The sequence below is a fragment of the Scyliorhinus torazame genome, chromosome 8 (genome assembly GCF_047496885.1).
Source record: "Scyliorhinus torazame isolate Kashiwa2021f chromosome 8, sScyTor2.1, whole genome shotgun sequence".
In the NCBI taxonomy this organism is placed as follows: Eukaryota; Metazoa; Chordata; class Chondrichthyes; order Carcharhiniformes; family Scyliorhinidae; genus Scyliorhinus; species Scyliorhinus torazame.
Window position 1 is genome coordinate 229111621 of NC_092714.1, and position 144179 is coordinate 229255799.

A 144179-nucleotide genomic window follows, 5' to 3' on the forward strand; every position below is an offset into this window, starting at 1 on the left:
TTTGCTGGTCGTCATGGAACGGACTGAAGTAAACCACCTAGATTAAGCAGTCTCCGGGTAGCATGTTGTGTTATGTACTGTGGGATAACACAGGATGCAACTGGATGCAGCTTTAACCAAAAGATACTCCAGACCTTGAAGTTAGTTCAATCTGATTTATTAAACCAGTAGCACAGTTCTCTATGAGTTCGACTCTCTGCTAACCTAAGTGTGGTTACTCTGTCTGACTGAACCAGACTAGCTCTTAGCCACATGCTGGAGGTGTGATACTGTACATACACCCTGACTCACTCTGTATGTGTTCATCAGTGGAAAAAGGTGGAGTGTGAGTGCCTCGTGTCTTTTATAGTGCGATACCACCCTTGAGTGTCCTGCCTGCTCATTGGTCATGTCCTGTTCTCTGTGTTCATTAGCTGCCTGTCTGTATATTATTATCTGCATGTCTGCATATCATGACAGACTGTATCAATATATGCAAAAGATTCCCCGATGGTGTGTCAACATTTGCGTGGGGCATGAACCCTTTCTTGCTGCAAACGTATTTGCGAAATACTCATAACATGTAATAACGCCTGCAGATGATGAGCTGTGTATCAAGTTCTATCAGCTTCTGTGGTCCAGCGGACACTTCATTTCTTGAGGGTGGGGTAGGGTTCGTTACTGAGTGACACGGGGATTCGTAATCTGGGCGTTTAAATCGCTCAGTTGATTCTTGTTCGGCAAAGATAAAAGAACGAGGTATGTTGTAATACAGCCAAGTCAAACATGAGACAACATTCGAGAGACATTCATTCTGGTTTTCAGTTTCGAAGACCCCCCCTCCGCTTCCCTTATTCATTCTGTTGGTGTCGGGGAGTTGTTTAGTATTAGAATTTGGGGGGCTGCAAAAGGGGGTGAGTAGCTATGTGGGCTACATGCGTGCCACTCATCCTTCAGTGGCGTTTGCCTCGATCTCTTGTACACGGAAGTCCTGAAATTAACTTAGATGTACCCGGAAGTGCTGAAATAGATTTCGATGTAAAATGACACGTATTACTAGCAGATCCGGATCGGAGGACGAGAGGGGCAAGCGAGTTTGGCTGATGCGTGGAGAAATGCTTTTAAATTGAGTTGTTTTTTTACCCAGGCAGAAGTGACGCCGTGGCTGGTTAGCTGCCTTCGGAAAAACCGTGATGCTTGTTTTGTTGCTCCTAAAGTTCAATTGATGGCTTTTGCTGTGCGCGATGATGGCGCTAAACACACCACCATGAGCTTCAAGCATTCAGATGCTTTGCAACCGGCCTTAACCACCACCACGGCTCACCCCAGTGGGAAATTCTGGTCAAAGTAAGTAAGGGATTTAAATGAAAACTCTGAACGTCCATTTCCCTGTTGGTAAGTCACAATCTCAATCTGCCCTGCCCGGTAGGTGAGTTAAAATCACAGGAGAACTTATTCTTCAAGAAGGGGCAGGGGGAATCAAATCCCAGGATATGATTTAGAAGAGCATCTGTTGTGGGGGTAGGGACTAAACTGTTAGTAGGGACAGTACTTAGACAAATGTGAACTGTTTAGAGATCGCCTGCAAGGTTAGATAAATTGTAAACCTCGTCCAACAAGTCTGTGTTGAGTTTTTTTGAGTGAGTATCTCGTGTGGTAGATAAGGGAATATATATATATTAATGCCTGGAAGGCCTTTGATAAGGCTGCGCATAACAGCCAGATCACAAACATTGATAAACTTGCAGAAGTGCCAGTCTGCATCTTGGTCTCATGTTTTTGTTTATAGCTGTTCATCGTGTGCCATTAATACTCCCCTCTGAACAAATGCTTTGTTTCTTTGCTACGACCATTACCACTTCCATTGCATTTTGTTATTTAATCCCTCCTGCCCTCTAATTTATCCTAGACCTTCCCATTGTTCTAACTCCCCCCTCTCCCTTTCAACAGCATCTCTGCCTCGCTTCAGTTCTCCCTTCACAGATGCTGCCAGACCTGCTGTGTTTTTCCAGCATTTTCTGTTTTCTTTGCAGAATGGGCATGTACTTGCCAAATTAAGTTCAATATAGTGAACTGATCCACTTTGGCAGGAAGCGTAAAGATGCCACAAAAACATCTGGGAAGACTCAGCAGGTCTGACAGCATCAGTGGCGAGAGAAAATAGAGTTAATGTTTGGAATCTGTATGATGTCTTCAGACTTAAAGGGAGGGCGGAATGTGATAGATTATATACTTAACAGATCAGGCAGCATCTGTGGAGAGAAATAGACCTTTAATTGACCTGAAACGTTAACTCTGTATCTCTTCACAGATGTTGCATGACTGACTGAGTATTTCTGGCATTTTCTGCTCTTATTTCAGGTTTCCAGCATCTGCAGTATTTTGCTTTTGTATGAGAGGTTATGTTAAGCTTTTATGGAATCTTGGTTAAACCACAGATGTTTGGATCCTCGCTGTCTTCAGGCGATGTCCCGGAGGACTGGAGAATAGGCAATGTTGTTCCTTTGGGTAAAGGAACCTTTATTGTGTAACAAAAGTTACCATTTAAGAACAGGAGATGTGACAGTGCTGAGTTTATGGGAAAAGATGAACCTTTATAAAGTTTTTATAAGCAACACCAGTGAGAAATACTACATGCTTATTTCCCTGTAGCAGAGATACAATCATGTATAAAAGATTGCTGGGTACGACTGAGAAACAAGGGCCAGAAGCCACCCCAAAGTAATTGGAGTTGACAAGGCTACATTTTTTTCTCTCTTTCCAATTTTACTTATAAATCATAAAAATTTGATATAAATCAAAAAAAAATTGGTTTTTTTAAACCAAAGGGTAATATCAATGTTCGGGAGATCCATACCAGGAAATTCTAGGACAATGTAGAGTTTGCATTGTACTGCTTGGTGACAGAAGACAAAGAGAAGCTGGCCTATAAACCACCTTTGGTATTAAGACAGGCTGTCTGCGTGAAGTTAATTGTGAGAAGGAGAGCTGGGAGGGTGCCCCCAGGAATACGTTAAAAGTTTCATCATGGTCTCCTGTACGTCATGAGACGCTGAAGCTTCACCTGCCAAAACCAATGGTGCTGAAACCACAAAACAGTGGGAAATGTAACTATTTCAGAGTGATACAAGGCCAGTTAGCCTGACATCAGTCGCTGGGGAAAGTACAGGAACAAATTATTAGTTTTAATAATGTACTTAGAAAATCTTAATGATCAGAAAAGTTGGCATGGTTTTATGAAAGGGAAATCATATTTGATTAATGTATTAGTTTTTGAGGATGTAATTAGCAGGGTAGATAAATGGGAGCAGGTATACAGAGTACACCTGGATTCCAAAAGGCATTGGGTAATAGCCAAGTTAAGGATTCATGGTGTTAAGGGTAATATATTCACATGGATAAGGATTGATTAGCAATCAGCCAGCAAAAGATAGGTATGAATGGGGCACATTTAAGTTTGCAGGCTGTAACTAGTGGAATAGAATTAGGTTCAGTGCTGGGGCCTCAGCTATTCACAATCTATATGACTGATTTAAAGAGACAGAGCAATATTTCAAGGTTTGCTGATGATATAAAGCCACGTGCCAATGTAGGCTTTGAGAAGGACACTAAGAAGCTAAAAAGAGATAGAGACAGTTAAACGAGTGAACAATCAAATAGCAGATGGAGTTGATGTGGGGAAGTGTAAAGTTATTCACTTTGGTTGTAAGAATAGAAAAACAGAATATATTTTGAAAGGCGTGATATTTGTAAATGCTGAGTTTCAAAATCTCAGGGATGAGCAACAAATGCTGTCCCAGTCGGTGGCATTCGCTTCCCATGAAAGAATTCAAAAAACAGCCTCAGCTTAAGGAGAATGATAACTTAAAACTGAAGTGAGATGGTATTACTTCACGCAAAGTGTTGTGAATCTTTAGAATTGCTACCCCGGACGATTGTGAATGCCCCATTGTTGAGTATATTTAAGGCTGGGATAGAGAGATTTTTGATGTCTCGGGGTTAAAGGGTATAGCGAGTGGTCTGGAAAATGAAATTGAGATTCAAGGCCTGGCATGATTGTGTTGAATGGCAGAGTGGAATCGAAGGGCTCTATGATCTATTGTTTCTATTTCTTGTGTTTTATTATTTCTCATTGAGAGAGGTAAATTTAAGATGTTGGGAGCAATCATTGGACGCAACGTAGTTAGGAGGAATCATTGGACCAGTCATAATTCATTCCCATTTTAAAATAAATCCTCTGCCCTCATTTTTGTTTCCGTTAACAATGGCCATGTCCATACTTGTACCATTATGCTTCCTGCAGGAACCTCACTGGCAGGAAGGGGTACTCACTGTATGACATTTAGGTGTTAAAATTGATAATTAAATACTTGCATGGATTTTGCACTGAGGGTAAAAGTGAGGCTATCAACAGTTGACTCCACATCTGGAGTACTGTGTACAGTATTGGTCTCCTTATTTAGAAAAAAGGTTATCATTTCATCAGAAGCAGTTCAGGAAAGTTTCATTTGACTCATTCCTGGGCTGAAGGACTTATCTTATGGGTTATGAATCTTACCATATTGTTTCAAAATGTCAGGGTCAGACTGAAAATCAGTGTGTAGCTCTCTAGCTGTACGGACCAGTTTTCAGTACAGACTTTGAGCCTCTCTAAGAAAACAATCAGTGGGTGGGGTTTACACCGTCACTTTGATGGGGCAGGACCTGATAGAGCTGGCAAGACTTGTTCCACAGAGATCAGGGTGTCATCAGCACAGAAAATGAACTTCCCCCATCAGTCTGGCGGAGGAAGTTCAAAAGGACCTACAGAGATGGGATGCACTCCCACTTTCTCTGGCGGGGAGGGTGCAGGCAATCAAGGTGAACATGCTGCCAAGGTTCTTCTTCCTGTTCAGATCCATACTGATCTTCATCCCCAAGGCCTTTTTCCAAAGGATAAACCGAATGAACATGGTTGTGTGGTGGGGAAAAAACACAAGGATCCCCAAGTCGACACTGGCTCTTCCAAACTTACAATACTATCACTGGCAGCCACAGTCGAGAGGGTGAGGGAAACGGAACACAGAATAGGTGAGGCTGGAGGAATCCCTCCTTCCATGTCCCCAGTCTGCGGCAACCACAAATTTCCGCCAGCTATGCTAGACGCCACCTTTAAGAAGTAGAGACAGGACGAGTTGTGATGATAGTGGTCAGGGACTTTTACATGGGGGGGGAGATTCACGACCCTAGACGAACTAACGGAACTCCGGCACCTACAAATCAAAAACTTTCTCCGCAAGGACACAACGAGGTATCTCAGGGCCCTGAGAGACACTTTACTGGAGGAACTATTGGGATGGACAGGAGGGAGAAGGGGAACTCTGGGGACATCTACGGACGACTGCTGGAAAGGGCAAGAACACCATTGGAAGGAGCTAGGCCAAAATAGGAAGACCAACACGGGACAGAAGCCGGGTGGGGACTCTGGATGAAAACGCTAAGTAGAACTAACTCCACCTCCTCCCGTGCAAGGCCTCATGCAGTTTAAAGTGGTGCACAGAGCTGACCTAACCAGAACCCGAATCAACAGGTTCTTCCCAGATGTGGAGGAGAAATGTGAACGGCACCAGAGAGGCCCGGCCAACCACGCCCACCTGTTGTGGGCCTGCCTAGACTTGTCTGGTTCTGCACAGCCTTCTTTGAGGCAATGTCCAAGGTTGTGGGGGTGAGGGTGAAGCCGTGCCCAAGGGTGGCATTCTTCGGGGTTTCGGACCAGCTAGCACTACATAAGGGGAAGAGCGCCGATGCCCTGGCTTTTGCTTCCTTAATCACAGACTGGAGAATCCTGCTTGGCTTGTGGTCAGCAGTACCACCCACAGCTGCAGACTGGCTGGCATTGGAATTTTGGAATTTCTCCGCCTGGAGAAGATCAAGTACACCATCCGAGGGTTGAATAAGGGCTTCCACAAAGTGTGAGGGCTACTCATCTGCCTGTTCGAAAACCTGTTCGAAGCCAATAGTGATTCGGAAGAAAGGGGGAGGGGAGACCGATGAGATATCATAGAATTTACAGTGCAGAAGTAGGCCATTCGGCCCATCGAGTCTGCACCGGCTCTTGGAAAGAGCACCCTACCCAAGGTCAACACCTCCACCCTATCCCCATAACCCAGTAACCCCACCCAACACTTCGGGCAATTTTGGACACTAAGTGCAATTTATCATAGCCAATCCACCTAACCTGCACATCTTTGGACTGTGGGAGGAAACCGGAGCACCCGGAGGAAACCCACGCACACACGGGGAGGATGTGCAGACTCCGCACAGACAGTGGCCCAAGCCGGAATCGAACCTGGGACCCTGGAGCTGTGAAGCAATTGTGCTATCCACAATGCTACCGTGCTGCCCACACGGGGGCAGACAAGAGCGCAGAAGGCAGAGGAGAACAATGGCGGGGGGGTGGGGTGGGGGGGGGGGGGATAGACATGGAAGGAAACCAGGGTAGTATCAGGGAGAGACATAGGGGGGGGGGGAGGGAGGAGGGAAGGATAACAGGAGGAGTCGCATAAGGAAGGAAAGAAATACAGCAATACGTCACCCAGGGCGAAAGCTGGTGCCATGAGGGAGCCCAACTATTAACGGAGGGAGAGCGCGGAGGGCTGACAGAAGGGGTGTGTGTAAAGTTGTACATAGGGAACATCACACTCTGTAAATGGTATGTGCTTTATATGTCAAATTGGCAAATTGTTAAAATTGGAAAATGGCAATGAAAATACTTAAAAAAAAAAAGAAAATGAACTTCCTCTTACAACTGAATTCCTTCTAATTATTGTAGTCCCACACTTTCTATTCCTCCCCAATACAACAGAGCCAACTGTGGTGCAACTAATTTGGCTGTTGCTTCATTCCCCACAGCAGCATCCAAAGCGGTATATCTGTTTTGCAGGGGAATAGCCATAAGGGATTCCTGCACTGTCTGCCTAGTTTTCTTGCTCTACTTGGTAGTTCCTGCCTGTGGAGTCTGAGCCTGAGTGTGACCAGCTCTCTATACATGATATCCCCGATACTCTGCGCCTTGTGGATGCTACACAGTGTCCCCAGCCACAGCTCAAGCTCCAAAACCTAAGCTTCCAGGAACTGCAGCTGGAGACATTTCCTGCAGCCATGCTGGCCCTGGGCACTGGAAATGTTCCCGGCTTCCCACAAGGAGTACGAGCACATAACACAGCTTTGAGCTCTCCAGCCGAGACCTATCCCTTTAAATAAACCTTTGGAAGATGCTTAATATCAGATTATATCAATTATTCCAGAGCCCTTCTTTCCTGGTCCTCGTTACTTCAGAATATTGCCCGTACAAACTATAAACCACAAAAAGACTGTAAAACTGTAAGTGATAAAAGTAGTGAGTAAATACTTGCCCGACCTTATCCCTCACTGACCAATCAATTCTCTCCCTTGTAACCTCTACTGCTGCACCAGGACAAGACTACTCTTCTGACTGTGTCTCACTTAGGATTTGCTCTTTCCCACTGCTCGTGTGCAAAGCTCACTGATTTTCGACTTTTATTTCAAATATTATGAGATAGGCATGAACTGTATTGTCATTTCTTTTGATGGGTAAAGGAATTGCTATTAGCCATACTGAACAGACAAGAAGATCACCACTTTGATTCCTGTCCAGTGTTGAATAGTTATATGATTTCAGTTGAACAGCGTTTGAGTATTTGGGCCAGGGAGGCTATAAGAAAAAAAAGACCTGTGCTCTTGATTCCCATTCATGACTTGTTCAGAAAAATAAATGTGGACATTAGGTAAGGACCGAATTGGGCTTCACTGTGATGCTGTTCAGTCGAAGAATCTGCTGAAGCTCACTGTGGGTACAACAAGGAGGAGAGGGTGATTAGCTCCATTTCACTGTATTAAGGAGAGAGAAGAGAAAATGGGAGAAGTGTGACTGGAAGAGAAGAAAATGGAAGCTGCTTTCGGTAGGACATTCCTGCATTTGATTATAAACAGTACTAGATCTATTTCCAGTGTACAAACAATAATACATTTATTTGGAAGTCTGTTAACTGTTCATGCTCTTTGGAAAATGATTCACATCACAGCGTGCATTATAGCACCCACAGCAAAATTTTCATGGTGTCTCCAAAGTGGTGAAATAACTTTGTTTCTTGATTCCAACAGGTCAGAAGCCAAGTCATGGATTGCCTTTTTGTTTTTAGGCACATTCCTCGTGTACTGCGTCAGAGTCACTCTGCCAATCTGTGTACCTACCATGGCAGAACAATTTGCATGGGACAAGAAGCAGTCTGGCATTGTACTTGGAAGCTTCTTTTGGGGATACTGCTTGACACAAATCATAGGTGGCTACATCAGTGACAGGTGAGAGAGAGATCTTAATTATTCATGAAAACATTATATTTGAATAGTTGCACACAATAACTCCTTTGTCTTTAATAGAAGCTATACCTGCATGTTACCTGTACCATAATCAAGTGAAAGTTAAACAATTCAATCTGCTTCTAATCAATGTGCGTTTGGTCTTGAGCTATGGGGTGAACCTTGAATGGCTGACTAACCTTGGAATCCATTGATCAATAGACTTTCTTTTGTAGGTGGAAATAGAATTACTTGGCCTGAACACTTTGTTCTTCATGCAAATCAATGTTTAAAAAGCAAACCGTGGCTAAGAAATAAATAATCTTTACATGCATCACCACCTTGTACCATGTGATCTGTGCATGCGCTAGGCATGGCTAGCCAAATAACTATTTTTATCTCATGCTTCATAGGTACTTGGCATTTTTATTAATTCTTTGGATATCAGTGTCTTTGGCAAGGCCACCATTGATTGCTCATTCCTAATTACCCTTGAGCACGCCCTGGTCAATCACTTGAACCACTGCTGTTCATGTGGTGTAGGTAGGCCAACATTGGTGTTGGTGAGAGTTCCAGAATTTTGACCCATAACATTGAAAGGAGAGAGATATAGTTCCAAGCCAGAATGATGTGTGACTTGGAGAGGAACATGCAGATGGTGGTGTTCCCATGCATCTGCTGCCCTTGTCCTAGGTGGCAGAGGTTACAAATTTGGAAGGTGCTGCCAAATGCGGTTTGGGGAATTGCTGCAATGCATGTTGTAGATGGTGCACACTGCTGCACTATGTGCTGGCGGTGGATTGAATGCCAATCAAGCAAGTTAATTTTGTTCTGGATGGTGTTGAGCTTCTTGAGTGTTTTTGGAGCTGCACTCATCCAGGCAAGTGGAGAGTATTACATGAGATTCCTAACTTGAGACTTGTAGGTAGTTGACAGGCTTTGGGAATCAGGGCATGAGTCACTTTCTGCAGAATTCCCAGCCCCTGCCTCTGATCTGCTCTGATATCCATAGTTTTTTTAAAAACTTACTGATTTAGGGGTACGGGCATCACTGGTTAGACCATCATTTATTGCATATCCCCAGTTGCCCTTCAGAAGGTAATAGCCTTCTTGAACTGCTGAAGTCCTTCAGATGTAATACACCCACTGTGCTGTTAGAGAGGGATTTCTAGGATTTTATCCCAGTGACGGCGAAGGAACGGCGATATATTTCCAAGTCAGGGTGGTCAGTGACTTGGAGCGGGACCTCCAGCTGGTGGGGTTCCCAGGTATCTGCTGCTCTTGTCCTTCTGGATGGTAGTGGTCATGGGTTTGGAAGGTGCTGACTAAGGAACCTTGGTGTATTACTGCAATGCATCTTGTAGATGGTACACAAGGCTGCCACTGTTTTGTCGGTGGTGGAGGGTTTGACTGTTTGTTTGTGGAAGGAAGAGCAATCAAGCGGACTGCTTTATCCTGGATGGTGTTGAACTTTTTGAGTGTTGTTGGAGCTGCACTCATCCAGGCAAGTGGAGAGTGTTCCATTACACTCCTGACTTGTGCCTTGTAGATGGTGGACAGGCTTTGGGGAGTCATCCAGACTCAAAACGTTAGCTCCCTTCTCTCTCCACAGATGCTGTTTGACCTTCTGAGATTGTCCAGTATTTTCTGTTTTTGTTTCAGATTACAGTATCCGCAGTAATTTGCTTTTATCTTTGTTAGTGTTATGTTGTCTTGGTACATGCTGGGCTTGCTTTTGTTTTGTTCGATGAGGGGATGGTTCTGAGTTTTGGGTTTCTTTCTCCTGGTGTGAGGGGGTTTCAGGTCGGGGGTCATGGGTAGGGGCTTTTTGAAGGACGAGGGTGGGAGAAGCAGTGTGGGGGAGGGGGCTGCGGTGGGTAACTCAGGGGGGGAGTTCTGGTTAGGTAGCAGTGGGAGCGGGGAGGGGGTTGGGCAGAATGGGACGTTGGGGGGTGGGGGTATGGCTTTGGGGGGTAGGGGAGGGGAAGATGCTGGTGATGCAGGTGATTTCTTTGGTTCGGTTCATGAGAGGATGGAGGGTCAGTCATTTTGGGTGGACCCAGACTAGAGGGGAGCTTGGTGGTTAGGTGAGATCTGAGTTAGGTGGGGATGGCAGACCTTAACAAGAGGGGAGGTTCAGAAATCCCTGGAGAGGATAGTAACGTGGAACATCCTGGGTTAAACCTTCACGCGCTTAAAAAGTTTGAGGGCAGATGTTGTCTTCCTTCAGGAGACACAGCTGCGGGTAAAGGACCAAACATGGTTAAGAAAAGGATGAGTGGGGCAGATATTCCACCCGAAGCTCGACTCCAAGTTGAGGGGGTTTGCGATTCTGTTAAGTAAAAGGGTGGTACTCGTGGTGGCCAGGGAGGTGTGGGACCCAGGAGGGAGGTTCATGATGGTGAGTGGAGTCTTGGCTGGGGTGCAGTAGTTTTAGTAAATCTCGATGCAACCAACTGGACAATACAGACTTTGTCAAGAAGATGGTAGCGTCCATCCCGGACTTGAATCAGCTAATAATGGGGGGCGATTTCAATTCCGTGTTGGACCCACGGATGGGCAGGTAGTCTCAAGGCAATGACCAGGTTGGGGTGGATGGATCTATGGAGGTTCAAGCATCTGGGAGAGAGGGAGTTTTCCGTTCTCCCAGGTATACCCCTGCATTGATTTTTTTTTGTGGTGGGGAAGTCAATTGTCCCAGGAATTGTGAGGCAGAATATGCAATAATAGTAATTTCTGACCACGTGCCATATTATGTGGATGTGAGGTTTGAAATGGGCTGGGCTCAGAGACCCGGGTGGAGGTTTGTTTCAGCACTCCTGGCAGATAAGTTCTATGAGAAGGTGGCCTTGGTAATGAAGGACCAAGTGGAGGTTAATCAGTATGGGAGGTTTCTCCCCCTATATTTTGGGAGGCATTGAAGGCGGTGGTCCAGAAGGAGGTTATATCTTACAAGGCCCGCAGGGACAAAGTTGGTGGATGCCAATGTAGAAGTGGATTGACGGTACTCGGTGGTCCCGACTAGGGAGTTGTTGGCAGAACAGAAGAAACTGCAGGGGGTGTTTGACCTGGTGCTGATGGGGAAGGTGGTGGGGTGCTTTATGGATATGGGGAGAAGGCTAGTTAGCTGCTGAGATGGCAAGCGGCTACAAGGGAGATTGCGCAGGAAGGGCGGAGAGAGGAGGGTTGGTTACGACAATGGAAAAAAATAATGAGGCATTTGAGGCCTTCTATTGGGGGCTGTATAGATATGAGTCCTTGGGGGAGGATGCAGAGATGGGGCATTTTTTGGACTGGTTGGTCTTCCTGGAGGTGGAGAGAGGGAAGAGACAGGGATTGGAGGCGCCTTTGGGGTTGCAGGAGATAACGGGGTGTGTTGAGTTGATAATTGTTGAGCCCAAAGAAGGACAAGGACCCAACAGAGTGTGGGTCTTATAGGCCCATCTGCCTGCTGAATGCTGATGCTAAGGTGTTGGAGAGATTGTTGGAGGGGTGAGTGCCAGAGGTGGTCTCTTGATGATCAGACAGGGTTTGTTAAGGGGCAGCAATTGTCGAGCTACATCAGGAGGCTGTTGAATGTGGTAATGACTCCATCAAGTGATAAGGCGCCAGATGTTATTATATCAATGGAGGTGGAGAAGGCTTTTGACCGAGAATTGAGGTGCCTGTTTGAGAACTTGGGGCGGTTTGGATTTGGGCCGACGTTCATTTCATGGGCATGGTTGCTATATGCCAATCCCACAGCAAGTGAGAGGATGAATACAATGAATTTGGGATATTTTAGGCTGCATAAGGGCACCAGGCAGGGATGCCTGCTGTCCCCGCTGTTTTTTGCATTGGCTATTGAGCCTTTGGCTATTGCGCTTCTGCATCAAGGGAGTGGAAGGGTAGTATAAAGGGAGGTAGGGAAGACAGGGTGTCATTGTACGCCAGTGATTTGTTGCTGTATGTCTCGAACCCGCCGGACTGTATGGGGAAAATAATGGACCTACTTGGGACGTTTGGTGCCTTTTCTGGGTACAAACTGAATGTGGCTAAAAGTGAGGTATTCCCAGTGAATTCCAGGGGAGGAGTATGAATTTGGATACCTTGCATTTAAGCTGGCCAAGATAAGATTTAGGTATCTGGATATTCAGGTGGGCCTTGACTGAGCCACGATGCATAAGTGGAAGTTGGCCAGTTTGGTAGAGGGGGTCAAAAGGGATTTAAAGAGGTGTGATGCCCTGCCACTGTCCTTGGTGGGGAGGGTACAGACCACAAGAACACAGACCTTAAACATTTTGCCGAGATTTTTATTTGTTTTTCAGTCCCTTCCGACATTCTACTGGAGCGTAGCTAAATTAATTTCAGAATTTGTATGGGCAGGTAAGACGCTGAGGATCTGGAGGGCTTTTTAGCAGAGAGGATGGCAGTTAGGGGGGTGGGGTTGGTGCTCCAAAGCCTGCTGAATTACTACTGGGTGGCTATTGTGGAGAAGCTGAGACATTGGTGGGGGGAGGGGCTGTCGGAACGGGTGCAGGTGGAGGAGCCCTCCTGTGTTGGGGGCATGCTTATGGGCCCTTTCAATATACCCCCCCTGTTCTCCCTGGATAGGTATACCAACAGTCCCGGCGTGGTGTCATCCCACAAGATATGGAACCAGCTGAGGTTGCATTTTGGTTCAGGGTGTATATCGGTATTGGCCCCAATATGTTGGAATCATAGGTTTATACCAGCAGGGATAGATGCGACATACAGGAGCTGGCATAGGGAAGGGGTAAAGCTGGTAAGGGATCTGTTCGTAGAGGGGAGGTTCGCGAGGCTAGAGGAGTTGCAGGGGAAGTTCCAGTTGCCGAGGGGGAGTGCATTCAGGTACATGCAGGTCTGGGATTTCGTACCCAAGGAGCTTCCCCCGTTCCCTCGGCTGCCAAAGTACACATTGGAATCATAGAATTTATAGTGCAGAAGAAGGCCATTCGACCCATCGAGTCTGCACCAGCCCTTGGAAAGAGCACCCTACTTAAGCCCACGCCCTCCACACCCTATTCCCGTAACCCAGAAACCCCACCTAATCTTTTTTTGGACACTAAGGGGCAATTTATCATGGCCAATCCACCCAAACTGCACATCTTTGGATTGCGGGAGGAACCCGGAGCACCCGGAGAAGATCCACGCAGACACGGGGGAAAAGTGCAAACTCCACACAGACAGTCACCCGTGGCCAGAATTCAACCTGAGACCCTGGTGCTGTGAGGCAGCAATGCTAACCACTGTGCCACCATTTCGCCCTAAATTGCTAATTTAGGATGAACTGGGGGAAGGGAGGATTGTGGACATTTACGACTGGCAGTTAGAAATGGAGAAGGCACCAATGGAGGAGATAAAACGGAAATGGGAGGAGACATTGGGGATCGAGCTTGCGGAAGGTGGCGGGGGCTGGAGTGAAATTTTGCACTGGATGAACTCAACATGATCCTGTGCCAGGATGAGCTTTATACAGTTCAAGGTGGTGTACAGGGCCCATACGACTGGAGCTTGTATGAGTGGGTTTTCCCCTGAGGTTGAGGACCCTTGCGAGGGGTGTGGGAGGTGGCCTGCAAATCATGTTCATATGTTTTGGGCATGCTTGAAGTAGGGGAGGATGCTGGGCATTGATTTTTGAGACCCAGTCGGAAATTGTGGAGCTGAAGATGTGGGCCATCTCTTGGGAAGGAGGATGTTTGGGTAGTTTAGCGGGGAAAAAAGGGAAAATGAAAAACTGTTTGAAACTTGACATTTGTTTGTGGATTTGTTTGTGTTGTGTTGGAATAAAATATATTTTTTTCAAAAATTGATGAAGCAGTTATCATAGATTGTCATAGAATTTACAGTGCAGAAGGAGGCCATTCGGCCCATCGAGTCTGCACTGGCTCTTGGAAAGAGCACCCCGCCCAAGGTCAACACCTCCACCCTATCCCCATAACCCAGTAACCCCACCCAACACAAAGGGCAATTTTGGACACTAAGGGCAATTTATCATGGCCAATCCACCTAACCTGCACATCTTTGGACTGTGGGAGGAAACCGGAGCACCCGGAGGAAACCCACGCACACACTGGGAGGATGTGCAAACTCCGCACAGACAGTGACCCAAGCCGGAATCGAACCTGGGACCCTGGAGCTGTGAAGCAATTGTGCTAACCACTATGCTACCGTGCTGTCCCTATGAAGATAGCTGGGCCTTGGCCACTACCCCGAAGAACTGGGGCTGGGATGATTGACCGCCAATCATAATTTTACTTTGTGCTAGGAATGATTCCAACCAGTGGAGTTTCTCATTGATTCAGCTGAATGACTAAGAGCTCCTTCGTACCACAATCCATCAAATGCTGCCTTGACGACAAGAGCAGTCACACACCCCTCACCTTGGGATTTCAGTTTTTTGGTCCAGATTTAGAGCAAGGCTACATTGAGGTCTGGTGCTGCACAACCCTGGTGGAACCCAAACTGAGCATTGGTGAGCAGGTTGTTGCTCAGTAAGTGCTGTTTGATGGTACTGTCGACTAGCCTTTCTTCTATCATTTTGCTGATGATTGAAGGTACACTGATTAACTGGTTTTGATTTGATTATGTGGAGAAGACCCGATGAATGGACATCAACCTGAAACATTGGGCATAGTTTAACGTGGACAGTTGTAGACAAAACGTCTGCCACTAAAACTGGCACCACCCCCTGCGATCTCCAGGGGCATAGTAAATAGGAGCAGGAGTAGGCCATTTGGCCCTTCAAACCTGCTCCGCCATTCATTATGATCATAGGCTGATCATCCAGTTCAATAATCAGTTTCCGCCTCCGCCCCCCCATCCTTTGACCCCTTTCGCCTCAATAGCTATATCAACTCCTTCTTGACAACATACAATGTTTTGGTCTCAACTACTTCCTCTACTTCCTGTGGTAACAAATTCTGGGTGAAGATATTTGTCCTCATCTCCGTCCTAAATGGTCTACTCCGTATCCTCAGACACTGACCCCTAGTTCTGGACTGCCCCACCATCAGGAACATCATTCCTATCTACCCTGTCTAGTCCTGTTAGGGTTTTATAGGTTTCAATGAGATCCCTCCTCGTTCTGCTAAACTCCAGCGAATATAATCCCAACTGCTTCAATCTCTCCTCATATCCCACTATCTCAGGAATCAGTCTGGTAAACCTTCGCTGTACTCCCTCTATAGCAAGACCGTCTATAGCAAAAACATCCTTCTTGACATAAAGAGACCAAAACTGCACACAATACTCCAAGTGTGGTCTCAACAAGGCCCTATATAATTGCAGCGAGGCACCCCTGCTCCTGTAATCAAATCCTGTCGCTATGAAGACCAACATACCAGCTGTCTTTACTGCCTGCTGTACCTGCATGCTTGCCTTCAGCCACTGATGTATGAGGACACCTGGGTCTTGCTGCACATTCCTCTCTCTTAATTTCTGGCCATTCAGATAACAATCTGCTTTCCTGTTTTTGCTGCCAAAAGTTCATTTCCATGAGCTTTGATTTTACATGCAAACCTCTTATGTGGGACTTTGTCAAAAGCCTTCTGTAAGCCCAAATAAACCACATCCGCTGGCTCTCCCTCATCAACTCAACTAGTTACATCCTCCGAAAGTTCTAGTAGATTTGTCAATCATGTTTTCCCTTTTGTAAATCCATGCTGACTCTGACAAATTCTGCCACTGTTTTTCAAATGCTCTACTATAAAATCTTTGACAATGGACTGTAGAATTTTCACCACTACCTGATTGATCTATAATTCCTTGTTTTCATATAATTTCCTGTTCTCATATAATTCCCTGTTTTCTCCTTACCTCCTTTTAATTGTGGGGTTACATTGTCAACCCCCTACATAAGCTACATTAGTCTATAATTCCCTGTTTTCATACAATTCCCTGTTTTCTCCTTGCCTCCCTTTAATAGTGGGGTTACATTAGCTGTCCTCCATTCTTGTAAGAACTGTTCCAGAGTTTATAGAATCTTGAAGATAACCACCTATGCATTCACAATTTATAGGGCCATCTCCTTAAATTCTCTGGGATGTAGATTATCAAACCCTGGGAATTTATTTGCCTTCAATCTCATCAATTTCCTCAACACCATTTCTCTACTAATGCTGATTTCTTCAGCTCCTCCCTCTCATTAAACCCTGCAATCCCCAACATTTCAGGTATGTTATTTATGTCCTTCTTTGTGAAGACAGAACCAAAGTATATATTTAGTTGGTCAGCCATTTCTTTGTTCCCCATTATAAATTCCCCTGTTTCTGATTGTAAAGGACCTATATTTCTCTTCACCAATCTTTTTCCCCTCTCATACCTACAGAAAGTTTTACAGTCAGTTTTAAGTTCCCCCAAAGCTTATTCTTGCACTCTATTTTCCCCTTCTTAATCAATCCCTTAGCCCTCTGCTGAATGCTAAACTGCTCCAAATCCTCAAGTCTGTTGTTTTTTTCTGACCTATTTGTATGCCTATTCCTTGGATCTAATACTATCTCTAATTTCCCTTGAGCCATGGTTTGCCCATAAATCCTATTTTGCTTTTGGGTCTGACAGGAATAAACAATTATTGCAGTTCACCCATGTGTTCTTTGAATATTTGCTATTGCTTATCCACTGTCATCCTTTTAAGTAATATTTCCCAAACCATCATACCATTGCAGTTACCTTTATTAGGTTTCAGGACCGTAGGCTCAGAATCAACTATGTCACTCTCCATCTTGCTGAAGAATTCTATCATATTATGGTCACTCATCCCCATCGGGCCTTGCACAACTAGACTGCTAATTATTCCTTCCTCATCACAGTGGCAAAGTAGTTAGCACTGCTGCCTCACAGAGGCAGGGACCTGGTTTGATTCCGGCTTTGGGTGATTGTCTTTGTGGAGCTTGCACATTCTTCCTGTATCTCCGTGGGTTTCTAATGGGTGCTCCGGTTTCCTCGTACAGTCCAAAGATGTGGAAAATTATCCCTTTGTGTCCAGGGATGTGCACGTTAGGTGGGGTTACAGGGATAGGGCGGGGGAGTCGGCCTACAAGGTCAGTGTAGATTGATGGGCCAAATGGCCTCCTTCTGCACTGTAGGCGTTCTACGATTCTATGATTACACAACATCCAATCTAGGATGGCCTGTAATCCTGTTTCCTTGACATATTGGTCTAGAAAACCATCTGTATATACTCCAGGAATTCCTTCTCTACAGCAGTGATTTTCAAAAAGGGGGTCATGACCCATGGATGGGCCAACAGAAGGTGTAGCATGGGTCATCAAAAGGTCACCAAAATGATCCCCAAATATTGCCTGACCATGTTTACCATTTTCTCTCTCTGTAAATTCTCACTGTGTTACAGTGTATGACCACACGAATCTGATGAAGAAGCCGGCGCCATGGACTTCCTTTGCTCTCAGAGTACAGATGGGCAGTTTGCAGTCCAAGACCTGTAAAATTCTCTTTGGGTGGCATATCCTGCTACTGTGTTCAGTGTCAGGATCTTGAGTTCAGTGTGGTATTATTGCTTGAGTTCAGCGTGTCACAAACAAACCCTGTGCGTCTATTATCATTCTCTCAGTTAACTCGGACAAACAACCTTCTCCAGCCCTACCAGCTCTTATGTCTACTCCTTCCACTTCCGAATTGTGTCTCCACACCAGGGCTCTTGTCCTTCAAGAACGCTTCATTTTTTCATCACGTCCCCCGCCGCTATCCACCCCCTCTTCCCAGGCACTCGTCCCCAAGCATCCATCTTTGCCGTGTGGCTACATGGACTCCATCAGCTGAATCCGCTCCTCTACCGCAAGGACCTTTGTATCTACCTTTATCGGGGCTTGAATTGTTCGCCAAAGATGGCATTAGCTGGCGACTAAGCTATACTCATGTACACGAGCTGGTAAAATGTTGCAGATATATGGAATGGAATGTGTCTGCACGTTTTGCATATTGGTCAGCTGAGCTGTGCCCAGCATTGTTTATTGTTAGCATGCTTTCAGTCTTTACATAATTACGTGGGAAACGGAACTAACAGGTGTCCAGTGACATTCTGTCTGACTGCGTTTTTCATTCAACGGTTAGGGTTCCTGTTTCTGAAGTTGAAGTTTTGAGTTTAATTTCCTATCCGAGGACCTGTTAGGTTTTGAATGCGTGAACTTGACATTGCTAAAACTGTGCAATACTGAGCCTGTTGATTTTTCCAGCGCTTGCACGCAATTTTCCAAATACAAACAATGGGTATGAAGAAATAAAATAATCAAATAATCCTGAGTTACACCCTTTCGCAAAGTGTCAGGGTGGAGCTGTACTTTAATGTGAAACAGCAGCTCAATTTGCAAATTTACATTCAATAATACCAAAGAGCCAACAATGAATGTGACTTTTTACAAGTATTTCTGGAGAATCTTTTGTGAATGTGGCGTGAGTCGCGATAGTCGGCCATCCTGTGAGTGTGGGTTGCTTGGAAAAAATGTTTGAAAACACTGCTCTACAGTATTGTTACTAATTTGATTTGCCTAATCTATATGCAGATTAAAGTCACCCATTATTGCAGATGTTTCTTTGTTGCATGGGTCTCTAATTTCCTTTTTAATGCCTTTCCCAACGTCAACACTACAGTTTGGCAATCTATGTACGACCCCCACAGGTGGTGGGGGGGAAGAATGGATGGGAGGGGAATGGATGGGGGGAGGGCGAGGATGTAGAAAGACATGTAGAATTGAGTACAAATCCCATAGAAAGAAAAATGGTCTATTTTATTTGTCGGGAGAGCCGTGAACATAGCCTTACATTTACAGAATTATGATTTTCTCTTGATTTCAGGTTGTGAATTAGTCTTCATTTTTAAATGGTCTGCTTATCCTGAACATCTGAAATGTTGTCTTTTTGAGGTAGCCTGCATTACTCATGACTATCATTCTTTTGTGTTGTGTGTTTATGACTGATTAACGGCTATAACATTCATGGCATTTCCAAATTTCAATCAAAGCCACGGAGTTTACATTTGTGACTTTTGACCTTCGTCTTTACTGCTTGAATGGTAACCAAGAAAAAAAGGTTTGTTTGCTCTTAATTTTATTTTAAAGATCATCAACAGTGGCTTAGATCCTGCCTGGTTTTCATTCCATTGCACATCATCCATTTTATTGAAATCAATGTGCCATTGCAGGTTACAACCAAGGTGGTGAAGGTGAAAATCTACCCCAGTGAATCCCCTCAATATTGATGCAGCCTTTGCTACATATGCATCACTGGTGTATCTGCTGGATGCAATTTTGAGGTTGTGGGGAGATGACTTCAAAACATTTCTTGCCTTGCATCAAGGAATGAACCATTATAATATTGCCCTCTTTACAGCAGGCCACCTTAAGGTTTCGGACATGCAGTTTTTTTTTAAAGTTCTCTTTACAAACCTGCTGTTTTGTTAACTCAGATTCATGTAATTTTCCCTGTATTTGTAAAAGGAAGAACTTGTAGTTGTACAACGCCTTTTTACATTTCAGGGTGCCACATTTGTGTTTTTACATTGTCGGGTTGAAATTTATAGTGATGCTTTCTCAGTGAAAATGCTATATTTTTCACTGAACGTTCACTGACAAAGTAATATTTTTTTTTACATAGATTGGGTGGCGATAAAATACTTCTACTTTCAGCTACTTCGTGGGGATCAGTGATCACCCTTACTCCACTGATTGTACACTGGAGCTCTAGACCGATCATTCTTTTAACTTTATCCAGATTCCTAATGGGCCTATTACAGGGTGAGTAGCAACGATGGGGAGGGGGAGAGAATTTTCTCTGAAATGCATTTAAACATTTGAGTGGATGACTGCTGGGATTTTTCTCTCACATTTACATTTTCTAACTTTCCATACAACTAGACTTGGTGAAACATAAATGAACAATTTACAAAAGATGTCACCACAAGCCAAAAGTCTGAGCGAGCCTTGGTCAGTTGTGTCCCTTTTCATAATAAAGCTTCCAAAATTATTAATGTTTCCCCACAAGCCCACAAAAAAGATACATTTAAAGCATCTTGGGGTATTGGAGCCTGTGTGAACTACTTGGGTCGGAAGATGTCGCAACACTAGAAAGGGGAATGTCTGAACAGGGTGAGGGACAAGATCCTAGTGGAATTGGTAAATAGGACTGTTGGGTGGTTAAAATACCCTAAAGATATTTAGAAGGGATGAGAGCAAAGTGCAGAGTACAAAAAGAAAATTAATTGCCTAGATTTTGTAATCAGTGGCAAAATAATGGTGCATGCTGTGGACCACCGAAAAAGTGGCCCACAAAGCGCTGGTGGTGTGGTAGTTCATCTGGCACTAACTATAAGGGATCGCTGGTATTCTCCAACTGTGATGTAATTGTTGGCAAAGCAACCTCATTCAATTGGAGTAACGTTTTTTGCTTTTTTTAAATTTCAACAGCATACTTATTGGAGGAGCAGTGAATCACTGACAGAACCTTATAGATTTCTGTGTTTAATTGTGCACGTGCATATACCTGAAGTTACTGTCTATTTAACAGTTGTAGTAATGCTGAGTGCCGATGGCCTGGCACAGTAGCACAGTGGTTAGCACCGTTGCTTCACACCATCAGGGTCCCAGGTTCGATTCTTGTCTGCTGAGTCTGCACGTTCTCCCGCGGTCTGCGAGGGTTTCCTCCGGGTGCTCTGGTTTCCTCCCACAAGTCCCGAAAGACGTGCTGTTAGGTGATTTGGACATTCTGAATTCTCCCTCAGTGTACCTGAACAGGCGCCAGAGTGTGGTGACGAGGGGATTTTCACAGTAAATTCATTGCAGTGTTAATGTAAGGCTACTTGCGACAAAAGATTATAATTATTACCTCTGGCTCATTCTGGCTGTGTAGATCAACATCCTATTAGCTTTGTTGATAGCTGTTTTGTTAGTGATTTGACATATTTAGCAGTGATTTCTTTCAACATTGCTTTATGTTAATATCATTCATGAAGCACATATGTTGTCTATTTTCCTGCCTATTTGTAACATTTTAATGCTGAAGCAACTGGGTAGATAGCTGTGTAAATTGCACAAATATATCGATAATTTTTAAGCAATCAGTAGGAATGTGAAAATGTTGCTCCATAAGTCACTTAAAAAAAATTACCTTGTTTATCTGCTAAAAGTACAATCATTTTGTCTGGACTTTTCCCAAAGCTTCATTTGATAAGGTTCCCCATGGTAGGCTTATGCAGAAAGTAAGGAGGCATGGGATAGTGGGAAATTTGGCCAGTTGGATAACAAACTGGCTAACCAATAGAAGTCAGAGAGTGGTGGTGGATGGCAAATATTCAGCCTGGATCCCAGTTACCAGTGGCGTACTGCAGGAATCAGTTCTGGGTGCTCTGCTGTTTGTGATTTTCATTAATGACTTGGATGAGGGAGTTGAAGGGTGGGTCAGTAAATTTGCAGACGATACGAAGATTGGTGGAGTTGTGGATAGTGAGGAGGGCTGTTGTCGGCTGCAAAGAGACATAGATAGGATGCAGAGCTGGGCTGAGAAGTGGCAGATGGAGTTTAACCCTGAAAAGTGTGTGGTTGTCCATTTTGGAAGGACAAATATGAATGTGGAATACAGGGTTAACGGTAGAGTTCTTGGCAATGTGGAGGAGCAGAGAGATCTTGGGGTCTATGTTCATACATCTTTGAAAGTTGCCACTCAAGTGGATAGAGCTGTGAAGAAGGCCTATGGTGTGCTAGCGTTCATTAACAGAGGGATTGAATTTAAGAGCCGTGAGGTGATGATGCAGCTGTACAAAACTTTGGTAAGGCCACATTTGGAGTACTGTGTCCAGTTCTGGTCGCCTCATTTTAGGAAGGATGTGGAAGCTTTGGAAAAGGTGCAAAGGAGATTTAGCAGGATGTTGCCTGGAATGGAGAGTAGGTCTTACGAGGAAAGGTTGAGGGTGCTAGGCCTTTTCTCATTAGAACGGAGAAGGATGAGGGGCGACTTGATAGAGGTTTATAAGGTGATCAGGGGAATAGATAGAGTAGACAGTCAGAGACTTTTTCCCCAGGTGGAACAAACCATTACAAGGGGACATAAATTTAAGGTGAATGGTGGAAGATATAGGGGGGATGTCAGAGGTAGGTTCTTTACCCAGAGAGTAGTGGGGGCATGGAATGCAGTGCCTGTGGAAGTAGTTGAGTCGGAAACATTAGGGACCTTCAAGCAGCTATTGGATAGGTACATGGATTACGGTAAAATTATATAGTGTAGATTTATTTGTTCTTAAGGGCAACACGGTAGCATTGTGGAAAGCACAATTGCTTCACAGCTCCAGGGTCCCAGGTTCGATTCCGGCTTGGGTCACTGTCTGTGCGGAGTCTGCACATCCTCCCCGTGTCTGCGTGGGTTTCCTCCCGGTGCTCCGGTTTCCTCCCACAGTCCAAAGATGCGCAGGTTAGGTGGATTGGCCATGATAAATTGCCCTTGGTGTCCAAAATCGCCCTTAGTGTTGGGTGGAGGTGTTGACTTTGGGTAGGGTGCTCTTTCCAAGAGCCGGTGCAGACTCAATGGGCCGAATGGCCTCCTTCTGCACTGTAAATTCAATGATAGTCTATGATTAATCTAGGACAAAGGTTCGGCACAACATCGTGGGCCGAAGGGCCTGTTCTGTGCTGTATTTTTCTATGTTCTATGTTTACATATACATTAACCCAGAGCTTGTCCTGAACTTCACTCACTGCTAGACTGTTCAATTATTAACAGAAATCGCCTACTTTCAGTGAGCACTAACATTTTCTGTTGCATGTTTTAATCACATTCCCACTTGGGTCACTGTCTGTGCAGGGTCTGCACATTCTCCCCGCATCCGCGTGGGTTTCCTCCGGGCGCTCCGGTTTCCTCCCACAAGTTCCAAAAGACGTGCTTGTTAGGTGAATTGGACGTTTTGAATTCTCCCTATGCACCCGAACAAGCCTCTGAGTGTGGCGACTTGGATTTTCACAGTAACTTCATTGCAGTGTTATTTTAAGCCTATTTGTGACACTAATAAAGATTATTATTATACATTGTGATTTATTATAAGGAAGTGTAATTTAAAAAAAATCTTTTTTATGGGATGTGGGCTTTGTTGGCTAGGCCAGCGTTTATTGCCCATCACTAACTGCCCTTGAGAAGATGTGGTGAGCTGCCTTCTTGAACCACTGCATCCCATGTGGTGCAGGTACACTCACATGCTGTTAGGAAGGGAATTCCAGACTTCCGGGTGCGGCGATGACCAGCTAAGTCGCACGTTTCGGCAGCTCCCGGTGGAACGGACTTTTGGGCTCTTAATAAGAACCCCAACGGCAATTTTAACGGCGAAAAGTACTGTGCGGTAAACCAGAAGGGAATCCCCCCTGGGTACGGATGGAAAAAGGAGAGGAAAGTGGCCGGATTGCGGTGGATCCTCTAGAGCAGCGGCAAGGAAGGCAAGCAAAAACCAAGATGGCGTCGGAAGGTGGCAGTTTAATATGGGGCCCTGAACAACACGAGTTTTTGAAACGCTATGTGGAAGAGCTTAAAAAGGAGATGAAGAAGGAGCTGTTGGCCCCGATATTACAGGCAATTGAAGGGCTAAAAGATGAGCAAAAGACCCAGGAGCGGGAGCTTCGGGTCGTGAAGGCAAAGGCTGCCGAGAACGAGGATGATATACAGGGCCTGGTGGTGAAGACGGAGATGCACGAGGCACACCATAAACGATGTGTGGAAAGGCTGGAGGTGCTGGAGAATAATGCGAGGAGGAAGAATTTAAGGATTCTTGGTCTTTCTGAAGGTGCAGAAGGGGCGGACGTCGGGGCATATGTGAGCACGATGCTGCACTCGTTAATGGGAGCGGAGGCCCCGACGGGTCCGTTGGAGGTGGAGGGAGCATACCGAGTGATGGTGCGAGGACCGAGAGCAGGAGAAATTCCCAGAGCCATAGTGGTGAGATTCCTCCGTTTTAAGGACAGAGAGATGGTCCTCAGATGGGCAAAGAAAACTCGGAGCAGTAGGTGGGAGAACGCGGTGATCCGCGTATATCAAGACTGGAGTACGGAGGTGGCGAGAAGGAGGGCGAGCTTTAATCGGGCCAAGGCGGTGCTTCATAAAAAGAAGATTAAATTTGGAATGCTGCAGCCGGCAAGACTGTGGGTCACATATCAAGGGAAGCACCACTACTTTGAAACGGCGGATGAGGCGTGGACATTTATTGTTGAAGAGAAATTGGAATAAGCGGGTTATTAAAAAAGAACGTTTGAGACAAAGTGGTGGGGCGAATATGGGGGCGAAGAGGGGGGAAAAAAGAGGGGAGAGATGATTTTTATGTTGTTAATCCTGCGACCCGGTAACTTTTCTCTCTTCCACAGGTTGTGGGGGAGGGAGGAAGGGCGGTGGAGGAGCTGGGGGCGTAGGCCATTGGGGGCGGGGCCAAAAGGGAAGCGCGGGCTTTGTTCCCGCGCTATGATAATTATGGCGGGAATAGGGAAGCAGGAAGGAGGGGGCGTCGCACGGTGCGAGCCGAGGTCACGGGGGGAAGCCGAGGTCGGCCAGAGTTTGCTGACTTCTGGGAGCAACATGGGGGGTGTAACTACGCTAGTGGGGGATCTAGCGGGGGTGGTGGGAGGGGGGATTTACTGGGTTGCTGCTGCTGGGGAGAAGGGGGAGCTGGTATGGGGTGGGGTGGGCGGGGCGGGAGGGCACCGCCTGGGGGGGACACAGCTGCGTGGGAACCGGGTGAGGAGCTGGATAAAAGGGGATGGCTAATCGACAAGGGGGGGGGGGGATAAAGAGCCCCCCAACCCGGCTGATCACGTGGAATGTGAGAGGGCTGAACGGGCCGATAAAGAGGGCACGGGTACTCGCACACCTTAAGAAACTTAAGGCAGATGTGGTTATGTTACAGGAGACGCATTTGAAACTGATAGACCAGGTTAGACTGCGCAAAGGATGGGTGGGGCAGGTGTTTCATTCGGGGCTAGATGCGAAAAACAGGGGGGGGGGCTATACTAGTGGGGAAGCGGGTAATGTTTGAGGCAAAGACCATAGTGGCGGATAGTGGGGGCAGATACGTGATGGTGAGTGGCAAATTACAGGGGGAGGCGGTGGTCTTGGTGAACGTATATGCCCCGAACTGGGATGATGCCAACTTTATGAGGCGCATGTTAGAACGTATCCCGGACCTAGAGGTGGGGAAGTTGGTAATGGGTGGAGATTTTAACACGGTGCTGGAACCAGGGCTGGACCGATCGAGGTCCAGGACTGGAAGGAGGCCGGCAGCAGCCAAGGTGCTTAAAGACTTTATGGAGCAGATGGGAGGAGTAGACCCATGGAGATTTAGCAGACCTAGGAGCAAGGAGTTTTCGTTTTTCTCCTATGTCCACAAAGTTTATTCGCGAATAGACTTTTTTGTTTTGGGAAGGGCGTTGATCCCGAAGGTGAGGGGGACGGTGTATACGGCGATAGCTATTTCGGATCACGCTCCACACTGGGTGGGCTTGGAGATAGGGGAGGAAAAAGAACGGCGTCCACCCTGGAGAATGGACATGGGACTAATGGCGGATGAGGGTGTGTGTCTAAGGGTGAGGGGGTGTATTGAAAAGTACTTGGAACTCAATGATAATGGGGAGGTCCAGGTGGGAGTGGTCTGGGAGGCGCTGGAGGCAGTGGTTAGAGGGGAGCTGATATCAATCAGGGCACATAAAGGAAAGCAGGAGAGTAGGGAACGGGAGCGGTTGCTGCAAGAACTTCTGAGGGTGGACAGGCAATATGGGGAGGCACCGGAGGAGGGACTGTACAGGGAAAGGCAAAGGCTACACGTAGAATTTGATTTGCTGACAAAGGGTACTGCAGAGGCACAGTGGAGGAAGGCACAGGGTGTACAGTACGAATATGGGGAGAAGGCGAGCAGGTTGCTGGCCCACCAATTGAGGAAAAGGGGAGCAGCGAGGAAAATAGGGGGAGTGAGGGATGAGGAGGGAGAGATGGAGCGGGGAGCGGAGAGAGTGAATGGAGTGTTCAAGGCATTCTATGAAAGATTATATGAAGCTCAGCCCCCGGATGGGAAGGAGAGAATGATGTGTTTTCTGGACCAGCTGGAATTTCCTAAGGTGGAGGAGCAGGAGAGGGTGGGACTGGGAGCACAGATCGAAATGGAGGAAGTAGTGAAAGGAATTAGGAGCATGCAGGCGGGAAAGGCCCCGGGACCGGATGGATTCCCAGTTGAATTTTACAGGAAATATGTGGACTTGCTCGCCCCGCTACTGATGAGAACTTTTAATGAGGCGAGGGAAAGGGGACAGCTGCCCCCGACTATGTCAGAGGCAACGATATCGCTTCTCCTAAAGAAGGAAAAAGACCCGCTGCAATGCGGGTCCTATAGGCCAATTTCCCTCCTGAACGTAGACGCTAAGATTCTGGCCAAGGTAATGGCAATGAGGATAGAGGATTGTGTCCCGGGGGTGGTCCATGAGGACCAAACTGGGTTTGTGAAGGGGAGACAGCTGAATACGAATATACGGAGGCTGCTAGGGGTAATGATGATGCCCCCACCAGAGGGGGAAGCGGAGATAGTGGTGGCGATGGATGCCGAGAAAGCATTTGATAGAGTGGAGTGGGATTATTTGTGGGAGGTGTTGAGGAGATTTGGCTTTGGAGATGAGTATATTAGATGGATACAGCTGCTGTATAGGGCCCCGATGGCGAGTGTGGTCACGAATGGACGGGGGTCTGCGTATTTTCGGCTCCATAGAGGGACGAGGCAGGGATGTCCTCTGTCCCCATTATTGTTTGCACTGGCGATAGAGCCCCTGGCAATAGCATTGAGGGGTTCCAGGAAGTGGAGGGGAGTACTCAGGGGAGGAGAAGAACACCGGGTATCTCTGTATGCGGACGATTTGTTGTTGTATGTGGCGGACCCGGCGGAGGGGATGCCAGAGATAATGAGGATACTTGGGGAATTTGGAGAATTTTCAGGATATAAACTGAACATGGGGAAAAGTGAGTTGTTTGTGGTGCATCCAGGGGAGCAGAGCAGAGAAATAGAGGACTTACCGCTGAGGAAGGTAACAAGGGACTTTCGCTACTTGGGGATCCAGATAGCCAAGAATTGGGGTACATTGCATAGGTTAAATTTAACGCGGTTGGTGGAACAGATGGAGGAGGACTTCAAGAGATGGGACATGGTATCCCTGTCACTGGCAGGGAAGGTGCAGCCGGTTAAAATGGTGGTCCTCCCGAGATTCCTCTTTGTGTTTCAGTGCCTCCCGGTGGTGATCACGAAGGCTTTTTTCAAAAGGATTGAGAAGAGTATCATGAGTTTTGTGTGGGCCGGGAAGACCCCGAGAGTGAGGAAGGGATTTTTGCAGCGTAGTAGGGATAGGGGGTGGCTGGCACTACCGAGCCTAAGTGAGTACTACTGGGCCGCCAATATCTCAATGGTATGTAAGTGGATGGGAGAAGAGGAGGGAGTGGCGTGGAAGAGATTGGAGAGGGCGTCCTGCAGGGGGACTAGCCTACAAGCTATGGTGACGGCGCCGTTGCCGTTCTCACCGAAGAAATACACCACAAGCCCGGTGGTGGTGGCTACTCTGAAAATTTGGGGGCAGTGGAGACGGCATAGGGGAAAGACGGGAGCCTCGGTGTGGTCCCCGATAAGAAATAACCATAGGTTTGCTCCGGGGAGAATGGATGGGGGATTTGGAACATGGCAAAGAGCAGGAGTAACACAATTGAGAGATCTGTTTGTAGATGGGACGTTTGCAAGTCTGGGAGCGCTGACCAAAAAATATGGGTTGCCCCAGGGGAATGCATTCCGGTATATGCAACTGAGGGCTTTTGCGAGGCAACAGGTGAGGGAATTCCCGCAGCTCCCGACGCAGGAGGTGCAGGACAGAGTGATCTCAAAGACATGGGTGGGGGACGGTAAGGTATCAGACATATATAGGGAAATGAGGGACGAGGGGGAGATTATGGTAGATGAGCTGAAAGGGAAATGGGAAGAAGAGCTGGGGGAGGAGATTGAGGAGGGGCTGTGGGCTGATGCCCTAAATAGGGTAAACTCATCCTCCTCGTGTGCCAGGCTAAGCCTGATACAATTTAAGGTGTTACACAGGGCGCATATGACTGGAGCACGGCTCAGTAAATGTTTTGGAGTAGAGGATAGGTGTGCGAGATGCTCGAGAAGCCCAGCGAATCACGCCCACATGTTCTGGTCATGTCCGGCACTACAGGGGTTTTGGGTGGGGGTGACAAAGGTGCTTTCGAAGGTGGTGGGGGTCCAGGTCGAACCAAGCTGGGGGTTGGCTATATTCGGGGTTGCAGAAGAGCCGGGAGTGCAGGAGGCGAAAGAGGCTGATGTTTTGGCCTTTGCGTCCCGAGTAGCCCGGCGCAGGATACTGTTGATGTGGAAGGAAGCCAAGCCCCCAGGTGTGGAGACCTGGATAAATGACATGGCAGGGTTTATAAAGCTGGAACGGATTAAGTTCGTCCTAAGGGGATCGGCTCAAGGGTTTACCAGGCGGTGGCAACCGTTCGTCGAATACCTCACAGAAAGATAGAGGGAATGGAAAAGAAGAAGACAGCAGCAGCAACCCGGGGGTGGGGGGGGGGGGGGGGGGGGGGGGGGGAGGAACCAGAAGGACTCTCAGGGATGTTAGTGTATAAGTATAATATGTATAGGTTGTTGTTATAGGTAATTGTATACTGGACGGCTGAATTGTATTTTTTGGAGGGTATTTATTTGGGACAAGGCAGTGGCCATTTAGTTTTTAAAAAAATTTTGATGTTTATATATTATTTATTTCTTGTTTAAAAAACTGGCCATTGTTATTTATATTGTTATATTACTGTGTGAAAGATCACAATGTACTGTTATGGTTGGCCAAAAATTTTGAATAAAATATATTTTTTAAAAAAAGGAAGGGAATTCCAGGATCTGGATCCAGTGATAGTGAAGGAATGGTGATAGGTTTCCAAGTCAAACAAAGAACAAAGAACAAAGAAATGTACAGCACAGGAACAGGCCCTTCAGCCCTCCAAGCCCGTGCCGACCATACTGCCCGACTAAACTACAATCTTCTACACTTCCTGGGTCCGTATCCTTCTATTCCCATCCTATTCATATATTTGTCAAGATGCCCCTTAAATGTCCCTATCGTCCCTGCTTCCACTACCTCCTCCGGTAGTGAGTTCCAGGCACCCACTACCCTCTGCGTAAAAAACTTGCCTCGTACATCTACTCTAAACCTTGCCCCTCTCACCTTAAACCTATGCCCCCTAGTAATTGACCCCTCTACCCTGGGGAAAAGCCTCTGACTATCCACTCTGTCTATGCCCCTCATAATTTTGTATACCTCTATCAGGTCGCCCCTCAACCTCCTTCGTTCCAGTGAGAACAAACCGAGTTTATTCAATCGCTCCTCATAGCTTATGCCCTCCATACCAGGCAACATTCTGGTAAATCTCTTCTGCACCCTCTCTAAAGCCTCCACATCCTTCTGGTAGTGTGGCGACCAGAATTGAACACTATACTCCAAGTTTGGCCTAACTAAGGTTCTATACAGCTGCAACATGACCTGCCAATTCTTATACTCAATGCCCCGGCCAATGAAGGCAAGCATGCCGTATGCCTTCTTGACTACCTTCTCCACCTGTGTTGCCCCTTTCAATGACCTGTGGACCTGTACTCCTAGATCTCTTTGACTTTCAATACTCTTGAGGGTTCTACCATTCACTGTATATTCCCTACCTGCATTAGCCCTTCCAAAATGCATTACCTCACATTTGTCCGGATTAAACTCCATCTGCCATCTCTCCGCCCAAGTCTCCAGACAATCTAAATCCTGCTGTATCCTCAGACAGTCCTCATCGCTATCCGCAATTCCACCAACCTTTGTGTCGTCTGCAAACTTACTAATCAGACCAGTTACATTTTCCTCCAAATCATTTATATATACTACAAAGAGCAAAGGTCCCAGCACTGATCCCTGTGGAACACCACTGGTCACAGCCCTCCAATTAGAAAAGCAGGATGGTCAGTGACTTGGGAAGGGAATTTCCAAGTGGTGGTGTTCCCTTTATCTGCTGCCCTTGTCCTTCTAGATAGTGGTCATGAGTTTGGAAGGTGCTGCTGATGGAGCCTTGGTGAGTTCCTGCAGTGCATCTTGGCGATGGTACCCTCAGCTGCTACTGTGCATCAGTGGTGGAGGGAGTGAATGTTTGTGGAAGGGGGAGTAATCATGCTGGCTGCTTTGTCCTGGGTGTTGAGTTTAATAAGGCTTGCGGAGGCCAAAGTAAGCAACAGTAAATTACATTTATTTTACAACAATTATATGCATGGGTACAGGTAGAACCTCACCAGGTACTCAGCTGACCTTTTATACAAGATGGGGTAAGCTACCCGACCCCTAGCGGGGTGGATCGTACTCCTCAAGGAGCATGGGGAAAACAGTCATCCCCACAGCATGTGTCCCATGTAGGTTATTACACTGAGCTTCTTGAGTGTTGTTGGAGCTATACTCATGTAGGCAAGGGCGGAGTATTCCATCACACTCCTGACTTGTGCCTTGTAAGTGGTGGAAAGGCTTTGGGGTGTCAGCAAGTGAGTTACTCGCTGCAGGATTCCTACCCTTTAAACTGTTCTTGTAGTTACAATATTTATATGACTACTCCAGTTCTGTTTTTGGCCTATAGTAATCCCCAGAATGTTGGTAGTGTGGAATTCAGTGGGGATAATGCCATTGAATGTCAAGGGGAGATGGTTTGACTTTCGCTTGTTGAGATGGTTATTACCTGGCACTTGTATGGCGAAAATTTAACTTGCCACTTGTCAGCTCAAGCCTGGATATTGTCCAGATCTTGCTGCATTTGCACGAGGACAGTTTCAGTGACTGAAGAGTCGAGAATGGTGCTGATCATTGTGCAGTCATTAGTGAAAATTCCCACATTATGTTGGAAGGAAGGTCATTGATGAAGCAATAACCCTCTGTACCCTTCTCCCTTATGATTATCTAGCCTCCTCCCTTTAACCACATCAATATTATCAACATCAGCAATTCCATCTGTTGGTGAGATCCAAATTCTCCTCACTCTCTGGATAATGATTTTTCTTCTGATTTTCCTGTTTGAATGAAAATGAAAATGAAAACCACTTATTATCGCAAGTAGGCTTCAAATGAAGTTACTGTGAAAAGCCCCTCGTCGCCACATTCCGGCGCCTGTTCGGGGAGGCTGGTACGGGCTGACTAAAGAACAAAGAAAATTACAGCACAGGGACAGGCCCTTTGGCCCTCAAAGCCTGCACCGACCATGCTGCCCATCTGAACTAAAAACCCCTACCCTTTCGGGAACCATATCCCTCCATTCTCATCCTATTCATGTATTTGTAAAGACGCCCCTTAAACGTCACTATCGTCCCTGTTACCACCACCACCCCTGGCAGCGAGTTCCAGGCTCCCACCACCCTCTGTAAAAAATACTTACCTCGTATATCTCCTTTAAACCTTGCTCCTCGCACCTTAAACCTATGCCCCCGAGTAATTGACTATTCCACCCTGGGAAAAAGCTTCTGACTATCCACTCTGTCCATGCTCTTCATAATATTGTAGACCTCTATCAGGGCACCCTTCAACCTCCGTCGTTCCAGTGAGAACAAACCACATTTCTCCAATCTCTCCTCATAGCTAATGCCCTCCATACCAGGCAACATCCTGGTAAATCTTTTCTGTACCCTCTCCAAAGCCTCCACACCTTTCTGGTAGTGTGACAACCAGAATTGAACATCCCAAGTGCGGCCTAACTAAGGTTCTTTAAAGCTGCAACATGACTTGCCAATTTCTAAACTCAATGCCCGACCGATGAAGGCAAGCATGCTGTATGCCTTCTTTTTAAAAAAAAAATATATTTTATTGAAATTTTTCATTCACAATTTTTCCCCTTACACATCAAACAAAAAGAAAAGTTAACAGTACAAGTAACATGATAACTACAATCTAATAAAGAGTAACTAACTAACATGGTAAACTAACCAAATAACCATAAAATGAAACTTCCCCCCACCCCCCCTCCCTCCCTTCCCCCCGCACCCCCCTCCCCCCTGGGTTGCTGCTGCTGGTCATCTATCTTCCCTCTAACGTTCCGCTAGGTAGTCGAGGAACGGTTGCCACCGTCTGGTGAACCCTTGAGCCGATCCTCTCAGCGCAAACTTAATCTGCTCCAGTTTAATGAACCCCGCCATATCGTTTATCCAGGCCTCCAGTCCGGGGGGTTTCGCTTCCTTCCACATGAGTAAAATCCTACGCCGGGCTACTAGGGACGCAAAGGCCAAGACATCGGCCTCTTTTGCCTCCTGCACTCCCGGCTCATCCGCAACTCCAAATAAAGCTAACCCCAGGCTGGTTTGACCCGGACCTTCACCACTTTCGAGATCACTCCTGTCACTCCCCTCCAATACCCCTCCAGTGCCGGGCACAGCAGAACATATGCGTGTGGTTTGCCGGGCTTCCGCCCCACCTCCCACACTTGTCCTCCACTCCGAAGAACCTGCTCAACCTTGCTCCCGTTATGTGTGCACTATGCAGCACCTTAAATTGAATCAGGCTAAGCCTGGCACACGAGGAAGAGGAATTTACCCTGCTTAGGGCATCCGCCCACAGACCCTCCTCTATCTCCTCCCCGAGCTTTTCTTCCCATTTTCCTTTCAGTTCGCCCACCAGCTCCTCCCCCTCTTCTCTCATCTCTCGGTATATCTCTGACACCTTGCCCTCCCCGACCCACACCCCCGAGAGCATTCTATCCTGGATCCCCTGTGTCGGGAGCAATGGAAATTCCCTCACCTGTTGTCTTGTGAACGCCCTCACCTGCATATACCTAAAGAAATTTCCCCGGGGCAGCTTATACTTTTCCTCCAACGCTCCCAAGCTCGCAAACGTCCCGTCTATAAATAAATCTCCCACCCTCCTAATTCCCAACTGGTGCCAGCTCTGGAACCCTCCATCCATTCTCCCTGGGGCAAATCTATGGTTGTTCCTAATTGGGGACCCCACCAAGGCACCCAGCACACCTCTCTGTCGCCTCCATTGCCCCAGATATTTAATGTTGCCGCCACCACTGGGTTTGTGGTAAATTGTTTTGGTGAGAACGGTAGTGGCGCCGTCACCAGCGCCTCTAGACTCGTCCCTTTACAGGACTTCCTCTCTAATCTTTTCCACGCCGCTCCCTCTCCTTCTATCATCCATTTACGGATCATCGCCACATTGGCGGCCCAGTAGTAGTCGCCCAAATTCGGCAGCGCCAGTCCCCCTCTGTCTCTACTACGTTATAAGAACCCCCTCCTTACCCTCGGAACTTTCCCTGCCCACACGAAGCCAGTGATGCTCCTGTCAATTTTTTAAAAGAAGGCCTTAGTGATCAGTATAGCGAGACATTGGAATACAAATAGGAACCTCGGGAGGACCATCATCTTAATTGCCTGCACTCTGCCCGCCAGTGACAGTGGCTGCATGTCCCACCTCTTGAAATCCTCTTCCATTTGTTCCACCAATCGTGTCAGATTAAGTCTGTGCAAGCTTCCCCAGCTCCTGGCTATCTGAATCCCCAGGTATCGGCAGTTTCTTTCCACTCTCCTTAAAGGCAGGCCATCTATCCCTCCACTCTGGTCCTCAGGGTGTATCACAAAAAGTTCACTCTTTCCCATGTTAAGCCTATATCCCGAGAAATCTCCGAACTCCCTCAATGTCTGCATGACCTCTGTCATCCCCCTCACTGGGTCCGTCACATACAGCAGTAGGTCATCTGCGTAGAGTGACACTCGGTGTTCTTCTCCCCCTCTAATCACCCCTCTCTATTTTCTGGAGTCTCTCAGCGCCATGGCCAGTGGTTCAATTGCCAACGCGAACAGTAATGGAGATAGCGGGCATCCCTGTCTTGTTCCCCTGTATAGTCGGAAATACTCCGATCTTTGCCGACCCGTGACCACACTTGCCGTTGGGGCCCCATAGAGGAGCTTGACCCAGCTAACAAACCCGGCCCCGAACCCGAACCTCCTCAGCACCTCCCATAGATACTCCCACTCCACCCTATCAAATGCCTTCTCTGCATCCATTGCCGCCACTATCTCTGCCTCCCCCTCTGCTGGGGGCATCATTATCACCCCTAATAGCCGTCGCACGTTAACATTTAGTTGTCTCCCCTTTACGAATCCTGTCTGGTCTTCGTGCACCACCCCCGGGACACAGTCCTCTATCCTCGTTGCCATCACCTTTGCTAGCAATTTGGCGTCTACATTTAGTAGTGAAATAGGCCTATAGGACCCGCACTGCAGCGGATCTTTTTCCCGCTTCAAAATTAGCGATATCGTCGCCTCCGACATTGTCGGGGGTAGAGTCCCCCCTTCCCTGGCCTCGTTAAAAGTCCTCACCAACAGCGGGGCCAGCAAGTCCACATATTTTCTATAAAATTCCACCAGGAACCCATCTGGTCTCGAGGCCTTCCCTGCCTGCATGTTCCCCAGCCCCTTGGTAACCTCGTCCACCCCAATTGGTGCCCCCAAGCCTTCCACCTCCTGCTCCTCCACCCTCGAGAACCTTAATTGGTCCAAAAACCGCCGCATCTCCTCTTTTCTCTCCGGGGGTTGGGACCTATAAAGTCTTTCGTAAAAGATCTTAAACACCTCGTTTATCTTCCCTGCTCTCCACACCGTAGCTCCCTTTTCGTCTCTAATTCCCCCTATCTCCCTCGCTGCTGTCCTCTTTTGCAGCTGATGGGCCAACAGGCGACTAGCCTTTTCCCCATATTCATATCTCATCCCCTGTGCCTTCCTCCACAGCACCTCCGCCCTCCTAGTGGTCAGCAGGTCGAACTCCGTCTGGAGTCGTCGTCTCTCCCTGTATAGTCCCTCCTCTGGAGCCTCCGCATATTCTTTATCCACCCGTAAAATCTCCCCCAGTAATCTTTCCCTTTCCTTGGCCTCTGTTTTCCCTTTGTGGGCCCTGATGGAGATCAGCTCTCCTCTGACCACCGCCTTTAGTGCTTCCCATACCACTCCCACTCGGACCTCCCCGTCGTCATTGGCCTCCAGGTATCTCTCGATACATCCCCGCACCCTTCCACAGACTCCCTCATCCGCCAACAATCCCACATCTAATCGCCAGAGTGCACGCTGCTCCCTCTCCTCTCCTAGTTCCAGGTCCACCCAATGTGGGGCATGATCTGAGATAGCTATGGCTGAATACTCAGTTTCTTCCACCCTCGAGATCAACGACCTTCCCAAAACAAAAAAAATCTATCCGGGAGTACACCTTGTGAACATGGGAGAAGAAGGAGAACTCCGTGGCCTTCGGTCTAACAAATCGCCATGGATCCACTCCCCCCATTTGGTCCATAAACCCCTTAAGCACCTTGGCCGCTGCCGGCCTTCTTCCGGTCTTAGATCTAGATCTATCTAACCATGGGTCCAGCATGGTGTTGAAGTCTCCCCCCATTATCAAATTTCCTACCTCCAGGTCCGGGATACGTCCCAGCATCCGCTTCATGAATCCCGCATCATCCCAATTCGGGGCATATACGTTAACCAACACGACCTCCGTTCCCTCCAGCCTGCCACTCACCATCACATATCTGCCTCCACTATCTGCTACAATGCTCCTAGCTTCGAATGATACCCGTTTCCCCACCAGTATGGCCACCCCTCTATTCTTTGCATCCAGCCCTGAATGGAACACCTGTCCCACCCATCCTTTCCTTAACCTAACTTGGTCCGCCACCTTCAGGTGCGTCTCCTGGAGCATAGCCACGTCTGCCCTCAGTTCTTTCAAGTGCGCGAACACTCGGGCCCTTTTAATCGGTCCATTTAGGCCTCTCACGTTCCACGTGATCAGCCGCAGTGGGGGGCTACCTGCCCCCTTCCCGTGTCGACTAGCCATCACCCTCTCTAGGCCAGTCCCACGTCCCGATTCCGCGCTCCCACCCGTTTCCCAGGTGGCGCATTCCAGCCCCGACCACCCTTTCTTTAACCAGTTCCTCTTTGATTTCTGCAGCAGCAAACCAGTTATCCTCCCCCCCCCCCACCCCCGCTAGATCCCCATCTACCGTGATTGCTCCCCCATATTACTTCCGAAAGTCAGCTGACTTCAACTGACCCCGGCTTCTCCCGCTCACTTCTTGACCCCCCCGTGTGGGGAACTCCCATCTACCTTGCGCCTATCTTCCCGCCATCACCTTTCTGGCGCGGGAACAAGGACAGTAGGCCCCGTATTCTCTGTAGTTGTCCCGCCTCTTGTGGCGCAGCTCACTCTCCCGCCCCACTCCCATTCCTCACCCCCCGCCTATGTCTCTTCTTTCCCCCCACCGGCGCCCACACTTCTTAGTGTCCCCCCCCTTCCCAATTTACATCCCTATATACATCGACAGTGTCATTTCCCCTCTAAGATCAGTCCCTCAGTTCCGATCCAGTTTCTCGTCTTCAATAAAGGTCCATCCTTCTTCCGCCGTTTCGAAGTAGTGATGTCTCTCCTGGTACGTGACCCATAGTCGCGCCGGCTGCAGCATCCCGAACTTCACCTTATGTAGCACCTCCTTGGCTCGATTAAAACTCGCCCTCCTTCTCGCCACCTCCGCACTCCAATCCTGGTACACCCGTACCACTGCATTCTCCCATCTACTACTCCGTACCTTTTTGGCCCATCTCAGAACCACTTCTCTATCATTGAAGCGATGAAATCGCACGATTGTCGCCCTAGGTGGTTCTCCCGCCTTTGGTCTCCTCGCAGGGACCCGATGAGCCCCCTCCACTTCTAAGAGGCCCGAAGGGGCCTCAGCTCCCATCAGCGAGCTTAGCATCGTGCTCACGTAAGCCCCGCAGTCCGCTCCTTCCACTCCCTCAGGAAGACCCAGGATCCGAAGGTTCTTCCTTCGTGCTCTGTTTTCTAGGGCCTCAATCCTTTCAATGCACTTTTTGTGGAGCGCCTCGTGCGTCTGTGTTTTGACCGCCAGGCCCAGGATCTCGTCTTCATTATCCGTCACCTTCTGCTCCACCACGCGGAGCTCCGTCTCCTGGGTCCTTTGTGCCTCCTTAAGCCCCTCAATTGCCTGTAGCATCGGGGTCAGCACCTCCTTCTTAAGTAGCTCCACACACCTTCTTAAGAATTCGTCTTGATCGGGCCCCCATGTCGCCTGGGCTTTCTCCGCCGCCATCTTGCTTCTTTTTTCCTCCTGTCCCTTTCCTCGAGGATTCTTCGCGATGTAGCCACCGCCGCCGATATTTTTCTGTTTCGTTGGGGGGGACTCCCTGTTAACTCACCCCACACCGGGTTTCGTCCTGAAAAAATCTCCCGTTGGGGCTCTTAAAAAAGCCCGAAGGTCCGTTTGAGCTGGAGCCATCGAAACGTGCGGCTTAGCTGGGCATCGCCGCAACCGGACGCTGTATGCCTTCTTGACTACCTTCTCCACCTGCGTTACCACTTTCAGTAACTACTTGATGACTGTCTGTCTGATAGCCTCTAGTTTTGCTTTCCCCCAAAATGGAAATGTTCTCTTTTCTACTCCATCAAAACCTTTCATAATTAAGACCTGCCACCCTTCACCCTTGTTCATCCTCACCTTGTAATTACAACCGCAATTCTGGTACCATGCTGGGAAATCTTTCCTCACACCCGCTCCAGTGTTTTTCTTTAATAATATGGCAACTAAAATTGTACACCGTGATCAAAAGCATGGTCTAACCAAGATTCAATACACGTTTAGCACAATGTCTTCATCTTTCAATTTAATCCCTCAAGAAATAAGCCTTAGTTGCTTGATGTACGTCATGACTTTTAGTGACTTGTTTAACATTTTCACCTGTTGGATAACTTTGAGAAGACAAACTATTATAATGGGCCATTTTGTACTAAGGTGCATGGTGAAGCTAACGGTGCTCATTGCCACCGGGGGTAGCGGCTTGGTTGGATGACCTGTATGACTTCCTGCAGTTGGAGTAAATATGAGTTAAGGGGCCCTGCAAAGGGGTTTGAGAAAAGGTGGGGGTTGTTTGTGACCGTGTTTGAGGAGCTGTTCTTTGCAGGGAGGAGGGGGGGAAAGGGGAAAAAATTTGTACAGACTGTGTAGTTGATTGCTGGGAAGTATGTTTCCGGGGGTGTGTTGGAATCTGTTTTGATACATGTTGGTGATAAAATACATTAAAAAAAACAGTGCTCACCACTATTATGGAATACACTGCACAACGACTTCTCCCATCTACACATGTGTAATTAAGCTTGCAAATCCAGAGGTTATTTTAAGGGAAACTGCACTCCTCATCACGGTGTACTGGTGCAATACTTGTCAACCAGTTCGCCATTAAAGATAGCAGGTAAATTTAGGGCTGCTACATTCATGATCAAGGTGTGTTTTTAAATGGGGGGGATAAGTCCTATTACTGCCAAACATCTTTAGTGGCCTTCAACTAATTTTACCTGTACTCTGTCTCAGTCACTTGGTCAATAATTAATGCAGGACAATTTTAATTAAATTTGTTTTGTTTTGCTTTTTGTGTCTTTTTTAATCTCAAGTTGTATTTTTGGCTTTCTGTACATGATGTTTCCTGCGTTATTCTTCTTGATTTAGACTCTACAGTATGAATTTTAGTTTCAGGGACCCATTCCCGATTCTAGGTTGAACTCTGGGTTGGGAAACAGAAGAAGCCTTGGCGGGACTAGGGAAGAGACTATCAAGGAAGCAGCCAATTAAGAGACCCCCTCCAGAGGAATCATTAATCAGACAGTAGGTGGGATATACAGATGGGAGGGAACCTCTCTGGGTGAAGTGGGTGCTGTCACTGAAGGTGGGAGACCACATGGGCTGGAGGCGTTCTTTGAAGACTGGTACAAAATAGATTTGTAGTCACATCTGCCAGACCATCATAACAAAGGGGAAACCCCTCCAAAGGATGGTTTGCAGCCACCGAAATGACCATTACACCCCCCCCATTCCCCCTCACCCACCCCCCCAGCTTGGTGGTCACCATTCTATCTATGGGTGCCGGCAACATCGGAAGGAAAATGCGGACAGCATGTGACAAGTGTCTTCAATTGGCTACCAGTGATTAACAGGCAGATAGGTAGCTGTCATTCACAGAAGCCGCGTCCCTGAAAATAGGCCAGTGGCAGACCAATAGGCCAGTCCTGGTGGGAAATGTCCGACATGTCTGGCTCTGCCTCAGCCCTGTGTGTCTCAGTAGGACTCTTCAAACTAATATTCCCACTGTTTCCCAACCTGTTTACAATGCCAAGTGGAGGATGCCACACTGCATCGGATATGCGATTATTGTCTCAATGGGAAATTGATGAAATCTTTGCTCTTTACTGCAAAATTAGCGCCAATGTCACATTTCAGAATCTGTAAATCCTCCCATGTTGTAGGAACTTAGGTTTGTTACACAACGTATTTTCAGCTATAGGTCAGAAATCCCGATCCTCCGTTTAAAAAAAAATAATAATAATTTACAGGATGTGGGCGTCGTTGGCTAGGCCAGAATTTCTTGCCCAATTCTAATTGCGCTTGAGAAGGGCGGGTGAGCTGCCTTGTTGAACCACTGCAGTTCATGATGTGTAAGTACGCCCACAGTACTGTTAGTGAGGGAGGATTTCAGAAGATTTTGACACAGTGACAGTGAAAGAACAGCAATATATTTGAAAGTCAGAATGGTGAAGGCTTGGAAGGGGACTTCCAGGTGGTGTTTTTTCAATGTATCTGCTGCCCTGGTCCTCCGAGGTGGCAGTGAGTTTGGAAGGAACCTTGGTGAGTCCCTCAGTGCACTACTACCATTGTGCACCTGTGGTGGAGGGAGTGAATGTTTGTGGAAAAGATGCCTATTAAGCAGGCTGCTTCCTCCTGGATGATGTCAAGCTTAGAATGTTTTTGGAGCTGCACTCATCCAGACAAGGAAGAGTATTCCATCACACTCCTAACTTGTGTCTTGTAGATGCTGGACAGGCTTAGGTGAGTTACTCGCTGCAGGATTCCTGACCTCTAATCTAGCCACAGTATTTATATGGTTAGTCCAGTTCAGTTTCTGGTTTATAGTAACCCCCAGGATGTTGATAGTGGGGGATTCAGTGATGGTAATTTGATCGCATGGCGTTGGGGAGATGGTTGAATTCTCTGTTTTTGGAGATGGTCTTTGTCCTGCACTGGGCCGGCATGGTAATACAGTGGTTAGCACTGTTGCCTTACTGTGCCACTAATAAAGATTATTGTTATTATTACTTGTGTGGCATTGTGGCGCAAATGTTACCTGCCACTTGCCAGCCCAGCCCAAGTCTGGATATAGTTGCATCTGGATATACACTGCTTCAGTATCCGAGGAGTCACAAATTGTCCTGAACATTTGTGCAGTCATCAGTGAACATCCCCACTTCTGACCTTATGATGGAAGCCAGTATACCGAGTACAAGGCTAATTTTAATCTTCTCTTTCTGGTTATGATGCAGTAACACACAGTGTGGTACATTCATCTTCTGAGCCAATTGAGAAAGACTGTTGTACATATTTATTTACTGTTTTCTTAAAACAAAGTCACGGTTTGTCTTTCTGAGATGCATCAGATTTCATTGTACCAAAGTCCAACTCATAAACTGAGACTGTGTCGAAATGTTGGCAGTAACTTTGAGTACAGTGAGTGTTCTGCTGCTGTACAGTGAAACACACAAACATAAGTTTGTTTCAAAAGTAGCAAATCTCTAATCATGGAATAGGGCCGTACAACAAAATGAACACTTCAGACTATATAGGCACAATTTTGCAAGATTCCTGTTCCAGCTTGGAACCTAGTTAGAAGGGAATGCTCGGTCACAAAATGACCCGGAGTGTACTTGCCTTGACTTAAAGTTTGTTCCCAGCATGGAGACCTAGTAGACAGGAGAAGAGTCATGTAGAATTACCTTGTGCATGTGCAGTACCTCGCCATGACAGAGTGTAAGAACATAAGAATGTTCTACGTATTTCAATTCTGAGAGCACCGTTAATTCTTTCAATTTAAAATGATAATTGTAATAGAGGTAAATAATAATTACAAGGGCTAATGTTATATGTTTTTTGGAAACATTTAGGTGTTTTTTTCCCATCCCTGACAAGTCTATTGTCCAATAAAGTACGGGAAGGTGATCGAGCGTTTACCTCCAGTGCAGTGTGCTCGGGCTCTCAGGTTGGGTAAGTCATATCTTTCAGGTTGGTTTCAAGAAGGCAAGTTCCTAGGTTACGGTAGAAAAGACTAATCTTAGCAACAGGTGAAATAATTGTGCTAATTACACATAAATGTGATGAGGAAATGCATTTATCACTAGCATCCCCAAAATAACTAGCAAACTTACTTTAAACATTATTGACTAGAAATGACTGTTGCTTTTTTGGTAGATAACCGCTTATGGGACCAATGTTTTTCCTTTGAAATCTTTTAATACAAAGAACCTATTGATATTAAATGGATTAATTGCTCTGCCAAGATAATGAAAAAAACAACATTGTGCTAAGTATCCTTCCGTGACTATCATCCGCATTAGTTTCTTGGCTAATTATGCTACAATGCTGTAATTTCCTGTGCTTGTTTTTTTTTTCATTTCTTCTGTAATTGATATTTGCACAATGCATAATCTTGTGAACTAAGTTGTAATTTTGTTTGTATTTAAAATGTGGGTTGATTCCTGTTACTTGATTTTAAATCATGCCTAGACTCTTCCTTTCTGCCAGCTGAAAAAAATGGAGGAAAGGCGTTTTATTGTCCTGAATCTGTCGTTAATAAATATGGATCACATCACATAACTATACACAGTTTGATGCTTATTAGCAGCCTCATCCATAGGATGACTAGTGCAGAAAATATAAATGCTGCTCAAAATATAAATGTTGCTCATAAGTTATCTGTTGAAGTGGTGTGTTGTGGGCATCTTGCTGGGCAGCTATTTGATGAGGTAACTAGTGCTTGATTAACAGTGCAAAAAAGTTTAGTTTCCAAACACCAGTATCCCTTGTCAAGCAATCGCAGAACAAAACAATGGACTCCTGTTAGGCTCTGTTACCATTGTCCAGTTAGCATAGAACGGCACTCATCCAGTTCCAGTTTTATCTACTATAGCCAGAAAATCACCTGTAATAGGCGATACCTCTAGTGTCCCCAAGAAGGATCTATTCCCGGCCCCCTCCTATTTTCCAACTATGTGATGCCCCATGACTCATCCAAAAATAATGTCAGTTTTCAATATTTGCCGATGGCACCCAGCTCTCCCTGTAATCTTTCTCAATCTTTCCACCATCTGCAAATTTTCAGATTGCTTCTCTGACTTTCAGTACTAGTCGAACAGAATGTTTTCCAACTAACTTTATGAAGACCAAAGTCATTGGGCGCGATTTTCCCAAATGTCCCCTGGCGAATGCATTTAGCCACGTGTTTCCAGGTGCTCACAGTGCTGAGAAACAGGTCACTATTCAATGAAACTCACGTTGGATAAGGGGACTGAAGCGGGAACACGCAGCTGAGGCTGCACATATCCCCATATAGTACAGTGGGGAGCTCCGCTCACCTGAACGTCCAATTGTAGCGAGAGATGGGACGCCATTTTTTAATGGCATTCCGATCTCTGAGGCCCCCGAAACAATCCCCGACCTCCCCATCAACTCAATTGCATGACGAGAGAATCCCAGGCCCCCCCACACTCCCCCAAGACTCACGCTGGGCAACCCCGGCCTGATCACGCAAACAAAAAAATGCCAGCTTGGCACCTTGGCAGTACCCATGCTAGCTGGCAGTGCCAGAGCACCACCCTGCCCAAAGGGCATGCAGCTGGGGGCCTCCAATCCCCTGGGAGACCCCCACGAGTGCCGTTCTGTCTGGTCCGCATTTGTTGGGGCCAGTGCTGAAAGCGCTCGTCTGAGGTCTCTGAGGTGAAGGGTTGAATCCCAAACCCTCAGGTATCTCAGCAATCTGCACATTAGAGTGAGGCTTACTGCAGCGTGGTTGTTGGATCGTGCCCATTGTCTTTGAACCCGAGCCCAAACTCCGTTCCTCAGCCACCAACGCCTTCTCTCGGTCAAAGGCTGAACCAGAGTATTTGAAATCTTGGTGTCAGTTTTGACCCCATATCCACACCATCACCAAGACCGCCTATTTCCAGCACTAAATCCACATCTGCCTCAACTCATCTGCTATTTTTAAAAAAATTTAGCGCACTCAATTTGTTTTTGAATTAAGTGGCAATTTAACATGGCCAATCCACCCACCCTGTACATCTTTGGGTTGTGGGGGTGCAATCCACACAGACACGGGGAGAATGTGAATACTCCACACAGACAATGACCCGGGATCGAACCAGGGTCCTCAACGCCATAGGCAGCAGTACTAACCACTGTGTCACCATGCCGCCCAACTCATCTGCGATTCAAACAGTCGTCCATGCCTTTTTCATCTCCAGCTTTGTGCTATTCAAACATCCTCCTGGTCAGCCTCCCACATTCTACCATCTGGAATCTTGAGGTCATCCCCTGCTACCCATCTCTTAAATCCCATTGTCTCTGACCAACATTGGTTCCCAGATGAGCAGTGCCTTGTTTTTTAAAAAAATCATTTTTTTTTTCAGATCTTTTATTTGCTTTGCCCTTGCCTTTGCCTTGCCCCTCCCTATCTCTGTAACGTCCACTACAACTCCGCAAGTTGCTTTTCCAATTCTGGCCTCTTGAACATCCCTGATTTTCAACACTTCACCATTGGCAACTGTGCCTTCAGCTGCCAAATCCCTAAGCCCTGGAATTCCCTCCTGAAATCTCTCTCTCCATTAAGGTGTTGTTTAAACTTGCTTGGTGCCAAAATAAAGTCTGATTATGTTAATATTTTATTATGTGAAGGGCTCTTTATAAATGGAGTTGCAGTTTGGTTTTTCAAAGTCCCCTTTAAATGATATTACAGCAGACAGTATCATAGTGGGTACTGTATTGAAATTGCTGATCCTCTATTGGAAAATAATTCTGAAAGTAACAACCAATTTTGGTAATTATTTTAAAGGTGTCACTGAACACGGGTTAGTGCAGTTAATGGTTCTGTTAATCATAGAAACATAAAATCATAAAATCCTTACAGCGCAGAAGGAGGCCATTCAGTCTATTGAGTCTGCACTGACCCTCTGAAAAAGCAGTCCCCCCCCCCCCCCCCCCCCCACCCTATCCCAATAACTCTTTAACCTAACTTACACATCTTTGGACAGTAAGGGGCAATTTAGCCTAAACCTGCACATCTTTAGACTGAGGGAGGAAACCAGAGTGCCCGTAAAAAAACCATTCAGACACGGGGAGAACATATGAACTCTGCACAGTCACCCAAGGCCAGAATTGAACCCGGCTCCCTGGCTCTGTGAGGCAGCAGTGCTAACCACTGTGCCCACTCTGCTGCCCCATGTAGATGTAGTGTAATAATACTGAGACAAAAGGGCGTGTTGACTTTTTATAGTGGATGATAATTTGCCATTGTATGGCAATGAACTGTGATCCTTTTTGTTTCTATAGAACATTAATAATTGGCGCTGTTGGTTCTGTTTTGTTGGACTGGTATGGCTGGGAGAGCGTGTTCTACTTCTCTGGCCTCCCTTCCATTCTGTGGGCCTATTGTATGTGGAAATATTTCCTTAAAAAAGAAGGTAAATATGCATTGTTATTTAATTATAATCCTTTTATCAGTGAGATTTACTATTCCTTTGTGCGGTTATATTTGTACTGTTATGACATTCATAACAATTTATGTCATATAGACCAGATTATATCTTTGGAAAGTTTGGGCAACAGTCTAGTGAATTCAAAGGACAATAAAGTCGTATGGAGAAAATTGTTTAGAAGTGCTCCTGTCTGGTAAGTGACTGTAGTGTTCTTTCTAGATGGTTAAAGAAAGAAAGCATTTGCTTTTTGTATAGCTCCTTTCAAAATCTGAGGGATGAATACTTCCTAGGACATTGGGAGATTCCTCTCCTGCTCTTCATCAAATAGTACCATGTGATTTTTTTTTCCAACTGAAAAGACCTATGAAGCATTTGAGAAGATTAAGCATCCCATTTGAAAGTCAGCACTTCTAGCAGTGCAACAACCCCTCACTACTGCGCTGCAGTTTCAGCCTGGATTGTGTGCTCAAGGCTCGGAGTGGGGCTTGAGCACATGACTTTTGAGTAAGTTTAAAAATGGCCTAAAAATACGACTTGTTGTGACAGATGATTTATTAAGACTTAGAAACTACTGCCTGTGGGACCTTTGTGGAATTTTGGCAACAAACTGCACGCATATAGAAAATATAGGAATTTATGGTTATGTCGACCTGTGACACAATACCTATCCAAAGTTAAAGTGATCAGGATGTGCACTGTCTCCAAAGGTGAGTGTTAATGCATTATTTTTAATAACCTAATTGTAATGCACCAAAATTCCAAATTGACATGTGGAAAAAGATAAATTAATCTCATTCCTTCTGTAATTGGTACTTGTGAAAATAACATTATTTTGATTAACTTTACATTTTAGGGGCATTGTGTGTTTAGTGAAAACTCAGACTTTGTATTTTTAAAGCTTCCAACCTAGGGCTTCCTAATTTGCATAAGTACCATATGTAGTGCAAATCCATTTGATTCATCACCCAAAAGGATTTTCTTTTTTTCTCTTCTATTTTCTTGTAGTTTTGAATTGTAATAGGAAAGATTAGGGCGAAGATGAGGGTTGATCAGTTAGTAATGATAATTTATTAGCTGCAAATAGTGTAATAGTCCCTTTTAATACTTGCTTTGAGATTTTTTTACTTAGAAAAGTGCTATATAAAAATATAGTAGCCCTTCGCCATGTTGTGTCGGGGCCAGCGCGTTGAAGGAGTCCACTGCGCATGTGCGCGGTTGGCGTCGGCGCCACTGCGCATGTGCGGATCCCGTGGTGCCCAGTTTGCGGCGTGAACTGCTCCAGTGCTGTGCTGGCCCCCTTTAGGGGCCAGAATTAGTCCTCGACTCAGCCCGTTCACGCCGTCTTAAAACGCGACGGCGTTTACGATGGCGTGGACACTCTGCCACGGGATTAGAGAATCCCGCCCATAATTTCTCCACATAGTAAAAATATCCAAATACATGCTAGCCGCTTTTAAATTGATTAAATATGTTGGTCAAAGATAAACGGTACAGACGAAGGAGGAATGCATACCCAATATCAGTTTGACTGTTAAATGCTTCCAAACCAGAAGTGAAAGATGAAGTGACACAGACATTTTCCTTGTTAGTAGGTTTGTTCATAGGATGCAGCAGAGTTTCTGCCCCCTAGCTACTACCCCAGTGTTCCAGCAGACTCTCGTTATACTCTTTACAATTAAACAAATGATCAATAAACTAAACAAAAATGAGAGAGGGTGACAGCCCCTGTTGGGGCATTATAACTTAAACAAAACCTCAAAGGAAACTTAACTAACTGAACCAAAATTTAATTCCTGGGAATGAAGGTGCATCCCAGCCCCCATGACGCCCACCAATCACGGAAGGCCTGCAGTATGCCGGCACTCCCTGATTCTCTTTATGTGAGCCCAGTCCTTAACCAAACAATGTCACAACCTGTGTATCTATAAAACAGCCGAATGATTGGTGACTTGCATCGACCCATTTTATTTTAGAATTCTCTCTTTTTCTAACATTTCCTTTACATTAGCTAGGTAAATCGTCGACCTTTCGATGGTTTCCATATCTATTCCTTCTATTAGCACCAGTGTTTCTGCAGCCAGGGGGCTTTTAAACACCCTTTTTATTTACTTGGCTCTCCAGGCCAAGGGACAACACTTTACATTTCTCTTCAGCAAGGATACAATAAACCCAAGCTTACTCAAATATCCAGCAAGAAAATTGTCATGGGAAGAAAATCGCTGAAAAGGACAATCTTCTTTTGGGCCACCCAAGGCTGGAAACTTGAGTGCACATTTCTCCTAAATTAATTTTTTAAAAGATTTTATTCGCCTTCAGAACCTCCTCAGTTGTAGTGTGTTTCATCATTGCACTCATTTCCAATACATCATAACTGCCATCAGATCTTGTCTAAATGCGCTGTCAGTTTAACGGTCCAATTAAGCTTAGTGAGTCTTAATTTCTTCCTTGGTTGCAAGGTCATCTTTCTATGAGGATCTGCCCTGATTTATCAGGATATGATTAACACTTTCTAGATATAATTGTTAATTCAAGGTTACTCCCAACCCACTCTGGTAAATCTCTAACCTTGTATATTTAAAGGCCCTGAAGCCAGACTTCCAATCTTGAATTCCCCTTTTATCTCACTCATAACAAATTGCTCAAATTCCACAGAACTTTCTCATTGGAGATCATGGGCGAAATTCTCCGGAAACGGCGCAATGTCCGCCGACTGGCACCCAAAACGGCGCAAATCAGAGGGGCATTGCGCCGCCCCAAAGGTGCGGAATGCTCCGCATCTTTGGGGGGCAAGCCCCAACCTTGAGGGGCTAGGTCGGTGCCGGATGAATTTCCGCCCCGCCAGCTGGCGGAAAAGGCCTTTGGTGCCCCGCCAGCTGGCGCGGAAATGACATCTCCGGGCGGCGCATGCGCGGGAGCGTCAGCGGCTGCTGACAGCTTCCCACGCATGCGCAGTGGAGGGAGTCTCTTCTGCCTCCGCCATGGTGGAGACCGTGGCGGAGGCGGAAGGGAAAGAGTGCCCCCACGGCACAGGCCTGCCCGCGGATCGGTGGGCCCCGATCGCGGGCCAGGCCACCATGGGGGCACCCCCCGGGGCCAGATCGCCCCGCGCCCCCCCCCCCAGGACCCCGGAGCCCGCCCACGCCGCCGGTAAGGTAGGTGGTTTAATTTACGCCGGCGGGACAGGCATTTTAGCGGCGGGACTTCGGCCCATCCGGGCCGGAGAATCGAGCGGGGGGGGCCCGCCAACCGGCGCGGCGCGATTCCCGCCCCCGCCGAATCTCTGGTGCCGGAGACTTCGGCAACCGCCGGGGGTCAGAGAATTTCGCCCCATAATTGTACATCCTAAATATGACTGAGTTTCTCAGTGATACCAACAAAATTTTGTTGGATCGCTTTCAGCTGAATACAAGCTACGTTCACAAAGTCAGACCGAACAATGAAACTTCAAGGCTGGGAATCTCCGATCACGCGCCGGGTCGGAGAATAATGGAGAATCTAGCCCTCTGGATCCCCCGGGATTAAAGTTTACCCAACTGATACAGACTATAACCCCCAACCATTTGAAGGGAGTGCTTTGCATTGATTGCCTAGGCTAGGGCAGATGCCAATTTACAATTTGGTTAATCAGCTAAGATCGTATAGAATATCACATCAATTCTTTCACAAAGCCCATTATCGAAGCGACTTTCAGCTGCAGTGTTCATCACGACAATGTTCATAATTTCAAACATGTCTCTACATTTCTCATTGGCAAACCCTCCCAGTTGTCAGTCAGGAATTTAACTGGTTCCCCCAGCCTGGTGCTAATTCATTGTTCTATGACTTTATCCAAATCGCTCTTTTGTTTTCATGTGTTACTGTAGACATGCTGAATCTTGTTACCATGTCTATGGAATATAAAATGAAAATGTTTCTATCCTTCTCCCACAACTTCAAATCCAGAGGGCTGGATTCTCCATTATTGGGACGATGTCCCCACGCCGAAATCAAAACGGTAGAGTTTTACACCAGAAAACATGGCATCAAAGTGACACAAATTACCAGCCCTGCAGGGGGCTAGCAGGGACATGGAGTAGCTCTCGCAGTTTTTGCTGCAGATACAGGTCCCCGCACTTCCGGGTCAGAAGCCACGCTTACGCACGGCAGCGGCCTTCAGTGGCCGCACTGTGCTCCATGCCGGACTCTGATCACGGAGCTAGACCCATAACTGAGACCCCCCAATCGACCGCGCGCCCGACCCTCAACCCCCGCACAGACATTCCCCGGCCGACTGTAAGGGCCCCCCTGGCAACGGAATGGCCCGCTGCCGACCAGGGCAGCCACGGACCAAGTCCGCAGCCTCTATGCGAGTATCCCGACCGGCTGGAGGACATTGGTTCCACGTCGTCGGGACTTCGGCCGGTCGGGTGCGAAGAATGGCGGAGGTGTGGAGAATCCAGCCCAGAGTTTTTACTTCATTAAAGTCTCTTGCTGATACTGTGGTGGTGTCCTCTGATACATCTTACATATATCACATTTTTCCACATATCACATGTTTCATAAGAAGCTTCGTGTACTCACTATCAACCACCTCTGCATCCTTTTAGTTGGATTTTTGATCTGTGACAAGTGTTATGAGAAACTTGAACAAGCAGCTGTTTTTCTTTCAAATTCCTATCACTTCATTCTATTAACGTTTCTTTAAGATTCTGATTGGAGATGCTAGGTTCTGTTAAAGGAATGGGATAATGTTCTGATTGGGTAAATTGCAAATCCACTAACTTTCCAAAGATTTCTTTTTATAATTTATTATGATCACAGACCAGGCCCCAACAGTGACTAGGATACTGGACCGAAACCCCAATATTTTAGTTTATTTGAAAGACTGCGGGTACAATGATTTGTTCCAGGAGTGATTGCAAGAAGAAATAGGGCTTTGGTATTTCTAAAGCAAAACTTTATTATGAATGCAACATTAAACTTTTAACTTCACGTCTGAAAAGCACAGCTTACAATTACCCCTTAACTCAAGTATGCAATTTCCCATTAAGCAGCAAGAAAAGAAACATACAGCTCTAAATCCATCTTAAAATTAGCAGGGCATAGAGTAAAATTGCTTTCTAAAACAGATTTGGGCTCCGGTTGGACCCCCTTCAGATTCCGGCTGAATATCTTCATAAAGCTGCTTCAACTGGGTTGTTTCCGCCTCTTCATTATCTTCAGACAACTCTGATTTAAAATACTATTGCTTTTTTTACTATCCTACTTGGAAAGAATTGTGGACTCAAGAGTCTGGCAGATCAGAACTCAGCTCGTCTCTTTCTAAGCTTTTCCAAACGCACTGCCTCTCTGCCTTTCAAAACTCCACCCCACAATGACCTCATCTCCCTAAGCTAAATAAATTATATCTGCAGGTTGCAAAAGCCCAGTCAAACCACAGTGCATTAGCCTAGACTGAAAAATACATTCCTTGTCACTTTCACCTTCTATTTACGAGAAGAAAAACAAAGACCTTTTTAAAACATTGACCATTGCAGCCAAATACACTATATCCCCAGGCTTTTAATTCTTAACTTTATTTAGAAGCCAATTTTCCTAAAGTCTTCCAATGGTCACACATTTTACATGTCCGATTTCATTTGCGCCTTTATCATGGATGGCTTGCTCAGTAGCAAGGGTACGTCACTGCATAGTATATTCTCTACTAATAAAGTGGTTGATCCCAGCTATTCTGCATGGAAACACCACTATTTTCAGTGACCTTAAAAAATTCGCATTCTTGAACCTGAAGCAAGTGAAGTTTTCATATTCCTTTTACCTTACTGCTAGGTGAATCTAAATAACATTTTAACTAATCCGTTCTACATATTGTGGATGTGCAACCACTTTCAAACATGGAACTCTGCAATAGTACACTCATTGCTGGAATGAAACTTCTTGTGAGAAATACAATTTCCTCCGATTGAGCAATATTGTCATCTTCCACAGTGCCGAAGACAAAGGTTCGATCCCGGCCCCAGGTCACTGTCCGTATGGAGTTTACACATTCTCCACGTGTCTGCGCGGTTCTCACCCCCACAACACAAAGATGTGCCGGGAAGGTGAATTGGCCATGCTAAATTGCCCCGTAATTGGAAAAAAAAGAATTGGGCACTTTAAATTTATTTTAAAAAATAATGTCATGCCGTGCGTCGTCTCGAAAACCTAGTTCTGTTTTGGAAAATTTACTGCATTATGATGTTTCAAAACACTTCTTGAACCCTCCATCTTTTGGAAATCCTTGCTTTCAAATTGTTAGATTGTGCTAAAGTGTCGCAGATGGATAGCCTCCTGCACTGAACTGGAGTTAGGTTTTCAGAAAGAGACACGTTTTTAAAACAGGTACCTGAGGCTTTCAAAAAATTCCCGGGAAAGTAGTTATTTCCAGCCAGTTTTGTGGCACAAATGGGGTATTCTGTGGTGGCACAAATAATGGGAGGATTCAATGTTCGTGGTGTTTTGAGACCGTTCAGAGATGTTGTACAGGTGTCTATACAATAGAAGAATCACAGACAAAGGAAATGAGAATGGAGTCCTTTTTGGCAGATCTGACAGACAACAGGAATGGAGTAATAGCACAAGAATGAACCTTTGAAATGCCTGGGGAATTATAAACTGGCGTTTCAGAAGTGATTTGAAACATCATAATACGATAAATTTTGCAAAACCGAACAACTGGGTTTACGAGATGACGCACGGCATGGAAGTTAAGGAAGGGGAAGATGACAGTATTTTTAAAATAAATTTAAAGTGCCCAATTTTTTTTTCCAATTAAGGGGCAATTTAGGGTGGTCAATTCACCTACCCTGCACAACTTTGGGTTGTGGGTGTAAGACCCACGCAGACACTGGGAGAATGTGCAAACTCCACACGGACAGTGACCTGGGGCCAGGATCGAACCAGGGTCCTCGTTGCCGTGAGGCAGCAGTGCTATCCACTGTGCCACCATGCCGCCACTGTTCACAGTTACGAATCTCTGCCTCCTAATTACTTCCTCGGTGTCCCAGCTGACTCTCTTGGACACGTGTTCTCAGTCCTTTATCAAACAATGCCTATCGCCATTGTATCTTCAGCAACGTAAGCAACAAACCTTTTACATGAACTATACACTGATAACCATAATGTTTTCGCATGTGATGCTTCATTTCATAGATGTTCTGGATTTCATATTTGAAATTCCTTTTTGTCTGGTGGAAATTAGACTGGGGGAGTTAAAATGGAATGGGGAATTTGCTCATTGGGTTCTTGCTCTGATTTTAAACTTGCCCAAAGCCAGTGGAGTTCTTCCCTAAATATGTAGATCGGGCTCTAATAATTTAGTGGAACCCAGTTACAAAATTAATCTAAGGCCTGAAGACTCCAGAAAGCTGTAATTTATTATTAAACAAAAACAGAAAATACTGGAAATACTCTACGGACCTGGCAGCCCCTGTGGATTGGAACACAAAGCTAATACTTCAGGTCAATGACCTTTCAACGAAATAGAAAAAATTACAGATGCAACAAGTTTTGATCAATATGAAGGCAGAGAAAGCAGGAAGGATATCAGAAAGGACGAGGGTAGAAGACCGGATGGATTAGATGATAAAAGTAAGGATAGGGCAAGGTAAAAGGAGATGGTAAGAGGACAAGTAAAGAACGATGGAGGAGGTGTTCATGGGAAGAGCAGCTGGCCACAAAGTAAACAAAACTACGGGCAGAGATTCAGATCTGAATTTGTTGAATTCCATGTTAATCCGGAAGGCCATGAAGTGCTAAATTAATAGAATCATAGAATCCCTGAAGTGTAGAAGGAGACCATTCGGCCCATCGGGTCTGCATCAATCCACTGAAAGAGCACACTACCTAGGCACAATCTCCCACCCTATCCCCGTAACCCTACCTGGGGCAATTTGCAGCATGGTAAATCCACCTAACCTGCACATTTTTGGACTGTGGGAGGAAACCGGAGCATCTGGAGGGAACCCACGCAGACACTGGGAGAAAGTGGAAACTCCCACACAGTCACCCGAGGTCGGAATAGAACCCCTGCCACTGTGAGGCAGCAGTGCTAACCACTGTGCCACCGTACCATCCCACATTGAATGATGAAGTGCTCCTCAAGCTTCATTGAAACAAGTTGAAGGTTGAGGACAGGGAGATCTAAGTGAAAGTGGAGTGGAGAATTAATATGACAGGTAACTGGAAGCTGAAGGTCATGTTTGCGGACTTAACAGGTGTTCAGCACAGCTGGTGCCCTTCATTTTCCCCAATACAGAGGAGACCACAACGTGAGTAACAAATACAGCATATAAATTGAAGGAAGTACATAATTTTCTATTTCACATAGGAGGTCTTCTGGCCAAAGAAATGAGCAAAGAGGTGAATAAAGCAGAAGAGCACAGCTTCAATCTGAGTTTAACCCTTTTGAGGTGGTGCAAAAAGGGATGAAGCTGATGCCTTTGCTGAGGATGGAGGCTTTGGGATCAGAGAGGGGACAATAAGTAAGTGGCATTGGGTGAGATTGGAAGAAGGGGTGGGGCCAGAGATTAATAATTTACAAATACAATGGATAGATATTTTAATTTTGTTGAGTCACTTTTGCCAAGCAGGGAGTATTTATACTGACGTTTTTTTGAGGAAAATAAATTTGGGTAGGGTTGAGGTTGGTACAAAATTCACAAGTGTGGATGTACTTGGTCAGCGAAAGGGGAGAGCTTGATGGATCAAATGAGCTTTCTCCCATTTCCGTGCTTTCCTCTGCAAATCAACCCAAAGCACCCTCAAACAACTTATCAAATGCTTAAGAGAAGGAAGCTACTGCCCTCTCAACTAGATAATGACAAGTGGCAGAGAGCAGAGGGGGGAAATTGGGCAAATGCAGCATTAGATGTCACTCAATTACTCAGGAAGATTCAATGTAGGTTTCGTCTTTGACTGCTGATGAATGTGTATATTAAATTATGTGAATAGCTGCAATTCTTTCAGTCAGGACCACCATGGATTGATTATAAACTCAAATAGGGGATAAGGCAGGGGAGTGGACCTAGATAGGGTGCTCTTTCAGAGGATTAGTGCAGAGTCGATGGGCGGAATGGCCTCCTTCACTGTTGGAATTCTATAATCTTCTATCCATTTCCAACAAGATATTAATCCACCACTCTTTCACCCCGTCAATGGTCTCAATTGAGGCTTGTTCATATTATACCTGCATCTTGGAATTCTCTACTTACAGCCCATATTAAGCAGTCTAATTGCACCCAGAGCATCATCCCACCTCTTCAATTCCAATTAAAATAAGTTCTGTTCAATTTGAACTAAAATCTCCAACATTTGATATTTGTTTCCTCCATCACTTGAGAAAAGTAGCTTCTTCTCTCCAGCACTGCTCAGTAGAAATGCGTAGTTTTGACCACCTCTGCAGAGAAGATTTACATTGTTTTTTTTAATGACCTCTGCCTTTTTCAGCGTCAGTTCCCTTCATATTTTTGGTCATTTTCCACCACAACTATGTTTATTTTGTATTATTAATTGCATGAAATTCTTGTAATAATGTTTGCTTTTTTAACAGGGCTGTCAGTGTAGCTCATGTTTGCATCAGCGGCACTTTTTTCTGCCTTTTGTCATGGATGCCAACCTTCTTCCATGATTCGTTTCCTGAATCTAAGGTGTGTTGTCTCTAGCTTGTAAATAATATCTACTTCTTTATAAGATATAATAATGAATGAAGTAAACTATATTTAAGTAAAAACCCTTTGGTACTTTTGTGTTTTATACGTGGCAAGATACTATTTTCTCACTAAAACGAGATCTTCAAGAATACATCTCAAAGCAGTGCACACTCTATCCATTCTATTATTGTTTTGTGTAAACTGTAATGGTGGTCATGGTGATTGTTATATTCTCTAAGTGCCGCAAAGAGGAAAGGTATCGTGGTGCCACACACTTGGATTCAGACAAGCATGATGAGAGGTTTATTAGGAGATGTTGCTCATACAATCTAAGATGGAAAACTGAAGCCCACGCAAAACATTCTGCTGACGCCACTACAGATCACAGGACATTCCACCAGCAGGGGTGTACTTTTTGATTCATGGCAGCGATCATGACATCTGAACGAAGCGGTCACCCGAGGTTTGAAATGTCTCTTTTCTGGAAGGATACAAATCCCGAATACCACGGGCAGCTATTGGGCACCTTTTTGCAGTTGGTTGAAGTTATAGATACATAGATACATTAAGGTTAGGAGCAGGAGGAGGCCCTTTGGCCCTTCAAGCCTGCTCCGCCATTCATCACGATCATGGCTGACCATCCCACTCAATAGCCTAATCCTGCTTTCTCCCTATAACCTTTGATCCAATTCTCCCCAAGTGCTATATCTAGCCGCGTCTTGAATATATTCAATGTTGTAGCATCAACTACTTCACGGTAGCACAATGGTTAGCACAGTTGCTTCACAGCTCCAAGGTCCCAGGTGCGATTTCCGGCTTGGGTCACTGTGCGGAGTCTGCACGTTCTCCCCGTGTTTGCGTGGGTTTCCTCCGGGTGCTTCGGTTTCCTCCCACAGTTCAAAGATGTGCAGGTTAGGTGGATTGGCCATACTAAATTGCCCATAGTGTCCAAAAAAGGTTGGACACCTTTAGGGTAGGGTGGAGGTGTGTGGATAGGGTGGAGATATGGGCTTAGGTAGGATGCTCTTTCCAAGGGCTGGTCCTGACTCGATGGGCCGAATGGTCTCATTCTGACTGTAGATTCTATGGCTCCTGTGGTAATGAATTCCACAGGCTCACCACTTTCTGGGTGAAGAAATGTCTCCTCATCTCTTTCCGAAATGGTTTACCCTGAATCCTCAGATTGGGACCCCTGCTTCTCGACACACCCATCATTGGTAACATCTTACCTGCATCTACCCTGTCTAGTCCTGTTAGAATTTTAGAAGTCTCTGAGATCCCCATCATTCTTCTGAACTCCAGTGAGAATAATCCTAATCTAGTCAATCTCTTCATATGACAGTCCTGCCATATCTGGATCAGTGTGGTAGACCTTTGCTGCCTCAAGAGCTAGAACATCCTTCCTCAGAAAAGGAGACCAAAACTGCACAATATTCTAGGTGTGGCCTCACCAAGGCCCTGTATAATTGCAGCAACACATCCCTGCTTCTGTACTCAAAACGTCTCACAATGAAGGCCAACATACCATTTGCCTTCTTTACCGCCTGCTGCACCTGCATGCTTACCTTCAGCAACTGGTGCACAAGGACACCCAGGTCCCGCTGCACACTCTCCTCTCCCAATTTACAACTATTCAGGTAGTAATCTGCCTTCCTGTTTTTGCAGAGGTTTGCCAAATATGCCACTTGAAGAATGTTGCATGGTGAATGATCGAGTAAGATAAAAAAGCTGAAAAGTTTTACAGACCGATTTTTATTTGGTTGATAGTTGCAACTATGCGTACGTAAGCACTAAACTTGGCTACATCCTTTGAGTCCAGTATGGTTCAGTGTTATACATTTTTAATAGTAGAAATTATGAATCTCCACACATACTCTCCTGGAGAACAGTGATTAAACAGCATAAAACATCTACCTCTTGGCACAGTATAAGCCAGGCATACTGTAACTGTTTTCAACTTCTTCAGAACCTATGAAATGTTAGGGTGGAATTTTATGACCCTATCGCAGCAGGGGCAGGGCGGTAGAAAATGGCAAACCATTCAAAGCTCCATCGACTTCGGCGGAAAGGGAAAATCCCGCCAGTGGAGGGCGCCGTATCATTCTGCCCCTACTGTTTTTACAATGCTGATTGTTTCCCAACATTAACTGCTGAAAATTGGGAGCAAATTAATACTTCAAGTATTGTAGAGTCACCCCTACTATCTGCAGTTCATGCCAAGGGACTGGTGCCAATACCATTGTTAACAGAAGCAGATAGTGAAGTTAGTTTTGTTACTATTTATCTGTACATTGTTTTCCAGCCACTGGGCAAGTTAATGGAGTAACAAGAATACTTTATATTCTTTCTAACAGAGCTGTTTTTATATTAAAAATGTGAATTTTCTTTGCTCCTGTAGCTTTTCCATTGCCTGGAAAAACTATTCACAGAAAGGTAGCAACATCGCTTCACTATTTTCACTAAGAGGACTTGGAAGACCTGAAGCATTCAGCCTAGCGATGGCTTTAGAAACATAAGAGTAGGACCATTTGACCCCACGAGCCTGTTCCACCTTTCAATATGACCATGGCTGATCTTCTATCTCAATGCCATACGTCTGTGCCCACTGCCCCCCCCCCCCAACTCCCCCATTCCTGCTCTTCAAACCTCTTGATGCCTTGAGTGTCTAGAAATCTTTCTATTTCCTTCTTAAATATATTCAGTGACTCGGCCTTCAGGGATTTTTATGGTAGAGAATTTCACAGGTTCACCACCTTCTGAGTGAAGAAGTTTCTCCTCACTTCAATCCTAAATGGTCTACCCTGAACCCTGAGACTATGACCCCTTGTTCCCGAACCCCCAGCCAGAGGAAACAACATCTCTGCATCCGGTCTGTCCAGCCCTGTCAGAATTTTCACCGTTTAAATTAGATCCCCGCTCATTCTTCTAAATTCCAGTGAATATAGGCTCAGTTGACCCAATCGCTCCTTATGCAACAATCTTGCCATCCCAGGAATCAGTTAGAACATAGAACATTACAGCGCAGTACAGGCCCTTCCGCCCTTGATGTTGCGCCGACCTTTGAAACCACTCTAAAGCCCATCTACATTATTCCCTTATCATCCATATGTTTATCCAATGACCATTTAAATGCCCTTAATGTTGGCGAGTCCACTACTGTTACAGGCAGGGCATTCCACCCCCGTACTACTTTCTGAGTAAAGAACCTGCCTCTGACATCTGTCCTATATCTATCTCCCCTCAATTTAAAGCTATGTCCCCTCATGCTCGACATCACCATCCGAGGAAAAAGGCTCTCACTGTCCACCCTATCTAATCCTCTGATCATCTTGTATGCCTCAATTAAGTCACCTCTTAACCTTCTTTCTAAAGAAAATAACCTCAAGTCCCTCAGCCTTCCCTCATAAGATCTTCCCTCCAAACCAGGCAACATCCTTGAAAATCTCCTCTGCACCCTTTCCAATGCTTCCACATCCTTCCTATAATGCGGCGACCAGAACTGCACGCAATACTCCAAATGCGGCCGCACCAGAGTTTTGTACAGCTGCAACATGTCCTCATGGCTCCGAAACTCAATCCCTCTACTAATAAAAGCTAACACACCGTATGCCTTCTTAACAACCCTCTCAACCTGGGTGGCAACTTTCAGGGATCTATGTACATGGACACCAAGATCTCTCTGCTCATCCACACTACCAAGAATCTTACCATTTGCCCAGTACTCTGTCTTCCTGTTATCCCTTCCAAAATGAATTACCTCTGTAACGTGTTACATCCTTCCGCACTGTCCACAACTCCACCGACTTTAGTGTCATCAGCAAATTTACTCACCCATCCTTCTACGCCATCCTCCAGGTCATTTATAAAAATGACAAACAGCAGTGGCCCCAAAACAGATCCTTGTGGTACACCACTAGTAACTGGACTCCAGGCTGAACATTTCCCATCAACCACCACCATTTGCCTTCTTCCAGCCAGCCAATTTCTGATCCAAACTGCTAAATCACCCTGAATCCCATGCCTCTGTATTTTCTGCAATAGCCTACCGTGGGGAACCTTATCAAACGCTTTACTGAAATCCATATACACCACATCAACTGCTTTACTCTCGTCCACCTGTTTGGTCACCTTCTCAAAGAACTCAATAAGGTTTGTGAGGCACAACCTACCCTTCACAAAACCGTGTTGACTATCTCTAATTAAATTATTCCTTTCCAGATGATTGTATATCCTATCTCTTGTCAACCTTTCCAAGACTTTGCCCACAACAGAAGTAAGGCTCACTGGTCTATAGTTGTCTCTACTCCCCTTCTTGAACAAGGGGACAACATTTGCTATCCTCCAGTCTTCTGGCACTATTCCTGTAGACAATGATGACATAAAGATCAAAGCCAAAGGCTCAGCAATCTCCTCCCTAGCTTCGCAGAAGATGTCTGTTTGCCTAAGCAGGTTGATGCAATTCTTGGAGATTTTTTGCTTCATTTTGATTGTCAGATTCCAAGACGCTGCATTCATTTGTCATAGTCCTTGATTCATTATTGTGTGATTGTATATCAATTTGGAAGATGTCAGCAGAGTACTCAAACCCTCTGGGCACTGTGCAAAATTTAAGATGCACTTGTACAGTTTTTAAACTCCTGGCACCGGAGTCTAACTTTGCTATTTGACACAGCCAACATGGAGCCTTAAGTGGATAAATTGTATGATTTTGTGAACATTAATTGCAGTGCACACTCGATTTCTCACACACACTGCCATCAGGAAAGTCTCTTTGTCATCTGCACAACACCAGAGAATTATTCACATTGGTGCAGTGGAGTTTGGTGACTATTTGCCAGACTCCACATTAAGAATATTGTTATCAAATCTGTCAGGATTTCTCTTTGATTCTGTAATGTACATTAACTTTATATAATCTCTCTTGCGCTTCCTTTGTGATTGGAAAAGAGAATGCATTAGTATAAACAGGTGAGCAGTTGACAATATGGGAGTTTTAATTTGATTATAAATATCATGGACATTATGATGCTGAGATTGAATAAATGAATTTTGAGTTTAAATTTGAAGAAGCACAATCCCATTGAGAACTGACTGAATTCTGTCTTTGTCTTTCAGGGTTGGGTTTTCAATGCAGTTCCTTGGGCTGTTGGAGTCCCATTCTCGTTATTTGGTGGCACCCTGGCAGATCGTCTGATCAACCTTGGTGAGATACTATCTCAACCTGGCTCGATACTGTATGAATCAGCCAAAAGAAATGGATCACAAGATTATCTTTCATTGAAAATAATAGAAGACCCATACTTGCAAGCTGTGTTTCTGTGGAATAACAGAACTGTGGAACTTGATGCCGCCTCACCCCCTCTAATTTTAATATATCAACACAAGTTGATTTGACCAGCCCTAATTATATGAATTGAATCAAATCAGCAGCTTTCTGGTTATATTTGGCTAATTTACATATAGCACTGGCACTGCGCCACTAGAAACGCAAACTTATGACTTCACACCCTTTAAAAAAAATGAATTATGTATTTTGTGAGCCTAACAGTTCTGCTACCCACACCCCCCAAACCTTAACCCAATACCTTTCTTCACCCTGATCTCTATCCACACTTGGCTCCTTCAGACACAGCTTGATTGCCTCCTCAGACTGTGCATAATACCATGAGATGTTACCTAGTAATATTTGTTCAGGATTGGTGCAGTCAGTAATGTAGAACCACTTGCAATTATCTCCTCCTGAAAGTACCCAAACCACTTTGCAAAGGAGAACATTGGACATTCAACAAGGGGCAGCACGGTAGCATAGTAGTTCGCACAGTTGCTACACAGCTCCAGGGTCCCGGGTTCGATTCCCAGCTTGGGTCACTGTCTGTGCGGAGTCTGCACATTCTCCCCGTCTCTGCGTGGGTTTCCTCCAGATGCTCCGGTTTCCTCCCATAGTCCAAAGATGTGTGGGGTAGGTGGATCGGCTGTGCAAAATTGCCCTTGGTGTCAAAAAAAGGTTAAGTGGGGTTACTGGGTTACAGGGATAGGGTTGGCTTGAGTAGGGTGCTCTTTCCGAGGGCCGGTGCAGACGCGATGGGTCGAATGGCCTCCTTCTGCACTGTAAATTCTATGATTCTATGATTACAAAGTGCATTTCTACATTTTGAAGCTTCCCTTTCCATTTTCCAAAACGAGTAGTCACGAACTGTAAACATTTTTAAATGCTATGAAACAAGCGAAATCCAAAGGAAACAAATTTGAAGAGCAAATAAGTAACGCATTATCATGACAAGCAACTCTGATCTATTTCCCACTTGCTTGAAAAGAATATGATGTATTTAAATCTGTTGTGGATCTCTTAATTGGATTCATCTGTAATTTGTTTGAATCAGTAATGGGAAAGATTTTGGTGTCATAAATACTTTGAGTTATTAATAAGTCTATAAATCACTGAGCTAAATAAGGAAAAAAAACTGCAAATGTTAGAAAACTGGGGCGTCATTCTCCGCCGGCGGGAGTCTCCGTTTTGCCGGCGCCCGGGGGTTTCCCGACGGCGTGGGGCTGCCCCACAATGGGAAACCCCATTGACCGGCCGTTGTTACGGAGACTCCCGCCAGCCGGTCGGGGCAGAAATGTGGCGGGGCGGGTAGGAGAATTTCGCCCCTGATGTTAAAACCAGAAAAACGGGCTAAAATTGTATTGCGCAAAGTTCTTCGCCTCACGCCACCATTGGCAGAATTCCAAAGAGGCAGAAAATCCAGTGGTTGTGACGAATACAGGCACCGATCCATTTCCGATGCTCTAGCCCCACGGTTGGCGTCAGGATAGAGGTTCATTAAGACCCATTTGCATCCACTTATCACGCCAGGCACCAAATTCTCCAGGCCCGTGTTATTCTCCATTCCTCTGGTCCGGAAATCACGAGGGCGAGAATCACTACTGGTCCTGCCAATCTTGGCCCTGACATGATGGACCTCGCAGTGGGCCAAGGGGGTAACTCTTTAAGGGAGTTGCCCCCCCAAAGTCCATCTGAGGGCCATCTCTGCCCCCCCACCCGACAATGCAAGGGGATCTCTGGGTGGGGAGGGTGGGGGGGGCTTCCATATTAAGGGGGTCTCTGGGTGGGTCTTTTTATTTACGGGCTCCCATTGGGGGAAGGGGAGTCTCTGTATTTGGTGCGGGTTTTCCTTATTTAGGAGGTCTCTGGTGGGGGTCTCTTTATTTAGGGAGTATCTGGGGGTCTCTATCTTTAGGAGGTCTCTGGTGTCTCTATTTAGGGGATCTCTGGGTAGGGTCTCTTCATTTAGGGGCTCTCTGGGAGATCTCTTTATTTAGGGGTCTCTTGTTAAGGGGATCTCTGTGGGCTGGGACGGCAAGTGTGGTCACCCCTATACTGGACGGGAGAGAGTGGGAATCCAGAAAATCCGGGGATGAGGGACTGAATTCCGCTGTGGGAAGAGGGGGAGCAGTGTGGGGAGGGGGGGGTGGACTGAATTGTGATGCTGTTGGGGGAGCCAGCTGCAGGACCTCGCTGTCGAGCCACCGCTCAAAATGGCAGCCCGTTAGTGGGATTCCCTTGGGAATCCCTTGCAATCCTCGCGATGGATAAATTTGCTGGGAGGGCAAATCAGGTGCAATTCAGCTCTGATGGGAGAACAGAGGGTGCGATTCTCTGTTTCTGAGTCTAAGGGTGGGATTCTCCATCCCGCCGCACCAGTTTTCTGGTGCGACGAGCCTCCCCAACGGATTCTCCGTCCTGCCAGCCGGCGAACAGGTTTCCCATTTTGGGCAGCCCTATGCCGTTGGGAATTCCCCGGTTGTGGGTGTGCGGCCGGCGCGACGTGAATGTTGACGCCGGCACAGAATTCATGGACTTTCACGACAGCAAAACTGGCGCCAAACCTGGATCGTTTCAGCAACTGTGGAGGGGCTAGCACCGGCGCCACGTGGAACACAATCGATTCCAATGAAAAACGGTACAGGATTTGCCGGGTCCGTGATTGACACTCGGAAGGCTGACAAGCTGCAGCCGCATATACATATTACACTCCCCACACACACTCATCCCAGCCAACAAGATGGCACTGGTTGTGGTGGAGTGCGCCCATACAGCGGATGGGTCGGCTGGGGCCAGCGGGCACCTAGGGGGGTGGCCTGGGGGGACAGCTATACGAACCCTGGCACTAAGTTCACTGTGGGCAGTCAGCAGCGTGCGCAGCTGCATGGCTGCCTTGCCGGCTGCAGCAATGGTATTTCGTGCCTGTCCATCCCGACCCACAGCCCACCTCCTGGCTACCCCCCGTTACTCCCCCAGCCCTGGCAGAAGCCCCCCAGCCAGCGGCACAACTGTCAGCAAACTATGGAAATATTGGACACTTTCCGTAACCCCTCCATCTCCCTCAGTAGCCACGATGCTGGTTTCACGATTTTTAAAAGCACAAGTGAACTGCGCCGTCGGGAACTCAGCTCATTGGAGGCAGAGAATCACGGAGGCCCCGGAGAATACCGGGTGAGGCCCATTAATAACCTACAAACGGTCTTTACTGTATGTGCATTCCGGACCACATTGACGTCGCTGTCAAGGTGTCGGAGAATTGCAATTTTGCGTCAAATCGATGCCCGCAGTGATTTTAGAATCCTATCCTATTCTCCGCCCAATCGCATTTCGCGATTTCGCTGTCAGCCAACAGAGAATCCCGTCCCCTTCTCCCAAACGGAGAATTTCGCCCATGATATTATTGAAATCAGTTGAAGTAAACACTTGACAAAAAATACTCACACGGGTGAGAAATGTATACAACTGTTTGCCAACAATGATAATGCAACGTTTTGTATTCTACAAAATTTGCTCTGTACCTTTGCATTTAGGATATTTGCTCTTTTTCAGGGTTTGACACTGCCAATGTGCGTAAGCTAATGCAGGTATGTGATTGATTTTTAAACAGTTGATTCAAACATTTTGAGAATAGTTCAGCTCTGTAAGAGAATAGAAGTAAAACCAGTTTCTGGTGTTTTTGTTTTAAAACAGGTGATTGCCATGGGATTATCCAGTATCTTTATCGAATTACTGAAATACTCAGACAATTATTACCAAGCCTTAATATGTGTGTCAGCTAGTATAGGACTTCAGACCTTCAGCCACAGGTAAGCTAATGGTTGTGTTAAATTTAGAAGCCATCTATTAGGTTTTATAATATATAGTGCAAAACTATTTTAACGTTTCAACTTTGGCTCAGAGGATATGCTGTCACCTCCTGAATAAGTAGGTTATAGGTTCAAACTCCACCCTCGGGTACTCCCTCATTATTTCCTTGGTAGACATGCTATCTTTCGGACACCAAACTGAGGTTCCATCTCAAGTGGACATCAAAAGTCTGATTGCATTATTTTCCACTATGCCCTGTTTCCTCTCAAACAACGGTTAAAACAGGTCATCTGGCCATTTATCTCAGCTTATTTGGTGGAACTCTGCTATGTTTAAACTGGCTGCCACATTTCCCAACAACATGTTTCAAAAAGATATTTAATTGCATGTGAAATGCATTGGGATGTCCTCAGGATGTGACAGATACAGGTTGCTTCTTTATTTTCCTGTATGTGAATCGTAGCCATTACCTTTGTTGCTTGGTGCAAATTGTGTACCCTTACCAGCTGCTTCAACAACCTTCCTGGATATTCTCTTTGGCTAAACCAGACCGTTATGTAATCTTAGCATTAGTTTTGGCTCTGCACTGATTTATAATCCAATATTTCTTCATTCCACTTCTAACGTCACCCACCACCATTCTTGCCTTGGTCCGTTTGTCACTGAAGCCCTTCTTCATACCTTTGTCACCTCCAGACTTGATTATTCCAGTGCTCTCCTGGACAACCTCCCATGATGCACCCTTCATAAAGCTGACTTTTTCCAAAGCTGTGTTACCCAGGGCTCAGGCGAGGGGGTGGTGGTGCCGATGGTGCACAAATACCAGGCTGAGTGGGGAGCAGACTGGACTTATTGTTGTAAATGGGGTCCAGTCTGAGCAGTACAAAGACTGGTTTTCTTTCTAAAATTGAAATCATCCGAAAGTCCCGATTCCAATTTTTTTTTAAAGCCGGTCTTTCAGGGCAGTTTCATGGACAGTAGCTGCGAATACGATTTGCTGCTGCTTCTGACCTTTGTGGTCCGATTTTCTTTTTGAAAAGCCCGCCAAAAACCCATATAGCTTCCTGAAAGTTGGAACTGTCAGTTGAATGCTCTTAGCTGAATATCTGCTTGAAAAATGGTCGGGTCCTGTGATCATTTTAGTGTTAATTATATGCTGTGCGTGTTTGGGGTGGGAGATGTGATTGTGGTGGGCTGCTGTGTTAGAGGGCTTGGAGTGCGTGAGGGTTGTGGGGTCAGGCGAGGGTGTTTGGGGTGCAAGGGGTTTGGGGGCTCGTAGGGTGGGAAGTGATGTAAAGGGTGGGGAATTTGGGGGTGGGTGGATGGGGTGAGGAAGTGGGAGGCAGGTGTGGGGTGGGGGTGGTATTGGGGGCTACGGTGGTGGGGGTTGGGAGGGTCACTTTTAATGTTTAGTATCACAATATTGAATACTTTACACTTCTCAAAATTCCTTTATGAATTTAAATGAACATATAAATAGCAGTCTAAATTTTGATTATGCCCTAAAGTAGACACAATTCTGATAACATGCTGTGTTGATATACCAGAGGCTTCAGATCTCATCAAAATAAATGTGAGAAAATAAAAACCAATAAAAACCGGGATTCTCCGACGACGGGGTGCTCAGTTTTACCGGCAGCCCGGGGGTATCCCGACGGCGTGTTTTATTACTTTTGCAAGGTGTGGGAATGAAATCCCTATTTGTCACTAGGAGATTAATTAAAGAAAGGTTTTTCAAATCTCTACTCCATCCCATGTTCACCCCAGTTAACCTGTAAATTCACAGTGTACGACACAATTTGTATCAAAGTTTATATACCATGTCTCATTCTTCTCTGAACAATTCCGAACAACAATTTAATCAACATTTTTCCTGAGCTGCTGGCAGATGCCTAATTGATAAATCACGGGTATACTATCTTTGGTGTAATAGGAGCAGATGCCATTGATAGTATATTGTGAGAAGTCAGAATGGTTATGTTGTGTAAATGTAGTGATTGTTTTACAGCCACTTTCCTAACATCAGTTGACTGCTCTGTGATGAATTATTCTTCGAGAATGGCATTAGTCCTCCAGTTTTACCATTGCTAGAGTCACTCATGGTGAGGTGGTGGTGGCATAATAGTAAATACCTGGGATAATGCTGAGAGACCTGAGTTTGATTCCCACCATGGCAGATGGCGGAATTTGAACTGAATTTAAAAAAAATCTGGATTTAAGTCCAGTGATGACAATAAAACCATTGTCGATTGTTGCAATTAATGCCCTTTAGGGAAGGAAATGTGCCGACCTTACCTGGATTGGTCACCTGCTTTGATTTCAGGCCCACAGCAATGTGGTTGACTCTTAAATGCCTTCTGAAATGAGCAGCCACTCGGTTGAGTGATTGAAAGTGTTATAGGTTCAAGCTGTCTACATCTGGAATAAGCAATCCATTTAGAGGGGTTGCTAGATTGTTGGACGTGCTGCCTTTCAGTTGAGATACCAGGATTCATTCTGCCCTTTCACTTGACATAAAAGATCTCATGGCACCATGCTAGGAAGTACTAAACTGGTATCCTATCAAATATTTAATCCTAATCCATCAAATTAGATAATCTGGCTGTTTATTTCATCAATGCTTTTAAGCAAAATATGACTGCCTTAAAAAACATTTCACCAATCATTCGTTGTCTGTGAAGTGCTTTACATGGCCAGAAGGACATGAACAATGCTATGTGAGTGCAGGACTTTCCCTAAAGACATGACATTGAGATCCTGGCTGTGATTCCCCGTTCCCTGCCGCTAAAATCAGGAATTCAAATCAGGCTGAGAATCCCACGTTGGCCCAAAGACTGGATTGGTACTGGGCAGCAGACCCAGTCTCCGCTCCAGCCCTTCCAGCCATAGCGAGATTCCCGCCCTGCGCCGGAGGAAACATGCAAACGGCACCGTTGCATTTATTTTAATATGATTAATGGGTTGAAAGCCTGAATCTCTTTCCTCCCCCCCCCCCCCGCATTATTTGGTTGATAGTTGCAACTATGCGTACGTAAGCACTAAATTTGGCTACATCCTTTGAGTCCAGTATAGTTCAGTGTTATACATTTTTAATAGTAGAAATTATGAATCTCCACACATACTCTCCTGGAGAACACTGATTAAACAGCATAAAACATCTACCTCTTGGCACAGTATATACCAGGCATACTGTAACTGTTTTTCAACTTCTTCAGAACCTATGAAATGCTAGGATGGAACTTTATGACCCTATCACAGCAGGGGCAGGGCGGTAGAACGTGGCAAGCCATTCAAAGCTCTGTCGACCTCGGCGGAAAGGGAAAATCCCGCCAGTGGAGGGCGCCGTATCATTCTGCCCCTACTGTTTTTACAATGCTGATTGTTTCCCAACATTAACTGCTGAAAATTGGGAGCAAATTAATACTTCAAGTATTGCAGAGTCATCCCTACGCTCTGCAGTTCATGCCAAGGGACTGGTGCCAATACCATTGTTAACAGAAGCAGATAGTGAAGTCAGTTTTGTTACTATTTATCTGTACATTGTTTTCCAGCCACTGGGCAAGTTAATGGAGTAACAAGAATACTTTATATTCTTTCTACCATAGCTGTTTTTATATTAAAAATGCGACTTTTCTTTGCTCCTGTAGCTTTTCCATTGCCTGGAAAAACTATTCACAGAGAGTTAGCAACATCGCTTCACTATTTTCACTAAGAGGACTTGGAAGACCTGAATCATTCAGCCTAGCGATGGCTTTAGAAACATCAGAGCAAGATTAATGGGTTGAAAGCCTGAATCTCCTTCCTCCCCCCACCCCTCCCCGCCCCCACACCCCTCCCCCGCATTGTGCTCCGACCCAACAGTGGGAGTTCCACCGGGCATGCTTTGGTGGAGTGCAGTGCTGAAGCTAGACCCTTTGGGCGGCCAAAGGGATTAGGCCATTGCACATGTTCCCTCTTGTCGCTGCCAGGCTGCAGAGGGAAGGTCCTGGGGGTTAGGTGGGCTGGGGCTGTGGGTAAGGAGTTGACTCCAGGACCCTCCCTTGGGATGGGGATCCTGTGTCCAGACTGCTTCTTCTAGCACTGGGCAATCTGAAGATCACTCTTGGCATGATGATCTCAGACAGCCCCCTGTTCAAAATCATCATCCTGGGCTGACCTGCTTAAACATTGAAGTGGCCTTCTCATTCCGAACTGCTCTTTCTCACTGCTGATGAGCAGATCCGACATTTCATTGAAGGTTCAAGCCAGGAAGACTTTGCTTTTCCTCGCATCAGCTACCTCAGCAGTATGCTTTTAAAACTGCTGCTTCTTGAAGTGTCACAGCCTTCCTAGAAAGCCCAGAACACCTGAAAAGCCTTAAAATCCCCTGAGATCCTTTGAAATGCTGAGCATTCATTCAAGGTACCTTTAACTGGCCTTTGATTGACAGCTTAATGGTTTAAATGCAGCTGCCAGGAGGTTTGTTTATTAATCTTTCCCTTCTCATTTGATGCATCTGAAGTATCCTCATTGATCCCAGCCCCAATGTTTATATACATTCTTCTTCTGCTGGCCACTTCAACAATGCTAAGTGCTTTCTGCCAGAAAAGAGGAAGTGAAAGCACTTAGCCAGAGCTGTCAATCATCACAAGAATGTTTCTTCGCATAATGGTTAAGATCAATGGAGGGTTGTTATGGGGGCGGTTGCACTCCTCTTTTTCTGTATTTTTGTCTTGAAGTTAAATTGCTGTTTTTTTGGAAGCTGGGGGTCTAGTGTTTAATTGTGTTGCTCTCTGTTTGTTATGCTCAGGATGGGCCGGGGAGGAGCGCTGGAGAGAAGCGAGAGGGGCGGGGTGCCACCTTCACTGGGCCCGTTTCAGAGAGGGAATTAGGGGGTGCAGAGCCCAAGGGGGATGATAGCAGAATCTAAGGGGGAGGGGATGCAGAAACCTCCTGGTGAGAGTAGTGACATAAAATGTCCGTGGGCTAAATGGGGCAGTTGAGCGGTTCTGGGTGTTCGGGCACTTGAGAAACTTGAGGGCAGAGGTGATTTTCCTGCAGGAGACTCATCTCCAGGTGAAAGATCAGATGAGGCTGAGGAAGGGGTGTGTGGCGCAAGTGTTCCATTCGGGGTTCGACTCTTAGGTCAAGGGGGGGTGTCGCCATTCTGCTGAATAAGAAAACGGGGTTTACGGTGGCTCGGGAGGTGCAGGACGTGGCAAGGAGAGGATTGTGATAGTGAGTGGGGTGCTGGTGGGCACTCTGGTGAGTGTATATGAGCCTAATTGGGATGACACTGAATTCATCAAGAGACTGTTGGGAGCGATTCCAGACTTGGACTCTCACCAGCTGATTATGGAGGGGAATTTAATTATGTACCTGAGCCGAGGATGGATAGGTCGAGTCCGAAGTCGATGGGGAGTTCGAGAACGGCACGGGAGCTGGGAGGGTTTATGGAGAGAATGGGGATTGTGAATCCATGGAGGTTTGGGCACCTGGGAAAGAGGGAATACTTCTTCTCGCAGTATATCGTGTATATTCCCGTATTGACTTTTTTGTGGTGAGCCCGGTGGGGGTGGAAGGAGCCGATGGGGGTGGAAGGAGCGGAATATGTGAGAATAGTGACTTCGGACCACGCTCCGCACTACCTAGACATGAGACTTTGTTTGGGTCAAGCACAGAGGCTGGGGAGGGTGGTTGAATTTGGGGCTTTTGGCAGACTAGTTCTGTGGGAAGGTGGTAGTGGCGATTAATGTTGAACTCAATCATGATGGGAAGGTTTTGGCAGCCACGTTCTGGGAAGCTTTGATAACGGTTGTCCAAGGGGAAAGTACCTCGTTGAAGGTCCATAAGGATAGGACAGGGAGGGAGGCGAAGCGGCGATTGTTGGATGAGATAGTTGAGGTGGTTAGGAGGTACTCTGTGGCCAGCACGAAGGAGTTGCTGGCAGAAAGAAAGAGGCTGCAGGGGCAGTTTGACCGGTTGATGACGTGAAGCGGTGGGCACATGGGTTGCAGTATGAGTATGGGGAGAAGGCGAGCCGTATGTTGGCCCACCAGCTGCCGCGATAGGCAGCGCCGAGAGAAATCCTGCAGGTGAGGGTGAAAGGGAGGATCCAGAGAGGATAAATTAGATGTCCAAGGCCTTCTATGATGTTGTATAGGACAGAGCGTGGTGGGGGGAGGGGAGATGCGGTGCGGAGGTGCTATGGGTCAGTTCCTAGACATGTTGGACATCCGGAGTTGAAGGAAGGGAAAAGGCAAGCACTGGATGAACCATTAGGGTTAAAGGAGGTGATGCAGTGCATTAGCATGATGCAGTCTGGCAAGGCGCCAGAGCTGGACGGCTTCCTGGCGGACGTTTATAAGTAACTCGCGACGGAGTTGGCCCCACAACTTCTGGGTATGTTCAAGGAAGTGGTAGAGAAGGGGGAACTGCCGGCTACTATGGCACAGATGTTGATCTCGTTGACCCCAAAAAGAGGGAAGGATTGGCTGGAGTGCAAGTCCTATAGGTGCATCCCGCTGTCTAACATGGACAAAGTCCTGGCAAAGGTATTGGCGAGAATGTTGGATGGGCACGTATGGGAGGTGATCTCGGAGGACCAAACAGTGTTTGTGAAGAGGAAGCAGCTTTCTAGTAATATTAGGAGGTTGTTAAACATAGCTATGACCCCGTCGGGGTGGGGGGGAGGGTAGAGCTGCCAGAGGTGATTGTGTCAATGAATGCAGAGAAGGCCTTTGACTGGGTAGAGTGGAAGAATTTTGCGAAATCCTGGGGAGGTTCAGGTTCGGACTGAGGTTTGTGGGGGGGGGTTCAGCTGTTGTATGCGAGCCCCATGGCAAGTGTGCGAACGAATGAGATAAACTCGGGGTATTTGAAATGAAATGAAATGAAATGAAATGATGCTTGGATAAGGGAATGAGGCAGGAGTGTCCGCTGTCCCCGCTGCTGTTTGCGCTGGCAAGGGTTAGTAGGAAACTGTTGCAAAGGCAGAGGTGGGAAGGGGGACTGGCGCTCCCGGATTTGCTGCATTACTATTTGGTAGCGACTGTGGAAAAGGTGAGATGATGGTGCGGGGGGCGGATTCGGTCAGGTTAGAGGAGGAGTCGTGCGACGGGACGAGCCTGAGGGTCCTTGTGACGGCCCCGCTGCCGTTCGCCCCGAGTAAAATACACAAGTAGCCCTGTGGTGGAGCCATCCGTAAAAATTTGGATACTGCCGAGGAAGCACTTTAAATGGGGTCACATGTTGGTGATGACTCCACTGTGTGGACATCGTAAGTTTGCACCAGGAGGATGGATGGGATGCACAGGAGATGGCGGGAGGAAGAGCTAGTGTGGGTCAGCGACATGTTTGTGGGGAGCAAGTTTGCTGGGCTAGAGGAACTGCGGGAGAAGTTCCACCCACCAAGTGGAAGTGAGTTCAGATACTGGCAGGTGTGGGGCTTTGCACGTAAGGAGCTGCCCACTTCCCTCAGGTACCGGAATATACGCATTTGGATAAAAATGTTGCTGCTGGATGAAGGGAGGGATGGTAGGCTTCGGGACATAAAGGGGTGGTTGGGAGCGAGGAGCACGACCTTAGTGAAAAGGATCAAGCGGAATGGGAGGAGGATTTGAGGAAGGAGATAGGATGGGGCTTTGGTGCTGAGTAGTGAATTCAACCTCCTCCTTCGCAAGGATGACTCTTACACATTTTAAGGTGGTGCATAGGGTCCGCATGATTTGTGCCCGGATAAGTGTTTTTTTTACCCGGAAATAGTGGACGGATGCGAGAGGTGTAGGAGGGGGCTGGTGATCCATGCCCATATGTTCTGGGGGGAGGGTGGAGTTAGGGAACTTTTGGGAGGTTGTGTTTAGGAACCTATAAAGGATTTTAGGGTTTGGGATCAAGCCGGACCCTATGATGGCGATCTTTGGGGTGTCGGAGGTGCCGGAGCTGCTGAAGGTGAAGGGGCCTTTGCAGTTGCCTTTGCCTCTCTGATCGTTTAGCGATGGATATTTTGAACTGGCGGCCGGCTAAGCCACGGGGGGGTCTCTGCGTGGTTGCGAAACTTGTATGAGTTTCTCGGGTTAGAGAAAATCAAGTTTTCCCTGAGGGGGTCAGAGGAGGGCTTTGAGGTACATTGGAGGCAGTTTATGACAATATTTGAGGAGCTGTTTGTCGCGGGGGGGGGGGAGTAAATGGGGAAAATGTACACACTGTATACCCTGTTGGATGTTAAGATTGTGATATGTTGAACATGTTTGGAAGAAAATTCCTTTTTAAAAAAAAAAATACAACAGTTGCACTTTGAATAATCTGTTAGTTGCACTTTAGGATTCCTGAGAATGTGATAAATGTATAAATGTTTACAAATGCAAGCTCACTATTTTTGTACAGATGGAAGCAATTTTTATTCACAAATGATTTAAAATAAAGTTGAATTCTAACTTTAGAATTGAATTTTTGAATAAATAATTAAGAGCTCTTCTCCGAAGGCATGCAAGCTGTATTGCCTGATCCAGGCTTAGAGCTGCACAGATCTAAGTTTAAACCAGATCAATATATTGCACAATATTAAAGTTGATGTTAATTCATTGTTCTTTATTTTACTAGTGGGGTATCCGTTAATGTTCAAGATTTAGCACCATCGTGTGCTGGCGCACTGTTTGGTAAGTAGCAAATGAGTTTTGCATAGGTGTAAAAGTCCTATACACTCTTCCATGTTGGTAAATTTATATCAGAGGTGGCAAAACCTAAAGGCAGTTATACGCATCCTTCATCAAAAAGTAATCATTAACCAGGCCCGTCTATAGTTAGAGCAAGTTGTCTAAGCTCGTGATTAATATATTCCAACTGCCTCATCAATGATCATCCTTCCATCGTAAGGTCATAAGTGGGGATATTCACTACACAAAGTTCAGCACCATGACAGCTCCCCAGATACTGAAGCTGACTGTGTTCATATGCAGCAAGCCCTGGATACTGTTCGGTCTTGGCAAGTAACATTTGCGCCCGGCAATGACCCATCTCTTACAAGAGAGAATCGAACTGTAATATCCCACACCGAGCCTACGGGATGGGAATGTTTGTCTTCCCCGTGCTCGTTGCGGAATATGAGCTCCCACACTAGGACGGGGTATCTCAATTACCCAGCGTATATAAGGTCGGCCAGTAAGGCACCGACCAATAAAGTAACCGGTAGGGGTCTACCGAGGAGTGTAAATATACTGGGAGAATCGCTGGCCGCGGCATTATATCGCGCGACGCTGGTCCCACGACGTCCCGCCATTCTCCCAACTGGCGGGAATGGCACCGTCATTCTCCCAACCGGCGAGAATGGCCCCGTCGAGTTCTGCGCCGCGCCAGCCGGAGAATCGCCTGAGACACTCACAACGGCGATTCTCCGGTATCCCCGCTATTCTTCGGCCCGGATGGGCCTTGCGGCCGCTCCGACACGACAGGTTCCCGCCGGCACCGTCCACAGCTGGTCGCTGCCGGCGGGAACTGTGCGGGAACGCTGGGGGGCAGCCTGTGGGGAGGGGTTCCTTCATCGGGGGGGAGCCTCCGATGGGGTCTGGCCCGCGATCAGTGCCCACCGATCGGCGGGCCGACCTCTCTAAAGGAGGACCTCCTTTCCTCTGCAGCCCCGCAAGATCCATCCGCCATCTTCTTGCGGGGTGGCCTCGGGGAGGACTGCAACCGCGCATGCACGGGTGACTTCATTTATGCTACACCGGCCGCATCATTTACGTGGCACCAAGGCCCAGCGCACGTAAAACACGCGACCCCGCTCCTAGCCCCTCGAGGGCGGGAGAATAGGGGTCTGGGAGCGGGCTCCGATGTCGGAGTGAAACACTCCGGTTTTGGGCGTTGGGTCCTGGGGCAAAATTCTCCTACCCGCCCGCCACATTTCTGCCCCGACCGGCCGGCGGGAGTCTCCGTAACACCGGCCGGTCAATGGGGTTTCCCATTGTGGGGCAGCCCCACGCTGTCGGGAAACCCCCCGGCGCCGGCAAAACGGAGACTCCCGCCGGCGGAGAATGACGCCCTTGGTCTCCCTTTGGGAGAATTGCGGCCACTGTTTGTAAATAAATAAAACTTTGTTCTTACTTTTACTTGGTTTGGACTCCCACATCCTTATTAAACTAACCATTTCCCCATGACATCCAATGGCATTACCATTGCTGAATCTCCCATTATCCTGGGGTTACCACTGACCAGAAACTGAACTGGACTAACCATAAATACTGTGGCTACAAAAGCAGGTGTGAGGCTGGGAAATCTGCTGCGAGTAACTCCCCTCCTGACTCCCTAAAACCTGTCCGTTGTCTACAAGGCACAAGTAGGAAGTATGATGGAATACTCTCTACTTGCCTGGGTGAGTGCAGCTCCAACAACACTCAAGCATCTCAACCCCATTTAGGACAAAGCAGCCCGCTTGATTGGCACTCTATCCAGCACCTTAAACATTCACTCCTTTCACTTCTGACGTACAGTGGTTGCAGTGTGCACCATCAACAAGGTGCACTGCACCAACCCACCAGGATTGGATTTGTCCTGCTTTTTGTGGACAGGACATACTCGGGAAATTTTCCACATTGCGGGTAGATGCCAGCGTGTTAGCTGTACTGGAGCAGCTTGACTGGGGCTGCAGCTACCCACAGGGTACAAGTATTCAGTACAATTGTGGGTATCCTGTCAGGGCTTATCTGAAAAAGGAAAATCTACAGGATATGCAGAGAAACCTGAAGAACAGTGCCACGTGAATTTGTCCTTTAGAGAGTCAGTACAGACACATTCTACCAGCCTGTTTCTGAAGTCTATCACTATCATTCCCTCAAGCACTTCTAAGTTTTGTCATCTGTAAATTTTGAAATTATGCTCCATACACCCAAGTATTAATGTACATCAAGAAAACTGCAGTCCCAATAGAGGCCCCACTTTGCAGTGATTACTCTGCAACACTGTTCAAACCTAAGAAATGAGTCGGACATTAGAGCCTGTGACTATATTGGATTTTCTTATTGTTAATAGTGAATGTGGAATGTGACAAACATTCATTCATTTCTGCTAATATCTAAACGCTAGAATTCAACAAAGATTCCTATACTCAGAATAAATTGCAGCAGCAGGAAAGCTAAAATGAACAAGCGAGGGGGATAAAATATAGAGAGTTTGCAATGATGCAGCGAATGTGGGTTTTGTAAAATAATTCTGGATTTTAAGATTTTTCTATCTGTACCTGTTGCATTTGACCTAGTTTATTCCCCAAAGTCAGTTGTAAAATACCCATTAAGTGATCTTGAGCCCAGTTTGAATAATGTTATAATCCAGTTCACACCTCAGCATCAGCACATTCAACTTACTCTTGCACTAAATATCAGCATTCACTAATGTAAAGTTGTAAAAACGACAATTTTCCCCTGAAAGTTAAGCATGCACTCAAAATAATGAGACAGTGAATTTTTTACTAAAATCTAACTGGGAATCCTTGATAAGTGTGCATTCCTACAGAATGAGTAGAATAGTTAACCTGGTTGTTCGCAAAAGCAAATGATTACAGATGCTGGAAAGCTGAAATGAAAAGAATGGGGATACTCAGCAAGTCTGGCTCCAGCTGTGGAGAGAGATACAGAATTAACGGGTGGCATTTAATGTAGACGACTGGGGTCTTGCTAGCTGGCTGCGGAGCCACCTGCGGAGATGGCTGTGCCATCTCATTTTGGGAAGGCCCACCACATTAAAGGCCAATTAAACACTAAACTGGGCAGCAGCAGCAAGCCTTCCTCAGGATCAGGGACCCTGGGAGCAGATGTCCTGCCCACCAAGATTTGCAGGCCAACCTAAGGGAAACAGTTCTTAGTTGCTTGGTAACGCCATCAGAGAGGTGGTGGCTGCTGCCAGTAATGCGTTCATCCAAGGCCCAGGATCGCTGAGAGACCCAGGCCCCAGGTGAGTAATGGTGGGATGGGGGACACTGGGTGGAGTCTAATGGAATCGGCAGCAAGGACAAGGGTGCAGCTCGCAACAAACCTCCCATTACGGATGCAAGAAGACCCAACAGGGTTTGCTTTTCAAACTCCCCGCATAGCAAGTCTCCTCACCTGCTGCTTTGGTCAATGGCATCATTGAGTCTCCCTGCACCCCCCCTTCAACATAATCAGGGCAGAGACAGTCAGGCGGCGGGGCCCCCTCCCGTATGATTAAATGCCTCCACCTCTGCACCTCCCCCAATCCAGTTCACTACTAAATCCTTCACGGAGGAAGGCATCAGATTCCTCCCAATATTTCAGGTCGCTGACCTTTCATCAGAGTGGTCCATCACTGTTCTGATCCTGATATGTTGGGCAGGCTGGAAAACAGGCATGTATGTCTATAAGTTGCAGCATTGTGCCATTGGCAACATGCTCACAGCCCCCGCAAGAACTATGTGGCCCTTGAGTGGACAATTAATAGAAACATAGAAAATAGGAGAAAGCCATTCGGCCCTACGAGCCTGTTCCGCCATTTATTATAATCATGGCTGCTCATCCAACTCGGTAACATGTTCCTGCTTTCCCCCCATATCTTTTGATCCCTTCAGCCCCAAGAGCTATTATCTAACACCTCTTGAAAACATGCAATCTTTTGGCCTCGACTTCTCTCTTTGTTGCGAATTCCACAGGCTCACCACTCTACGGGTGAAGGAATTTCTCCTCATCTCTGTCCTAACTGGTCTACCCCGTATCCTCAGGCTGTGACCCCTGATTTTGAACTCACCCAATCGGGAACATCCTTCCTGTATCTACCCTATCTAGTACTGTTAGAATTTTATAGATTTCTCCCTCTTTCTTCTAAACGCCAACGAATATAATCCTAACCGACTCAATCTCTCCTCATGCACTCCCTCCACAGCATGAACAGCCTTCCTTGGATAGGGAGACCAAAACTGCATGCAATATTCTAAATGTGGTCTCACCAGGGACCTGTATAACTGCAGCTAAACATCCCTGCTCCTATACTCGAATCTTCTCATTATGAAGGCCAACATACCATTTGCCACCTTCGCCACCTGCTGTACCTGTATGCTTACTTTCAGAGACTGGTGTATATGGACACCCAGGGCTCGTGGCACATTCCCCTCTCTCAACCTATAGCCATTCGGATAATAATCTGCTTTCCTGTTTAGCGACAAAATGACCAATTAAGGACCTCATCCCATAGCCAATCCAATTTAACAGGAAGTGAAAGTGGCATGTGCTCAAATGTGGAGCCCAATATGTTTAACCCTGTAGGCTGCTGGTCACTGAAAGGGGTGGATATCTCCTTACAGGGTCCATGTGTCAATTGTTTAGTCGCTTTGCATATGCCCCTCCCCCAGTGCGGTGGGCCTGACCCTCCATCTTGCTGTGACCCAGCCGGGCGGACGTTCCGGGCCGTTCCACCCAACAGCTGGATCTCATGACATCTCTCTGAGAGCTCTGTGAAATCTCTGTCTCCTAACAAAGCAGCTCGTGTCCTTTGTAAATGTAACAGAGTACCTACTGCAAGTCCGTGTCCTTTGCTGAGGAAAAGTGTTATTTTCAAAAAGGCTCAATATATATGTACGTTCAATTGATTACATTAGAAATTAATATTTTACATAGCACATTTTCATAACAATAGCATAATTATTTAATCATGCTTCTTGAAGAATACATTTAATGTATGTGAATGTTTTAATTTTTATATTTTATCAATTACATAGGCGTTATGAACACTGGTGGAGCTTTAGCCGGTTAGTATGTCTTTTTAAAACTTTTATGTTTTGGTTACACTGTGCTGAGTATATTTGGATTAAACACAGTGGCTGGTAACCTCCATGTTCTCCAGTGTTGGATTTGGGGGGTACCCCAAAAATGTGCTGAGGAATCCCTCTTAGAAGTTCCCAGGTAACGGTTTACCTGAAAATCGTCCAGATGTGTTAACATCCCCCAGACAATTGCGCTGGAAACCATCCGAAAAAGCGATTTACATCGCTAACTTTGGATGGTTCTGCCAGTGGTACACCAATAATTACTTGGAAGAAATAAAAGCACTTTGAACTTCAGTGTAACTATTTTAAATACCCAGACCATGCCCCACACGGGACACTCCCCACACTCCGGAACCCCCAGCGACTGCACTCAAAACTCAACTGAGCACCCCCACCCCTCCCCAAAGAACCTGACCCTGTCTCCAACTGATCCATCCTCAACCCCCCCTCCAGCCGACCCGACCCATATCCCATACACGTACCTCCTCCTTGTTATTTTCTTTTTTTTTTAATAAACATTTTATTGAGGTATTTTTGGTATTATAACAACGACAAAATAAACATTGTACATGAAACTATAAACATAGTGCAAAAGCCGTCTCCCTCCCTTACAGGTCCCACCTTTATTAACCCCCTACTCTAAGCTAAACTAACCCCCCCCCCCTTCTGCTGACGATAAATTTTCCCCAAAGAAGTCGACGAACGGTTTGCCACCTCCGGGCGAATCCTAACAGTGACCCTCTCAAGGCGAACTTGATTTTCTCCAAACAGAGAAAGCTACCCATGTCCGATAGCCAGCTCTCTGACTTTGGGAGCTTTGAGTCCCTCCAAGCTAATAGTATCCGTCTCCGGGCTACCAGGGAAGCAAAGGCCAGAACGTCCGCCTCTTTCTCCTCCTGGATTCCCGGGTCTTCCGACACCCTGAAAATCGCCACCTCTGAACTCAGCACCACCCTTGTTTTTAACACCGTGGACATGACATCAGCAAACCCCTGCCAAAACCCCCGAAGCTTCGGACATGCCCTGAACATGTGGACATGGTTCGCTGGTCCTCACGCACATTTTGCACACCTGTCTTCCACTCCAAAGAATCTGCTCATCCGGGCCGCTGTCATGTGAGCCCGGCGAACAACGTTAAATTATATCAGGCTGAGCCTGGCGCATGTTGCGGACGCGTTAACTCTACTCAACGCTTCCACCCACAGACCATCCTCTATCTCTCCTCCCAGCTCCTCCTCCCACTTGCGCTTCAGCTCCTCAGTCTGCGTCTCCTCTGACCCCATAAGTTCCTTGTAAACCCTTACTCGCGCGGTCCTGCCCGGCCAAGCAAAGCCAGTGATCACTTTGTTGACCCGTTTAAAAAAGGATCGCGGAATAAAGACGGGGTGACATTGAAACACGAACAGGAATCTCGGGAGGACCGTCATCTTCACCGTCTGCAGCTCCCCCAGCTAATGACAACAGGAGCGCGTCGCATCTCCGAAAATCGCCCTTCATTTGGTCTACTCGTCGGGCCAGATTTAATTTATGCAGCCGGTCCCACTCCCGCGCCACTTGAATGCCTACGTACCTAAAGCTTCCCCTACTAATCTAAACGGCAGCTCCCCCAATCGCCTCTCCTGTCCCCTCGCCGGGACCACAAACATCTCACTTTTCCCCAGATTTAGCTAATAGCCCGACAACCGGCCGAATTCCCCTAGAATCCTCATGATTTCTTCCATCCCCTCTATTGGGTCCGATACATACAGAAGTGGGTCGTCTGCATAGAGCGAGACTCTGTGCTCCACCCCCCGGACCAGCCCCTTCCAGCCCCTTGAGGCTCTCAGAGCCAATTGCCAACAGCTCTTTCGCTAGCGCGAACAACAGTGGGGAGAGGGGGCATCCCTGTCTCGTCCCCCGGTGCAGTCTAAGATAGTCCGACATTATCCTATTTATCCGTACGCTTCCCACAGGAGCCTGGTACAGCAACCCAAATCCGAACCGTCCCAGTACCTCCCACAGATAATCCCATTCTACCCGATCAAAAGCCTTTTCTGCATCCATTGCGATCACTACCTCCACCTCCCTATCTTCCTGGGGCATCATGATCATGTTTAACAACCTTCTTAAATTGACCACCAACTGTCTACCCTTAACAAACCCCGTCTGGTCCTCCCCAATAATGTCCGGAACACAATCCTCAATCCTGGAGGGCAAAGTTTTGGCCAGCAGTTTGGCGTCCACATTCAGCAGGTATATCGGCCTGTAGGACCCACACAGCTCTGGGTTCTTATCCCGCTTCAGAATCAACAAAATTGTGGCCTGTGACATCGTCGGGGCAGCACCCCTCTTTCCCTTGCCTCATGGAACGTCCTCATCAACGCCGGCCCCAATATCCCAGAGAACTTTTTATAAAACCCCACTGGGTACCCGTCCGGCCCTGGGGCTTTACCCGACTGCATAGCCTTCAGACCCTCCACTATCTCGTCCAACCCGATCGAGGCCTCCAGCCCTTCTACCAGCTCCCTGTCCACCTTTGGGAAATTCAGTCCCTCCCCGTCCCCCCCAAGAAGTGCCTCATCCCCTCCGGCCCTGTAGGGGCTTCCGACCTGTACAACCTACTGTAGAAATCCCTAAACACCTTATTCACCTCTGCTGAATCTCCAACCAGGTTCCCATCACCATCATTTACTTTTCCTATCTCCCTGGCTGCCTCCCTCTTTCTGAGCTGCTGTGCAAGCATTCTGCTCTCCATACTCATAGATCGCCCCCCTCGCCTTTCTCAGCTGCTCCACCACCCTCCCTGTGGTTAACAAGCCGAATTCCGCCTGTAGCCTCCGCCGTTCCCTTAAAAGCCCTACCTCTGGGGTCTCCACATACTTCCTATCGATCTGTAGTGTCTCCTTTACCAGTCGATCCGTCTCTGCCCTGTCCATCTTCTCCCTATGGACCCGTATCGAGATCAGCTCCCCTCTGACCACCGCCTTCAGTGCTTCCCAGACCATCGCTGCTGAAATTTTCCCCGTGTCGTTGACCTGCCGGTAGTTCTGAATACATTTCCTCAGCCGCTCGCACACCCCTTCGTCAGCCAAAAGTCCCACATCTAACCTCCAGTGCGGGCGCTGGTTACTGTCTTTACTAACTGCAGGTTAACCCAGTGCGGAGCATGGTCTGAGATTGTGATTGCCGAGTATCCCGTGTCCACTACCCGTGCCAGTAAGGCCCTGCTCAAAATGAAGAAATCAATCTGGAAGCACACTTTATGCACGTGTGAGTAGAAGGAGAACTCCTTCACCCTCCATGGATCCCCCCCCCCCCCCCCCCCTTCCCCCATCTGCTCCATGAACCCTTTTAGTTCCTTTGCCATTGCTAGCACCATGCCCATTTTCGAGCTTGACCGGTCCAAGCCAGGGTCAATAACTGTGTTGAAGTCCCCTCCCATGACCAACCTGTGCAAGTCCAGGTCCGGTATCTTCCCCAGCATCCTCTTTACAAACTCCACATCATCCCAATTTGGCGCATACACATTTACTAATACCACCTGCACCCCCTCCAGTTTCCCACTGACCATAATGTATCGACCTCCCACATCCGAGACTATTATCATAGATTATCATAGAATTTACAGTGCAGAAGGAGGCCATTCGGCCCATCGAGTCTGCACCGGCTCTTGGAAAGAGCACCCTACCCAAGGTCAACACCTCCACCCTATCCCCATACCCCAGTAACCCCACCCAACACTAAGGGCAATTTTGGACACTAAGGGCAATTTATCATGGCCAATCCACCTAACCTGCACATCTCTGGACTATGGGAGGAAACCGGAGCACCTGGAGGAAACCCACGCACACACGGGGAGGATGTGCAAACTCCGCACAGCCAGTGACCCAAGCCGGAATCGAACCTGGGACCCTGGAGCTGTGAAGCAATTGTGCTATCCTAAATGCTACCGTGCTGCCTTATTCTACCCGCCTCAAACACCACCCGCTTATTGATCAGGATCGCGACCCCTCTAGTCTTTGAATCTAGTCCCGAGTGAAAGACCTGACTGACCCAGCCTTTCCTCAGTCTAATCTGGTCAGTTACTCTAAGGTGCATCTCCTGCAACATTACTATGTCCGCCTTCAGTCCCCTAAGATGCTTCGAACACATGTGCCCTCTTGACCGGCCCATTTAACCCTCGAACATTCCAGGTGATCAGCCTAGTTGGGGAGCTCATTTCCCCCCCCCCCCTTCACCGATCAACCATCCCCTTTTTTGGGCCCACCTCCAGCACATGCTCCGCGCCTCCACCGGCCCACCCCCAGGCAGCCTCCGCCCCCAACCTCCTCTCTGTCCCTTAACCCAAGTCCCTCCCTCATCAGCAGAACATTTTTTCCCCCAAAACCCCCTAGTAACAACACTCTGTAACCCAACCCCTTTAATAAACCGAACATGTGCACACCCCCCACTACGCTTCCGTGAGCTAGCCTGCCCAGCTAGCTTGGTGGCCCCCATCCCTGGCGCCGGATAGTCTCCCACCTATTGTTCCATCCCCACCCTCCCCTCCCTCTCATACAAACATACTCCAACATCAAACAATCCCCACACAATTGCCCAACAGAAAAACACCAAAATCTAAACAAGCACACCTCCATCCCCCAACAGTGCAAATGAAAACCTTAACTCACTCAGCTCTGCCACTGGTCCCAAATCAATACAGAAGGCATTACAAACAGGATCCGCAGGATACTCTTATCCCACTTATCGCTCTGTGTCTGCTTGGCCCACTGTAGAATGTGCTTCTTATCCAAGTACCTTTGGAATCTCACCACCATTGCCCTCAGGGGTTCTCCCATTCGTGGCTTCCTCGCAAGTGCTCTGTGAGCCCTGTCCACCTTCAAGGGTCGGGAGAATGCCCCATCCCCCAGCAGCTTCTCAAACATATCTGCGATGTATGCCCCAACGTCTGCTCCTTTGGACCCCTCAGGGAGCCCAACGATTCTCAGGTTCTGCTGGCGGGACTTATTCTCTAGGTCCTCCACCTTCTCCAGGAGCTTCTTCTGCTGGTCTCTCAGCATCCCCACCTCCAACTCTACCGCAGTTGGATGTTCCTCCTGCTCAGCCAGCGCCTTCTCTGACTTCTGATCGCCCGATCTTGGGCGTCCAATCTAAGCTCCAGCCGCTCAATTGACTCTTTTGTCGGGTCCAAGCAGTCCCGTTTCTGATTAGCAAAGCCTTCCTGAATAACTTGCATCAGCTGCTCGGTTGACCGCTGGGTCGACAAACCAGATGTCCGTACCTCCGCCATGCTGTCTCCCGCAGCAGCTTCAGCCCAAGCCTGCTCTGTCTTTCTGCCTTTGTGAGCACTTCTAGTCCTTCTATCTAAGCACCGATGTGGGAATTTAGTACACAATTGCCTCTGTCATCAGTTTTACAATTCAAATCCGGTAGAAAATCGGGGGAAAAGGTCCAAAGGTTCGGCCCGAGCGGGAGCCACCAAATGTGCGACTTACTCCTTCATAGCCGCCACCGGAAGCCCTCCTTGTTATTTTCAATGGGACATTTAAACTCACTTATGGCAGCTGGCGCTGTTAAAAAGGAGGTGTGTTCTCATTCGCTCTGCTTCTTTTGCACTTCACGCTGAACCCAGGGACCCATTACGCTGCCTGAATCTCACCCTGTTTGCGTGAGAAAGGTTAAGTGACACTGACACTTAAGAGTTTTAGCGCAGGTAAACCTGCTGCTAATTGCCACTCCGAGGAAGTTATGGTCCCAAAATATGTGTCTTTTAAACTCACAAAGTATAGGCTGTGAGGCTGTAATATATTTGGATAAAAACTGATACACCCATCTCTATAACTTTGGAATTTGAACTGTAGTAAGCACGCATCTAACTGCTCCCTTTCTATCTGTCTCCAAGAATTACACCAAATTTTTATATCCCTGAAACAGGCCTGACGATCCAAATGTATGCCATTGTGTTGATACTCCACAAGCTTCCTCCTATTCCTAACTACGTCTTCCACCCTGCTACTATGTCCTTCTGTTCCCTTCTCTCTCGTGTATGCTTCTGGCCTACTGTTAAGTGTGTCATTGCTATCTGCTTCAGGCACTCCATGTGTCAGCACGTTCTACATTTTTCAATGCTTTCTGTATCAAGAAACCTGCCTCCTAAATCCTTCAGTTGCTCTTTTAGTACCTTTTATATTTATGAAACCCTGTTCTGTATTCGCCCACCAGTAAAGATAGTTTCTCCACGTTCACACTATTGAACCCCTTGATATTTTTAAAGACCTTTTCCAGAGAATAAAGTGCCAGCCCTATATATTGGATTTTATGTTGAATAATCTGTTTCAAAGCACATTAAGTACAGTCGTATAGTTTTTTGGGAACTGCAGAAAATCAGTTTTGTGTGTGTGTGTGTGCGTGATGTGCGTGTACTATGACCATCCTAATAACCTATTGCAGGCGTGTAATTCTGTAATGCCCTGTGTACCTGGGAGGTTGTGTCATGCCCCTTGAGTTTCTGCCCTATGATACACTATCCCTAATGCTTGAAACACAGCTGGCTGCTCTGCTGTGTAGAAAGCAAAAGAAAGTCTCTTATGGGATTTTTTATGGCATGATCTGCACATAGAAACATAGGAGGATAAAACAGGAGCAGAAATCGGCCATTCCGCCTATCGAGCCTGCTCTGCCATTCAATGTGATCATGGCTGATCCTCTATCTCAACGCTATACTCCCACCCTCTCCCCATACCCTTTGATGCCTTTAGTGTCTACAAATTTATCTATTTCTTTCTTCAATAAATTCAGTGACGAGGCCTCCATATCCTTCTGTGGTGGAGAATTCCCCAGGTTCATCACTCTGTGAAGAGGTTTCTCCTCACCTCAGTCCAAAATGGTTTACCCCGTATTCTGAGACTGCAACTCCTTTTCCTAGATTCTCCCCAGCCAGAGGAAATATCATCCCTCCATCCAGTTTGTCCAGCCCTGTCAAAATTGTATGCGTTTCAATGAGATCCTCTCATTATTCTAAACTCTAGTTAATCCAGGCCCTGTCGAACCAATCTCTCCTGATATGATAATCCTGCCATCCCACAACTCAGTCTGGTGAACCTTTGCTGCACTCCTTCTATGGCAAATGTGTGCTTTCTTGTGTACGGAAACCAAAACTGCACACAATACATCAGGTGAGGTCTCACCAAGGCCCTTGTTCCTGTACTCAAATCCTCTTGCAATGAAGGCCAACTTACCTTTTGCCTTCCTAACTGCTTTCTGTACCTACTCACTTGTTTTCAATGACTGGTGTACAGGAACACCGAGGCCCCAGCGAGGATACTGGCCCCAGTCCCATTGGGGTGCAACCTGTCCAGCTTGTACAGGAACCAGCTTCCTCGCAAACGGTTCCAATGCCTTGGGAATCTAAATCCCTCCCTCTTACACCATCCCTCCAGCCACGCATCCATCTGGTCTATTCTCCAATCCTGCTCTCGCTGGCACGTGGTACTGGAAGTATCCTGAGACAATTACCATTTGACGTCCTGATTTTTAATTTATTTCCTAAATCTGCTTGCAGGACCTTATATCTCTTCTAGCATCGTTGGTGCCGATATGGACCCCAACTTCTGGCTGTGCACCATTCCCCTTTAGAATGTCCTGCAGCCACTCAGAGACTTCCCTGAGCCTGACACCAAGGAGGCAACATCCCATCCTGGTGTCACGCCTGTGGCTGGAGAACATCCACCTGTTGCCCTGACGATAGAATGCCCATCACTATTGCTCGTCCACCCTTTTTTTTCCTCCCCCACAAATTCCCAAGCCACTCGTGGTGCCACAGATTTGGCTCTCACTACATTCCTCTGAGAAACCATGGGCTGGATTCTCCACACCCCGACGCCGGAATCGCGGCCGGCACCGGAGCGGGGAATCCATTTCCCCGTATGGAATCGGGACCAGTGCCGGTTCCTTGATTCTCCAGGTCCTGGAGTACGCCGCGGCGCATATCACCTACCTGCTGGAAGCCCGCCCACCATTCTCCGGCCCCGACCAGCCGAAGTCCTGACGCTGTGGATCTAACATGGTTGGGATACTCAGTCAGCAGCCGCCATGGTCGGGGGCGGGCCGATCAGAGGGCAGGGGAAGGGGGGGGGGGCTTATACGGGACCGGGCAATGTTTGGGCGGGTGGTCAGGGTCGGACATGTGGCCGATCGGGGTCACTATGTTTACGGTCCAGCTCCGCAGTCTTGAGTCTTCCATGGAGCACGGCACGGCCGCTGGAGGCCGCCGCCATGAGCATGTGCGGCCTCAGACCATGAAGTGCGGGGGCCTGTATCTGGAGCAAAATCTGCTAGTTTCACGCCGGGTCCCTGCTAGCCCCCTACAGGGCTAGGAATATGTGGCCCTTCCGCACCAATTTTTCTGGCGTGAAAGTCCACAGTTTTTTTGACGGCATGGGGGCATAGTCCCAATGAGAATCCAGTCCCATATCTCCCCGCAGTATCAAAAATGGAAAATCTGGTAGAGAGGGAGTTGGACTCAGGGAATTCCTGTACTATCTGCCTGGTGATTTTACTGTCTGGCGGTCACCCATTCCCGTTCTGCATGTGCACTCTTTTTACCTGCGGTGTGACCACCTCACTGTACATGCTGTCCACAAAGATCTCAGCCTTGTGGCTGCTCCACAGTGACTCTAGCCGCTGTTCCAATTCTGAAACATGGGGGTGCATTCTCCTCCGGTGGGATTTTCTATTTCACCGGCAGCACACTCCCACCCACGGATTTCCCGGTGGCATGTGGTGGCTGCAACGGGAAATCCCATTGGCCAGCAGCATAAACGGACAATGCCACTGCGAGCGGCGGCGCGCCGCTGAGAAACACGCGGCTGGGGAGGCGGAGGATTCATCCCATGGGTGTTGTGTATCTGCAACTGGAAATATTTCCTGTATATGTGCTCCATCTGAACACTGGAAGAGTCCCTGACTTCCCACGTTCCACAGGAGAAGCATTCCATGTGGCTATGCTGCCCAGCCATGGCCTACCGTTAAATTAGACCCTTTATGTTTACTTCTTGACTTTAAAGAACATTAAATATTCTAGGGACCTTGCCTTACTTCATATACTTTAAACGCAACTTAATCGAAACTGAAGTCTATTGTTTACTTCAAAGACTACAGTAGTAATACTCACCCGGTCTCACTTAAGAAGGCCTCCACTCATCTCATGCTTGCTCCCGGTCGCACCCTGTGAACTTATGTTTCCATTGGGATGTCACTCTTGGATGTTTTCAAAAATCACCCCTCTCATGCAGTTTTTATTCAGCCCTTCTAGGTGCTGCTGACAGCCTATCCCAGGGTCTGCCTCTTACCCTCCCTCTAGGTGCTGCTGACAGCCTATCCCAGGATCTGCCTCTTACCCTCCCTCTAGGTGCTGCTGACAGCCTATCCCAGGGTCTGCCCCTCACCCTCTCGGTGCTACTGACAGCCTATCCCAGGATCTGCCTCTTACCCTCCCTCTAGGTGCTGCTGACAGCCCATCCCAGGGTCTGCCTCTCGCCCTCTAGGTGCTGCTGACAGCCTATCCCAGGGTCAGCCCCTCACCCTCTAGGTGCTGCTGACAGCCTATCCCAGGGTCTGCCCCTCACCCTCTAGGTGCTGCTGACAGCCTATCCCAGGATCTGCCTCACCCTCTAGGTGCTGCTGACAGCCTATCCCAGGATCTGCCCCTCACCCTCTAGGTGCTGCTGACAGCCTATCCCAGGGTCTGCCCCTCACCCTCTAGGTGCTGCTGACAGCCTATCCCAGGGTCTGCCCCTCACCCTCTAGGTGCTGCTGACAGCCTATCCCAGGGTCTGCCCCTCATACTCCAGGTGCTGCTGACAGCCTATCCCAGGGTCTGCCCCTCACCCTCTAGGTGCTGCTGACAGCCTATCCCAGGGTCTGCCCCTCACCCTCTAGGTGCTGCTGACAGCCTGTCCCAGGGTCAGCCCCTCACCTTCTAGGTGCTGCTGACAGCCTATCCCAGGGTCTGCCCCTCACCCTCTAGGTGCTGCTGACAGCCTATCCCAGGGTCTGCCCCTCACCCTCTAGGTGCTGCTGACAGCCTATCCCAGGGTCTGCCCCTCACCCTCTAGGTGCTGCTAACAGCCTGTCCCAGGGTCAGCCCCTCACCCTCTAGGTGCTGCTGTCAGCCTATCCCAGGGTCTACCCCTCACCCTCTAGGTGCTGCTGACAGCCTGTCCCAGGGTCTGCCCCTCACCCTCTAGGTGCTGCTGACAGCCTATCCCAGGGTCTGCCCCTCACCCTCTAGGTGCTGCTGACAGCCTATCCCAGGGTCTGCCCCTCACCCTCTAGGTGCTGCTGACAGCCTGTCCCAGGGTCAGCCCCTCACCTTCTAGGTGCTGCTGACAGCCTGTCCCAGGGTCAGCCCCTCACCCTCTAGGTGCTGCTGACAGCCTATCCCAGGGTCTGCCTCCTACCCTCCCTCTAGGTGCTGCTGGCAGCCTATCCCAGGGTCTGCCTCTTACCCTCCCTCTAGGTGCTGCTGACAGCCTATCCCAGGGTCTGCCCCTCACCCTCTAGGTGCTGCTGACAGCCTGTCCCAGGGTCTGCCCCTCACCCTCTAGGTGCTGCTGACAGCCTATCCCAGGGTCTGCCCCTCACCCTCTAGGTGCTGCTAACAGCCTGTCCCAGGGTCAGCCCCTCACCCTCTAGGTGCTGCTGACAGCCTATCCCAGGGTCTACCCCTCACCCTCTAGGTGCTGCTGACAGCCTGTCCCAGGGTCTGCCCCTCACCCTCTAGGTGCTGCTGACAGCCTATCCCAGGGTCTGCCCCTCACCCTCTAGGTGCTGCTGACAGCCTATCCCAGGGTCTGCCCCTCACCCTCTAGGTGCTGCTGACAGCCTGTCCCAGGGTCAGCCCCTCACCTTCTAGGTGCTGCTGACAGCCTGTCCCAGGGTCAGCCCCTCACCCTCTAGGTGCTGCTGACAGCCTATCCCAGGGTCTGCCTCCTACCCTCCCTCTAGGTGCTGCTGGCAGCCTATCCCAGGGTCTGCCTCTTACCCTCCCTCTAGGTGCTGCTGACTGCCTATCCCAGGGTCTGCCCCTCACCCTCTAGGTGCTGCTGACAGCCTGTCCCAGGGTCTGCCCCTCACCCTCTAGGTGCTGCTGACAGCCTATCCCAGGGTCTGCCACTCACCCTCTAGGTGCTGCTGACAGCCTATCCCAGGATCTGCCTCTTACCCTCCCTCTAGGTGCTGGTGACAGCCTATCCCAGGGTCTGCAACTCACCCTCTAGGTGCTGCTAACAGCCCATCCCAGGGTCTGCCCCTCACCTTCTAGGTGCTGCTGACAGCCAGTCCCAGGGCAGCCCCTCACCCTCTAGGTGCTGCTGACAGCATATCCCAGGGTCTGCTCCTCACCCTCTCGGTGCTGCTGACAGCCTGTCCCAGGGTCAGCCCCTCACCCTCTAGGTGCTGCTGACAGCCTATCCCAGGGTCTGCCCCTCACCCTCTAGGTGCTGCTGACAGCCTATCCCAGGGTCAGCCCCACACCCTCTAGGTGCTGCTGACAGCCTATCCCAGGGTCAGCCCCTCACCCTCTAGGTGCTGCTGACAGCCTATCCCAGGGTCTGCCACTCACCCTCTAGGTGCTGCTGACAGCCTATCCCAGGATCTGCCTCTTACCCTCCATCTAGGTGCTGGTGACAGCCTATCCCAGTGTCTGCCACTCACCCTCTAGGTGCTGCTAACAGCCCATCCCAGGGTCTGCCTCTCGCCCTCTAGGTGCTGCTGACAGCCTATCCCATGGTCTGCCCCTCACCCTCTAGGTGCTGCTGACAGCCTATCCCAGGGTCTGCCCCTCACCCTCTAGGTGCTGCTGACAGCCTATCCCAGGGTCTGCCTCTTACCCTCCCTCTAGGTGCTGGTGACAGCCTATCCTAGGGTCTGCCACTCACCCTCTAGGTGCTGCTAACAGCCCATCCCAGTGTCTGCCTCTCGCCCTCTAGGTGCTGCTGACAGCCTATCCCATGGTCTGCCCCTCACCCTCTAGGTGCTGCTGACAGCCTATCCCAGGGTCTGCCCCTCACCCTCTAGGTGCTGCTGACAGCCTATCTCAGGGTCTGCCTCTCTCCCTCTAGGTGCTGCTGACAGCCTATCTCAGGGTCTGCCTCTCTCCCTCTAGGTGCTGCTGACAGCCTATCTCAGGGTCTGCCTCTCTCCCTCTAGGTGCTGCTGACAGCCTATCCCAGGGTCTGCCCCTCACCCTCTAGGTGCTGCTGACAGCCTATCCCAGGGTCTGCCTCCTACCCTCCCTCTAGGTGCTGCTGGCAGCCTCTCCCAGGGTCTGCCTCGCCCTCTAGGTGCTGCTGGCACCCTATCCCAGGGTCTGCCTTGCCCTCTAGGTGCTGCTGACAGCCTATCTCAGGGTCTGCCTCTCTCCCTCTAGGTGCTGCTGACAGCCTATCCCAGGGTCTGCCTCCTACCCTCCCTCTAGGTGCTGTTGGCAGCCTATCCCAGGGTCTGCCTCTCGCCCTCTAAGTGCTGCTGACAGCCTGCCTCTCTCCCTCTAGGTGCTGCTGACAGCCTATCCCAGGGTCTGCCTCTTACCCTCCCTCTCGGTGCTGCTGACAGCCTATCTCAGGGTGTGCCTCACTCCCTCTAGGTGCTGCTGACAGCCTATCCCAGGGTCTGCCCCTCACCCTCTAGGTGCTGCTGACAGCCTATCCCAGGGTCTGCCTCCTACCCTCCCTCTAGGTGCTGCTGGCAGCCTCTCCCAGGGTCTGCCTCGCCCTCTAGGTGCTGCTGGCACCCTATCCCAGGGTCTGCCTCGCCCTCTAGGTGCTGCTGACAGCCTATCTCAGGGTCTGCCTCTCTCCCTCTAGGTGCTGCTGACAGCCTATCCCAGGGTCTGCCTCCTACCCTCCCTCTAGGTGCTGCTGGCAGCCTATCCCAGGGTCTGCCTCTCGCCCTCTAAGTGCTGCTGACAGCCTGCCTCTCTCCCTCTAGGTGCTGCTGACAGCCTATCCCTGGGTCTGCCCCTCACCCTCTAGGTGCTGCTGACAGCCTATCCCAGGGTCTGCCCCTCACCCTCTAGGTGCTGCTGACAGCCTATCCCAGGGTCTGCCCCTCACCCTCTAGGTGCTGCTGACAGCCTATCCCAGGGTCTGCCTCTTACCCTCCCTCTAGGTGCTGCTGACAGCCTATCCCAGGATCTGCCACTAGCTGCTGCTGGCAGGCTGTCCTGGGGCCCTCATCTTTCCCTCTCCTGTAGGTCTTGCTGACTGCCTGTTTTAGGGTCCTCCACTCACCCCCAGGTGCTGCTGACTGCCACTCCCAGGTCCACCTCTCACCTTCTCGCTGCTTCTGGCAGGCTGTACTGGGTGTGCATACTGCCTTATCCTCTAACTACGGCTGACAGCCTGTCTTGGGGTCCTCCTTTCAACCTTGGGGTTGCTTTCTAAGTGTTGCTGGCTATCTAGCCCAAGGTCCTTCTCTCACTCCTTCCTCTAGGAGAATGTATTGATATTAATGGTGTTATATATTAGCTTCATACCACATACTAATACCCGCAACTTTGTAGATGAAAAGATCAAATTCGATGTCTTAAGCTTTAGAGGGAATCTTAAATAATGCACATTCTTCCTGATTCTGTATATATGGGGAGTGGCATCATGTTCTATTCTGTTCCAAAGCAAAAAATAGAAAGGAAATCGGGGTGGGTCAGGAAGAAGAGAAAATGACTTTGTTTCTTTGGAATTCAATATTCTTCTTTTAGGATGACTTACAGGCAATGAATTGTGCTTGGATACACACTTGAAAGTTCCATGTTATTGCTGTTGAATGCAAAATGTTCTATGCCCATCAAGGTGAATGCTCTATGCATTCATACTGAAGTTTACCAAGCACAATGCTTGGAAACAGATTTGATAGTGCCAAACTCTACTCGCTGATGATAGGATCCTTCTTAAATTAAAATTTTCTAATGCTAGTAAAATTCCCTTAGTCACATGAACCATAAAAATCATACAATGGTTACAGCACGGGTGGAGTCTATTCAGTCCACCATGTCTGTGCTGTCCCTAATTGAGCAATTCAGTCAGTGCCACTCCCATGCTTCGCTCCATAGTCCGGCACATTCTTCCTTTTCCAATAATAATCCAATTCCGGTTTGAGTGCCTCATTTGAATCTGCCTCCACCACACTCTCAGGCAGTGCATTTTTCAAGATCCTAAGCACTCATTGCATGAAAAACCAAATTCCTTGTGTCATGATTACTTCTTTTGCCAATTACCTTAAAACGGAACCTTCTGGTGATCCTTCCACCGATCGAAACAGCTTCTCCTCATCCACTTTGTCTAGATCCCTTATGATTGTGAATAGCTCATCAAACCTCATTTTCACCCTCCTTCTCCAAGGAAAAGAGTCCCAACTTCTCCAATCTCTCTACGTCATTGAAGTTCCTCGGCCCCCAAAATCCATTTTTGTGAATCTTTCCTGTGCTCACTCCAATGCCCTCACGTTCTTCCTAAGGTTTGGTGCCCAGAACTAGACTCGATACTCCAGTTGAGACAGAGACCGTGTTTTATACAAATTTAACAGAACTTCCTTGCTTTCTCTATTCTCTGTCGTTTAGAAAAATGGGAGGTGATCTCTTTGAAGTGTACAAAATTCTTACATGGCTTGATAGGGTAGATGTAGTAAGGTTGTTTCCCCCCTGGCTGAGGGGCATAGTTCTAGAACCAGGGGACACAGTCTTAGAATAAGGGGCAGGCCATTTCGAGCTGAGATGAGGAGGAGTTTCTTCACTGAGGGTGGTGAATCTTTGGACTTCTCTTTCCCTGAGGGCTGTGGTGGCACAGTCATTGAATACATTCATGATAGAGATCAGTTGATTTCTAGATATAAAAGATTTGAATGTTGTTGAGGTAGAAGATCAACCATGATCTGGTTGAATGTTTTCCTCGGTCCCTATTCTCTATACCTCTGCACTCTGTGCCTCTATTTATAAAGCCTAGGATGCATTGTTAATCACTCTCTCTCCTACCACCTTCAATGATATGTGCACATCTAGGTCACCCTGCTTCTGCGCCCCATTTGAATTGTACCCTTTATTTTATATTGCGCCTCTGTAAGGGCAGCACGTGGCGCAGTGGTTAGCATTGCTGCCTCACGGCGCTGAGGTCCCAGGTTCGATCCCAGCTCTTGTCACTGTGTGGAGTTTGCACATTCTCCCCGTGTTTGCGTGGGTTTCACCCCCACAACCCAAAGATGTGCAGGGTAGGTGGATTGGCCACGCTAAATTGCCCATTCATTGGAAAAAAAAATGAATTGGGTACTCAAAGTTTTTTAAAAAAAATTGTGTCTCTGTGTTCTTTCTATCAAAATGAATCACTTCCCTGCACGAAATGTCATCTGCCATTTGCCTTCCCATTCTACTAACCTGTCTATGTCCTTTTGAAGTTCAACACTATCTTCCACACAGTTCACAATACTTCCAAGTTTTGTGTTGTCTGCAAATTTTTAAATTGTGCCCTGTACACAAAGGTATTGGTCATTAATATATCACAGTAAGAAGTCTTACAACACCAGGTTAAAGTCCAACAGGTTTGTTTCGATATCACTAGCTTTCAGAGCGCTGCTCCTTCCTCAGATGAATGAAGAGGTATGTTCCAGAAACCTATATATAGACAAATTCAAAGATGCCAGACAATGCTTGGAATGCGAGCATTAGCAGGTGATTAAATCTTTACAGATCCAGATATGGGGTAACCCAAGGTTAAAGAGGTGTGAATTGTGTCAAGCCAGGACAGTTGGTAGGATTTTGCAGGCCAGATGGTGGGGGATGAATGTAATGCGACATGAATCCCAGGTCCCGGTTGAGGCTGCACTCATGTGTGCGAAACTTGGCTATATGTTTCTGCTCGGCGATTCTGCGTTGTTGCGCATCCTGAAGGCCGCCTTGGAGAACACTTACCCGGAGATCAGAGGCTGAATGCCCTTGACTGCTGAAGTGTTCCCCGACTGGAAGGGAACATTCCTGCCTGGTGATTGTCGCGCAATGTCCGTTCATTCGTTGTCGCAGTGTCTGCATGGTCTCGCCAATGTATCACGCTTCGGGACATCCTTTCCTGCAGCGTATGAGGTAGACAACATTGGCCGAGTCGCACAAGTATGTACTGCGTACCTAGTGGGTGGTGTTCTCACGTGTAATGGTGGTATCCATGTCGTTGATCTGGCACGTCTTGCAGAGATTGCCGTGGCAGGGTTGTGTGGTGTCGTGGTCACTGTTCTGGAGGCTGGGTAGTTTGCTGCAAACAATGGTTTGTTTGAGGTTGCGTGGTTGTTTGAAGGCAAGTAGTGGGGTGTGGGGATGACCTTGGCAAGATGTTCATCTTCATCGATGACGTGTTGAAGGCTGTGAAGAAGATGTTGTAGTTTCTCTGCTCCGGGAAAGTACTGGACGACGAAGGGTATTCTGTCGGTTGTGTTCCATGTTTGTCTTCTGTGGAGGTCGGTGCGGTTTTTTGCTGCAAGGATATCCCGAAGCGTGGTACATTGGCGAGACCATGCAGACGCTGCGGCAACGAATGAACGAACATCGCGCGACAATCACTAGGCAGGAATATTCCCTTCCAGTCGGGGAACACTTCGGCAGTCAAGGTCATTCAGCCTCTGATCTCCGGGTAAGGCGGCCTTCAGGACACGCGACAACGCAGAATCGCCAAGCAGAAACTTATAGCCAAGTTCCGCACACATGAGTGCAGCCTCAACCGGGACCTGGGATTCATGTCGCATTACATTCATCCCCCACCATCTGGCCTGCAAAATCCTACCAACTGTCCAGGCTTGACACAATTCACACCTCTTTAACCTTGGGTTACCCCATCTCTGGATCTGTAAAGATTTAATCACCTGCTAATGCTCACATTCCAAGCATTGTCTGGCATCTTTGAATTTGTCTATATATAGGTTTCTGGAACATACGTCTTCATTCACCTGAGGAAGGAGCAGCGCTCCGAAAGCTAGTGACATCGAAACAAACCAGTTGGACTTTAACCTGGTGTTGTAAGACTTCTTACTGTGCTCACCCCAGTCCAACGCCGGCATCTCCCATCATTAATATATCAGGAAGAGAACGGAACCCTGGGGAACACTGACTCCTGGGGAACTCTGCTAAAAACCTTCCTCCACTCCCAAGGAAGGAAACTCTTTTTGGATTCGATTTGCACTGGACTGTAGTTTGTACTGCGCCGGATTTAGAACTATCCCCTGGAGACTCGGACCTCCTGACTTAAGTACATGTGGGACTCCGATCACTGACTGAGCTTCCAGATTTTGCCACCAATCTTGTATCAATACACATGAAAATCATAGACGACTAACAAGTTGTAGGCTGCCAGAGGTTTACACTGAGTTGTGCTATTACACATGCTTCCCCTCTTCCACAGACACCAATGTTGTTAACTGTATTTTCTCTTTGTTACAGGTGTTTTTTTAGTGTACTTCGCAGGTTACCTCATAGAGACCTCAGGATCCTGGCCATCAGTTTTCAACGTGATCAGCATAGTCAATGTATTTGGCCTTTCGATCTTCGTCATCTTTGGCCAGGCAATGCGGGTAGACATTTAAGTAGCTATTTCATACTAAATTAAATTGTAAAGTTACTGCACATGCATTTCAAAGAGAAAGAGAGAGATAATATACTTTTTAACTGTATAGGGTCCTGAACAGTGTTTTTTTTCTGTGATCGAGGAACTCTGAAGCTCTTTATTGTATTTTTGTTTATGAGCAAGTTGCTGCTGAAGTCCTGTTTTGAACAAAAGCAGTACTAAAATATACACAAAATGTTTATGCTATTTTTGGTGATTTTCTTTGTTGGAGAGATACTATTTTTACATGAATAGAATATTTATCAGAATGTAAAAATACCACACTTGTAACAAACTAAATTTAATTCTATTTGAGACTTCTCAGAAGATGAGATACAGATCATGTATTCTTAAAAGAGGGTGCTGATAGTGAAAACCAATATTAAATTCAGGAAAAAAATGTAGCTGGCCTACGCTGTGATCTTTTCATTGTATTAGCTGTATATTCTGACTGCATGCTCATAGGTGCGCACAGAACATTTGTTTCCAGTTAGCATATTATTTTAATATTAGCAACACGTATTAGATCAACAATAGCCCTCATTTCTAAGTTTTGCAGCTTACAGGTATCCATTTTAACATGCCAATATCTCTCATAATAGCTACATGCTCTTTAATTCATTGTGGGATTCTTACTCTTATATAGTGCCATTATTTTTTTAAAATCCTAGTTGACCCTTTCCACAGTTGGAACAAATTTCAAACTTCACACGTCTTAAGTCTGGTTCTCTGGTTGATTATTTTTAAAGACCTCCAAATTGCTGGACATTGTTGGTTACAATAGGTGAATTGACTTTTATTAGTTCTGTTGATAGAATGACTGGCTTCAACTTGTCTCCATTCAGGTATCCTGAATCTTGTGGTGTTTGCGTGTGTTTTTTTTTCTGACTTTCAGCTTGTCAACTCAGTGCAGTCTATATAGGGTCCATGTGCTACATGTACAGCGTGTCATAGAACAGATGGGATGTTGGGCATTTATTTCCATGATTGAAATGTGCAATTTTAAACATTTGTTTTTGCTCGCTTCCTCTTTCTGCTTTTACAATGGAGCAGCAAATCCATCCACGGCTAGCTTGAAATTAAATTATTATATTTGATTACTGCATAAGATAAGAATATTTAGTTTAAATCGCCCATGTTTGTATTCATTAATGCTTGTATATTCAGAATCAAATGTTTTATGTTTAAATGTTACATTTAATTACTCAACTTTTAAGCTGAATTGCAATTATGAGATGCTTAAAGAATACGTTAATTTCCAAATCATTAACTCTGCTGAATAAAACATTATATTTGGGCTGAGTTGAAAATATTTGAACTACAGTTATTTTGTAAAATATTGATGGCAATAAACTTTGAATATCAACATTTTATCTTTCTGTGTTGCTGGATGTACAGTCTGTCCAATCACCTGTTAATTCAGATTTCCGAAGGTTAAATGGATTCTCTATTCCCACTACCGGCCAATGGGATTTCCCATTGTGACCACCACACGCCCCCAGGAAACCCGCGGGCGGGGGGTGCGCTGCCGATGGAACGGAAAATCCCGCTGGCGGAGAATTCACCCCTTGTTTATCATTTGAAAATGTGCTCAACAATTTTATCAGATCACTGACTGAACTTCCAAGTTTTGCTCCCAATCTTGTATCAATACACATGAAAATCATGACCTATGCAAACATGTCTAGTACGATCTAAAGGCTGCGTCATGCCCAACTTGGGAGGGTAAATCTCGCGAGAAGCATCTCATCCACAATGGGCGAGATCCAGATCAGATGAATTTCAGTATTAAAGATGCAGTAAGCATCACTTCAATATTCACTCGGCGGATTTACCCAAGGTGCGGGATCTAACCCCCGTGCCTTGTAGACCCCAAGTGAGTGCCGGTGAGTTGGTGTATTGGGGGTGGGGTCTAGAGATTGGGAAGCTATTAAAAATGGTGATCTGGGGCGAAATTCTCCGGTATCGGCACGATGTCCGCCAACCGGCGCCAGAAACGGCGCTAATCAGTCCGGCATCGCGCCGCCCCAAAGGTGCGGAATCCTCCGCATCTTGGGGGGCCAAGCCCTAACCTTGAGGGGCTAGGCCGGTGCTGGACTGATTTCCGCCCCGCCAGCTGGCGGAAAAGGTATTTGGTGCCCCACCAGCTGGTGCGGAAATGACATTGCCGGGCAGCGCATGCGCGGGAGCGTTAGCGGCCACTCACGGCATCCCCGCACATGCGCTGTGGGGGGAGTCTCTTCCGCCTCCGCCATGGTGGAGACCGTGGCGAAGGTGGAAGGGAAAGACTGCCCCCACGGCACAGGCCCGCCCGCAGATAAGTGGGCCCCGATCGCGGGCCAGGCCACCGTGGGGGCACCCCCCGGGGCCAGATCGCCCCGCCACCCCCCCCCCCCCCCCAGGACCCCGGAGCCCGCCCGCGCCGCCTTGTCCCGCCGGTAAGAGAGGTGGTTTAATCCACGCCGGTGGGACAGGCATTCTAGCAGCGGGACTTCGGCCCATTCGGGCCGGAGAATCGCGCGGGGGGGGGGGCCCGCCCACCGGCGCGGCGCGATTCCCGCCCCGTCAAATCTTCGGTGCCGGAGAATTCGGCAACCGGCGGGGGCGGGATTCACGTCAGCCCCCGGCGATTCTCCGACCCGGCGGGTGGTCGGAGAATCTCACCCCTGATCTCTTCCTGCTTGATGAGTGGAGCCCGTTAGTTCATGAAATGGGAATGAGTGCGGCCTTGGCTGGGCATTCCTCGCTGAGACTCCGAAATGAAGCTGAGTCCCTTTCGATAGGGTAGTCTTTCTCGCCTCTCCCAGTGCCAGGAAATACTCTCTATATGTGCTCGACATAGGTCCCTGTTTCATTTCTGTTAAATCATTTCGGTCCTATGATGTTAACACTTAAAGAATTACTGAGATTTTTTAAGAAATCATACACGCTCTCTAAAAAAATTAGTGGGCAGACAATGAAATCTCTCAGTATAAAACGTTGCTCAGGAACGAATGAAGAGAATCCGATTAGTGTACCTCTGAGAATGTTTGCACAGGAGGTAAATTTAGTTGCTTTGGCTGGGCTGAATATAGGCCCTTGAAGGGACTGATTGTACATAATCCCATTTTCTTGATTCACTTCATACACATTTTCGATTGCTGTAATTTTTTAGCATCGATCACTACTACTGCTTAACACTGCCTGACTGGACTTAATAATAATCTGTCCCTTGTATTTTTGATGCAAATTCTGATGCAAATCTAATCATCATGTGCTGAATCATGATGCTTGGGTATCCTTTTCAGGATAGGCAAACCCACCAGAAACAAATTCATGAGGCACCTGTTCTTGGGCCATTGTGTTATTTCACTTAGCCTACTAAAATAAAAGGTGTGCTCTGTACACTGTTGGCATATTTAATGGATTTTTGACTTTAATGTCTATGCTTTTATTCCCTGCCCAAATGTTTGGTGTCTTCTGCTATGAGTGGAGGAAACAAAATATATTTTTAGCATTAATGGAGAACCATATCATACAGCGTGTAAACATTTTTTTCTCTCTTATCCTCCCAAAAGACTTTTATATTATTGAAAACTAAGACCCCTTTTGTTTTCCTGTTCCATATGAGAGGCCAATTTTTAGCCTTTCTTCAATACTGTCTTTGATTCCTGTAAATATGCTAGTGAATCTTTGCTGTACCTTTGCTGTAAAGTCCATTGCCAATTGCCATTGCTGTAACGTCACTAATTGCAGATGATCAATGTGTGGTATGAATTCAACGTCAGTTCTTCGTATTTATATTCAATCACTCATGCATCAATTTACACTTTTTTGTACGAAGTCTCTTGGATCTCTATTCCTTAACTCTGAATTAAGCTCTCTCCTGTTATTAACTTTAGCCAAAATAAATTATTTTGCAAATTTCTGTCCCTCCATGGAATTGCAAACACAGATTGGGTAATTAATCTATCTGCCAAGTCTCCCTCAATGTTCTCTAATTTGATAACAGCTAATCTTTTATCGGGCAGTAATTTTCAAACTCAGGGTCCGCGACTGCAGGTGGGTTGCAGGCGGGTGTCGGGAGGGTTGCAGAGCCCTTGGTCGCGATGTTCCCGATCGTGGGATGAAGTGCCCAACGGCTGCCACCGGCTTTTAAAAATGCTGGAGGGGACTGGCTTTTAGAATTCCGGCCGTCCCACACATGGGCGGCACGGTAGCACAGTGGTTAGCACTGTTGCTTCACACCGCCAGGGTCTCCGGTTCGATTCCCGGCTTGGGTCACTGTCTGTGCGGAGTCTGCACGTTCTCCCCGTGTCTGCGTGGGTTTCCTCCGGGTGCTCCGGTTTCCTCCCACAAGTCCTAAAGATGTGTTGTTAGGTGAATTGGACATTCTGAATTCTCCCTTTGTGTACCCGAACAGGTGCTGGAGTGTGGCGACTAGGGGATTTTCACAGTAACTTCATTTCAGTGTTAATGTAAGCCTACTTGGGACACTAACAAAGATTATTATTATGCATGCCCCCTCAGCTGTGCACAGGCCTGGAGCACAGCGAGGCAGACCTCCTCCTCCTGACATCAGCGCACTGACCCAGGAGCAGATTCTTTAAAAAAATCGATGGAGTCTTCTCTCCAGAAGCGGCAGCAGGGAGCAGCTCACTGACATTACGTACACTGGGCGTGAGAGAAATTCCTCCATTCTATAGCTGGCAGTAGTGCTGGTGTGAGCTCCAGGTGAACAACCCATTAAGAAGAAGCTGAAATCAGGAACAAAGCAGGATAAAGATGATTTCTTTAGGTATGGGTTTATTAATTCTATCAGTGCAAATCAGGATGCAAAGCTCATGTGTGTTATATGCAGGTAAGTACTGGCAAATGAAAGATTGAAACCCTCAACACTTCAGAGACATTTGAAGATTAAGTATTGTTATGGGCGAGGCGTTTTCAGAACCCCAAAATGTATCATGGAGTTCAACCAACCTCCCCCTTTAATGTATTTGTTGCTTTTCCTAGCACACGGCTTGTTCCTTAGGAGTGGGATTACATTTATGTACACATGGGTTTTTAAACACAAAACAATGTTTATTCCATGAACTCAACTTAACATCTTAAATAAACAATGGATCTCTTAACAACCCTTACTTCAAAGATAACTTCGAAAATATTACAACAGCAAATAATCCCTCAAAATGTTCCTTCAAACTTCCAAGAGACTTAACACCTTTAAACAGAATTACATCAGGTTAAAGGCTTTATTATTATGAGTTTAAATCACCCAAATGATCCAGAGATAGTCTTTCATGGCAGAGATCACAGCAAATCCAGCTCACTGCAAAACACAGACACTCCCCAAGCTCTTTTCCTCCAAACTGAAACTTCAAAATGGCTGAACTGCTCATCTCCACCTACTCTCTGACATCACTGTTTTCTTAAAGGTACATTGCTTATACATCCATGTCTTAAAGGTAATCTCACATGACAGTATAGTGAGTTCTAGGGCAAACCTCTTGATTTTTGTTCAACGGATGCAGTGAGAACTTAAATCGTCAGCTGAAGTAGTCCTTAGAAGAATTGTAACATTGACTGACAAAGCGAGTGAGATCATGAGGACCTGCAGGCTCACCTATCACATTTAAAGTAAGTGAAAGTGGTCGGCCTTGAAGTTCGGGCGTCGTGGGTCGAGAAGGTCGGCCGGCGTGGACTGCGAAGGAAGGTCAACGTGGATCACGAAGGTTGGCTGGCATGGGTCCCAAAGGATGGCTGGTTGATAAAAATGGGTCCAGGGCAAAAAAGTTTGAAAAACACTACTAGGGAGATTGCAATTAAGACTAGAGATATGTAGGTGCTGCTGAGATTCGGAGGCTGGTTTTAGTCTGGAGGAACTTCCAATTATTCAAGTTTTAACGTCATACAGGGGCTTGGATTGTCTAACTTGGGATCATTGTGGGAGGCACATGGGTGAAACTGAATGTTGCGTACAAGTTGAACTTTAACCTGCAGAATATTGCTGTGGGGCAACACATTGTGAAGTGAGGATCAAGAAAACAGGTTTCATTGTGACAAGTGTGAGTGAATTAGGAGATAGGAGTGCATTGGAAGTGGATAGCAAATTAATTATTTGATGGGGTCAAATGTTTTGTGGTCATAGTCACCGAGGATTTTATCTTCAATTTTTCAAATATTTTTGTCTGCGCACTCTTGAATGTCTTTTTCTTCATTCGGAATTTAGTTACTTTCTTCAATGTTTTTTCTGCCCCCAAGTGTACACGTTGCAATTCTCTGCACTTTGCAGATGAAATACAGAATCAGAAGATAATTATGATTCCCTTCAGTGATTTAACTAGCTCAAGTCACTAAATCAGTTCTGTTGACTAGCGGGAAACATGTTTGCCCTCTAACTTAATAATGCCATATATACATTAACAAAGTGCACTACATAGAGAATCCAAATCATTTTCATTTGACTGTCAGAGAACAACTAGTCTAACCAGAAGGAATCTGATTTGACTGCTTCAGTTCTCATCAATTCATCACACTGAACTGTTCCCCTAGCCATATTCAGCTCAAGATCATATCTTATATGGGAAATGTCAATCCTTTCAGTGGGTTTCACGGATATTATTTTAATTATTTTCCGGCTTTCTGTTCTCTATTAATTGCAGTTTCAAGCTAGTGTTTGCATTTATAGCACTACAGGGGCAATGTGAGGGATGATCTGGAATCAGTCAACAAACTAAATTCAGTAAAATGTATTTAGAGTTTATTTTCATACAATATTGGCCAATAAATAATTTAGAATGAAAAAGGGAAGTAAAAAATAGTTTTAAATCCAAATATATATTTGTAACTACTTAATTAATCATATTGAAGAATTAATAATTATATAGTTAGTTTAGAATGGGGTGAAAACATGTGAAGATTGATGGGAAGTGTTCTACCTTCAGAGAGTCGTCCAGCATGTCTCATGAATAATAAGTCATTACGAATTAGATTCAGTATCGCACATATATCCCAAGCATGACCAGGAGTTCCGTTATAATGCGTTTTGTTTATTAAATATATTGTTTGGTGAAAATAAATTTTTAAAAATTAGTTTAGGGCCTCTTTTTGGAGCCAAAGATAATAATCTTTATTAGTGTCACAAGTGGGCTTACATTAACTGCAATGAAGTTACTGTGCAAGTTCCCTAGACGCCACACTATGGCATGTGTTCACGTAGGGAGAATTCAGAATGTCCATTTCACCTAACAAGCACATCGTTTGGGACTTATTGGAGGAAACCTGAGCACCCGGAGGAAACCCACGCAGACACGGGGAGAACATGCAGATTCTGCACAGACAGTGACCCAAGCTATGAATCGATCCCGAGTCCCTGGCGCTGTGATTCCACAATCACTCTATTCCACAATCATGATCACTATGCAATGTCACATACTAAATTTATTTTTCTTTGTCTTAACAATTTCACACATTCTAACTATCTTGGAACCAATCAGGTCTATTTTCATCCAGCCACATCTGACGTGTGATCGTCATCATTTTAGAGATGTCTCACTTGGTCTCACATTGCCGCTTGCAATTGGGACACATACAAGTATCCCGACTGTTCCCAAACCCTGGCAGGGTAGTTTCTAGGGTTGTATTTTTGTGGAACCAGGAGCATACTTTTTCCAAAAATATACTTTATTCATAAATTATCTGAAAGAACATTACAAACATTTCAAAATGGTCATCTCACAGTCCAAGAGTGTTCAGGTTCTCTGCTGCAGAACGCTCCAAGCAGTTAGACCATGCCGTACCTGTGGAAACATTTATGCAGAGAAACACCTTCGACCACAAGTCCATCGGCAGTGGTCTGCTCGTAACATCCTAGAGGCCCTTTGGGAAAAAGAGTTGGTGAATCCTGTCGGATGGTTCCCAAGCAGACTGTCAAGGTCATTTGGCAGAATGCCTCATCGCCAGAACTTTCAACCAAGCACCAACACCTAGCTTGGCTGATGTAGATAAAGGCAGTCCCCCAACAGATCCAACACAAAGGGTGGTCCCTGACCGAGTGTTGCAGACTGAACCATTCCAAAGCCCAGAACTACCTGCTGAGGTACCTTCCTGACTGCATAAAGATACTGCGGGTCACTGCTGTAAAGGGGTTGTACACTCATGAACAATTGTTCCACTCCATTCCCTTTGCATAGACCTATCTGCGGGTCAGCAAAGCATCTAAGGTATTACGCCAGCCCAGAGCCAGTGTTTCGCAAAGAAAGCTCATTTGGGTGCATTCAGAACTTTGAATGATCTCTGAGCTGAAGCTCTGCTGCCCAGAAGTGAAAATCTGCCCCATTATACTATGTCCCCTGTTCTGATTCTGAATGGTTTTCGGTGAGACCAAAGTTCTGATTCATTGATATGCAATTCCTCAATCCTCGTGTCTTTAACACTGCGAGGTCTGAAATACTTATGGATTCAAAAATGTCAGATTTTAAAATCCAATAGTTTTGTAGCAGGCCTGTGGGTAACTTTGTCAACCATTGAACACCCATTGTTGAAACCACCCAATTTTTCTTTCCATTTGAAATCAATGGAAAATTAAGTGTGGCAGCAAGGTAATAAACTGAAAGCCTGATTTGTGGCATAGCTCCAGTGATGTCGGGTGTGTCCTTTGAACATTTTCCCCTCAAGTACATTTTCATCAGAACACGATTTGGTTATTTTAGACTGTGATGCAATTTTCATGTGACATAAAAATCTGTTCATTGAAATTACATTGTGTATATTTTGAAAACAGATGATCCCTAGGGCGGGATTTACCGGCTGCTCGCGCCAGTGGGAAATTCTGGTCCCACGCCGACGCACGGGTTTCCTGCCAATGAGGGAAGCTATCAACAAGAAATCCCATTGACAACGTCGGGACCGGTAGATCCTGCTGGCGGGCTGCTTCCGCTGCTGAAAAGCACGCGGCGGGCTGGTGGGAAAATCCTGCACCTAAAGTCTGCTCTTGTAATGGAGATTGGCGACTAAGATTATTTTCATGTGGTTGGGCTATTCTCGGTTCAAAAAGCTGTGAAATATTCAAATGCAACATAATTATTTTGCCATGCAAAAGGGAAAAGTAATTACTTTCACTGTAAAAACAAGACCCCGTATGGACCTTGTGTGTTAACAGTCATGGGGCTAATTCAGTGACTCACTCCAATAGGCACAATTTTGAAAATTATTATTTTTTGCGATGTGGGCATAACTGCCAAGGCCAGCATTTATTGTCCATCCTCAATTGCCCTTGAACTGAGAGCATTTAAGAGTCAACTACATTACTGGAGTCAGATGTAAGCCAGACCAGGTAAGGACGACAGATTCCCTTCCCTAAATGACATTAGTTTAAAAAAAATAAATTTAGAATACTTAATTAATTTTTTCCAATTAAGGGGCAATTTAGCGTGGCCAATCCACCTACCCTGTACATCTTTGGGTTGTGGGGGCGAAACCCACGCAAATATGGGGAGAATGTGCAAACTCCACACGGACAGTGACCCAGAGCCGGGATCGAACCTGGGACCTCAGCGCCGTGAGGCAACAATGCTAACCACTGCGCCACCGTGCTGCCCCCATAAATGATATTAGTGAACCAGATGGATTTTTACAACAATCGACAATTATTTTACAGACATCATTAGACCTTTAATTCCATATTTTTATTGAATTCAAATCTCATCATCTGCCATGGTGGCATTCAAACCCAGATCCCCAGAGCATTAACCTAGGTCGCTGGATTACTAGTCCAGTGACATTACTACTATGCCACTGCATCCCCAGGTGGCAACAGGGCTAAAATGGCGATAGGTTATTTATAGTCTCACATACTGTCATTTTGACTGAAGTAAGTTCGGAGTATGGTGACTCGGATGCACACCTGTGCTATGTGCTAGCATTATGTTGAATATTTATATCCTCATCCTGTTATGCAGATACGACCTGTGTGATTTTGAAGGCAGGAGGAAACATGAAACCAAGATCTGTCTGCCATTTCAGGTCTATGTAAAAGAATACCATTCCATTATTTTTAAAGAAGAGTTGGAAGTTCTCCCACCGGTAATATCACTATAACATTCTCACATTATCAGGCCACTATCACACTGCTGTTTATGGGGCCTTGCTATATGCGAATGAGCTACCACATATCCTATGTTACAATCACTGCACTTCAAAAACACTTCAATGACGGTAAAGTATATGGATTATCTTGAGATCCTAAAAGGCACCACATTAATGTAAATCTTTATTCCTCAGCATGGTAGTGGGAAGCTACTGTTGCTCAGATTAAAGCTTCAGAGCTGATCATGATGGATGATCTCTAGTAATGTAGCCCCAGGTGAGTTCCCCTGCAGACTGAAACAGCAGGCCAAATTTTGCTGCAACTGGGTATATTGTGGTGTGCCATTGCTAGGCTTCTTTTTGCACCCTTCTGCTTGAAATGTTTTTGCACAATAACTTTCTGGAAGTACAAAATGATAATGATGTGGCAAAGGTAATAGGGGTTCAGGTGAAACCTCAGTGAATGACAAGACCAATCATGTGTATCTTTACCTAAAGATTGAGAAAAAAACTAAGAAGGAGGAAGTCAATTAGTGTCAAATCAAGTACAGAAAGAAATAATGTGGAGATGCCGGTGTTGGACTGGGGTGAGCACAGTACGAAGTCTTACAACACCAGGTTAAAGTCCAACAGGTTTGTTTCGATGTCACTAGCTTTCGGAGCGCAGCTCCTTCCTCAGGCAGAAAGAAATAAAGAAGGGAAAGGAAAGACTGGACTAAGGAGAAAGATATATTCTACTGACAACAATGAGAGTTAACAGCTTAAATTGTTCCCATTCTGGGCCAGGGAGGATTGGTTGTTATTGCATTAATAATTGTCATATTAATGAGTTATTTGCTATTAATTCTGAGTCCTAACTTTCTGCAGTTCTTTTAATGAGCAACTACTATGGAAATGCAGCCAGTTCAGAAAAATAATGGGGAGGCTAAAGGTGAAATGTCATTTGTGTGAAGCAAGTGCCTGAGCAGTGTATGTCAACCAGTTGTTTTGTGTCAATAGGAACCCCAAGGGTGTTGTTAGAAGAGGAATTCAGATAATATTATTGACTGTCATGGGGAGATGCTTAGATTCTCTCTTGTTGGAGATGTTCTTTTCACTTGTTTGGCATGAATGTTGCTTGCCACTTATCAGCTTGAGTCTGAATATTAGCCAGGTCTTCCGCATATCTACATGACCACTTCAGTATCTGAGAAGTCGCAAATGGTGCTGAACATTGTGCAATCATCAGCAAACATCCCCACTTCTAATGATGGATGGAAGTCCATTGATGAAGCAGCCAAAGATGGTTGGGCCTAGGACATGGCCCTGAGGAGCCTAGGCCATGGTCCTGAAGAGCTCCTCTAGTCTTGTCCTGGGACAGAGATTACGGACCTCCAACAACCACAACCACCTTCCTCCTGGTGTGGAGATGCTCGCTGGAAACTACTCAGACTTCAGGAGAACAGCAACCACGACATCACACCCACCAGGTAGGCGGTACATACTCGTGCAACTCGGCCAACGTTGTCTACCTCATACGCTGCAGAAAAAGATGTCCCGAGGCATGGTACATTGGCGAGACCATGCAGATGCTGCGACAATGGATGAACGGACATCGCCCGACAATCGCCAGGCAGGAATGTTCCCTTCCAGTAGGAGAACACTTCAGCAGTCAAGGGCATTCGGCCTCTGATCTTCGGGTAAGCGTTATCCAAGGCGGCCTTTAGGACGCGCGACAACGCAGAATCGCCGAGCAGAAACTTATAGCCAAGTTCTGCACACATGAGTACAACCTCAACCGGGACCTTTGATTCATGGCGCATTACATTCATCCCCCACCATCTGGCCTGGGCTTGCGAAATCCTACCAACTGTCCTGGCTTGAGACAATTCACACCTCTTTAACCTGTGATTATCCCTCTCTCCAGTTGTTCCGTCTGGACCTGTAAAGACTTAATTACCTGCAAAGACTTGCATTCAAAGTATCGTTTTGCATCATTGACTTTGTCTTTATATGTGTTTTTGGAACCCACCTCTTCATTCACCTTAGGAAGGAGCTGCACTCTGAAAGCTAGTGATTCGAAACAAACCTGTTGGACTTTAACCTGGTGTTGTAAGACATCTTCCTCCTGTGTTAGGTACGACTGCAACCATCAAAGTTTTACCCCCGATTCCCACTGACTCCAGTTTTTCTAGGGCTCCTTGAGAGCACACTTGATCAGATGCTGCTATAATAATAATAACCTTTATTGTCACAAGTAGGCTTACATTAACACTGCAATGAAGTTACTATGAAAATCCCCTAGTCGCCACATTCCAGCGCCTGTTCAGGTACACAGAGGGAGAATTCAGAATGTCCAGATTACGTAACAGCACGTCATTCGGGACTTGTGGGGTTTAGCACAGGTCTAAATTGCTAGCTTTTAAAGCAGACCAAGGCAGGCCAGCAGCACGGTTCAATTCCCGTACCAGCCTCCCCGAACAGGCGCCGGAATGTGGAGACAAGGGGATTCATAGATTATCATAGAATTTACAGTGCAGAAGGAGGCCATTCGGCCCATCGAGTCTGCACCGGCTTTTGGAAAGAGCACCCTACCCAAGGTCAACACCTCCACCCTATCCCCATAACCCAGTAAACCCACCCAACACTAAGGGCAATTTTTGGACACTAAGGGCAATTTATCATGGCCAATCCACCTAACCTGCCCATCTTTGGACTGTGGGAGGAAACCGGAGCACCCGGAGGAAACCCACGCAGTCACGGGAAGAATGTGCAGACTCCACACAGACAGTGACCCAAGCTGGGAATAGAACCTGGAACCCTGGTGCTGTGAAGCCATAGTGCGAACCACTATGCTACCCAATAATGTCGGGGTCAATCACTCTCATCTCACCTTTCGAGGTCAGCTCATATTTACATGTTTGGACCAAGGATGTGATGAGGTCAGGAGCTGAGTAGCCCCGATGTAACCCAAAGTGAGCATCAATAAGCAAGTTATTGCTGAGTGGGTGGCGCCTGATAGCATTATCAACAACACCTTCCATCATTTTTCTAATGATCGTTAATAGACTGTTGGAGCGGTCAGTGGCTGTGTTGGATATGTCCTGCTGTTTGGGACAGAACATTATTGGGCAGTTTTCCTCGTTGCTGGGTAGATGGCAGTGTTGTAGCTGTACTGGCACAGTTTGATTAGGGTTGTGGCTAGTTTGGGAGCACATGTCTTCAAGAAACTTTTCCAAGAAAATTGTCAGGACCATTAGCCTTTGCAGTATCCAGTGCCTTCAGCCGTTTGTTGATATCACGCGGGGTGAATCAAATTGGCTGAAGACAGGTATCTGTAATGCTGGCGACCTCAGAAGGAGGCCAGGATGGATTATTCACTTGGCACTTCTGACTGAAGATGGTTGCGAATGCTTCAGCTTTGTGTTTTGCACTGATGTGCTGGGCCTCTCTCTCCCATCATTGAGGATGTGGATATTTGAGGAGCCATTCGTGGAGCCACCTCCTCAAGTGAGCTGTTTAATTGGCTACCACCATTCGCAACTGGATGTGGCAGGACTGAAATGCTTATGTCTGATGCATTGGTGTAGGATTGCTTAGCTCCATCTATTACTTGCTGCTTCCCCTGTTTGGTATGAACGGAGACCTGTGTTGTAGCTTCACATGTTAACACCCCAATTTTAGGTACCCTGGTTCTCCTGGTGCTGCTCCTAACATTCATTTCTGCTCTCTTCATTGAACCAGGGTTGATTCCCTACCTTAGTGTTAATGGTAAATTGGGGGATATGCCGAGCCATGAGATTATGGTTGAATATAATTCTGCTGGCACCTCATTGATGCCCAGTTTTCAGTTGCTAGATCATGTTTAAAATCTATCCCATTTAGCACAATGGTAGTGTAACACAACACGTATCCTCAATGTGAAGAGAAGGACTGTGTAATAGCCACTTCACCCGATACTGTCATTGACTGGTCCATCTGTGACAAGTAGTTGATGAGGATGAGGTCAAGTATGTTTTCCCTCTTGTTGGTTCCCTCCCCACCTGCCACAGATCCAGTCTAGCAGCTATGTCCTTTAGGACTTGGCCAGCATGGTCAGTAATGGTGCCATTGGGCTACTCTTGGTGATGGACATTGAAGCCATCCACCCAAAGTGCCCTTACCACCCTAGTGCTTCTTCCAAATGGTGCTCAAAATGGAGGAGCACTGATTCATCAGCTCAGGGGGTGCAGGGACTGGTGCATGTGGGAAATGATAATAAGCAGGGCGTTTCCTTGTCCATGTGTAACCTGATGTGATGAGGCTTCATGGGATCTGTGTTCAGTGTTGCATACACCCAGAGCAGGTCCCTCCCAACTGTATGCCACTGTGCTGCCACCTCTGCTGGACCTGTCCTGCTGGTGGGACAGAGCATACCCTGAGATGGTGATGGTGGTGGTCTGGAACATTGTGTGTAAGGCATGGTTTCATGGGTATGACTATATCAGGCTGTTGCTTGACTAGTCTGTGGGCCATCACCCACTATTTTAGTACAAGCCCCCAGATGTTAGTAAGGAAGACTTTGTGGGTTTGACATGGCTGAGTGTGCTGTTATCGTTTGTGGTTATGGGGTCTGTCTGGTTTCATTCCTTGTTGACTTTTCTGTAGCGGTTTTGATATAACGTGAGTGGCTTGCTGGGCCATTTCGGAGGGCAGTTAAGTTTCAGCCACATTCCTGTGGGTCTGGGGTCACATTTAGGCCAGACCAGGTAAGGATGGCAAATTTTCTGACATTAGTGAAGCACTTGGGTTTTTATGTCAATTGATAATGGTCACTATTAGTGAGACGAGCTTTATGTTCCAGGTTTATTAACTTAATCTAAATTCCACCAGCTACCATGGTGGGATTTGAACCCCTGTTCCCAGATTATTAGCCTAGGCCTCTGCATTACTAGTCCCAAGACATTACCATTATGACATGTCGCACAGCAAATTGTAAATTGTCTATAGATAGATTGTAGATATAAACCTGCAAGTTACTAAATGTTTTAACAGCAAAACTTCTCTCTGCAATTTTAAAGGGCATGCTGATTTATTTAATTGAAATGGCTGTCAGAGAGGAATTTATTCAGGCACTTTGCACAGCTCATGCCACTAGAGGGAGCCTTTTTCCTTTTAAACCCAAAGTCAGGAATTACATGATAGCATACAAATATGTTAATTCACAAGATCGCAGGGTAATTATGGATGAGAAGGCCCATTTAACTTCATCCATTCAGAGAGGTCATAATGCAGCACCAATGTAAGCATAATTCTTAAATAATTCCAGGGTTTTCCCTCCATTACTCTACCTTGAAGTCTATTCCATGTGCAGCTCACTGTTAGGCCTGGACTTTAACCTACCTGACCCACAAGGTGTGGGGTGGAGGTTAGGAGTGGATGGTTGTTGGTAGCCACGATGTTACCGACTGGCTGCCCAGCCTGATTGACGGATATGACTTACAGTCAGATAGGAACAGGTTAGTGGACACCACAAGACAAGTTACGGTTGTGCCTCGGGGGGCCGGGGGTGTGCGGGGTGGTGGGTGGAGGTCAGCCTCCGGAGCGTAAGGAGAGGGGCTGCTAATCCCAGGATCCAGATGGGGGTAGGCGGGGCAGGGCACATTTGGAGGCTTTGAAAGATGTTTGGATGACTGGTGGTTGGTGATAGGTGGTCATGCAAGGAACATAGGTATTTGTGGGGAGGGTTATCCGAGGCCTGGAAAGTGGGTTGGGAGGCCTTTGGAGGAAATAGGCAACCTCATTGTGAAAGTCTGGGGTAGGGTGTAATCCAATCTCAGGGAAAGCAGGTAGGTGAAAATACACTCAGCTGGATTTGGTAGGCATCGCCATCCATGAAGCCTGCTGACCACCCATCTAAAAGCACTCGACTTTCAGTTAAAATTTCTCTCTGAGGTGGCTAAGACCTCACACTGTATATTTTTATAAAATATATATAAATATCCTCATGGTTATTTGTAAAATTTTAAAACCTGGACAAAGATCTTTAAAAATATCTGATTCTAAGTCTATCTGTGACCCCCCCCCCCCCCCCCCCCCCCACCCAACCAACCTCCCAACACTCGCACACACAAACAAAATAAATTACCTGGCAGTATCGGGGACACCATTACCAACACTCTGTGGGCTGCACGGGCCAAATTCAAAGAGAGCTATACAAAGGCCCTCTGCAATTTATAACCTAGGTTGGCCAACAACAATCTACTTGTCTGCTCGGACAAGGTGCCCTGCAACCTTCCTCTCATTTCTTAATGATTGGAACATTTAATAATCTCAGGTATCCAGATGATATCTAGCTATGATGATATCACAGCAGTATCTTAGCACAGGGCTAAATCACTGGCTTTGAAAGTAGACCAAGGCAGGCCAGCAGCATGGTTCAATTTCCGTACCAGCCTCCCCGAACAGCCGCCGGAGTGTGGCGACTAGGGGCTTTTCACAATAACTTCATTTGAAGTCTACTTGTGATAATAAGCGATTTTCATTTTTCATGAAGGGTAGATAACTCTTGTCAAAGACAGTGTGGAGAGGTGGATGTCATGTGACATGGCCCCCTGGCTTGTGGAACCTGTAATATTGCCTTGCTGAACTGAAAAGCTCAACCTGCTGTTTACCATCTAACTGGTAGCCTCACAGAAAAGGACCTCTGCCCAGGTTGAAGACTACACTGCTCCTGCTGGAAATTCTTTACCATCATCTACAACACTGATTCATCTCTGCCTGCCTGTCTCATCAGATCAAGTCAACACTGCCATGATATGCAGACACACACATAATGATATACAGACAAGCAGCTAATGGACACAGAGAACAGGACATGACCAATAAGCAGGCAGGACACTCAGGGGTGGGATCTGACTATAAAAGACACGAGGCACTCACACTCCGCCTCTTTCCACTGATGAACATCTAGAGAGTCAGTCAAGGGTGTTGTTACAATCTCACACCCCCACCACGTGGCTAAGAGCTAGTCTGGTTCAGTCAGACAGAGTAACCACACTTAAGTTAGCAGTGAGTCGAACTGTGCTAAACCTAAACCTGTGACTAATAAACCTGATTGAACTAACTTCAAGGTCTGGAGTATCTTTCTGACCTAAGCTGCATCCAGTTGCAGCCAGTGTTAGACAACATGATACCAGGAGACTACTAATTTAAGGTGGCTTACCTCAGTCCGTTCCATGACAACCAGCAAATGTATCCCAGCACCATGGAGAAGATTCAGGCTCCTCACCAGCTCAGGACCTCCGGCAATCTCTGTGCCAACTGGCGGATATTCAAGCAAATGTTTCTGCTGTACATCGAAGCCTCAGATCTCGAGGGTGCATCTGATGCAAGAAAGATCGCGCTTTTCCTCTCAACAGCGGGTGATCAAGCCATCGAACTCTTCAACTCGTTTAACTTCACCGAAGGCCAGGACAAGACAAAGTTTCAGACCATCCTGGACAAGTTCGATAGTCACTGTGAAGCGGACACAAATGAAAACTTTGAGCGATACATGTTCAAACAACGTCTTCAAGGTAAAGATGAATCTTTCAATGCCTTCTTAACTAGCCTCCGCCTGCAACGTTGGTGATATTGCTGACTCCATGATCAGAGACCAAACCGTGTTTGGAGTTCACTCTGATCCTCTGAGAAAGCAGCTCTTAAAAATCAAGCATATGAACCTACCAGTCGCGATTGAAACATGTACAGTGCATGAGCACGCAAAAAATTGGTATTCCCAATACAAATCGGCTGAAAATGAGAAACTTGCCTCCCACGAGGCAGTGAGTGTGCAGGCCATCTCCCGGATGCAGCGCCTCAGCATTGAAGACAGCGGCAATCTCGCGCGCTTTTCCTGGAGCCCCACGCATGCGCAATGCGAACGGGATAACGAAGCGGCCGACACCCACACTGCGCAGATGCTGACGTCTGCCGACTGCACTGTGCATGTGCAACGACGTACACCGCGTCACGACGCCGACGTCATGACGTGTCCAAACTGTGGCAACGCCCACTTAAAGGGACACTGCCCTGCAAGAGGCAGGCTATGTTTAAACTGCAGGAAGCCTGGACACTATGCAGCCTTGTGCAGGTCTGCACCACCAGTCAGAGGCCAGCGCTCCCAATTCCGACGACGGCGAGTCCAGAATGTGCAACGACGATTACAGGATTCTGATCCTGGCAGTACAACGGATCCAGAGGACGAGTGCCTGGAGTCCGCCTACTGAGTGGGCATCATTACCACACGTGAACATGCCACACCTAACTCATCTCGCATTCAGTCCATCCTCGCTGTGGATTCGGAGGACGAATGGCGTGCGGTGATGCAGGTCAACCGCTGCTCCACCCAGTTCAAGTTGGACACAGGTGCTTCTGCCAACCTCCTCTCACATGCAGACTTCAAAAGCATCAAGAAGCCCCCCAAGGTCCTTCCAGCAACCTGCCAGTTCCTGGACTATAACGGTAATGCCATCACAGCACTGGGGTCCTGCCATCTACTCGTCTCCAACTGGAGTACCCATGCACGGCTAAGGTTTGAAATTGTCGAGCCGGACAGGGCATCCCTACTGGGTGCGCATGCCTGCAAAAAGCTAAACCTGGTGCAGCGGGTTTATTCAACGATTTCCTCCAACGTGAATCTTCAAGCTGGCATTGACAACATCTTCGTTCAGTATCCAGATGTGTTTGACGGGATGGACACTTTGCCATATCGGTACAAGATCCTACTGCAACCTGATGCCAAGCCAGTGGTCCATGCACCACGCCGGGTCCCGGCTCTGCTGAAGGGGCGCCTGAAGGAACAGCTCAAGGAGCTGCAGCAGCAGAGGATCATTTCCAGGGTAACCGAACCGACTGACTGGGTCAGCTCGATGGTGGTGGTTAAAAAACCCTCTGGAGACCTGCGCATCTGCATTGATCCCAAGGATCTCAACCAGAATATAATGCGTGAACACTACCCCATCCCGAAGCGGGAGGAACTCACCAGTGAGATGGCACATGCACAGTTTTTCACAAAGTTAGATGCGTCACATGGATTCTGGCAAATCCAGCTGGATGAGTCCAGCCGAAGGCTCTGCACCTTCAACACACTGTTTGGCAGGTACTGCTATAACCGTATGCCATTCGGCATCGTCTCGGCATCGGAGATATTTCATCGCATCATGGAGCAGATGATGGAGGGCATCGAAGGGGTTCGTGTGTACGTGGACGACCTTATCACATGGTCCACGACCTCTGAGGAGCATGTTTCCCGTCTCCAGCAGGTATTCCGCCGTGTCCATGCCAATGGCCTGAAGCTGAACAGGGCCAAATGTTGCTTTGGCATGACGACACTCAAGTTCCTAGGAGACCAGATCTCTCAGCAGGCGTGTGCCCCGACATAGACAAGGTCAAGGCCATCGCAGCTATGAAGGTCCCCGAAGACAGGAAGGCGGAATTGCGCTTCCTGGGCATGGTCAATTTTCTGGGCAGGTTCACCCCATACATGGCCTCACACACCACGGCCCTACAAAACCTAGTGAAGAAGTCCACTGCCTTCGAGTGGAAGGCGGCCCATCAGGCAGAGTGGTTGGAGCTGAAAGCCAAGCTCACCACTGCACCCGCATTGGCATTTTTCGACCCAGACAGGAAAACAAAAATCTCGACAGATGAGAGCCAGGATGGCATTGGTGCGGTCCTGCTGCAATTCAATGACACTTCATCCTGGGCACCGGTTGCCTACGCATCAAGCGCAATGATGCCCACCGAACAAAGGTATGCACAAATCGAGGAGGAATGCCTGGGCCTTCTCACTGGCATTCTCAAGTTTCACGACTATGTCTACGGCCTGCCGACATTCACAGTCGAGACGGATCACAGGCCCCTGGTCCACATTATCCACAAGGACCTTAATGACATGACGCCTCGGTTGCAGCGCATCCTCCTCAAACTCAGAAGGTACGACTTTGACCTGGTCTACACGCCTGGCAAGGAGCTCATCATTGCCGATACATTGTCCTGCTTCATCACCATGCCAAGTGAACCACTGATCGTCATCCGGCAAATTGAGTCACACGTTGAGTCACAGGTGCAGCTGTGTGCTAGCACCCTCCCGGCATCTGTTGAGAAGGTGATTCGTATCCATGAGGAGACAGCCAAAGACCCCCTCTTGCAGTGTGTTATGCAACACCTAGCCAATGGTTGGCAAAAAGGGCAGTGCCCTCAATTTTTCTACGACCTGATGGTGGTTGATGGTATCCTCCTCAAACTGGACTGGATTGTAATTCCACACAGTCTCCAGAGCTTGGTGCTCCGCCAAATCCATGAGGGCCACCTGTGTGTGGAAAAGTGCAGACGCAGAGCCAGGCAGGCTGTCTACTGGCCCGGGATCAGCCAGGACATCGCGAACATGGTCCTTAACTGTGTAACCTGTCAACACTTCCAGCCAGCGCAGAGTAAGGAGACACTTCAGCAACATGAAATCGAAACCTCTCCGTGGTCCAAGGTTGGCATCGACCTCTTTCATTTAAATGGTCGTGATTACGTGTTAATCATTGATTACTTTTCCAATTACCCTGAAGTCGTGAAGCTCTCAGACCTCACATCTCAGACCGTCATCAAGGCCTGTAAGGAGACGTTCTCCAGGCAAGGTATCCCACTCACTGTCATGAGTGACAATGGCCCGTGCTTCAGCAGCCATGAATGGTCTCTGTTTGCCCAGTCGTATCAGTTCAAACACGTCACTTCCAGCCCACACTATCCGCAGTCAAACGGAAAATTGAGAAAGGGGAGCACATGGTGAAGCAGCTCATCTGCAGGCCGCGGATTCTGTGTCTGACATTCACATTGTGCTGCTTGCGTACAGGCATGTCCACTGGCATGTCGCCATCTCAACTCCTGATGAACAGGGACCTGCGGACGACACTTCCAGCCATACACGTGCCCAACCTGGATCACCTCCCGGTGCTGCAGAATGTGCAGCAACTCCGAGAGCAGCAAAAACAGGGCTGTGATGCTCATGCCACCAATTTGCCCATGTTATCCTCATCAGCCATTGTTCGGGTCAAGATCCCTGATGGAGGCTGGTCAGCTCCAGGTGTTGGTGTTCGATAGGCTGCCCCCCGCTCGTATGTTGTACTTCTGGCTGATGGTTCTGTTATGCGACAAAGCAGACGGGCACTGCGCAAAGTTGCCTGCCCGCAACCACATTCTTCTCCGTTTCCTTCTGTTGTTTTGCCACCTCCTGATATCTCGACTCACGAGGCCACCAGTCAGGCTTCAATCCTGCCCATCAAGGCGCTGTCATCCCCACCACCACCTCTCCGGTGGTCGACCAGGATCAGACGCAAGCCACAGAGGCTGGACTTATGAACATTTGTTCTGTTTGCTATGTTCTGTGTTCTCACATTAGACAGCTGTTTTCACATGTACATATGTTCACATCCATTGCATGTATATATGTTGATATTGGCCTATTCTTGTAAATACGTTCACATATGTCATCCAAACATAAAAAAAGGGGAGATGCTATGATATGCAGACAGACACACAATGATATACAGACAAGCAGCTAATGGACACAGAGAACAGGACATGACCAATAAGCAGGCAGGACACTCAGGGGTGGGATCTGACTATAAAGGACACGAGGCACTCACACGCCACCTCTTTCCACTGATGAACATCGAGAGAGTCAGTCAAGGGTGTTGTTACAATCTCACACCTCCACCATGTGGCTAAGAGCTAGTCTGATTCAATCAGACAGAGCAACCACACTTAAGTTAGCAGAGAACTGACAGAGAACTGTGCTAACTGTGCTATTAGTTCAATAAACCTGATTGAACTAACTTCAAGGTCTGGAGTACCTTTCTGATCTAAGCTGCATCCAGTTTCAGCCAGTGTTAGACCAGTGTACCTAACACGACAAATACCACAAAAAGTGAATCCAGCTTTACTTTTCACCCCACCGGCCTCCGTGAAGTAATATCTCACTGGACTTTGAGCCCATTTAAAACAATGGCCGTGGCATAGTGGCCTCACTGTGCTTGAGCGAGAGCACGACGAGGCCAGTGAATGGCGGGCGAGGCCAAAAAGGAGAACTGCGCTGGGATGCAACCGGCCCGCTCTCATAGGGGAAATCGGGGTTGGGGGTACCGGGGCTGGGGGGGGGGGTTATTTGAGCTGGGAGGAGGGGGGCTTTGCTGGCGCAGGGCAACCGTGCGCGGGTTCTCCATACCAACACCTGGACCATGTGTTCCTGTTCCGGGGGCAACCCTTGTCTCTGCCTGTCTGTCCCACAGACCACCCACAAATCCCACTGATCGTGGAGGTCTCTGGCCGTGCAGCTGAAGGCCATTGCTAACAGGGAATTGGCTATCATGGTTATGTGAGCACTTCACACATTCCATGTGAATTCCTGTGGATGGGCTGGCCCTGTGGCGTATGGGGCTCATTGTCTGGCATCCCAATCAGACCTGGATGCATGGACACTGTGCTTGAACACTGCAGGAGGCAGCACCGCAGACACAGCGTCCAACCTTCGATCACCCAGGGAATGGGCCCTAGCCCGGGCGACGTCCACGGCCTGGGTATGGTGACGTTCTGTTCAGATGTCTGGGGTGCAGGGGGTGCGGTCCGCTGAGTAGGGCCACCCCCGCCGCAGCTGGGTGTGTGTGGGGAGGGGGGCAGCAGGACCTCATGTCTGGTGGGATGGGCCATGCGATTGGTGGTCAGCCCGCATCACCGAACTAAGAGCCAGAGGCGTCATACTGGTTGTGGTGAGTGTACACCATTGCCCCGCTCTCACCCCCACCCCCCCTCCCCCCGCCTTCCTTGCTTTACCGCTGCGTCTAGATGTATCCCCAGAATGCACATTGGAGGTGGAGGCAGCCGGCTGCTTACCACGTCCCGCGACCTTTGATGCCCTGGCGGAAGTCCTCTGGGGGCTTTGCGGGCCCTAGCGCACTTGCCGGCGGCACATGCATTGCCGTGCCATCTTCTTCCGGGTGCTGACTACAAGACGCGGCATTGTCAGAGGGGTGGAACTTGGGGAGATGGTGGCTATCGTTGCCAGTCCATAGGATGGGTCCGGGTTGTCACCCAGCGCCTCCTCTTCTCGCTCGAGGCCCACAGGGCCCTGGGATTCACCTCGGGTTGTAGGTGCAGCTGGATTGATTCCTTTGAACTGTATCCACCTTACCTCTGCCCAACAAATTTTATAATTTCTGAATCTCCCCTTTTGGGCATTGTCTGCAAATTTGAAAATTTTGCATTCAATTGTTTGAAACCAGGCCATTTTCGTAAATTAGAAACAGCAGTGGTCCCCATGCCAAACTCTCAAGCATTCAACTTAATACTGGAGAACAAAACATGAAACTGTACGCTATTTTTGAAGCTCTCACCAAGGCGCTCAATACAATCAGCTGAAATGTCCTTTGGAAGATACTCTCTCAACTGGGGTGCCCTCCAAAGTTCTTTACCATTCTCCAACAACTGCACAAAGGCCAGCAAGGTCAGGTCAAGCAAAATGGAGTCCTCTCAGACAGATTCACAATCTCCAATGGTGTTATGAAAGATGTATTCTGTCACTGAATCTTTTCTCTCTTTCTTCAGTATGACTGGCTTGACAGAGGGCATATACAGCCACTTCTGAAGAGATGGAAGTATCTTCTAACTGTGGCGATTACTGGCATGTACCAAAACAACAGAAAGGCTTATTGTGGCACTTCTAGGGCGTCATTCTCTGACCCCCAGCGGGTCGGAGAATGGCCGTTGGCCACCGTGAATCCCGCCCCCGCCGGTTGCCGAAGTCTCCGAAGGGAGAAAAGTCGGCGGGGCGTTCATGGCGCCGCTGACGTCGGAGAATGGCACGGGTCTGCGCAAGGCAGCCGATTTTCGGCCTGCCGATATTCTCCCTTCCGGATGGGCTGAAGTCCCGTCGACGTGATGACCGTTCACGTCGACGTAAATCAAACCTCCTTTTCATCGGCGTGAACCTGTGCTCCAGGTTCACGCCGACCAGCGTGGAGGTGAGTGACGGCCTGGGGGGTTGGCCGCTGGGCAGGCGATCGCGTGGCCGCAGTCTGAATGTGTGGGGAGAGGTGTGTCTCGGGTTGTGTGTGTGTGTGTGCGGCGGGGGGGGGTTGGTTAGAGCAGGGGAGCGCCGAGGGGGGTCCGTGCCGGGGAGGAGGTTGGGGTCCATGCCGGGGAGGGGGATGGGGGGGGCGTCCGTGCCGGGGAGGGGGATGGGGGGTCCGTGCCGGGGAGGAGGTTGGGGTCCGGCCGGGGAGGAGGATTGAGGGGGGTCCGTGCTGGGGAGGGGGATGGGGTGTCCGTGCCGGAGAGGAGGTTGGGGTCCGTGCCGGGGAGGGGGATGGGGGGTCCGTGCCGGGGAGGAGGATGAGGGGGTCCGTGCCGGGGAGGGGGATGGGGGGTCCGTGCCGGGGAGGGGGATGGGGGGTCTGTGCCGGGGAGGAGGATGGGAGGTTGGGGTCCGTGCCGGGGAGGGGGATGGGGGTGGTCCATTCCGGGGAGGGGGATGGGAGGTCTGTGCCGGGGAGGAGGTTGGGGTCCGGCCGGGGAGGAGGATTGAGGGGGGTCCGTGCTGGGGAGGGGGATGGGGTGTCCGTGCCGGAGAGGAGGTTGGGGTCCGTGCCGGGGAGGGGGATGAGGGGTCCGTGCCGGGGAGGAGGATGAGGGGGTCCGTGCCGGGGAGGGGGATGGGGGGTCCGTGCCGGGGAGGGAGATGGGGGGTCTGTGCCGGGGAGGAGGATGGGAGGTTGGGGTCCGTGCCGGGGAGGGGGATGGGGGGGTCCATTCCGCGGAGGGGGATGGGGGGTCTGTGCAGGGAAGAGGTTGGGGTCCGTGCCGGGGAGGAGGTTGGGGTCCGGGCCGTGGAGGGGGATGGTGGGGGGGGGGTCCGTGCCGAGGAGGGCGATGGGGGGTCTGTGCCGGGGAGGAGGTTGAGGTCCGTGCCGGGAAGGAGGCTGGGGTCCGTGCCGGGGAGGTGGATGGGGGGTCTGTGCCAGGGAGGAGGTTGGGGTCCGTGCCGGGGAGGAGGATGGGGTCCGTGCTGGGGAGGAGGATGGGGTCCGTGCCGGGGAGGGGGATGGGGGGTCTGTGCCAGGGAGGAGGTTGGGGTCCGTGCCGGGGAGGAGGTTGGGGTCCGTGCCGGGGAGGGGGATGGGGCGTCCGTGCCGGGGAGGAGGTTGGGGTCCGTGCCGGGGAGGGGATGGGGGGTCCGTGCCGGGGAGGAGGTTGGGGTCCGTGCCGGGGAGGAGGATTGGGGGGGGGGTCCGTGCCAGGGAGGGGGATGGGGGGTCCGTGCCGGGGAGGAGGTTGGGGTCCGTGTTGGGGAGGGGGGGTGGGGGGTCCGTGCCGGGGAGGAGGATGGGGGGGTCCGTGCCGGGCAGGGGGATGGGGGGATCCGTGCCGGGGAGGGGGATGGGGGGTCCGTGCCGGGGAGGAGGTTGGGGTCCGTGCCGGGGAGGGGAATGGGGGGGTCCGTGCCGGGGAGGGGGATGGGGGGTCTGTGCCGGGGAGGAGGATGGGAGGTTGGGGTCCGTGCCGGGGAGGGGGATGGGGTGGGGGGGTGGGGGGGGTCCGTGCCGGGGAGGGGGATGGGGGGTCCGTGCCGGGGAGGAGGTTGGGGGGGCAAGTGAGTTGGTCCACCTGGCCAGGTGCCAGCCTCCAACAGTTGGACCCATGCGGTCCATGCCACCTGGCTGGGGGGAAGGAGGGGACATGGGCAATGATGACATGTCGTCGTCCCCCCCCCCCCCCCTCCCCCACCAGGCCGTCATGTTTTCCGATCATCCAGCGATGTTGGCCGCCGTGGCGGCAGCCGCTAATGTCCATGTTGCCCTGGATGAGGAGGAGGAGGAGCGTGCCAGAGAGGCGGCGCAGGCTGCCGCAGAGGGGCAGGCGGCAGCCGCCCAGGCTGGAGGGACACCTGACCGACAGGACGAGGAGGGGGATGAGGACGTCGCGGCCCCACAGCAACGGAGGCACCCGAGGGCGCCCCGTGTGTATCGGCCCCGGCAGTCATACCAGGACCTCACGGACCGGGAATGCAGGAGGAGACTCCGGATGATGCGGGAAACCGTGGCACACATATGCCACCTGCTGGCCCACCTGTCACCGCATGGCACTGGCGGGGGACACCCTCTCCCCGTGTCGGTCAAGGTTACGGTGGCCCTGAACTTTTATGCAACGGGGTCATTCCAGGCACCGAGTGGGGACCTGTCCGGCATAGCACAGACATCGGTGCATCGGTGCATCCGGGCAGTGACAGATGCCCTATATGCCATGGCGCACCGCTACATCCGCTTCCCTGTGGACCGGGCCAGCCAAGATGCCCGGGCTGTGGGCTTCTCCGCCGTGGCCGGGTTCCCCATGGTCCAGGGCGCGATCGATGGGATGCACGTCGCCGTGCGGCCACCTGCAGATAACAGGGCCGTGTTCACCAATAGGAAGGGGACCTATTCGATGAACATACAGGTGGTCTGCGACCACCGCATGATGATCCTGCACGTCTGCGCCCGTTACCCAGGCAGTGTACACGACTCATACATGTTGTCGTGGTCATCCATCCCCAGCATGTACGAGGGATGCCATCCCCGGCTGAGGGGCTGGTTGCTGGGCGACAGGGGCTACCCATTGCGACCGTGGCTGATGACGCCTGTACGGAGGCCACGCAATGAGGCGGAGAACCGCTACAATGATGCTCATGTAGCGACAAGGGGAGTGATCGAGAGGTGCTTTGGCGTGCTGAAGATGCGTTTCAGGTGCCTGGATCTCTCTGGGGGCGCCCTCCAGTATCGGTCAAATAGCGTCGGCCGCATCATTGTGGTGTGCTGCGTCCTGCACAACATAGCCCAGCAGAGGGGCGATGTGCCGCAGGCAGAGGAGGGCGGAGTGGAGGAGCAGCAGGAAGAGGCGCAGTCCTCCCCAGATGAGGGGGATGGGGGCAATGGTCAGGGCAGACGGGGTAGACACAGGCGGGTGGCTGTCCACCGTTACCGGCTGGCCCAGCGGGCACGGGACAGACTGATAGCCGCCCGCTTCACTGACTAGATGGGCGTGGGAATCGGGTAGTATGGTCACAGACCGCACACCATGGCAACAGCCGACCACCCACACCCCCCACCCATCCACCCACCCAGCACCCTCACCCCCCTCCCCAACCCCACCCACCCCACCCGCATGCACACCACCCCCCCCCCCCCCCCCCCCCCCCCATTGCCGCTCCACCTGCGGCACAATGGCCGGGCTCACACAGTTGCGGGTGGACGCGTGTCTATTGCAGGCCATGGAGGATGATGACAACCCGCCCTGCGGTGAGCTCCTGGCTCCACATCGTTGGACTATGTCTGACCCATGGCCACAGTACCACCATCCACCCGGACCATCCCTGCATGCGGCTGTGACACTGCAGCGCACGGTCCCGTCCTCTGCCCGGGGGGATGTTGATGGCGGCCCAGGGGGAAGGGGGCAGACTCACCTGGGGCTGAGGTAAGACCACCCCTCACACACACACTTGCGCTCAACGTACATGACACGCCCGCACACTTTGGACAGAGCACAAAGGCAGCTTCTGTAGGTGTAACATTGACTTTGATAACCAAAGGAGTTCATGCACGTGCCCTAGCCCCTAAAACTCATCTGTGCCCTGCACCCGTCCAACTTACTCAGTGTCTAATTGTTTGGCCTTACGGGCCCTTTGACTACGTCTACGTGGTTCCCCAGACCGTACAGCAGAACTGGAGGTGGACTCCTGTAATTCCTGCCCTCTGACACTGGATCCCTTTGGCGGCCGTTTCCTGGGGCGTCCTGGCCTAGATGGGCCAGGCTGCGGCCTGGGCGACTGGGATGGCGAGCTGCCAGCCTGTCCTGCCCGTTGCCCACCCGATGCACCTGGGACGGAAGGGGGGGAGTCCGAGGTGTCGCGGTATTCCGGGACCTCCCCTACAGGGGGAGCCGGGACGGACCACACCACCTCCTCCTCCCTCGGGGTGCCCGATGGCCCCCAGGCCTCTACATGGGTGGGGGATGCGAACGGACTGGCCATCCGACGCCCCCCCGGCATCTGGCGCTGCCAGTCCTGGAGGCCCGTGCTGGTATCGACAGGGGTCTGCAGGTTTGCAGCCATGGAGCCCAGGGGGTTGGCAAACCCTGTCTGTGACAGTGCGACGCCGGCTCGCACATGGCCACTGGTGCCGATGCCCTCAGCAATGGCCTGCAGAGACTGGGCCATGGCCTGCTGAGACTGGGCCATGGCCTGCAGAGACTGGGCTATGGACTGCTGAGACTGGGCCATGGCGTTGAGCGCCTCTGCCATCTGGCGCTGGCACTGGCTCATGGCCTCCTGTGAGAGGGCAGCCATGTCCTGGGCCACAGACGCCGCCTGCACGGAAAGCCCCAGGCCTCGCAAACCGTTCCCCATGTCTGACACCGTCGCACCCATTGCCTCCACCGCGGACGCCACCCGTGCGGTGTCGGCCTGGGTGGCACGCATGACCGGCACCACTTCCAGCTCCTAGACGCGGGTGGACTCCTCCACCTGCGACTGCAGCCGCTGCAAGCCGGCCGTCACCCTCTTCGCTCGTCTCCGGGTCTGTGGTTGCATCGGATCTATGGGTGGGTGTGGTAACTCCAGGAACCCGGGAGCCATCTGGGCGGCAGATGTTCGCTTGGGCTGGGCTGCCCTCCGACCGCCCAGCCCATCTGCTGCTCCTACCTCCACCTGCTGTACCGGGATGGCTGTGTTGTGCGCACCAGTGAGTGTACCAGACGCCTCATCACTAAAGTGCCCAACCGAGGTGAGTGTTTCTGCGATGGTGGAGGGTGTTGGTGACAGCAGTGGCGTTGTGTCGTGCTCTTCGTCCCACTCTGAGTCCATGGCACTTTGGGGTGGGGGTTCGTCTCCACCCATCCACTCTGAGTCACTGTCCGGTATTTCGTCTTCCTGGGTAGTGCTGTCCCGTGTAGGGGTGTCCTGGGCAGTGCTGTCCCGGGTAGTGGTGTCCTGGGTAGTGGTGTCCTGGGTAGTGGTGTCCAGGGTAGTGGTGTCCTGGGTAGTGGTGTCCTGGCTCGGATGTGACGGGGGCCTGTGGCTGCCCCCCTCGTCGCTGGGTGGCACACGCCTGCCTCGTCGCTCCCGCACGTGACGGGGGTGCCGTCTCCCTGTTGCTCCAGGTCTCTCCGTCTCCCGTGGTGTGCGAGGGGCATCCTGCGGGCATCGCATGCCGGAGGGTCTGGGTCACTCCGTCTCCCGTGGCCTCCGAGGGGCATCCTGCGTGCGTCGCATGCCGGAGGGTCCAGGTCTCTCCGTCTCCCCTGGCCTCCGAGGGGCATCCTGCGGGCGTCGCATGCCGGAGGGTCCGGGTCTCTCCGTCTCCCGTGGCCTCCGAGGGGCATCCTGCGGGCCGTCTGCATCTCGGGGATGGGTGCCTCGACGTTTGCTCCTGCGATACACAATGAAGCATGCATGGTTAGACACGCAGGCAGTGATCAGGTGATATGGGGGAGGGGGGATATGGGGGAAGGGAGATATGGGGACGGGCTGTCGGTGGCTCACTTGCTAGTACGCCCCCGACCTCTGCATCAGCAACCTCCCGGTCGTCAGGTCCGTCAGCCAGTTCCTGGGCCCTTTCCTCGTGTTCGGTCAGTGGCCTCTCATCAGCGGGGCCTCCTCCAGTCCTCACATGCTCCCTATTGTTGTGCATGCGCTTTTCCTGTGGCGGGGGGGTGGGTGGGGGTGGTGGCAGGGGTAAAAGGCAACAGTGTTAGGCAGGTATATGAATGCACGCCATCGGTTGCGCGTGCATTGCAGAGGTTAAGGTTAGGGCTGGATTCACTTGGGGATATGGGGGATATGCGGAGGGGGGGATATGGGGGTGGGGGGATATGTGGGTATGGGGGAGGGGGGATATGGGGGAGGGGGGATATGGGGGAGGGGGGATATGGGGGAGGGGGGATATGGGGGATATGGGGGAGGGGGGATATGGGGGAGGGGGGATATGGGGGATATGGGGGAGGGGGGATATGGGGAGGGGGATATAGGGGAGGGGGGATATGGGGGATATGAGGGAGGGGGTATATGGGGGAGGGGGGATATGGGGGATGTGGGGATATGGGGGATATGGGGAAGGGGGATATGGGGGAGGGGGGATATGGCGGAGGGTGGAATATGGGGGAGGGGGGATATGGGGGAGGGGGGATATGGGGGAGGGGGTATATGGGGAGGGGGGATATGGGGAGGGGGAGAGGGGGAGGGGGATATGGGGGAGGGGGAAATGGGGGGGTTATGGGGGATATGGGGAGGGGGGATATGGGGGAGGCTCACCCTGCCTGCTCTGACGAGGTCATTCACCTTCTTGTGGCACTGCGTGCCTGTCCGTGGTGTCAGGGCCGCAGCGGTGACGACCTCTGCCACCTCCCTCCACAGACGCCGGCTGTGGCGTGGGACAACTCTGCGGCCGTGCCCGGGATACAGGGTGTCCCTCCTCTGCTCCACTGCATCCAGGAGCGCCTCCACATCCCGTGACTCGAACCTCGGGGCTGAGCGGCGGCCAGCCATCCAGTCGGGTGTTCCGGTCGGGTGGGGGGGAGCAGCGCGGCCTTATGAGCCGTCACGCTGTGCAGCGTGTATGACGCTGCATGGCGTGAACCACGTGAGCAAGCGCGGATCCCATCACGTCGCTGCTAGCCCATTTCGGGCCGGAGACTTTTGACCCATTTTTCCGACGTGACGCAAACCGGATTTGCGCCGTTTTTTGCGCCGATCGGCGGACTTTGCGCCGATAACGGAGAATTTCGCCCCTGTTGTCTGCAACACTCTGGCACAAACAGTGGAGGCAATGCAGCTCATTGTAAACTGTTTCTCTGAGGCAGCAAATGGCTTTGGTCTTACTATTAGGCATCAATCAACGCTATCATTGATTCATGATGAGCATCAGATGGCAGGACTTTGGAAAAAATAATTAAATCTTCAACGGAGCCAGGTTTAATTAGAAGCCTTTACTTTGACTTCCATTAGTCATTTGGTGCAGCAGGGCTAGGATTTGCAGCACCCGGTGAGGATGGGGTTGGAAAACTGTCAAACCCCCTTGGGAGGCCACTGGCAAACTCAACAACCTTCTGGAGGCATGGGAAACCCATGTGAGTCAAGGAGAATCCCTGAACCACAACTAAATCTCCACAGGCTCAGAAATAATGACCTTTAAGTGACTGGTTAATGAGCCTAATTAGCCAGTGAGCTGGTACCCCATGTCAGACCATTTCCACCACTAATTAATGGAGGTCAGTTTACCCCTGCAAACTCTCCTGCAATTATGAAAGCCTACCTGCCACCTAGCCCACTTCAGTGGGGTCCATTAAATCCTGGCCATAGAATGGTCACAGCATAAAAGGAGGTCATCCAGCCCACCTACCCTATACTGGCCCTCTGCAAGATCAATTCAGGTTGTCTCAACCCCCCTGGCCTTTCCCCATAACCGTGCAAATTTGTCTGTTCTGGTGCTTATCCAGTTTCCTTATAAAAATCACTTTTGAATCTACCTCCACCACAGGTTCTCAGGCAGTGCATTCCCAATCCTAACCATTTACTGCATAGAAGAATTTTTCTTCTTTTGTCAATTACCTTAAATCGGTGAACTCTGGTTCTCAACCCTTCCACCATGGGAAACAGTTTCTCTCTGTCCACACTGTATAAACCCCTCATGATTTTGAACACCACAATCAAATTTCATCTTAAGGAGAACAACTCAAGCTTCTCCAGCCTATTCATATCTATCTAAGGAGGATTAGTAGGGTATGGTAAATGTCTGCAATTTTCACTCTTTCTTACCTCAGTATCTCTGGATATATCCCATCTGGTCCTGGTGACTTATCAACTTTAAGTACAACCAGCCTTTCTAATACCTTATCTTTATCTCTTTCAGCATCTATTTCCTTGGCAAAGACATGTGAAAATTACTCATTTAATACCCCAGCCGTGCCCTCTGGCGTCCTGTGTCGATTTCCTTTTTGGTCCATTATTGGCCTGGCCCTTCCTCTTACTGGTTTGCTATTTATACCTCTACAGAAGAAAGTGCCCCTTTTTATGTTAGCTGCCAGTCTCTTCTCATACTCTCGCTTTGCTTCTCTGGTTTCCCTCTTCTCCTCCACTCTTAACTTTCTATATTCAGCCTAGTTCAATCCAACACCTGCCCGAAGTACCCTTTTTCTGTTTCATCTTAGTCTCTATCTCATTCATGATCCAGGAGCTCTGACTTTTGTTGCCCTATGTTTCCCATATACCTCAACCGCCTCGTCTTTTAAAGACATTGATTGTTCCCTTACAGTTCTACCTGCCAATCATTGCTGTCAATTTACCTGCTATTCTCAATCAGCGGAAATTGATACCCTCTTCAATTAAATATTGTTACTCTAGAATGCTCCTTTTCCTTCACTAAACTAAGCCTTATGATAAAATGCCATCATTAAAGGTGCTAATTCACCACCCTCTATCAATTCTACCTGGTAAACTAATTCCTATTTATACAAATCTGAATCTGAATAAACCTGAATGTATGTCTAAAATATTTGCTACAGAATCACACCATTAAATGCAAATATATGATTTCTTAATGCATTCATCTGCAAACTGTTTTAATGGCGATGTTAACCTGTTTAAAATGGCACAGATATTAATTTCAGATGAATGTATCAAGTGATTCTTCTGGTGTTGCAGGCAAGACTGTAGTTATTGTCTATTACTTGTCCATGGTATTGGCCCAAGCTTCTCCTTGAACTTCTACAGCTCTTGTGCAGATACGGCTGTCACAGTGCTGTTAAGTAAGACATTTCAAGATTTTAATCCCGTTGGGAGGAAGGAACCATGTTCATCACAGGATGTTTGAGAAAATGCGGAGATGTGTTTTTCCCATTACATTTATTTAATCTTTTGTGGGCTCTGAGTGTCACTGGCAAGGCCAGTATCCATTGCCACATCCCTAATTGCCCTTGAATTGAATGGTTTGCTAGGCCACTTAGGAGTCGACCACAATGCTGTGTGTCTGGAGTCACATGTAGGTCAGACCAGTTAAGGATGGCAGGTTTCCTTCCCTGAAGGGCATTAGTGAACCAGGTGGGTTTTGAACTGAAACTGACTTTGTATTGCAGATTTATTACAATTTCTACTAGCTGCAGTGCTGGGGTTTGAGCCCCCAGAGCATGAGCCTCGATTTCGGCATTACTAGCCCAGTGACATTACCACTATGTCACCGTTGCCCCCGCTGTTCTTTTTCCTTCTCAGTTTTATAAATCAACTGAGCTGCAAATTAAACTGGCTACTCATCTGAAAGTGGGCCTCTGCCACATCCTGTTTACCAATGGATTCAGCTCTGTCCAACAAACCATGTAAATGCCCACTGCAAGTATTAGAATGCACTCATCAGCAATTCTCCCTGAGCAGTAAAGACATCAGTCCCAATGATGGATTTGTTAACTTTCAGCACAGCTCATTAATGTATCAATCTCCTCTTTGTTATAACTGTTCCAGCCGGCCTTCCTCTATTAAAAAAATAGAGTAGATGTGAATTGACTCTTAGTATTTTGAATCTTCGGGGTGCCTCCCAAATCTGAGACTGGGGGGCCAGGAAGTTATGGGCCATTATAGTTTAATTAAAAATCAAAAGATGACAACCAGAAAGAACCATTCTTAACATAAATATTCCAAAGTTTTCTTTAGCAGTCCCAAGGAATGAATGACCCTGGATACTTGAGATGGGACGTTCAGGGCTGAATTTTGCTGCTAGCATGCCGATGCTACCATTGGGATGAAGTCAGGGTTGGGAACTCGGAAGAGCGAATGGTGGGACATCAGGCGTTGGTTGAGTGGGGTTAATGGGTTATGGGGATAGGGTGGTTTGGGATTGGGTAGGGTGCTCTTTCCAAGAGCCGGTGCAGACTCGATGGGCCGAATGGCCTCCTTCTGCACTGTAAATTCTATTAAATCTATTAAATCTATTAAGTGTTTTTATGAAGAAGCTTAAAAATGTTAAAGAATAACAAAAATGCTAACTTATTAAAAGGTGAGACGAAGGACAAACACCTTCACCTAAAATATTTGAATGGCAAAGGTGTATATTTTTAAGCAAATAAGGCAGACAGCATTGTCAGAGACCCCTCCCACCCAGGCATTATCTTCTTCCAGACCCTTCCATCAGGAGAAGGTACAGAAATCTGAAGACCCGCACATCCAGACATAGGAATAGCTTCTTCCCCATAGCTACAAGACTCCTCAACGACTCCCCCTCGGACTGATCTGTTATCTGTAAGAACACTATTCACGACGCCTATGCTGCTCTTGCTCATGTATTTGCTTTGTTTAGCCCCTTGTTCTGCACTGTAACCAATCACTGTTTGTCGATGTACCATTTGTCAATGTACTCTGTTGATTATTCTTTTTGTCTACTATGTACGTACTGTGTACGTTCCCTTGGCCGCAGAAAAATACTTTTCACTGTACTTCGGTACATGTGACAATAAAATCAAATCAAAATCAAAATCAAAGTGAAGTTGCCCCAAAATGAAAACTATGACCATTAGGCAATAACTAAAAACAATGAGGATTTTACAATTGGTAAAGAAGTTGCTTACTCGGAGAAGATAAGTAATAATGATAGTTTCTTGTAGTCTTCCAGAAGACATGGAGTAGTTTAAAAAAATAAATTTAGAGTACCCAATTATTTTTTTCCAATTAAGGGGCAATTTAGCGTGGCCAATCCACCTACCCTGCACATCTTTGGGTTGTGGGGGCGAAACCCACACAAACACGGGGAGAATATGCAAACTCCACACGGACAATGACCCAGAGCCGGGATCGAACCTGGGACCTCGGCGCTGTGAGGCAACAGTGCTAACCACTGCACCACCGTGCTGCCTGAGTAGTTTTGCTTTTCATTAAATGGTTTTCACTCACCATCTAGGTTTCAAATTTGCTAGCAGTCATTAAAATTGGAAATGTGGCCAAAATGGTCTTACTCTTGCCTGTCCTATACTCAACACTGGAGGGCACCGGTAGGCATGATCTGATGTATGTGCATGAATCACAGTCCATGAATTTCACTCCCTCCGTCTTTTCAGAAATAGCCACTGCACCCTCCGAGACAATATGATGAGAAAATTCTCATCAGTTATTGTTGATATCAGCTTTTATCTATAGAATTAGATAAAAGGACGATCTTTAATTTATCAGCAAATATTTGTATACTGAAGCACAGGCTATCAGCTATGCTTAGTGTTGCTGTGTGCAGCTCAATCTGTTGCTATAAAGCCTGTATAATTGCTTAACTCTGTGTAATGTTCTATTTTATACATATCATCATCTTAGAATATTTAAATAATTGTTTAAAACTTGCCTTAAGTACCTGGTCAACTTTCAAATATAGAACATTGCTACAGAATGCAATTATCTTCACAATTAGGTAAAATGTGCGTGAATTACACAAATAAAAATGCATCTGTTGAATATTTTTGAATATATAAAATACACAAAAGTGCAATAATCTAATAATATTTTGTGCTTTGAACTTGTCTCCGAATTTAAGATTGGCATAGTTTGTTTTACAGCAGATTCTATTCTTGATCAAACCTAGAACGATGCATTTACGTGTCAGAGTTTCTCAGGCTCAGGCTGAAATTAGCATTATTTTTCCAGCCTTAATCTGCACACTTTCTCAATTGAATGGCTTTAAAGAATGAGAGCTGCACTGTCACCAAATGTATTGTTTTAGATCCTTCCAGCGAGAGATGAAATAAGCTTCTTATCCCGTAGTGAACACTGAGTGTTTAACTGCCCCTGACACTCTCTGACCTCTGTGTTACAGTGTGCCCAGTGAGATTTCAGGAAGAACAAATACACCTGGCACCATAACCAATCTTATTTTCTTTCATTCTGGTGGCCTCTTGCAAAGGAAAACTTTGCAGTTTCCCTTAACATAAATCTCCTCAATCGTGCACTACTGAATTTACTTTGTCTCCCACATTAAAGCAAGTCATAACTGTAAATAAAATTTTAAAAGGAAGGCTGTAAATACAATGGGCTGGATTCTCCCCAAATGAAACTATGGCCCCACGCTGGCGCAAAAACGGTGGAGGTTTACACCCAAAATTCCGATAAAAATGTTGACCTAATTCAATGCCCTGCAGGGGGCTAGCAGGGACCCCGGAATAAATCTCGCAGCTTTAGCTGCAGAAAAGGGCCCCTGCACGTCCAGTTCAGAGTCCGCGAATGCTCACGGCAGCGACCTCCAGCACCCACGCCGAGCTCCATGGCGGACTCGGACCACGGAGTCACATAGAGAAAGGAGACCGCCCCAATCGGCCGCGTGCCCTAGCCTGAAACTGCGCATATCTAATCCCCAGCTGCCTATAAGGCCCCCTCTGGCCTCCGATCCCCCCGCCCCCGACCAGGGCTGCCACGTAATGAATCTTCAGCCGCCACACCAGCATCCCAACCGGCAATAGGTGGTTAGTTCCACTCCGTCGGGAACGTGGCCGGACCGGAGTGGAGGATCGCTGGGCGGGCCTCTATCAATGGGCCCCAGCCATGCGGCGTACTCTGCGATCATGCCAATTTTCGGAGCCCGGAGAATCGCCGACGAGCCGGGCCTGATTACGGCGTGAAAGTGGATTCTCCGCCCTAGCACCGGCTTCGATTTCGGAGCAGGCTGCGGAGAATCCAGCCCAATGTTCCTAATAAAGAGGAGCTGATTAACTCCAGTTTAGAGAATCACTAATGAGGAATTTAGGTAAATGCAGCTATTGCATGTGAGGAGCTGGACATATTGTGAAGATTGTGCTGGAGAGCCAACATTCAAAGGCCTAATGTAAACATTTGAAGTGGATGAGAGGACAGATAATTTTTGAGTTGAGATTTTTTTGGGCTAAAGTGGTGACTGTCTGAAATGGGAAACAGTAAATTTATTCAGCAATGTAAATTTTACAACCAAATATGTTTGGTAACCCTTGACGAAAGCTTGTGCTCAGTTTCCTTTAGCTTTCGATAAGGTACTAAAGCCATTAGATTTAATTTCTTCCTTAATATAGTTTTCATTACAATAAGAATAAGTGGTCTGATTTTAAAATGGTCAAAACTGTAGTTTGACTTCATTTACAAAGCTTCATTTTACAATTGGTATTGATGTGCAAAGTTGCTTGTTGAAAAACATAAAACAGAATTAACTGAATAAAACAAATAATTTCTTCAAAATATAGTATTTTTGAGCAATACGTTATTTATCCACCTACTACTACAATGGTTAATGCATCAGGTAGTGCCAGAGAGTGCTGATCTAACAGGGAACTCTAGATTTTTCCAACAGAGAACTCTAATGGTTTCTACGTTTCCTGCACAGAGATAAAGACCCATAATGTGCGCATGCATTTGCCATCTGGCTCTGTACTTGTGAGCCTTATGGAGATGCAGGCTGTACAATCTGTAAGCGGTCAGGAGCCAGCGGGCTCTCCCCAGAGGACACTGCATATAGTCAAGGTGACAGATGGCATGAACGTTGCTCCGGCCTTATAGACAAGATCAACATCACCTTCAGAAAACATAAATTTGATTCTTGCACAGAAATTCTTAAAAAGACACAGCGTCCATCAAATGTTAATAAAGTCTTTTGTACAGACCTCCCACACTTCAATCACTGAACCTGTTCCAACTACCTTGCATTTCTTATAAATTTGCAAAAATAATGTCATAGAGCTTGCCAAAATGTTTAATGCATAGTCTTACAGAGATATATTGGCAACAAGGTCTCCTTAATGTGTAACATGCTGGCAGGCATATGAGCAGTCAGGGACACAGAGCGTGCAGATATTGAAGGAAGCAGGCTTATTTGCTTACTGCAATGTGGAGGAGCGACAGTTTACAAAGTGAAAAAGAATTGGCTAAACCGGGCTTTGTGTTTAAATCACTTTTGAGCTAATCAGGAAATGCAAATAATGCGTCTCTTTGTTGAATTCATGGAATCATCTTATACCAGAGAAGGAGGCCATTTGGCCCATCACTCCTGTGCCCGTTCTTTGAAAGATTTGTCCAACTAAGTTCACGACCCAGCCTTTTTTCCACAATCCTGCAAGTAAGTGTCCAATTCCTATTTAAAAGTTCCTATGGAATTTGATTGCACCATCAGTCCAGATATTAAAAATCCTGTCTCTGTGAAGAAATGTTTCCTCTTGTCTCCTCTAATCTTTTGCCAGTTATTTTAAATCTATGACTTCTGGTTACTGACATGCTTTCTCCCTTTAAGGGGCAATCCCTCGTGGTCTAAGTGACTGGCTTAGGGTCTATTGTGCGGGAGCACGTAAACCCTGACTAATGAGAGAAAGCGCGGGGCCCTGGGAGCATAGGCCTGGGAAATGTGGACTCCGGAGCCAGAGAGTTAAGATCTAAATTTTGTGTTATGTTATTGCTAGTAACATAAGCTGCCACTTGATGTAGGCTCTGCTGAAAGATGCTCCAGACTCGGAGATAAGTTTAACGTATTTATTGAACAATTAACAATGCTCTTAAATGAGTTCAACACTCTACTAATCTGCCTCTAGTAACTCAGTCTATTCTGCTAACTATACAAACTTGCTCTCGACCATGTGCTAGGGTGTGATGTTGCTGATAATCAACCCTGCCCTGCTCTCTTGGTTTCTGCTGGTGGAAGAGGCAGAGCCTGTGTGCCTTGTCCTTTTTTTATCTGGGTCGTGTCGTGCCCCCTTGTGGTAATGCCACCTCTGGGTGTCCTGATTACCCATTGGCTGTGTCCTGTTCTAATGACCCATTGGTTGCATGTCTGCATGTCATGACATCGCTGGTGCTCCCTCTAGTGGTCACTTAGTTGTAGTGTATTTACATTAACCCTACAGTTACATACAGTAATGCATATCACTACATCCCCCCTTTTTCGTGTTACATATTTTCTGTACTTTGTTAAAGAAAATTGTACAAAACAGGTAGATGAATGATGACATGTACAAGTTGTGATGATATTGATGATTATACAATACCAATTAATATCTATGAGTCCAATCTTATGAATTTGTATGGTTGAGTTGCTTTCTTCTTCTGTTGTTGAAGTGGTGATGTTGATGTTGTCATTTCTTTGTGAACGTCGTCAGTGTTCTTGTGTTTAAGTAACCAAGAAGTCATCATGAGGTGTTTGAATGGTTGAATCACTTTGTTGTCTGATTTATACTTTTTTTTATGCTTGTGGTAGCGATTTGTATGTCATCTTTCTTGAAGGCTGGTTTGCTTGTTTGTACTGGAGCAAACGTGAATTGGTGAGATTCGTTGTCATGCCATGGTATGTTTGTACTCTTGCCAGTGTTTTGAGCTGTGCTGTTATATTGTCCTTCATGTGCAGAGTTGTACCATGTCATACAAGTTGTTGTTTTATTGTTGTTGTTTTTGTTGTGCTTGTCACGCTCAATGACTGTTCCATGTGGATAATTTCTGTCATTCTCAAAGTTACTTGTGTCAGTGTCCTTTGTGGGATCTGATGCTTCATTGAACAAAGAACAAAGAACAAAGAACAAAGAAATGTACAGCACAGGAACAGGCCCTTCGGCCCTCCAAGCCCGTGCCGACCATACTGCCCGACTAAACTACAATCTTCTACACTTCCTGGGTCCGTATCCTTCTATTCCCATCCTATTCATATATTTGTCAAGATGCCCCTTAAATGTCCCTATCGTCTCTGCTTCCACTACCTCCTCCGGCAGCGAGTTCCAGGCACCCACTACCCTCTGCGTAAAAAACTTGCCTCGTACATCTACTCTAAACCTTGCCCCTCTCACCTTAAACCTATGCCCCCTAGTAATTGACCCCTCTACCCTGGGGAAAAGCCTCTGACTATCCACTCTGTCTATGCCCCTCATAATTTTGTATACCTCTATCAGGTTGCCCCTCAACCTCCTTCGTTCCAGTGAGAACAAACCGAGTTTATTCAACCGCTCCTCATAGCTTATGCCCTCCATACAAGGCAGAGCGTTTCTTCTTGAGGATTGTGAGAATGACCGACCGGATGTTGCATTGATCTTGGTGACATCAGTCCTTTGTGGTTGATGTGATTTGTCTTTGATTCCTTGGTGCTCCTCTTCTGGAGTCATTTCTGGTTCACTTGCATCATCATTGGTTTCTTGATGCTCCTCCTCTGGAGTCAAAATCTTCAAGATTTCATTTTCTTGTGGATAGGCTTGAGTGGATGAGGTTTTAATTGACGTGGTCTCACTGGACTCAAGAGTAGTTTCACTTTGATTGTTGAGTGCCTCTGTACATACGAGCTGAGATCTGTCAGTCTCGCTGTGATCTTGCACATCTTGTGTGGGAATTGTAATTCCTTCGTCACTTGTCTCACATACAGTGGGTAGACATTCAGTGTCTGCTTGTTGGTTAAATGAGCTGGGTAGGCTTTCATAGTCTGCTGCTGGTTGCTCAGATAAGGTGGATAGACCTTCATGGTCTTGTTCATGCATGGACTTCGCTATGCAGTCTTGAGTTGCTTCCATTGTGGAGTCTGTCAACGAGCTCTCTGTGGAGGCTGGTATCGCTCTCGCTGTCGAGTCTTTCATCACTCTCTGTGTGGAGTCGGGGACTTTTCGTGGTGCGTGGACCACTGGTTTGGTGTCAGGCCGCAGTAGAATCCTGTACTCGTACGGAAGTGTGCGCATCCCGCTGAAGACATCTGGGTACTGGGTCAGGATGTCGTCGATGCTGGCCTGGGGATCCGGATGAGACGGCGTCATGGTGTAGACCCGTTGGATGAGGTTCTGTTGCTTGCAGGCGTGCCCACCTAGCAGGGACACTGGCTGAACAATCTCGAAGCGTAGGCTTGTCTGTATGTGTCAGCTGGACACTGTCAGGTGGCAGGACCCCAGTGCCTTAATTGAATTGCCAGTCGTGAAGTCCGACTGCGAGATCAGGTTGGCGGAGGCACCTGTGTGCAGTTTAAACTGGATGAGGCATTGGTTGGCATCCATCACTGCATTCCATTCATCCTCGAAATCCACGGCAAGGATTGATGGGACTTGCAATGTGCCCGGTGTGGCGTATTCGCTCTTCGTGATGATGCCTACTCGGAATGCATTATCCAGGTAGTCATCGTCTGGATCTGTAGCACTGCCTTGATCAGAGTCATGCGTTTGGTGTCGCACACTCCTGATGCCAACGGAGTCGTTCAGTACTCGCTGTGGGGGATCGTTTTCTTCTTGTTCAATGAACAAATCATCTTCTTTGGTTTTGGATTTGTCAGTGTGCTCTTCACTTCGGGTGGTGCAAACTGCTTGTTCCAGGGTGCTGCGGAGGTTATTTTCAATGTCTGGTAGAAGTTCAGGCATTGTTCTGTCTTTCGAGGTGAAAGAATTGTGTTTTGTGGCTTTAAAACTCTTCTTTTTAATTTTCGGACATTTCCCCTTTAAGTGGGCATGGTCCAGGGCCTCTGACATCGTGACGCTCGTGACGCATGTGTAGGACTCAATTGCGCATGCGCACGCCGAGGTTCCTTTACAGTGCGCTGTTTTCGCAACTGCCGCGCATGCGCAAAATATCAGTTTGCCGGTTTGCGTCTTTTAGGGAAGTGCGCATGTGCGGACTGGTCAGACTGCACACGCGCAAGATGGCTGCCATTGAAAACTGCCGTCTTCTTCTGTTTCAACCCTACCTCTGCCTCGTGGTGAGTATTCGCACCATTTTTACCGATTTCGTTCGTGTCCACCTCAAAGTGGCTGTCAAATTTGTCTTGGATGGTCTGGTATTTTGTTTTGTCCTGCCCTTCTGACTATTGAAACGAGTTGAAGATCTGTATCGCGTGTTCACCCACAATGGTGAGTAGAAGAGCATTCTTCCGAGCATCGGTCGCGCCATTCAGGTCGGTTGCTTCCATGTATAGTTGGAATTTTTGTTTGAACGAATGCCAGCTAGCACTAAGATTACCGGTGGTCCTGAGTTGATGAGGAGCCTGAATCTTGTTCATCGTGCCTGGATTCAGTAGCTGGTTGTCTCTAACCTTGCTGAGTTGAACTAGGGAGATTGAGCAATCACTCCTGTAACATGTTGTGTTATGTTAATGCTAGTAACATAAGCTGCCACTTGATGTAGGCTCTGCTGAAAGATGCTCCAGACTCTGAGATAAGTTTAACATATTTATTGAACAGTGAATCCATGTCAAATCAGGTACAGAAGGAGAATAAAAGAGAGGAAAAGAAAGACTATTGAGAAAGAGTAAAGAACCTAAAAGAATTAGACTTCATAGAAACATAGAAAATAGAAACAGGAATAGGCCATTCAGCCCTTCGAGCCTGCTCCGCCATTCATTATGATCATGTTTGATCATCCAGCTCAGTAACCTACTTTTGCTTCCCCGCCATATCCCTTGATTCCCCTTCTTGAAAACATACAGGGCTGGATTCTCTGCCTCCCACTGCCAGTATTGGAGTTCCTGATGTGGCAGAGAATGCCATGACGACAGTTCCGATGCTCCGGTTCCCCATTGTCAGCGAAAGCGAGCTACACACGCTGTGCCAGCTTCCGATTAACGCACTGGACACCGGATTCTCCAAACCTCTGTGTAACTCCGGCCCTATTTATAAACATTGTCGTCAGCTATTACCCCATCAATTACAGCCTAAGACACCCAGGTTTCATTGCACATTCCCCTCTCTTAATTTATAGTCATTCATATAGAATCATAGAATCCCTACAATGCAGAAGGATGCCATTTGGCCCATTGAGTCTGCGCCGACCCTTTGAAAGAGCGCTCTACCCATGTCCACTCACCCATCCACCCAGCCCTATCCCTGGAACCCCGTAACCTAATCTGCACATCCCTAGACACTAAGGGGCAATTTATCATGGCCAATCCACCTAACCCGCACATCTTTGGACTGAGGGAGGAAACCGGAGCACCCAGAGGAAACCCATGCGGACACAGGAGAACGTATAAACTCCACACAGTCACGCAAGGCCGGAATTGAACCTGGGTCCCTGGCGCTGTGAGGCAGCATTGCTAACCACTGTGCCACCCCAATAATAATCTGCCTTCCTATTTTTGCTACCAAAGTGCATAACCTCACATTTATCCACATTATTCTGCATCTGTCATGCTTTTGCCCATCACTCAACTTGTCTAAATCACAGTGAAGCATCTCGGCATCTTCCTCACAGCTCACCCTCGAAAGCCTTCTGAAAGTCCAAATAAACCACATCCACTGGCTCCCCCTCATCAACTCTACTAGTTACATTCTTGAGGAATTCCAGTAGATTTTTCAAGCATAATTTCCCTTTCATAAATCCATGCGACTCTGTCGGATTCTACCACTGTTTTCGAAGTGTTCTGCTATAAAATCTTTGACAATGGATTCAAGAATTTTCCTTAGTACCGATGTATGGCTGACTGGTCTTTAATTCCTTCTTTCTCTTTGCCTCCATTTTTAAATAGTGGGGTTACATTCGCTATCCTCCAATCTTGTGGGAACTGTTTCAGAGTCTATAGAATCTTGGAAAATGACCACAAATGCATCTAATATTTCTATGGCTACTTCCTTAAGTACTCTGGGATGTAAATTATCAGGCTCTGGGGATTTATTGGCCTTCAATCCCATCAATTTCTCCAACAGCATTTCTCTACTAATTAAAAGCAAATTACAGCGGATGCTGGAATCTGAAACCAAAAGAGAAAATGCTGGAAAACCTCAGCAGGTCTGGCAACATCTGTAAGGAGAGAAAAGAGCTAAAGTTCCGAGTCCAGATGACCATTTGTCAAACGCTTTGATAAAGAGTCAACTGGACTCGAAAAGTTAGCTCTTTTCTCTCCTTACAGATGCTGTCAGACCTGCTGAGATTTTCCAGCATTTTCTCTTTTGGTTTCTCTACTAATTTCTCACTAAACCCTTTGTTCCCCAGCATTTCTTTTATGTTATTTGTGTCCTACTTTGTAAGACAGAACCAAAGAATGTAATTAGTTAATCAGCCATTTCTTTGTTCTGTTGCTGCCAACTTTAGCCTTAGTTTAATTGCTCTGTTCTATCACCTTTGCTCTTGAGTCGCCAGGTATCTTTTTGATACCGCCACGTGGTTCAAGTCCGAGTAATGATCAATAATCCAACACACCGCTTAGTAAGAGTTAAATCAACGCACATTTATTATTTCCAGTAATCAATACTCATGCATAAATTCTACTTCTAAGCTACTTCCTACAACTAACAGGCCAATACTTAACTTGGAAATGGCCCACCAGGTCAGGGAAACAAATGGCCTTTTGTTTGGGTTCTGAGCCTGCGGGATTCAAAGCTGGTACAGATCGATAGCTACGAGCGCCTATCTCGTAGCGAGCGTTGAAGTAAGACTTATGATTTGAGCGGCTGTTGCAGAAGGTCAGCAGAAGGGTCGCAGGAGGGTGGCAGAGAGGAGAAGGGTCGATTTGAACTTGGACTCTATACTTATAGTCCCCAGGGGCTTCCCGCCTTTCGGGGCGGGCCCTGTACCTGGTTCCAAGTGATTGGACTTTGTCCCAATCACTTGGTTCGATATTCTTCAATGCTGCAGCGATTCCTTGATCGATGGGCGGTCTTGGGGTGATCGTTCACCTCCCTTTGTGTAGGCTCCTGTTGGCGCCGAAAAGTCTGGGTTGGCTTTGTGTGTCTAATTTGTTGCACATTGTTCCCGGGGATTGCTAATTAGTATTCAGATGGCTGGTGTTTTGTTACGCTGATGGCTGCAGGTATCGATCTTGTGTGGCCTTCCCAGAGGTGAATACACAGTTTTACCTGCAGCTGCTTGTTTTAGTCCTGTTGGCTGATTTTCCCATCAGCCTTTTCCGTTCGCCATTTTAAATCGGGGTTGGCCATTCTAAATCGGGAGTTAGCCATTTTAACTGGCTACATTCCCTCCTTGTGATCCTAACGCGAAGTGTGAAGGATCACATCATTATGTTGCTTTCCATTCCCTCACCTGGGGGGGGGGACACTTCCTTCATGGCCTCTGCACTGATCATAGCTATGCACAAAAAACTTTAACTAATAATTCTAAGGGCGCTATGCCAGACAGGGGCATGCATTACAAAACAATAAACTTGGAACCTCTAACTTATTCTTAATATACTACACTCACCTAAACATTCCATTATCCTACCTTCCTCAATCATACAACAAAATCATAGCATTTCATACAGTCTTCCCTGGCTTGGCAGTCAAGCTCAGGATCATACAATTTTTGCTCATGAAAAAGTTCTTTACATCTCTTTATTTACAATAACAATAAACGCAAGTGAATGCACTTTATTACTTTATTATAGATCGCGGGGGTCGGGGGTCTGGTCGTAACCGAACAAAGGGGATCTGATCCTATATACCGGGGTTCGAGGGTAGTAGGTTCTCCTTCTCCATTTTCGTAGACGCATAGTCTGCACGATGCAGCAGAGTATTGCCAACGCTCGTAGTGTTTCGATCACATAGGACAGGGAGTACCAGGTTATGAAACTGGCACACCAAGAAGATGTAGTGTCGCTGGTGACTGGGCTCTGGGTACTGCGGGATAGTGAAACATTAACGGCTGGGGGTCTTGAAGTCATGGGGTTCGCGGTCACGCGCAACCAAATGTCCAATAACATTACGTTGATCCATATGAAGGAAGTCCTCATGGCTGTTCTCTTTCCTTTTCTTTCTTTGTTTTCTCCGGTCCTGGAGCTTCTGGAGTTATGTAGAAACAAGCATAGTGTCTGTAACTAACTTTGTTTAATATCTGGTATGCTAGTGTGTCTGTCCTTTGGTGCCAATTATTCCCTTTATAATTGGTCACTATGTGTGACTCCCTCATTTTTTTTTCAAAAAACAAATTTTAGGAGAAGACACACTTCCCAATGATGAACCAGTGCTGATTTAGCATCCAAATGTTCCAGGATGTAAATAGCAGATGGCCGGCAACCTAAAGGTTACCTAAACAAACAAAACTTTTTGAACTGAAAAATGCCAAATGAGGTGCGTATGGGCCGCAACGGGTACGATTTGGATGGAGCCCCGGGTAGGACGGCTTCCAATGCCGTGTCTCTCCTACCTGAGCGTAATTGACCAGCGGGGGGTTCCCACGCAGGGCGGGTCTCAAGCCGTTCCTCCACTGCCTGAGCAACGGACAAGAACGGGCAAAAATGTAGTCATCGTGGTGGGGCTGTCGTAGTGGTTCTATCCTTCGAACCAGAAGGGCAGTTGCAATCGGGCGTCTGGTACCCAAACAAGTGTCTGCAGACAAGCTAGTTCCTCTGAACAAGTGTCTTGCAACGGTGGGTCTCTGTGGGCAAGTCCTCAGAGGTTTCAGGTGAATTGGCGTCTGGCAATGGTTAGTCTCTGAAGATAAGTCCTCGGAGGTTTCGGCCGAATAGGCATGTGGCAGTGAGAAAAAAAAATTCTCCTGCCAGACATACAACATTTAACAAACGTACACACAACATAAAACATTCTGCAGGTTCCATCAGAATACGGGACATCGCAAATCACATTTGGACTGGGGTGTAACTAGCATATGGAGGGGGTGCAGCGTGACCGAAGAAGAAAGGAAGGAGGAGTGAAACAAAAATGAAGTGGCCTCGCTGAGGTAACGCTGCCATGAGAAGTGGTGGATAAGTGCTCACAGTTTGCATGGGGCAGCTGGGACCTTGTAGCTGCTGTGGGTGGTGTTCTCTTTCATATCTGGGGGCTAGTCTAGCTGGTGGGGGTCTCCTGCAATTTCGGGCGAAGTGGCCTGGCTGCCCATAGTTGTAACATGACCCCTGGGGCACATAAGGTGGAGCAGGCTCTCTGGTGCATTGTTCCCTTGGGTATGGTTCCCTGGGTGGGGGGTCGGGGCTGTTGGTGTCTTTGCTGGTTCGGGGGGCATTTGTGGGTTGATTCCGTTGCAGTTTCAGGGGGGCTTGACATTCTCGTGCGTAATGTCCTAATTGTCCACAATTATAACATTCCGGTGGTTTCTGGGGGGGGTGGGGGGCTGTTGCTTCCTTCGTTTACCCATGCGGGGTTCTGGTGCATTTTAACTGGATGCATGTCTGCCTGCTCTTCCTCGGGTTCCCTAACTGCGGGTTTATCTGCTTCTGCCTGCTGTTCTTCGGGATAACTGGGTTTGCTTTGTACCGACTGCTCCCAGGCGCGGGACAATCTTTTTAAAACCCATTTCTCATTGTGGGCTTCCTCTGAGGGGTCATAATTCGTGCAGGCTTTTTGTCCTGCCTCTGTGGCATGGGAGATAAGGGTGCGGGTCCATTTGGCCACACCGTCTTGGGACAAATGGGCGCGTTCTAAATTACCAATAACTGCTGTGAAATGAATCCACAGGCGTCCAGCAAACGCTGTGGGGTGTTCTGTCTTTTCCTGCCTGCACTTATTGAGGCCATCTACGGGGTCACCCCGGTTATACCCGATTGCATCCAGGATCGCGGTATGCATTTCTGCAAGGGTGCCTCCTCCTACATTCTGTGGGTCGGGAAGGGCTGCTGCTACTGACGGATCTAAACTTAAAACTGTGAGCTTTACATGCTCTCGCTCATCCAGGCCGTACATGTGCGCCTGATGTCTAATTGTGGCAAAGAAATGGTGGGGGTCTGAGGTGGGGAGGAACGGTGTGATCTTCTCACACGCGTCCCGTAATTGGGTCACTGTTAAGGGGGTGGAATATAGATATTCCACATCGTCCGGTGTGGCTGTGCGGAGAGTGGTTACAGGGTTCATTGGAGCGTGAACTATTTGCTGTGTGGGGGGTTGGGGCGCTTTTCTCTTTTGGAGCTTTCCCTGCGCACATGTTCCCTGAACATATCTCTGCGCTGTTTCGTTGAACTCTTCCCAATCAGGGCCGTCTTCCTGATTTAACTTTTCCCCAAAGGTTTCCTGAAAACCTTTTTGAACAGAAAGCAGCGATTGCAGCTCTGCAATCTGCTTCCGGCACTTTGCGTGATCTAAGGTGCTTTGTCTTTGCTCTGTGGTGGCAGCATGGAGTGCTCTTAATGCTGCCTTGAGATCACGACACTGTTTCTGTCATGTCTCTACCTGTTTTTCTGTCTCCTCTTGTACCAGGACTGCACGTTGCGTGTCCTGATAGGCCTTTTCATATTGAGACTAGAAGCTGCTTAAATGCACCAGACAAGACTGGTGAGCCCGTTTGGCATCATCCACCTCTCCATCTTTTGCTGCCAATTTCCTCCTCAATTCCATATTCTCTCTTTCTACTTCGCTTACATCGACCTTACTCATCCGATGTACGCCCTCAACTTCTTTGCGGAGTGTCTTAACGACCTCCTCTGTGCCTCGCAATTGTGCCAAACAGGACACGATTGCCATCGGCTTGCGAGCTTTTCCCAAGCTCTTTTTGTGGATCTCGCTCAGGTTCTCCCACCAAGTATGTCCTATGCTTCCGGGACCTGATTCCTCGTTATCACAGAAATCATTCCAAAGGGGCCATCCTTTCCCTTTGAGATATTTCCTGATTTCTTCTTCCCAAATGGGACATTGTCCCACTCTACTGCTGCTGGTTGCTGCGACTGCAAATTCCTCAGGGTTCATGAAGCGCTGCATTGTCTGCATTGCCATCTTTCCTATCCGACTGCTTCTTTGTTAAAATTTGGAACAGGAGGCTAAGGCAGTGTTGTAAATACGGGTACGGCTTTCGCTACTTTCCGATATACAAACTTCCAACAGTTTTGACGCAACAAAAAACTATCAGTTTTACCTTATAGCCCTGGTAGTTACGCATGCATACACACACTTCCGACTTATGTGTATTGATCAGAACTGCTTGAACACTTGTGGCTTTCTGTTTCCAATTGGGTTTCTAATTCAAATTCTTGGGTTCTCCCAGAGTGGTTTTCCACTTCTAGATCGGGTCCAGTCAGGATGTCCCCAAATGTTGCTGCTAATTTTAGCCTTAGTTTAATTGCTCTGTTCTATCACCTTTGCTCTTGAGTCGCCAGGTATCTTTCTGATACC

General features: G+C 47.8%; 1 protein-coding gene across 3 annotated transcripts; it reads left to right on the top strand.

The window, feature by feature from the left end:
* Positions 1-722: 722 nt before the first annotated feature.
* Positions 723-96508, top strand: slc17a9b (solute carrier family 17 member 9b). 3 transcript variants are annotated; one of them, XM_072514885.1, is made up of 14 exons: positions 723-738; positions 1127-1326; positions 8143-8340; positions 19948-20087; positions 41397-41496; positions 44836-44966; positions 45078-45174; positions 54550-54646; positions 59765-59852; positions 63525-63559; positions 63666-63781; positions 72363-72418; positions 77476-77505; positions 94973-96508. In XM_072514885.1, exons 2-14 carry the CDS (start codon positions 1205-1207, stop codon positions 95113-95115), a joined length of 1353 nt encoding a protein of 450 aa, XP_072370986.1. In that variant the 5' UTR covers positions 723-738; positions 1127-1204; the 3' UTR covers positions 95116-96508. The 3 variants fall into 3 exon arrangements, with proteins under 3 accessions (XP_072370986.1, XP_072370985.1, XP_072370987.1); XM_072514884.1 differs by lacking the exon at positions 723-738 and adding an exon at positions 876-893; XM_072514886.1 differs by lacking the exon at positions 723-738 and having other exon boundaries at positions 1029-1326; positions 8181-8340.
* Positions 96509-144179: the final 47671 nt, after the last annotated feature.

Bases quoted from the DNA above. Each gene is read 5' to 3' on its own strand.
- slc17a9b (XM_072514885.1), top strand. From the start codon at position 1,205: ATGGCTTTTGCTGTGCGCGATGATGGCGCTAAACACACCACCATGAGC. The intron at 59,853-63,524 runs GTGAGATACTAT...GCTCTTTTTCAG, and splicing joins AGATCGTCTGATCAACCTTG to GGTTTGACACTGCCAATGTG. The intron at 77,506-94,972 runs GTTAGTATGTCT...TCTTTGTTACAG, and splicing joins CACTGGTGGAGCTTTAGCCG to GTGTTTTTTTAGTGTACTTC.